General features: G+C 43.7%; 2 long non-coding RNA genes across 6 annotated transcripts; one reads left to right on the top strand and one right to left on the bottom strand.

The window, feature by feature from the left end:
• Positions 1–30,388: 30,388 nt before the first annotated feature.
• LOC110364334 (uncharacterized) lies at positions 30,389–98,885 on the bottom strand. 5 transcript variants are annotated; one of them, XR_010470136.1, is made up of 6 exons: positions 98,405–98,885; positions 96,386–96,444; positions 89,908–90,055; positions 89,227–89,302; positions 86,897–86,963; positions 76,678–85,862 (listed from the first exon to the last, which is right to left on the bottom strand). It is a non-coding gene; the product is annotated as an uncharacterized LOC110364334 (long non-coding RNA). The 5 variants fall into 5 exon arrangements; XR_010470137.1 differs by lacking the exon at positions 89,908–90,055; XR_010470135.1 differs by lacking the exon at positions 86,897–86,963.
• On the top strand, positions 35,018–39,725 carry LOC110364335 (uncharacterized). The gene is made up of 3 exons (XR_002423047.2): positions 35,018–35,392; positions 35,744–36,014; positions 39,142–39,725. It is a non-coding gene; the product is annotated as an uncharacterized LOC110364335 (long non-coding RNA).
• Positions 98,886–144,179: the final 45,294 nt, after the last annotated feature.

Genomic DNA, 144,179 nt, shown 5'->3' on the forward strand with positions numbered 1-144,179 from the left:
TTCACCTGTAATAAGGCTGGCAATAAGGATAACGCTCAATTAATAGCAGTGTTGTCACCATTCAACAGACAAGTCAGAAGAGCAAAGCAGTCTGTTTCCTTCGTGGCTGCAGTGATGGTTCTGGACTCACTGCTTGCGTGCCTGCTTATGTCAGTCATTCCTTCCTGGCCTCTGAGTAAGCATCAAACATTGGGCAATTTCCTCTAAATTCGACTGTGTTGGGATGGAGACTGCACAGCTTTTAAGTCCCTGCATATTTCATTAACATGGACATCCACATAGATGAGAAATTATCCATGGAAACAAAGGCTCACCCTTTATTAAGCATCAGAGAATCCACAGAAAAGGGAGATTTCAGATACCAGGGGTTGTTGTCCTACTGCTTACAGAGCTACTGGTTATAAGCTCTTGAACAGGGTTTCAGGCAGGACTTGCTGTCAGGGGCCGTCTTGCTTATGAGAAGACCTGCTGGAGGCAAGAGAGCTTTTGTGGAAATTACACTTGCTAGAGGAGCTTTGTGACCAAAAGGTCCTCAATATTGTTCCTGAGGGTTTCTTGAAGTTGGGGCACACAGGCTAGAAGATGCAAAGCAGTGTTAGTCCATGTGTGGATTAATGTTTCCATATGTGACACAACTGAATGATTTTTCAGGGCTGCCCCAATGAACCACTTCCTTGGTCTGTGTGAATTTACAGCAAAATAGTTTTTATACTTAGCTTATATTGTGTAATAAAACTATAAATAAATGTAAATAAAGGTTGTCTTTTACATTAAAAACATCTAAGTTGCTTTTGCAAATACGCAAATAGTTATTTATGTTTGCAATATATGTTAGAGTTTCCCATTCTGTTTGAAACCTTAAAAAGAGCCAGGTAATAATTTGTATTCATTTTGCATGCTCAACAGTCTGAAAAGAGACAAGTGAAATCAGTCAGTTGCCTTATGTGAGCTAAGAATGATGCCTCCAGGGATTCAGGTGATTAGGGCCAGGCAAATGCTGTCCTAAAAAAGCTGTCCTGCTGTCCTACCTGTGGTGCAGGAGAGACTTGGTACTGTGCCTTTTCCCCACCATCCCATCCTATTTACATTTCATCTTCAGGTGGTGGTTTGTCACACAAATCTACATTGTGGTCTTCCTGGGGGGTGTTATCTGTTGTTCCTGGCCACTGAGGAAATTAAAAGATGTAACAAAAGACAAATAATTTTTTCTAATCAGGAATCTGTTTTGATGTTTTTAACTAGCGTCCTTGCTTTGAGGTAGTTACAGACTTCCTTGAACACAGCATATTCCCTTACTTGGTTGGCTGTGTTTATTGAAACAGAAAGATGATTTAACAAATTGCTGTCTCATTAAAAAAGTCAGGCACTATGTACAGCGTTTATTTTTGATGCTGCTTTTTCAGAGACCTGTTTTCTGATACCCTCATCCTCCTCTTTGCCTAAATAAACATATTCCATAGAGTGGGATGGGAAGGAGGTTATTGTAAATAGTTCAGGGACTGCGCGGAGTCCTTATGTTCACTGTGGAATTGTCAGTGCTACTGGATGCACTGCACTGCTGAGAGGCTATGCGTGGGGTCATTTAGAGTTACGTGATGGAGTTTTTTGGTATTGCTTAACTCCAGAGAAATAGCAAAAAAATGGTCCCGTGCAAGTCACTGCGTGTTCTCTTAGTAAAACAGCCCTGCACTCTGGTACGCCTTCTTGTCCCCAGGAGTCCTGAGCAGTGAATACTGGGCAGAGATTCTAATTTCAGTTGGCTTCAACTGGATATTATTAACAGGACGAAAAGCAATGCAAGTGTTGCTAAAATGTAAAAATGAGGCAGGACCCTCCAGTGCCCATTTCTGGCAGGCACAGCCTGGAGGCTGCTGGGAAACTCTGCTCCTGGTCTGTGGAGCACTGCCCTCAGGCTTTGGAGTGCTAGCTGGTATTTTAGCTGACCCTTCATTTTGAATGACTGCATTTGAGCATATTTCTCTCAGTAAAGTGATGCAAGGATTTAGAGATGGCCTGAAAGCTGTTCGAAATCAATGGCCAGCCAACTATTTCCCTGACACGTCTCTCTTCCTCTTCTATGTGGGAGCAGATGCCACGGGCGTACCCCAGTGTGAATGAAAGCTTGTATTCATACAACAAATCCCTCCACGCCAAAACAAGTGCACTTGAACCCTTACCTTGGGTTTTGTATCTGCTGTTCTCTTTCAGAGTGACAGCCAACCTCCTCAACCAGCGTGTGCTGGCCCTGTGAACTGGAGTTTGTGCTCTGCCACCACAACCAGCATTCAACACACGTACAAACCTCTGCACTCTGGGAGGAAAAGAAAAAGGAGAAGCAAGAGACTTTGGAGAGAGAAATACTGACATGCTCTGTGAGGGGGCTGCCATTTCTTTTCCCTCCTCTGCGTGCTGCTCCGCCATGCATGAAGGCTTCAAGCTGTATAATATGAATTAGTATAATACATGGCCCATGTGCAATAAAAGCAAACTAAAACAGCAGGTCCCATTAGTCAGGTAGAGATTCAGAGACACTGTTCTGAAAGGGCATTGTATGCACTGCAATAGTATTCTCTAGAATGCACAACCCATACGTTTTTATTATCCCCTGTCATACATCCCCTCATTTATGCCCCATTTTTGGGGAGACTTGCCTTTGAAACTGCAGGCTTTTTGGTCAGGGACCATTGCTCTGGGTGTCTTTGACCTGCGGAGTGAGTCAACAGCTGGTGAAGCCTGCAAGTTGCTGCTGTGCCCTGTACACGTGAGATAACAGCAGTAACATTTGTGGGGCAACCAAACGAAGAACTTCATCATATATGGCCTTTAAATATTGATTAATGGATTTAGCACTTGAAAAATATTTGGGGCTTGTGGATTTGTCTTCTAAAACTGTAAATAGCTACTGCTAGCAGTCCCCAGCTGGTTTCGGAGAACACTGTTTGTCACAATGATCTTCCTTCCTGTTAATTTTTTGTTACTAGCTTAGAAAAGAGAATTAATCAGGAATGTCATTCAGATTACTTAAGCTATAGTTATCTTTATGTTAAAATGTACCTTTTGTGAAATTAAACCATTTTTATGAGGAAACTAAACTATGTTGAATTAAAGTGCCAGAAGTTGTTACAGTTAGGTATTTATATAGATTTATACTCTCAATTTTCCCTGCTATTTTATGAAATTCTCATGGTAGAAACTGTTTTCCAGAATCATAAAATGTTTTAGGAGAAATACAGTTTGTGTGTAGTAGATTGGATTTTTCAGGACTGAATCAGCGTTCTGCTTGCAAATACCATTGTGGGGCAAATGACACAGTGGTGTAGTGAATTTGCAAAGTTGTAGACAGACAGGGATGAAAATCCAGTAATATTTTGCTATGTTGGTAGCCGTAAACTGGAAGCATTTATTTGAAAAACATAATGGATTGCCCTTTCTTGATTGTTAATCTATGATGATATTCTCAGTGAATAAAAAGTTCACCCTGGAAGTCTGAACACACAAGCAGATTTTCCTGTGCTAGCTCAGTCCACTGGGATTACCAATAAGAGTGGAAAAGTGTTTCTGTAACAAACTAGATGAATTGGCTCTCCTAAGTGCATCTGGTCTCTAAATCTCTGATATATTCTGTCATCTTGAACCACCTTACGGCATGCACAACTGGTTGGCTGATACTGAATAAAGCCTACAACTCTGTTAGGGTTTCCTGGGTGACTTTCCTAGATCTTTTACTCAGTGTAAAGCTTATATCTTGAGATAATATAATTTAGTTCAACTCAGTCTTAACTACATCTTACTAAGAGATCCTTAGCTCTTGGAGGTTTTGTTTTGCTTTAAAGGAGATCCAAGAGTTATGGTTTTGCCAAAAAAACCCCCACAAAACAACCCCAAAACCACAAAATGCTTTGTAGTATCACGGAATACAGCATTTCTTTAAAGAAAAAAGTTTGGCCATTTTTCAGTAATGTCTTTCTGGTCCTGCCTATGTCACACAACATGATGGGCTGAGAAGGTCACTGAGGAAGGACAAATGGAGGTATTTTTTGCAGCAGCAGTGGTATGGTTGTCTCAGCGTGTTGCCCATACCCTTAATCAGAGCTTTTGAGGGTGAAGAAATTCTGTACTGGAGTGCCCTTTCAGGTGAAATCTTCCTGATTTCCATCAAAGGTTCAAACTTCTCCAATGGATGTTTTTCTGAGCAGAAAAAAAAATAAATCTGAGAGAAAAAGAAGTGCCTGCCAAAATTTTCCAGCTGGCTCTTGCTGTTAATGTGGGGAGGATGCATGGTGTTTTTCAAAGCTAATGAAGATGTTGATATCCTACTTTATAATGAAGCTTAGTTTTGACTGTGGAAATGTGACTAATTCTTCTACAGATTTAATGCTGGCAAAACAACACACTCAGTGCTATGCTCACTAGCTCAGATTTCTCACCTAGCACCACCTTTTGTTGGATTAACCCTTGCCTTTTATGTCTCACTTGGATGTCTGAAACAAGTCTGCTCAGAAGGGATGAACACCTGTTATAAAACCATTGCTCAGTCCAAGGGGCCCTGCATCAGGTTCCCAACTTAATTTTGGCATTGCATCCCAGTCTCTTGAAAATGCCTGCCAGTGAAGTTAGCCTGCAGAGGTTAGAGGCCACTGTATTGAAATGACTTCTTGGACAGGACCTTAAAATGCAAACTTTCTGGCAAGTTCTCCTAGGTGCCAGTTGCTCAAGTAACAATCTGATTAACTCGCAATGATGAATCACTTCATCTTTGCTGAAAAGAAGGGAGAAGAACCAGAAAAGTGGAAATTTTTAGGACATCCTGTGCTTAAGAAGATGGGTGGTGACAACTGCTGGTGCTGGAAAGATTTATCCAAAGCGTGTGTGTTCCCAGCAGATGGTGCTGCCCTGGTGACCATGAGCGAGGGATGAGCCCAGGACTGCTCCTTGTCCCGGTACCAGCAGTTTGTGATAATGCAACTTGAGCTGTAACATTAATTGAGGGAAGGGGATCTGAGGACACTGGAAATGGCCAGCGGTTTGGCCATCCACATGTGACATGGAAGTGCTCTGTTTACACGTATGCATAGGTGCTGTGCAATCAGAATTTCTCCTTGTGGTGTTCTGTTACATTTGCGTTAATCTTTAGTTCATTTGCACTACTGTCTTTGTATTGTATTGCCCCAAGGTTTGCATAATTTGTATAAATATACAGCATGCCTCGGGGGCTAGAAATAATGTGCACCCTCATTTCATTAGTTTTCTCAGGTGAGCCAAGGCAGTGCTCCTCTTCCATTCTTCATTGAAGAATTATTGAGCCTTTCAGGAAAAAAGAACAAAAATAATCTGTGCATCACCTTGTACTCTACTATTTTGGAGTAACCTGTAAATGTGAAAAGCATTTTAGCAGTTAGGTAGGCAAAACTGCAATTTTTATCACAATTGCTGCACTCAGGAATTGACACAAAGTTCTGGCTGTGTTTCTTGAACAGGAAGGCACTGGCAGCGGTCAGAAAGGATTTTGCTGATGTCCTCCTGCCTGTGGCCCATGGTGTGACTAATAAGGGATCAAGGTTCCTGAGAAATGGGGATGGGACCCCATCAGTGACATCATGGCTGATAAGACCAGCCCAAGTAAATTCTTCCTACAGAAATTGTCTAATTATCTGAGCAGACAAACTTTTTAGGGCAGCTTTCAAGTCATTGGTGTATTTTGTGTCTCATCTAAACACATTTCATAGTGCTTAAATACCGTATTGTAAGTATGTGGGAGGAACACAGAAGTATATGCAAAGTGCTATGGATTACCCTGTGCTTTGAAATACCACCTGATTTTTAAGACCATATTACAAATGTCATAGTAACAATATATTAGGACCCTTAACGTGGTTTAATAGGAAATTTTTAATCCTGGAGTCAAAAGACCTGTTTATCAATGTTGAGTGTAATCAAGCAGAATGAGCATATAAGAAATCTTCACAAGGAGCACAACAGAGCAGCTCAATGTTGTTTCCCTTGCAAGGCCATGGCCTTTTCATCACATTGACTGCGCAGATGTAGCAGGGCTTGCAGTATTTTCTTCCCTGCCTTTGTGATTATCACTAAGCAACTGGCCCCTCACTGTTTCTCTGCTCAGAACTGTTTCAGAGACATTTGCATCATTTCAAACTTTTTCTTTTGTAGAAACTGTATTACAAATTAATGGACTAAAAGCAAAGTGCCTTAAGTGAGTGACATTTCTTTGTCAAAGAATTATGGATTACATTATCTTTTCCAGCCCTCTATGGAGAGAACGTGAAAAGCATCTCTGCAGCCCCCACAGCATCCTACTGATGTTGAAATCTTGCAGGTTTGGGGAAAGTGAATTTTGAAGGTGCCTACAAAGAATATATCAAATGTATGTGCTTGCACATAAAGGTCCCAGTTCAGCAGTTGAGCAAATCATATGCTGCCAATGCATTTCAGATGGTTTGCTACATTGCAGCACAGCACGAGATATTTCTGTGCAGAGATCGGATTTACATAACCTGTTTACCCCCTGAAGATGAAATCTGCAGCAAAAAATTTTTTCTCTGTACTTCTTCTAGGTCATTTAATGGGAGAGAGGAGTTCTCTATAATCACAGAGGTTGAGTTGGGCTGGTACATAACAAATATATCTTTCTGGCCCACTCCCAACATGTGTTGCAGACATTGGAACGTCACAGGTTAGGTATGGGAGAAAAAATTTTTAGAGGTATATCTAGATTTTTATTCTAAACACTAAGCTCTTAAAAACTGCATCGCAGATTGTTTAGGGTATCATCTGAGTAAAGCCTTTTGTTTGCCTCAATTTAGTGTCAACAAAGAGAGACAAGAAGAAAAGGATGTCCTGGAGGTTTTGCAGTGCAGACTTTGTCTCTTTTTATTCCATCATGAAATTAAGGGACACTCCTGAAGGTATCACACACATTTCTGATACAGGAAGCATTGAGATGCTTTGTAGTAAAGGTAGTAAAGTTACAAGATGCAAAAGGCAATGTGCAACTCTGCCATTTCCTCGTGATGTACACGCAGTGTTTATACACTGGCTGTTCCTGACATGAGTTACCTGGTTAGTTCCTGGGTGAACCTGACCACCCTCCATGTCAAATGTCTTCTGGGAACAAAGGAAAATCAAGTGACTCTCAAATCTCTCTCTTTTTTTTTTTTAATGCTTTAATCCACTTCTGAATGTCATGGAAATATGGGTTGGCCTGTAGCAAAAATCTGTATTTTTAATTTGGGTTTTAACTCCATAACTGATTGGGATTTTCGGTTCACCCTTATAGCGGACTTTCTTTAACAAGTAGTTGGAAATTGTCTGAGAAACTCTGTGGCTTGATACAGATGATCGTGACCAGTTAGTGGCTGGTTCAAAATTCCCCTCTCACGTGAAGTTTCAGAGCACCTGATGACAGTTATGGGAGGACACTGCTTGTCTTTGAGATTAGTTGTCTTTCATTGAAGACTAGTTTTACAGCTTCCTGTATTGGAGGTTTCATCAGAAGAAATCTCATTTTTCTGTGTGGATAAGAACCATTCTGTTCTCTCTGTTGAGACTTTATTTGGGGGGGGAGGGGGGTGAAGTACCATCTTGCAAACATGGTATGAAAACCCCATTTCTGGACTGCAGTTGTAGTAGGAAGTGCCATTCCCACACTCTGCAGAAACACCAGAGGAAGCATGCTCCTGCCCCAAACAATCAAACCTTTAATTATAAAGCTAATAATGGTTTATTTCAGCCTACAATGTAATATTTTTCCCCTGGTGCTTACACAGAATAGCCAGGTCTCTTTCCCCTTTCCCTCTTGCCATTCCCTGTGCATGGCATACACAGTGAACGAAGGTATCTGTGCTCATGCTTGGCGTCGCAAAACTTCCCCTTACAGCAGCGCAGCAAGCCACCATTTATTTTTAATTGCTCCCCACCGTGTAGGCCAATTAAGGATGAAGCCAGCAGGGCAGGGATCACTGGCAAAGCCTTTGAAGGGAACAGACCCAGCATTTGCTTCGCCGAAGGCTGCCATTCACACATTTGTGCAAGAATGCAAACAATTGGGCTCACTCAGTGGGATCAAGTGCTATCTAGTTCAGTCGGAACCACTTTCTAGTGCAGATGGCAAGTGAGAGTGGCAGCACCACTGAATATTATCCCCGGGGTTAGAAACTTCCCAAATGAGATTTACATTCGTGACCCTCCCCATTTCAGCAGGAAACACCTGCTAAAGCAGCTTTAGGAAATGCCTCTCATTAGCAGCTTCGGTTTGAGCTCAGGTTTTTGTACCCATTGGAGTTCAGGAGGCTTAAGAACTCGATCTTCTGATAATAGGAAAGGGAAAATAATAGAGGATAGTAGGTAGAGGCTCTGTTTTTGGCTCATGTTTCCTGCTACCTTAATTATTCCTTTAAAAGCCTTGTTTGACACATTAATTTTTCTAGCTTTTGAACCTTCCAGAGAAGAGAGTTGCTGAGTATTCTAAATGGCTAGGTCATTTCCAGGAAATTCTGGATGGAAGGTTTGCTGGGAAGACTGGAATTAGCAACCAAATATTTTAGATGCTTTAGGAAAGGAATGAGTCTGCAAATTTGGTCAGGAGTGTTGTGAGCTGTCTGTGCTTTCCTGCTTCTGTGGAAGAGAGCTGGCATTTATGTCTGCTTTCACTCAGAACTGGGAAATGTCAGTGTACATAAAGCTAAAAAGTACTGAAGAAAAGTAGGAAACCAGAGTAGAGGAAACCCAGTTTTATCCTGGGAAACCTTTTGCACTGACTCGTTCCAGGATGGCTCATTGTGCCTTGCAGTGGGCTTGTGCAAGCTGCCGGCTGGATGCAGGAGAGGTTTGGTGGCTCCTCTCTGAATGCACATCATGGAGATGAATCTTAGTCAAAATAAGCCCCAGTTCTGGCTTTATTCTTCTCCCACGCATTGCACAGGGAACCTGCTGGTGTGTCCATGAGCCAGTCCCCCAGGGAAGCCTCCCAGTTACGTGCTAGTCAGGATGGTGAAGGCAGCTAGTCTTTCTGGTTGATGACACTGTTCTCCCCTGCTGTTTGTCTGCACATCCCAGTGATGCCAATTCCACAGTTTTCAACCTTTAAAAAAAATATTTAATTTGTAAACATCTCGATTTTTCCAGTGGAGAGGAAGACTATATGAGAAACCTTAATTTATTAACAACTAGCCTTTTATGACTCGCTTGAAAATTGTGGCTGCAGCTCATATCTGTGCACAGGGGTCTTTCCTAGACAAAGGTAGTCTAAAAAATACTCATTACACCTCTTAGCTGGGCATTTGTTTAGTTATCTGTTTGGGGAAGCCCTGTGTGTCTAAAAGGATATATGTCAGGTTTTAAATGCTGTTCTTCAGCAGCAATGTAAAATGATGCAGCTGAACTGAGACTGTCATTCCACTGCACGTAGGCAGGTTTAATTTCACTTGTATCCATGCAGCCTCATTCCCAGACATTAGAGAAAACTAATGCTCTCTGGCTTGTCTGTAAATCAGATTTTTCCCATAGAAACTCCTCTGAACGCCCGTGAGGCAGAAGGCCAGTGTGGCTAAGGTTATTCCCAGGTGCTCCCCACCTCCCCGGTCCCCTCGCAGCACATCTCCCTTGTCTGCATCCCAATCTGCGCCGCTGGCGCAGTAACCGCATCCCAGCCAGCGGGAGGGAGGAGGAATTTCCCGACACATGCCGAGCCCTGAGCTGCCCGGCTCTCCCCGACTGAGCTCTGCAAGGAAACACTGGTGCTGCAGATGAGAGAAGGACCGGCATGCCTCTAGGGCTACAAACAAAAAAAAGAGCTTCTGGGGTTACTTTTGTTCTGATCCTGGTTTATCTCTCACTGTGAGACTGCTCTTTTTAAAATTTCCCTGCATGGAGGCTTCTGGGGATACTGCGGCTTTCTGTGCCACATGAAGTCATTGTGAGGATCAGTTATTGATGGCTGTTAAAAGCAAGCTAGTTATTAACGTTTCTAAGGGTTTTTTTTTTGTTATTGTTACATTAAATGTATTTCAGCAGTAATGTAAAATTTTAATTAAATTTCATTGTTCATGACACCAAGAAAAGCGCTGTTATTTTACAAAATGTCCACATCTCTGACAGGTGTAACTTTGTCCTCATTGTTAAGAAGCTAATAATTCTATACAAAATATCTATAAAATGAATTGCTGCATTTTTTTTTTCCTTTACATACCTGTAACATTACTATATTATAAAGACAGAAATTCTCAAACAGTCTTTCCTGGAAAGAAATTCTTAAAACTGTATAAATAATATCTGAAAGAAAACGTATTTTTTATCTCCTGATAATGATGCCCATGTATATTTTAATCTGGCATTTGGTGATTGTACAGCACGGTGATACAACAGCCTTCAGATTTCAGAGCCTGGATTCAGCAGTAGATGCAAAATTGTTTTCAACATGGGAGAGAATTGTAAGCAAGGGAAGAGACAAAGCTGTTCAGTGTTAGACAAGGGTTTATCTCTCCGATTGCCAGTACTGTATGTTTTATAAGTTAGGATATGACTTAGTATCTATTTATGTGGCTGTTACAGAAATATATGTGTGTGTTTGGAATGTGATTTTTCAAAAGCAAGCTGGAAGTGCACTCCTGTATGCAGTTAATCATTTTACTATGATGCTTATATCACAAAAGCTCAACAATTGTGTTACAAAACCCCCAATATTATGATCATTTTTCTTGTTTTACCCATGATTGATAAAGTCTTGGTGCATCAATAGATCAAAAGCAAGTTTGTATACTAAAACAGGAGCCTGTCGTATCAGAAGAAAACAAAAACATTAGATAAAAGGAAACTGCTAGCTTACATTCATGAGCACCTATCAGCATTTAATAAGACAGCATCCAATTCAGACCCAAAGCCATATCCTGCCTTGTATTGACTGTGTTATCTCAGGCTGGGGATTTGACTTGTTATATTTGCTTCCCATGTTTTTGCAGTCAGAAAGTCTTTGAAAGAAAACTTTTGTTCTGATTTCTTACTGAGATGAGAATCATGTTTCTGTTGACAGAGAATGGCTGGGTCTGCAGTTGCTGCGGTAGTTTGGGTATTTTTAGTAAGAGAAAAAAAAGCTTTTGCCTGTGGTCTAGAAAGTGCTCTAGTGCTTCTCCGTAGCCTGAATATTTGTTAGAGCATCTGAAGTGAGAAGCCAGAAGAGTCAGCCTAGCACGACTGGCCATGCTGCTAAAAGGGTGTGTGGAAAACACAGCAGGCACCGAGCGTTAAAGCATCAGGCTTTGCAGCCACAGCGATGGAGGCATCACTCACTAGGGAGGGAGGGAGGATGGTCATGGGAGTGCAGGCAGGGCTGGCAGGGAGAGAGGACAACCCAACTGCAGCAAAGCAGGGGCAGATGAAAAGAACAACCAGGGTTTGGAAAGGGGTGATGGGAAGAAAAGATGGCTTTAGCTGAAATTGTGAGCTGAGATCCTGAGGACCTGAGTTCAATATTCACTTTGGCTTAGGCTCCCTGTGTCACAGTGAGTAAAATAACTTGAGTATTTCTGTCTTTCGGTTACTGATGGTGACAATGTGTCTGCATGCAATACCAAATGGGTGAGGAGTTATTGTGTAGCTGCAAATACAATCAAGGTGCCCCTCAAGAACATCTCTCCTTAAGATGATCACAATATAGAAAGTCTTTTGGTCTTCACACTCCAAACACCTTCCTGTAGTTCTTTTTTTTTTTTGAGATATTTCCCTGGGAATTTCCCTGGCAGGGTTCTGGCCAGTTCAAGCCTCTACCATCTTTCCCAGAATCTGTTTGTTGCTTTCAAAGGAGAGGTTTGTCCTGTTCTGGCACAAACATTTGCCTTTCAGTTTTCATATCATTTCAGTATACAAGCAACACCCACTGTTCAAGAAATGTGCGTTTTCTGTTGCTAGAGGAATTGCTTTTCTTTCCCCTATTGACATCAGTCACAGGAGCAAATATCTTCCTGACCCTGCACTTGGGTTATGAAGGGACAAAACCAGCAGTGCAAAGGAGCTAGCACCAACCTAAGCCTGTGTTGACTCAAACAACCAGGGAGGCAGGCTTCCGCCTCTGTTTTGAATCCGTATTGAGGGGAGAGAGCACTAATTGGAATTAGTGCACTTCAGCGTGTATCTGGAATAGCACAAATGAGGATGTGTGTTTCAGAGAGGATCCGGACACCTAAAGCTCCAGGTTGTTTCAGATGTGTTGGTCTTTCACGGTCATACTGAGAAGCAGTTGTACAGGGGATGGGCTCCTGTCAGAGAGTCATAGAATCATTTCAGTTGGAAGAGACCCTTAGGATCATTGAGTCCAACCATAACCTAACTCTAGCACTATACTACATCCCTAAGAACCTCATCTATAGATGTCAGCGATATGCTACAAGAACAGTCCTATAACACATTTTTGTCTGTGTATTTCAAATCCCATAAACGCTAAAATTACAAATGTCCTCTCAAAAATCATTACGCCCAAAACAATAGCAAAAATTACTTTTTACCAAAATTATGGTGCATTTTATTCTCCTAGTGCAGCCTAGTGTCTGTCTTATTAGCCCAAATTTGCATTTGATGAAACTGCATGCCACGGATTTTGTCACCAATTATCATTCTTTTCAAGGGACGATGTTTGTGATTTGGGCTGAAATATGCTAATTACTGAAAACCATCCACACGTGAAGAACTCAGTATTTCAGCCTACTCCCCATACCACCGAGAGGGGTGACTGTGAAATACCACCTGTCACGCACTTGCAGCAGATACGGTATATGTTCTGTCGCATCCTATGGAGTAAGAGAAATGTGGGAAATAAAAATGCTGGAGGGTGCAGTGCTGTTATTACTCGCCTCTGCGATTTGTACACAGAGCAGCCCGGCAGCGTGGCGTGGCAGGAATTCCTCAGCTGAGGCACAAAAGGCAGCATCGCAGCGAGCTGCTGAGCTCGGTAACACTTCCCGTACCAAAGGGGAAAAAGTTTGCACAGGGATTTTTTTCGTTTCTTGAAAAATCCGTACTTGCAAACCAGCAATTTACACACAAGAATAACATGGAGGATTATTTTGAAAGTGCTTTAAAAAGATTGCGAGAGAAGGGGACTGCTGATTGTTCGCAGCAACGCAAAGCTGTTGCTGCCTATTCGTTTCATTCATCCTAAATACTCAGTCACAGTTTAATTCCTAGATGTACTGTATGCCCTTTCGTATATAATCAGCCTAATTTGTCTTCAGCTGCAAGCAAGTGAACCAAGATTCATTTAGTTAAGCAAGCTAAGCAAAAACATTCTTTGCTCACAGATGGGTAAGCCAGCCAATATCTTAAGATAAATGAAAAGAATTTTGTTTTCTTTTCTTGGCTACTGTAAGGAGTCCTACGGACAGAAGAATGACAAAACCAATTCTGTCCCTCCACGTTTTTAATTAGCTAAACAGGGAAAGACTAATAGATCTCATCCTGGAATCTAGAATCCTAATTTACAATGTTGGATGTTGTTTTGACTTCAACTGGCACTTTTAACAAATAGACTTTTCACTAGAGGTTTTCAGAAAGACTGTGTGTAATATTAGATGAGAGGTACTTAATTAATGTAGGAAAGCGCCAACAAACTATCAGCCAGCACTGACTTGTCTTGGATTTGAAATAAAAGGTATTTGCTCTGTGCTGCCTGCCTAGCAATTAACATTAAATGTATGTGGATTTAGGCCAATTCTTAATGAAAAAGAGGCCAGCTCACAACAAATGTCACCCATGTTGTCTTGGGTTATGCTGATAGTGTGCTGAATGAATCAAACAAGCTGCAAACATAAAATCTGACTGACCCCAGGGCAACCAAGGGACGGCAGAGATTGGCTATGATCCCCCTTATCCTCGTGCCCTCACTATGGGCACAGGGCAATAGCCAAATCTGCCCATCACACCTCTCTCAGCCAGAAGATCTGCAAAATAACTGCAGTAAGACATCACATTGTCAAAAGAGAATATACTCAGAGGAAAGTGCTGAAAATTGAAACCCTTTTAATCCCAGCAATCATGCTGAATAGTAGCAGGACTTGCTACTAAGAGAACCGTACAGCCATTTTTCAGATACATCCTTTCTCCTGACTGCATGCAGGTGAAAGCAGACGTGGGAGAGAGAAGAGTGCATGTCCCAGTTTCTGTCATTTTCTTGGTAGAGGAGCAAAGTTCAGGACAAATCGCAAGTGCCTCAGCCCTGCATCTCTGTGTTGCACCCTCATAGGGTCAGAGGAAAAGTGAACATGAACAACTCTTGCTGCTCATCTCCCTCTTTCCAGGAGAAATGCAGGAGCAAGGGATGCAGGTGCAGGAGCAAGGGAGGACATGTCCTGTTCTGCCCTCTGGCACTGAGGGGACAGTGACCCCCTCTGACTCAGGCTGTGGCGCCAAGAGGCATGGCGAAGGAGACTTTGCAGAGAGAAGGTTAGATTAAGAAACAGGAGACTAGATCTCCCCAAGACTATATAGGGAACCTGAAGATTGTAAAACCCACAGAAATCCTGCCAACCCTTGCTGAAAGGATTTTGCTCATTAGAGGGCAGATTGCCTTGGCACTGGTAAGAAACCAGGAAGCTGGATCTCCATTCTCTGTGTTCCACTCCCTGTCATCGTGAACCGCCACTTTGGTGCTCCACTTCCCAATTTCTTACCTGTGTGTGTCTGTATGCCCAAGGGGCAGCAGGGAGCAAGTTGGCACCTCCCATGAGCTTCAATATACAGCAGAGCTAAAATACCTATTAATTTCCCAGTCAAGGATCTCAATTCATGGTCATTACGTTCCTTATCTTATTCTTGAATTGTTTCTGTATGGCAGCTTAAGGTGAGGATTTTCTTTGCCATTGTCTCACCATCTTTCCTCTGTCCTCTCCTGATCTCCACTTGCTCTTGGCCAATCTCTACAAGAGACACTTTGTGCAGGTGAGGCTGCATCTGGAGTTCTGTATCCAGTTCTGGGCTCCCCAGTTTAAGAAGGACAAGGAACTACTGGAGGGGGTCCTGTAGTGGGCTACAAAGATGACTAGGGGTCTGGAGCATCTTTCTCGTGAGGCAAAACTGAGACAGCTGGGTCTGTTCAGCCTGGAGAAGAGAAGGCTGAGAGGGGATCTCATCAATATTTATAAATATCTCAAGGGTGGGTGTCAAGAGGATGGAATCAGATTAATTTCAGTAGTGCCTGATGACAGGATGAGAGGCAATGGGAAAAGACTGAAGCATTGGAGGTTCCATCTGAATATGAGGAGAAACTTCTTTACTTTGAGGGTGCCAGAGCACTGAAACAGGCTGCCCAGAGAGGTTGTGGAGTCTCCTTCTCTGGAGACATTCGGAACCCACTTGGACACATTCCTGCGTGATCTGCTCTGGGTGAACCTGCTTTAGCAGGTGGGTTGTTCTAGATGATCTCCAGAGGTCCCTTCTACCTAAAACCTTCCTGGGTTTGGGTCTCTGCATGCCCTGCCAGTGGATTTGAAGCTCCTTCAGGTCTTTGAGCTCCTCTTGGAGCACCCGAAAGACAAAGTGTACCCTGTATATTGCTCCCCCCAGAACACTGGCATTACCTGAGCCAGAAGGCAATTCAGGGAGGTAGTAGTGGGCAGCAGCACATACCCAGAGAGCCAGCATGGGGAAGCTTGGCCTCAGCTCCTCGAGCAGTGACTTGTCCAACAGATTCATTGCTTTGGTCTGGCTGTTCTGTGGGACTGCTGCTGCTGCTGCTTGTCCCTCTGGTCTGAGTCTGTTTCTGTGATAATCACTGAAGTTTTCTGGCAAGTCACATCACCATTACCAAATGAGAACAAAGGAACAAGAGTTTGTGCTTTGGGATGCAAAAAGGAGATTCTGGCTCTTTGCAAGTAATTGTTGCTATGCTTCTGTAGTTACCCTCTGAAATCTAGAGGTCTTGTCTATATAAAGTTTGTGTTCCAGGTAGAATAGTGCTTCCCTTTCTCCCAGCTGTTTCTTCTGGGTATATCATGCTGCTCCGAGGCAGGTGGGCTCTTGGGGAAGATGGTCAGTGAGTCCACCTTACCTGCAGCCCATGGGAATTGTCCAGGCTTGCCCTGAAGCAGGTCAAGGTATCTGCTTGGAAAATAAATTCTATTCAGGGAACTTGTTATTTATTCAGGTTAGCTGGGCACAGCAGCCAAATGAGGATTTTCCTGACAGAACCATCAGAGCAGAAGTGTGGAATAAACTGCAGTTATCTGGGAAGGGCTGATCATAGTTTGCACTGGCCGCTTATTGTTGCAATCACACCTTCAGTCTCGCAGCCCACAGCTTTTCTGTGGAAGGGGTGCTCAGCAAGCCCTTCTCTTCCCAACCAACTTCAGACATCCCAAGGGAGCGACCTTTGGTACCCACCCACAGTACTGGCTGCCTCCCATTAATCCCCTCTGGTCCCCTGGTATTTGGATGGGCAAACCACTGTTCTTTCTGTTATTACTTTTATTTTCTTTTTTGAAAAAGCAATCAAACTCGTAATATATTGAGTGATTTTTTCAGCTACCTGGTTGTGTGTGTAATTGAAGGAAGTGGTTAATTTTTGAGCACAGTGGGTTATTCACAGTGCTAAAATTAGTTTTGCTTTTGTTAGACCAGAGATCCATTTGCAGCTAACACAGTTAAGGCACAAACCGGTATTTATAGGAGAGATGAAAAATGCATTGATTGACCAAAACCTTCTGTGCCACTGAACACTGTGCAGCAATCTAACTAGCGGTGCAACAAATAACTTATCACAGCATTGGAATTACATGCACATAGCGGGAAATTCTCTTTTTTTTTTGTTCACAAAAGGACTTGATCACATGCCATTATTCAGAGAGTAGCTGAAATCTCTGCAGGCCTTTGCTCTGTAATCTAAAAAGCCCTTTGCTTTTTACTATCGTAGGCTTTGGCAGCTACAAGAAAATGCAAAATGATGGCTGTGCTTGTATCGATTATCATCCTAATTCTGCTTCCAGTGAAGTCCATCACCAACCTGCCACAGCCTCCTGTGGGAGTAAGCGCAGGCTGTGTATAATTGCAGTTACTTTAATACAAATTTACTTACTTGACACTTGAAATTCTGCATTCTTGCTGCAGTTATGCTGTGAGCAGCATTAAATTAACTGACTCCCAGAAAAAGGCTTAGACCGTTCTTCCTCACCTATACTCCTATTTTCGGCTGGAGGAGTGACAGTCCCCTGCCTGGAGCGAGTCCTGTAGTAGCTCAGGGCTTTTTTCTGCTTCCCTTGGTCACCTGTGAGATTCCTCTGACATACTGTCTTTGTGATGGATGCGCTGCCCACTGGCAATTGCTCATTTTGATGCTCTGCATGACGTCTCTGCTTCACGTCTGGCTCCTTATCTTGTTATTTATTTTATGACCTCTCTACCCATTCTGATCTTCACTCACTCCAAATTCTCTTTGTTGCCTACTTCTCCTGCTTGGTTTGCTCAGTTAGCAGCCCTGCTTCTGGTTTTTGGGTCACAGGGAACGAACAGGCTCTGGTTGAATGCCTCTGTCTTCAGGTGGAGAAGACTGTTACATCTTCTAATAGACTTAAAGCTGTTTGGTGCCTTTTATGAGTTCTTTGTATTGTCTGAATGCACTACGTATAGACATTTAGCTTTGCCAATAGGGCACCTGCAGCAGTAGCTTCAATTCAGCCTGCACAGGAGGAAGTCACAAGGCCATGTCTTTATCCGGAGTCTATTTTAGGTTTGTGGGTTGGGCGGATAAAAAGAGATGGAGAAGTTTCTACCATGTCTTTAAGAGATGCAGTGTAAACCTGGACAGCCCTGATGCTGAGAAGCCAGCACTGGGAAAGATTCACCCCTATCTAGCTGCTCTCTCAGTCTATGCCTGCAGCAAAGCCTCTTGACAATAACTCTTGATTTGCCCACTTCTGCTGTGAGTGTGGGCAAGGTGAAGACCCCAATTTAACCCAAAAATAGATTCTAGGTGCGTCTATGCACCTACTATTTGCATACTGGAATTGGCAACCTATGCTGCTTAAAACCCAACTGTTATTTCTGCCTGCAGTTTCCCAGCTGCCTGCCAGTGCAACAGCCAGATTCTGCAGAGAGCTGTGAATGGAAGAGGCAGAGCAATTTATCACAACTGACTTGGTTTTCCTTTCAGAGAAATCTCTCCAGCCTAGAAGAACTGGAGTGCCTCAAAGCATCATTTGCAAATGTTAATGTGGAGAATGCTTGGTATCGAGTGGGTGCAGACATCCATTTAAGTCTTTAGAAAATGTCTGTCCCAAAAGTGGAGAAGTCTCATGTTTGTGTTTTAGAATTTATCTGCCCTATTTCACTTCTGACCTGTTGCAATTAAATTAATATCTCCAGCTAAATATTAGCCAGTGGTGTCCAGCCCTACAGTATCTTAGGGACTCCATGACTGGTGTGGGGAAGGACTGTGTAAGACTGTTCAAAACTGTGACCTTGTGATGGGCCTTTGGTTCCCTGGGTCAAGTCTGTACCACATGGGTTTGGTAGATGTAAACAAAGGTGAGGACTGGTCATATAGCTGATCGTTTTATGGCCTCTGTATGAACAGATCTAATTGGTTTTGCTGAAGACGTTGTAAATTGGAGCTGAGGTGATCATGTTGCCTCCTGGGAGCTTCCTGAGTGACTGGAGCAAAGAGCAGAGCTTGGGAGGAGTTTAGAAATGATGCTCACACAGAAACTTGACTTTGCCACATCTCCCCCAGCCTGGGAACAAAAACCCCTGGGTAGTTAGGCTGGAGGGAAGCTCTGTAGTAGGAATTGTGCTAAAAAACAGCTTAAGCAGGGAGAACACAGGGCATAATTTGCACCAAACCATTTTAATCTCCTACGATAGTAAACTAAATCATCCCACAAAACAGAGCTTCCAGTGCTGCAGGTTCAGAAGCAGAGCCCCATGAAGACCCAGAAAACAGCTGTTTTGCACCCTGGAGCAGTCCTGATGTGTGTTACACCAGTGCACGCTGATACACACTTCATGGTAGTCTATGGAAAGTAACTTAGAGGTGCCTTTGACTTCCTATCACCTTCTTCTCCCTGTACAGGTGTTAAAATGCAGGTATTCATCTGACAAGACACTGGTTAAATCTGACAAGAGAAAAGAGAGTTTGAGAGCAGGTACCAGCCTGACTGTGGCAAGTTACAGGCAGCTTCTGGTTGGTGGCTGAGCCCTGAAGACTGTGGGAGGGTTATGATGACAAGCCGTAGGGCTCTGTCCCTGCAGACAGCCAGGAAAAGAGAAGGGATGTGCACAGGGATGTATGAAACCCAGTGTCTCCATGATCAGGTTGGGGAATTTTACATGTGTGGTTAAGGAGTTTTACTGAATCCATCCATGCTTACATATGTTGCAAATGAGTGACAAAGCACTCAGTGAAATGTGAGCCATGACTTATTTTGCCCCACACATAATGAAATAAAATTAGGGAAGAGCCAAAAGACAACAGCTGAAATCCCATGGGAAGGACCTGGCTGCTGGCTGCCTGCACTAAGGAAGGAGGCAAGGGCCTGGGGCCGCAGGGTGAGGGCAGGCTGGTGGGGTGTTGTGGTTTAACCCGAGCTAGCAATACAACCATGATAGCTGCTACTCACTCTCCCCCACCCTCCAAATAGGAGAGAGAATGGGAAGGGAAGGGAGAAACTTGAGATAAACACAGTTTAATAACAAAATGCTAATACACTACTAGTAAATAGAATATAAAATATAAGATACTCAATGCAATTCCTCATGAACTTCATCCACACCGAGCAGGCAGTCCCAGGAAGCAACACCAGGTCCCAACAACCAATCCCAGAGAGAGAAAAGAGGAAAAAGGCAGAAAGACCCAGAGGCCTCTGCAAAACAGCAGGATGGCAAAAGGCCAAACTAATATAAGTCCTGAACAGAACTCCCCCGGCTCCAACAAAGAGAGTGAACAAGTGAAAAAGCCAGAGAGAGCGCAGAAGATCCCAACCCTCCTTAAATGTGAAGCATGACGCTAATGGGATGGAATACCCTTATTGATCAGTCTGGATGTCAGTCAAGCTCTGCCCCTTCCATGCCCCCCTTCCTCGATGCCTCACGCCTGTGGGCAGAGTGCTCAGAATGTCCTTGGCTCTCAGGCCAGAGCAATTAAAAACATTCACTCTGTCCTGGGGTGTAATCTCTTGTTCTCAAATTAAGTCCAAATAATGACCGTGCTAGCCATGAAAAAGAAAGGCTTCTAACTGCATGAAGAAAATTAACTTGTTTTCAGTCAAGCCAGCACATGGAGGGCACCTGCTCAGATGAGAAGTCAGCAGGCTTACAGTTCAGCACTGTAGAAACTACATATGCTTCTGTGGTGGTTCGAGAGGCAGCACATTATCCCCCTTTTAAAGTGGGCTACAGGATTCACTCTTCCCTGGCAGTTGTGCATATGCAGGGAATGTAACTTGAGAGAACAAACTCCTGGTTGTGAGGTTTTGCCCCCTCCCAAAGCAGTGTGCTGGAGAACCAGTGTCCCAGCCATCTCTTCCCCAAAGCTCAGGCACCAACCCATCCGCAGAGGCTGAGGCTGGAAGCGCGGTTGATCATCTGTTGCATCTAGAGAAACTTTTTTGTGGTTTAGACTTTTGGATTTTGTTCAGCTGACAAACAGGAGTTATTCAAAACTCATTTGCATTGCAAGTGTGTATTAAAATGCATGAGGCATGTAAGGCTGGGGCTGGTGGGAGAAAAATGTGTGCAATTTGTGGAAACTGTGGATTGTTATGACTCCTGAATTGGCATATTTATATGCTTCATTGTTCTTAGATTTGGGATTTTCTGTTTGTCAAATCTAGCGTGTGTGACATACATACCATGACAGACTTTTCATCGTTTTTCTTTCACTGAAGAACTTTCAAAGCAACAAATGTCATAGCGCAGCCATGACTACTGGGCAGTAGACTAGATGACCCAAGAGAGATCCCATCCGGCCTGGATCATCCTTTTCCAGGAATACACTTGCCAACCTAAGACATGTCTTGAGAATTCATCACGCTACAAATCACTGTTGGGGAATGAACACAAATCCTGTGTGATGTTTCCAACGGAGACAGTATTTTTAATCCTTCTTTCTCAGTTGTCTAAGTGCAGTAAAACTGAAGGCAAGATTAAGACCTGTTATGCAAAGGATCAAAAAATGTTTCTTGAAACATAGCACTAAGAGGTGTTATCTGATTTGAGGATCCCAAATGTTTTCCAGCAGAAGTGCAGTTACATTTGGAAATGTAATATATGCAGACATATATGGAATAACAGACAAGCTCATTTATCTTAATCCTCTTTTGCAGGATTCTTGGAGAAACTTGCAAAAGCTTGAGACTCTTGCAGGTGGAAAAATCACTGATGTTAAGAAAACAGATTTTAAACTCTTAACCACTTTTCATATGGTGCTGTATGGGTCTAAGAATTCAGAGTATGTCATAGCATGTAAAGTGTTATGTCACCAATTATTTAAATTGCATTTCTTTGGTCTAACAAATACACAACTGAAAGTTGGATATTCCCACATATTCCCACATAAAAATATAAACATATTACTTGTATGTTAGATGCATTCAGTATTCCTCTCAGGGTACAGACAAGATCTTCTTGATCCCCAGAATGACACAGAGCAGCCTCACCATTACCTCCATGACCTCTGCAGACCTCCTCCGTTCAAACGTGCTTGTTGCAAGTCACCTGGGTCATTGTCATGACTCAAACCATGGGGCCACAAGGTGGTTGCAACACACATCTGTAGTCCTGTACAGCATCAGCAGAAAAGACGAAAGAAACTTAACATCTTGTAGTTTTTATCCTACAGGCAACAGGACAAGCTGCTGAAGGAAGGGCTGACTGACCACTGCTGGTGCTGTCTAATGCTGGACTTGGACTTCAGTAGCCAGGAATATGGTGGGTGAAGGGGAGCTGCCAATGGATGGGGAAAATGAGGAGCCAGAGAAGCCCCTTTTGTTCAGAGCTGCTCTGAGTGAAAGACCAGAAACCTGGCATCCTCTGGCGTGACAGAGGTGGTGACAGAAAAGCCCCATTTCTCATGAAGGATAATATAAAGAGACATTGTACAGCTTCAGGCAAGAGCAAGCCATCCTGAAAAAAAACAGGGGAAAATACAGTATATTTTTAATGTTTGTGTGGTACTTCAAAGCTGGAAATTGCTATGAGTGCTAAATAGTGTTCCCTAATGTGTAAACCAGTAACTAATAGTATTACATTCTCTCATACAGAAGCTCTTGGGATGCAAATTCAGAAGCTAAATAAATAGCTGTAAAATAAAATAAAATAGAATAGAATAAAATAGGAGAACCAAACCTCTTTTCCTATCTCAGTGTGAATATGCTGATTGAGAGCAGATTTGCAGAGACCTTTCTCCTTCAGGCTCAGGCTGCAGCGCCCAGACCGAGGGCAGGGAGAAGAGGGATGCTTGGTGAAGGGTTAGTGAGAAAATGGGTCTGGCCAGACACCACCTCACATAGCATCCATAGCATGCCCAACAGCCGGTACCCACGTGGTCTGCACAGAACCCATGGTTACAGATCCAACTCTTTTCCCCTCATCCCTTTCGAAATGGTGAACATAAGCAGCCATGCTGCCTGAGCTGTGGGCCTCCGAGTCCTTAACGCAAAGCTCTTGGTGGCTTTTTTAGAGCCCGTCAGCAGCTTTTCATACAATAGCTCTGCTTCAAAGCTGCTGCTGGGGGAAAGTGGTGTCTCACTGCCACCCACTCTCCTGACTCCTGCTGGACACTGCCAGTGTTCAGCAGTCAAGGATACAGCCGTCCTTCCTCCTACACTTTGCCTGTATTCATTTTTCCCCCCCCTGAGTTTTTGCATCATTGGTGTGTGCCGTTGTCAAATGAAATTACTGATCTGCTCTCAGGGGGAAGCAAAATTGTGTTTGACCAGATTTCTTGCTGGGGTGAGATGAGATGACAGCCTTGGTGGCAGGGGGGATGTCAGTGGATGCCATTTGTTTCTACTTTAAGCAAGTTTTTTGCCACAATATCCTGTAGTATCCTTGTAGCCAAATTGGGGAGATGCAGTTTGGTTCTTGGGGGGTTAGTTCTGAGACTGGCATAGCTTAATGTTTTCACCAGAGCACACCTGTGACAATTTCCTGATAGCACTCTGGCAGCTGTCAATCTTTACAGGCTCTGCTGCAGGGATGGTCCTGGCTCAGCCACATCTGATGCCCCACACCATTGGTGATGCCTTGCTGAATCCCCAAACCAGGCACAGCCAGGGGCACAGCCAGGGACATCCCTGCAGATCCCTTGGTCACTGCTGCTGGCTCCGCAGAGGGGCAGGATGCTGGAGGCAACATGCGGTGGGGACACCCCCACCCTGTAAAAGAGAAAAAAGCAACCCTGGGACTGTTTCCCTAAGCCCAGATATAATAAGTGGAGCTTGATGAAATGTGCTGTGTGAGAGTGTCTTATGTGTCGCTGTTTCTAGGGGAGCAATTTTTTTTTCTTTTTGCTTTTAATTATCCAGGCTTAAATTAGCAGCATGTACTGTTGATATTCCTCCATGAACAGCTAGAACACTTTCAATCAGGAGCCTTATTAATATGCAAAAAAGTGATTTGTTTTGATTTCAATCTGGAAGGTTTCCCCCTTGTGTCCCCCCCCCGAGTTTCCATTTCAGTATCTTCTGCTCTAAATGAAGGTGAAATTATTGTGTCGTGGCCATATAAGAGAGCTCGGGTTATCTGGGGAAAGAGGAAAGACTTGATGGAGAGTTTCAGAAACTCCCATATGGGCTGGTATTTGTTCTGCTGTATTTTTCTATGCTAAAACAACACCCTGCCATTGGACAGCAGGAGGCTCACCCAGGCTGCTCTGCTCCCTTGCAGGGTAATTAAAAAGAACACCATATAATTTTTTTTGCTTCCCAAAGGCACTGGGACTCTTCTCGGCTATCTCCTCTCCTCCCAACCTACAGTTTTGGACAGGAGGATGGTACAAGTTATTTTATTCCCTAATTCCAGAATCACTTTGCCAGTATATTAGTATTATTATATTCATACTGCAGATGACTGATGCTGATCTCTGCATAGAAAAATGGCCTTGTAGAGCTGCAGAGGCCTCCTCCGTACTTTGCAGTGGGTCAATGGGATTTTGTTGGCATTGTTGTAGGCTCTGTTCCTGTCTGTAAACCACGAGGTCTTTAAATCTGCTTCTGAGAGATACCCAGATGGGGATGGTCAGGGCTTTTTATTATTACTTGTACAAGTGTTTAGTGTCATAACCCCACTGTGTTATATGCGATGCGTATGTAAAGGTGGGGGGATGCTAAAAGAAAATCTGAAAAGAGACTAATTTTGTGGTGTTTTAAGCCCCTTTGGCACAGCAGAAGTAGCAGGGAGAGCGCTGTGCCTGCCTGCCCTACACCCTTGCAGGGCCGACTGAGGGCACCCAGATTCTTTCCTCTGTGCTCTGAGGGGAGGCTGGTGTGGGCAGATGTTTCCCTTTCCCACAGTTAATGCTAATTTTATAGGAAAAAAAATAATTTTGAAGTGGTTTGGATTTTTTTTTTTTTTCCCTCTGAGAAAATTCCAGAGTTTGTCACTGTTAATCTGGGTTATGTTCAATAACAGTGTCTGACTTTTTCAATTAAACTGTTTCCAAATATGGATTTTTCCTTTTATGAACGTACGGGGAAAGTAATTTTTTTTTTCCTGACCAGATCTAACTATGAGACTCAGTGGACTCTAGTCATGTGCTCAAATTAAAAGAGACCTCATTCTTCAGATGTAGGTTAAACTGATTTGTGTCGGATTTGAACCAAGCAGATTGTGCAAAGCAGTGATTTACACTATGTGCCTTCAGCTGGTTGTATAATTACAAGTGTTGAGTAACAGGATGTTCTTTGATGTTCATACCACCTCCCCAACCAGACAGAGATGTGGGGATATAAACTCAAGAAGGAAAAGGAGGTTATCCCACACTGGAGTCAGAAGACCTCAGCAGAGGAAGGGTGATCTCCACATGATCTCCATGCAAGGGGTGATGCCTCCAAGCTGGGAACCTGCCTGTGAGACCATGAGCCAGGCAGAAAATCACCAAAGTTGAGTTTTGAGTAACCTGGGGACAGGCCTGATGGGGCAGACTGATGGACAGATGGACAGAGGCTGTGGGACTGACAGGTAGAGAGTTTGCCAGGGTGCTACAACCCTGGCTGTGGTCTGTGCTCAGAGACCACGTTGTCTTCAAAAAGCCTGTGAAGAAAGAGACATGAGTTCCCCAAATAATGCCCTCAAAAGGAAGACTCTTATGATTGAGAGGGATAACAGTAATGCCTCTGAATGACATTTGCCTCTGTGGGTTGGAAAGACAGACTTTTAACGTGTGTTTTCAGCGTGCCTTTCTTTGACAGCAATTCCTCCTGCCTCCGGGGAACTGGAGCCCTGCGTGTCCCCGGAAATTAAAACAAAAACTGGCTTCAGTGGTATTTCCTGAAATGCGTTTTCATCTCATTGAATCTGTCCTAACAGCAGCCCTGAAGCATCCAAGATTTCATTTTCATCTCGTAGTGATCAAAAGCAACATCAGCAAGGAATAAATACACAAAGCCATGCTGCGGGGATATTAATTCACATGACAAGGCAGTGCAGTTTGCTTTATTAAAAAAGAAAGCTCATGTGAGGGTTTTCTTGGTCACTGAGTGTTTCAGTCACTATGAAACATCTGTATTTTGCAATCTGTTTTTTTTTCTTTTTCTTTCTGAGTCTTGGATTTGAGGGAGTAAGTCTTCAGCTCTTGTGAATGAAGCTGCAGCCCCAGTGAAGGTGCCTGAATTTGTGACATGGGCAGCCAAGGGCAAGGGCTGAGTGGGGAGCTCAGCTGCACAGCACCAGAGGCATCTGTGTTAAGGGGTTGGAAAGCTGCTTGTTCACCTCGGCAGGGATGACGAGGCTTTTTGGTGAATGTCTCCCTTTTCTCAGGCACAAATATATCAACTTTGTTTACAGAGGCAAACCCCGGCCCCTTCCTCAACTAGGGCGGCTTTCTTTCACAGGGGTTAAAGCCAACTCCACCCGAAGCTGCCCACAACTGAGCCGCCTGTTGCAGTCCAGAGCGTGGAAAGCTCATTTTGGCTGCCCCAGCCCTGGAGTTGTTCTCGCCTTGGCGCCAGGGGATGCACCACCTCCCACCGCAGGCAGCACCTTCACCGCCGCATTGCCAGGGGGTGGATTTCTAGGTTACTTTTCCCTGAGAGCAGACACTTCTCCCCAGTGACAGGATGAGTGATGCTGCTCCCTTGGCACATGCTGTTGGGAGCAGTCACCAGCTCCGCTTCCCTTACCTCGTCATGAAACAGCAAAGACGTTGCCATTTTGAATGCAAGGCTGGAAGACAGTATGCTTTTAATTCAAGTAATAAAACCAGAAGGGCTTTTTCAGCAAGGCAGCTGCCAGAATGGGATTCAGTACTTTGGGGTTTAGACTAGCTGAAAGTGGGAAGAGATCAAAAATGATTCCTGGAGGAAAAGAGCTGCTGCTTCTCACCAGAGACTTATCACACGCTGCAGCTGACGTGGGAGACGCTGCCATTGTGTGACAGGGCTCTCTGGAGATCCCTATGGTAGAACAACAACAGCAGTTTATTTGGAACAATAAAATAATAAAGTAGGTATGTTGAAATCTAGCAAAGGAAGAGGTTATGCAGTATTTCCCCTGGAAACACCCTGTTCATGTGCAGCAGTTCCTGGGGCATGTGGCAATTTTTATTCTCCCAGTGTCTTCTGCAGCGTATCTCCAAAGCAGGAGGAAGTGCTGGTCTGTGGGGCTGTTTCTACTGAAACCAGTATTTTTACAGCATAAAAAACAGTAATGTAAAACCCCTGTAGGTTATCAATGCTAAAGCCTTTTGCCATTTGGTGTGGAATATGGTGTGCTGAGAGAGCAGTGCCTTTTCCAGAAGACTGTCCTGTTCTTCATCAGCTGAGGGTGGTGGGCACCTGTGCATATTTCAGCCATCAGGGGGGCTTTGGAGTGGGGAGCAGCTGGGTGGGTTCCTGGTCATTCCTGACCTGCCCAAGGACCTCCTATGCCAACTCACAAGGCTTGTTTTCTGACATGATTCCAGCACTCCTCGCTATCGTAATGGGTATGAGCTACAGGAATTCCTCAGCTTCTCCTGCAGAAATGTGTTTCAGCGGGGAAGGGTAAAAATGGCACAAAGTGTTGCCTCCTCACACTTCTACCTGATCTGGCATATTTGTGGCTATGAAATTCAGCTGGAGCTTTGGAAATTAAATGTAATTTGCCGTGTTATCAGCCACTTCAGTCCAAGGCTGCTATTCACGTGGAGGAGCTGTTGGCTCTTCTGGAGAGCCCAGGGACATGGTGTGCTACCGCAGCTGCACATCCCAAATGGCAAGGATGCAAGGAGACCAGAGTGGAAAAAGTGCAGGGCATAAGACCCCTGTGCCAAAGAAGAAACTAAAACACAGGTTTAGTCCTCTTAATAACCACTTGACTAAAGGCATACAGGGGACAATGTATTTGGATGTTGAGTTTTCGTATACACCCAAGAGTTCTCTAGACTTCGGCTTTTCTTCCCAAATCATTGAAATTTTTAGCTGAAGCATTGAGATGACACTTACGCAAAATCCTAATACACACTTCAGGTCTGTTCCCAGGTCTACTCTTCTGTGCTGTCCCAGCCCAGAAACAAACCAGCCCACCCCCTGTCCTGGACTCTATGGACAGAACAGTGGTGGGGACAAAGCTGTGGTGGCACAGGGGTGGGTGCCAGTTCCCAGCCTCCCTCCTGGCACAGTACCCATGCCTCCCCTGGGAGCAGAGGAGTTCTTCTGGCATGAAGCAGACATTGGTGTGCTGCTGACTGGGCTCTTTTGAACATCTTTTGCAAAACGGTCTCTGTGGTGGCGAGAGCTGCGCACACTAACCCTGTGTGTGTAGGCAGCTCCTTCCTGCTAAGGCATGGTTGGAGAACTAGGTCTAATCAAATGCAACATAAAAGCTCATTTATTGAGGCATGTGTAGTTAGTCTTGTTAAAGAGCAGAGGCAACTGTTTGTCAAAGAAGTGCCACAATTTTCGGAATTTCCCATATAAATACAAGGAGTTTGACACAGCAAGTCTCCATTGCTTTGGCTTTTAAGCAGGGAGAGTCACCCTTAAGAGGATGGGTTATAAAACTTCTCTGAGTAGTTTATTTGATATTCAGAGACTGCTTACTCTCTTCCATTGTTTACATCAACCTTTGAGTGAAGTGGTTATTTAGCCTTACTTTGTGATTTTTATGCTCTTTGTGGTGCTACTTCATTGCACAATGGGAATGTTTTGTCTCCTTTAATATGCATGCTTGAGGCCTGATTATATACTGGGAGGACTCTGGCTTTTTTATAAATACACATCTAATATATGTATATACACACTTGCAGTTGTGCACTGTAAAAATCACTGTCAATCATTTATCCCAGGGTGACCAAGCCGGGCATCACCAGGCACGTTGCACTGCAGAGCAATCACCTTACAGGTGATTACACACACACAGGCCTATGGAAATGAAGTGCTGAAGAAGCACGATGTCTCTGCTGCCCAAGACCTACATTTCAGAACTGCTTTGCCCACAGCGAGATAACATTCACCCGCTGCCATCAGCCGAGCGGCATTTGCTCTCCAGCCCACAGCTTTGGCATTGCCTTGCCTGCTGGTGGTGGTGGTGCGGGTGGATGGCTGTGGTGAGGCCTCATGGCCTCAATACCCGCTGCAGGGATGCCATCCCCTTCCCTCCCAGTTCCATTTTGTTTGTTCATTTTGCCTTTTATGTATATATATATATAATTTTTTTTTCTGTTTTCCTGCTTTGCCACCAGCCATCTTTTCACCATGTTCTGGATAAACACAAGCTCCACAGGAAGAATTTCAAAGTACCAAGCACAGAATAGACAGATGGGAGTTTCACACATTATTTAATCTGACCAGTCTTCCTATCAAAATACTACTTTGGTTTTTAAAATGGTACCTGCGAACAAACCCCTTTTCCTCCTCCTTAGTGTCACCTCTTGCTCATTATGTTAAGATGCCTGAAGACTGTTTCTGTATTTTCTCCCTCCTATTGAGATGCTTTTATGAAACTTGAAATAAAACCCGACTCAGGTTTGTGGGGACAAAAATTCAGTCCCACCTACTGTTTGCTTTGCAACGCTCCTGAAATATAATTTTAAACTCATATTAGTTGTTTGCGAAAGAGGAAGCCAAATTACAGAGGTGAAAAGGGAATCCATTAGTGGCACTTTTCATGAGGAACCCCCCACGATAACAAAGCAGCATGCGTGTGAACAAAGAAAGTGAGAGATGCTGAGCCCTACTGTGCCTGTCAGCTTGGCTTTTGCATGCAGGGGAAAGAGAACAAAATTCACAAGAATGCTACTCTCTGAAGTGCTATGTGCACTGCTGGTGAGCCTGGGAAGGAAGCAAACACAGCCATTCAAAATAACTGAAAAACAGTTGTAGTATTAAGTGGATATGCTGACAAAATAAACCCATCTGATTTAGATTTTAAAGGGTTCAAGGGTGAAATGAAATATTATTTGCCTAAATACAAAAGTACTTTCGGAATAACAACCCCTTAAAAAAAAACCGCAAAACCTCACAAGAGACTACAGCCCAGCATTTCATCTTTGATAGACTTCGCTCTTTTATTTTTCCTCACTGCTGAGCATAGTGTCTTATTAAGATAATAAAATTAGGCCTTTCAACAATCCTAACGTGGTATTTTTTGGGGGGTAAACTACCATTCAGCCTGCAATCCATCCCACGAGATGACAGAATCAGGCTCCTTAATGACAAGCAGGAGTGCTAGGTTTTCAGCAGCAGTGCTACATTATGGCATGCATTAATTTGCTAGGAAATTACTTTAGAAGAGCATAAAGTGTGATGGATTCAAGTTAGAAACATGGAGTACAATAAATGCCCCAGAGGTACCTCTGAAGTGTGACATTCATGAGAAATTCTTCAGCAAAGGGAACTGAAAATGACCCGTCTCCAAATACCACACTCAGAGAAGTATGGAGATAGTCTATCAGGTCACCCGCCAGCAGATATTAAGCATTAACCTATTTCAAACGTTATGCGTATTTACCGACAGAAACTGAATAGGTCAAACAGATTTCTTGCTCATAACGGAAGATGAAATGGTGTTCAGTTCTATATGTGAATAGCTGCTCATGTAAATCAGTGTGTGTGCAGGAGTTATTTGGGCTATTTCATTGTTGCCTCCTGTTTCTAAAGAATTGTGTATTTTATCCCATGAAACGAAATCTGGAGTGAAAGGTATCAAGCTTTAAAACAAGGTTATAGTAAAAACTGAGAGTACCACACAGAGCACATGGTTTGTTTCAGAAGAGAACAAGTTTAATAAAATGGACTTCTTGCATGTCAGGTTGACAAATTCATACTCTTCCTTGTCATAGTACCCAAATCAGAAACACGGTCTCGCTTTTCCTCTAATCAATGAAAAAAGCCAATGCTAGTTAGTACAAGTGAACCTCCCATACGTCTCTTACGTTGTTCATGGTGTTAGTTGTGGACTTTTTCCTATGAAAGGAATTCAGGGTTACTTCTGTAGGAAGCCTACGTGAACAGAAAGATTAGGATGTGTCTAATGTAGCCACCTTTGTCTACTTTCTTCAGCACTCCAGGACTGTCCCATGCTGTTTCTGATCTTGTGTATATCCTGACTCTTCCCTACACCTATCTCCCTGCCAGCAATCATACATCCAAGATAGCATTTAAGTCATTTTTACTGCTGGCTTCAATCAGATGAGTTAGCTTTGTGCTGACCTGCATGAAGACAACCCAGGTTTTGGGTGGAAAGTGCTCCGCTGTAACCTGCTCCCCTCAAACTAACATCACACTGGCGTTGTGGTACAAAAGAGGAGGCAGGGAAGAGCCTACATTTCAGACCCAAAATGCACGGCATGTGCCAGAGGGCCACCCCAGACAGGGTGGGTTTGAGTCTGCTTTGCTGTCCCTCGGTGCCTAGTAATTTATGAGGGGTTGCTGAGGCAATGCAAAAGCAAAACATTTTCTCTGTTTTAAGGACAGCAGCTATTGGTACCACTTCTGGGCAACCTCACAGTTTATTTTTGGTGCTTTTTCATTCAGTGCAACACACCTAGTGCTGTTTTAGTGCCATTTCCAAGGAGTCTGGCTTCTTGGCTGCTTTACTGGTATATACAGCATCTCTCACAGAGAATATATGATCAGATGTCCAGACAGGGAACGGATCAGGACTAGTCACAGGCAAGTACCACAGGTACAGCTGTCAGGGAGAATTACACATGGAGCTTGCAAAGGCCTTTTTCCTTTTTTCACTATTTGCCAACGGCTTAGTAAAAGTTACCTGTTCTTTAACATTCACACAGCATGCAAACAGGCAGCGACCATGTGGCTGCCAGTGATGCCCTGTGCCCGCTGAAGCACTGCTCTGCGCTGCACAGCAGGGCAGGGTCTCGGGGCCAGGCCCACAGGGATATTTAGGGGCCTAACTTCTATTTCAGACTTCAGTGGGAGGCACCTGATTGCCTTTACCTTGGGCGGAGGTGGCTGGGAGGTGTTCCACATCCCCTGCTCCAGATCCCCTGCCCGCCCACAGGAACCTCGGCTCCTCTCCGGCCGGTGGTCGAACTGTGGTGCGGTGCGACCCTGGTGTTGTGAAGTAGCCGTTCTCCGACTGGTGACGGCCTGATTCACAACACCAGCTGCTGCACAGCACCTGAGGGGGTCCCCTGGCCAGACTCCCCACCGCTGGGTTCCTCCACATTCTGCCCTCCTCTGGGGTCCATCTTCCACACCATCGCCTGCTGGAAAGCAAAGTGACAGGGTTAGGTCCATCAATTCCATGAGTTATATACCCCTACCTCTTTAAAATATGAAATTGTGAAGGGTGTGTGTCTTCAACTGCAAAAAAAAAAAAAGAAATAAAAGTGGGAAATTGGTGCTGCACTGAAGATCAAATGCTTTGTAGAGGCGGGCACCGCAGCACAATGCTGGTAACGTATACAGCTGCGCTCCTGCTATTCATTTTCTGCGCTTGTCTCAGGAGGGATGAAGGCCTGCAGGTGGGGGAAGCAACCTAGAAACTCAGCCAAGCCCTCAGAGACACAGGAGAAACAGGCAGCTTTGTCACAGATCCCAGGACGTTGTCAGAAGGAGAGCGGTGCCCCAGGGACCATGTGGCTTCGCAAGCACAACGCTGCCATTAACCCTCACACCTGCACCCTGCCTGCTCCTCCGAGGTGGGTGAGACAGCAGCACAGACGTGGTCTGTCCCCAGAAGTTGCCCAGTGTCGTGGCGTTCAGGAAGGTGCCCCAACCCACAGAAGTCCTGCTGGGACCCAGGAACGTCCCAGTCTGCAGGCCCCTCATTCCCATCCCAGACGCCCATCCCTCAGGAGCTCGCAGAAGCTGAGGGACGCAGCCCGCTGCTGACCATGAAAGCCGATCTTCTTTTAAAACCACACAGGGAGTATTCGTATTGTTCAAGGGAAAAAGAAATCTCCATCTCCTGCGTAGGGCTGAGGCTGGTGAAGCATGCCGACCATCATAGCTTGCACACAGCATGTCCCTCGGGCTGCACAAGAGATCAGTGTTGCAAGGCTGCAGCACTACGGGAACGGCCCTGGGGAGGGCACAGGCCCAGGCAGTCCTGCAGCTTTTCAAGCAGACCACAAAAATGTGGAAATGAACACAGACTCCTCCCTGATTCCCTTCAAAACGCTGCATGGGTGGTACAATGACTTGCTTGAAATAGTCAGGTCACTCTTCAGGGGTTATAAACAACTCCCTATTGGGCTAATTCATCTAGGCACATGTGAAAAATAAGCCAATAATAAGCTTAATCCTATGTATTACAGACTTCCTTCAGCAACCAAAACGCAAAAGAAAGCAGAGTTTCCGTGAATCAGCCCGTGACTCCTTAAGCGAAGTGGGCAGAAAGAAAGCGATGTGAAGCCTAGCAAACCTCCAGGGAGAAAGTGCTGGTTTTTAATAGTGCTCCAGAAATGACTTAGATGTGGAGGCAAAACTTCTGACATTGCTAACAAAGGGAACGTTTCCCCACCACCCATCCACACTGCCCAATTTAATCCAAAGGAAATTTCATGCATTGTCTTTCCCCTGCAGAGAAGGGAGACTTGGTCACATTTAGTCCATGAAGAAGAGCGATTTACATAGGCACTAACAGAAGATGTGCCAGAGAAACAGGTTACGCAATTTGGTCGCTGCAGGAAATGGAGCTAAATTTCTTGACACCTGTGCATGTGTGCACACTTGTAAAACCTCAGTCATGTTGTACTAACAAGGCTTTTATTTAAAGAGCAGTTTCTGGAATTTTAACACGTTGGAAAAAACCCAGTGTATTTATATTTTATGCATATCTATTATTCAGCCTTCAACCCTGAAAGGAAGAACCTGAAAAGCTGAACTTGTGTTGTGGCTGGTGCTGATCAATGGTGACACGATAATGCCGGATGAAGGTGAATCGTGTCCCCTGAGCAGATCTTTTACCGCGTGTGGTGGCACTGAGCACACTTGACGAACTGCACTGTGTCACACACAGAGTAACGCCAAATACTTCTTGTACGGTCTCTGTTCCCTGGGAACACTAAAGTCTGCCACTTGTACTGTGGGTGAGAAAAGAAAAACAAATGATATGAGCACTTTTCAAGGTTGTTTAAATCCTTGGGAAACCTTCCACGCAGTCTGTGCTGAAGTATATATCAGGCTTCTTAAAAAAAAACCAAACACTGTCAGCATTGCTTGCTCCCTGGAAGAAGCCAATTTAAAAGCCTTTTTAGATAAAAAACAGTATTATGTGTTGTACCAGCGAGAAACGACCACTTAATCTAAGACTTTCCCTCCCTTTAGCATACCAGAGATGGAAGTTGGTTTTCTTCTTCTTTATGCCCTTGCTCAAATAGCCCAACATAGGCTGAGCTGAAATTTTAATCTTCTCCCGTTTTTACTTAGTAGGACTTTATTCACTCATCTATTTGCAATAGGTTTAATGTTCTTTAACGCTATGCGGTTTGAAAGCTTTCTTACAATTTCCACTAAGTTACCATACCTAAGTGTACAATGTCCTCAACAGATGAGTAACCAGCAGCCAGGGAACTGCATTCCCCCATGCCAGCTGGCTGGCTGGGTCTAGAAGCCCTGAGGAAAACCACCAAAACCAAATATTTATGTTAGGATGACACTAGTGCATTAGAAGAAGAATCTCATCTCCTATAAATAGGAAAATAAACTTCTCAGTTTGAGGAAGGAAAAAACCCACCACACACACAAAAAAACAGTAACGCAGATAATCCTGCCTAAGAAATTGCATTTTAAAAAACATATGTTTAGAAACAGAAAAGCGTAACAAACTGCACCAACAAGCTGGTTTCTGTATGCTGAGTTTCTGGGCAGTGAGGAGGACTCGGGCGCAGGGTCAGCGCAGGACTTGGGACATCAACTGCAACCCCAACCCGCAAGGTTATTACCACCCTTAATATCCCATGCAAACAGATTTCCTTGCTTTGGTCACAGCAGTCTATTAATTCAGCCCTCTTGTCTGGTACATCTTTATCCTCTGCAGGTTAATCCTGCCAAATTCCTTTGCTGTAGTACATGTCACACAGCATATAATATCCAACAATGCAATTTTGCTAATCCTGTTTTATCAGCTTTGTTGCCCTGTCTGGTCAATCCAATAGCAAAATCTGCACATAAGGTTTTTGCCAAGATCTCCCTCTCTTTTGCCCCCCACCGCCGCTTTTGTATGGTTTCAATTAAATGGTTTGAGAGCAGAACACAGCATTTGGATATCCGCCAATGTCCTTCAGAAGCAGAATGTCAAGGCACTTAATTATATAGGTCTCCCAATTCTTTCAGGGGCCCCACCTACCCAGTCAGATGAATTTACTAAATGTAAGTGTGAAAAATCAGCTCAAATCTCTTTTTAAAACACTCTCCACGCGTTAAGGACTTGAAGATGGCTGAATAGTGATATATTTATCACCCATTATCTTACTAAAAGATTAAACAAATGAGTAAAGACTATCTCATTAACAGTTCTTTGTTGTCTTGTTTACTGTTTAGTGGACTCATTAACATTAATTATTAGAAGAGGAACATCAATTATTGCAGTAACCTTGTCAAGCCTAGCAAACCGACTGCTAAACAGCAAACGGATCCATGTTTATCAGGCAGGATTTGTGTGGACAGAAAGAAGAAGAAAAGACCCCTGAAATCCGTGACGTTGCTGTAAACCGGCAGAAATTCAGGCTCGCGTGTTAATTCTGGCATCAGCGGAGTATCCTGCTCGAGACCACTAGCCAGAGAATACAAGAGTAAGTACATCCTGAGCTTAACTCCGCAAGACTTGCTTACCCAGCTCTACGTGGCGAGATGTGAACAAAGGGATCCCTACTTTCTCTGGCGCTCGCCCGCCTGTATTTATTACAGTAATTATTTTAACGCAGGGAACAGCCCTTTCTCTCCCCCGTCATCAGCGCGGTACATATGCTCGTATAAATATAATGCACACTGCAGCATCGATTTCAGGATTCTCTGTCAACACGCTGCTAGAGCTGACTGCTTTACTGCCCCAGGTAAAGGGCATTTTTACACTGTTACAAGATATTATGGCTTGGGCTCCCCCCTCCTTCTCCTCCTCCCTTCGATTTCTTTTTGCTTTGCAGAAAACCAACCCCAGGTGGAGACCTCCTCCCCTGCCCAAGCAGAGATTCAATGTTTCATCAGTATTTTAAACACACGCATATTTCAGCAGCTCCGGCAGGAGTTAAATATCAGCAGTAGCACATCCATTATTTAAAATACCGCGAGGAAGAAGGCTGAGTCACTAAGCTGGATCAGTGACCTTCGACACTGTTTCTCAGCCTAAATACAAGTGCCAGCCTGCGCCCAAGAACGAAACGAACCTTTCCAGAAGGGCCCCGAGCCAAATCCAAGGTTTGTAAGATTATATTTATATACAAATAGAAACAAGGGCAGCTAAGCTCTGCACTTTTCGCAGATGCTTCCACAACTACACGCTGTGAGCCGCGGAGAGCAAATATGCAGATTACTCCTTGCACCATCCAGGTTTTAAAGAAAGAAACCCTTGTAATTTCTAATTTTTGCAAAGCTGCCCTCCGACGGCCGCCCCACGCTTGGCATCACCAGGAGCTTTCCTCCTCACACCACAGCCCCACCAGTACGGTCCACCAACACCTTCCCCTTCCTGCCCCTTAGAGCGCATCGGCTCTGCCTGGATCTCCCCGCTAATTAAAATGTGAAACAATTAAGCTGTTTGCTAAATTAGCAATTCTGGCCCTACAGCCTCCTGGCCGGAGAGAGGTCTGCAGAGACGGTGTAGCCTGTTACCTCGGCATGAATTTGTGCTGACAGGACAGTCCATCCATCTTCAGGTCTTTAGACAGCTGTGCTTACCTAGCAGAATGTAAACATCTCTGAACTTTGCTTACTGGATAAAAGGAAGCATTAGTTTCCTATCGCATTTCCTCCTACAAGATCAATCATACACTTGGGCTAGACACAGCATCCCTGTGTTTGTAATTAATCTCATAAAGGAAGAACATCTCCTCTCAATCGATTGCTATATTTGTATGCAGTCTTCCTGCAAGGGAGGGAATAGAAGAAGAAAATAAAAGCCGGGAGCAGAATAATAATCAGCTGATTCCTTAATAAAGGCTGGCATGTGTTACATATGCACAGCGAGATGGTTTTTCAGTGAGCCGATTCTCTGCTGCAAAAATCACTTTGTAAGCAATGTTGATCATTAACATTGGAGATTTCAGGATTGCTTTTAGATGGCCCAATAGAGGGATAAAGTTTAATCATAGTGAAATTCAAAAGGATTTTTTTGCTTTTTACTGATGTTTTCACCAAAGCAATACATGTGTACTTCAAAATAATCTTCTAGATGCTTTACTGTCTCTTGCTAAGTATTATAGAACTGAACACCACAGGGTTTGTACACTGCCCTGTTAATGCGCAGGAGACTCCTTCCCACCAACGCCTCCATTCGTGAGGGAAGTCTCGTTCACATTTTCCTTACTATGTATGGAAATGTATAAAATCCAGACTAAGGAAATATTTGGTAAAAAACAAACCACCCCCACCACCCCCCCACGCCACAACCTGCTAGATCACCTATTTTATAAAGAATAATTTCTTGACTTCTCAGGGAAAGGGGTGTGCGCAAAGTTACTGCCCTTCTGAGGCCAAGCCAGACTCAAACTAGGGGGCAGAGGGACTCAAACACACAGTGCTTAAAAACAAAAAGGGAAAGCCAGTGCTCTTCAGCAGTTCCTAGGACCCAGGCCTGACTCTTCCCGTTGTTTTAGGTCTATGTGTTTCATTGCACAAAATGCATTGAGCTCACTGACATTTACACTGGGCCAGCCTATTCTTTATGAGAAAATAAATAGTCTATGAGACATGTTTAGATGAAATGTACACTTCCGATAGGCACCACACTAGTCTAGGGTGTCACTGCCCATTTTCATTTAAAGGAATAACGCAGAGATTCGCTCGCTGAATGCCATATTGAGACAAGTCAGAGCCTTTCCCCCATTATCCAAGTAGCAGTAGGACAGGGCTGCTACAATTCATTAGAGAGCTCACTCTGTGGTACTTCACACAACCTGCTTCACAGGCTTGGAGATTAAGGTCTAATGCTTATATGATCAAATATTCAGGACTATTGAACCATACATGTCTGAGAGGAGGAAAAAACCCACCCCATACATTTTAGGAAACTGATTTACAACAACAGAGAACAGTGCAAGTAAAACAGCACTTTAAAGTAAAATGCAGGCGTGGTATTATCTACCTGATTGCCAACATTACAACCACATCAGCAAGGTGTGTGAAGACATGGAAGCATGCTTTTGTCCCCCAGCATCCCACTGTTGCAGCAGGTAATGACGTGGTTCTTGCTAAATGCCTTGCTGTGGTATGGGCTCTTTGGACAGAGGCTAAACATTTTTATTTTGTACTAGTTCATTTTTAATTTAAACATCTTTTAGCACTAGAAAAAAAAGTTTGCCTCAAAGGAAAAATGATCTCAGATATACAAAAAATGCTTAAGTGTACCATTTTCTTTCAGTATGCTTAAATAATGCAACCTTCACTTCGATATAGATACCATTTTCATAAAGAATTGGATACCAATGCCTCCATTTTGGAAACCTTTTATTGGAAAATACTCACATTTATGTGATAATGAGCTGGCTTTCATCTGGGAAATCTATGGCCCATTACTAGATTGCCTGTTTATCGCTTAGAGGAATTACCAGCAAAACCGAGTGACAAATCACCCATCTGAACCTTTCCACCCCTCTTCACCTGCTCCCAGTGCAACAGAGGCACAGCCCCCAGGCTGATGGTTCTGGCATCTAACCCGAAATTATGGAGGCTTCAGGAACAGCATTTGGGTGCCCAGCTCCTCGCCTCTTCCTCCCTCCACCTCACAGCACTGGGGTGCAGCAGAGGGACAGGAATTTGCCCAAACACAAGCAAAGCCATCACATGCTTATGCATCCCTCACCACCAGCGTGGAGCTTTTTTGCAGCTGTGAGGAGGGCAGAGGCTCACACGCCTGCATCACTCTTGGGACGCCTCCTCTCTGCTCCTCCTTCACCATGGAAGTCCTGGATGAAAAGCGCAGAGGTGCCGCAATTCAGTAAGAAGCATCTCGCCTCCCCTGTCTTTTGGAGGCAAGCGCTACTGAGCATCATTCTCACTGACGGGGGAGGGAGCTGCTCCCTGCTTTTCCCGCTTTGCTCTGCCCCTGCATTTTGACAATCCAGGGTGAAAGAATTCCCAGTTGCTCCCTTTCTGCCCCTCTCTCTTAAAAGATGCTATTTGCTAACACTGATCGCTAAAATTAAGGTGTTTGTTCAAATGTTCAGTGTTTGATAAGGTGCAGAGAGAAGATACCATCCAGCCACAAGCCACTGGCAATATAAAATACAAATGTGGTTAAGTATTTGACTAAAGGGCAAATAGTAAGTAAGCCCAGGGCTGGATATTGAGTCTTAACCTACACTTTCTCTCTGTGCCTGTTTAACAGGGGACTTCAAGACACTTGGCTGAGTTGGAAGTTTTGATGCCTCGCCAATTGCCTTCAGGCTGCAAATCTTAGAAGATGAGATTTTCCTATGGCATGTGACTTTTCTGGCTGAAACTCAGCTCAGAGGAGCAGACAGAACGGAGGTTAAAGTAACCCATTAAAAATCATAATAAACTCACTGTACATTCTAAGTAAAAGTTGCATGGAATGAAAATAAAGGGAATTTTCTTATTTGTATTTCCTCCATATCCATGAGAGCACCACTGTCCTTTGTTCTTATATGTACTGCTCTCAAGTCTGGAAGACCAATAAATGCAAACCCTTCTTCAGGCAGCAATTACTTTCTCAGTCTTTATAACTGAAGAGGGAGTCCTTCTCCCCATCTCTCTGCTTTGATAAAATTAAAGACTAATATATTAATGGTAGTTCCTCCTTCTGCCCTCAGCCAAATGCCACAGGTATCCTCAGCTTCTGTCCACTACACCTTTAACAGCCAAGTCATAGTCTGGGTATAGGGAGAGCTGATGTAACATGATGGCCAGGTTAACAGGTCTAATAAAGCTGTAGGAATTTGAGATTTTCTTCAGTGTTGTGGCATGGTGCCTCTCCTAAGGGAATACTGCTACATTCTTCAGTGAGTGGGAAGGATATTCAGCATTCGGGACAGGACCTCAGAGGTCAGCGAGGATATTGTACGTCAGGACAGAGACACACCAGCAGAGTTTAGTGGGCAAGGTTTGCACAATGTACCATTTCTCCCTCCAGCCAGAGATACCAGCTGTCCATTACCATATGTGCAAGAGAACAACATATATGCATCAAAGGGCTTAAATGAGAAATGTGGGTCTGTGACCTTATACAAATATACAGGCTTTGATTTTTTAGCAAAGGGGGTTAGATGTGGTGGACACAGTTGAGCCTTACATGGATAAAAGGATGGGATGGATGTTCTTTACACACTTTCAAATCAAATTACACCAAGATCAGAAATATCCAAAAAGCTGACCAGGAGGCTGATGATAGTGCTCCTTCTCAGGAAAATAAAGACCCCAAACTCCTTCAAATTCTATCTGCTGCTTGTTGTGCTGCTTTCACAAGTAGCTACCCTTCTGTTCCCAGACATAGAGAGGCTGGAGACACACATTTCTCAAAGCAGGCAGGAAGACAATAACAATTAACAGAATTATTCAGTTCTGTTGAAGCCAGATAAAAACCACAATCAGCATAAGAATTCAAAATTATATCCCTAATGAAATACAGTTTCTGGTCCCAGATATTTTTTCCTAAAAACAAAACAAACAAACAAACAAAAACCATGAAAAAAACCCCAACAAACCAAACCAGAAAACCAGCCCAAAGCAGCTCTTAAGGGTAAGTATGCAAGAGCTTCCCTTTCCTTTGCAGACACCACACTGCAACCTATGCTAGTGCAAGCCAGCTGCACAAAGCCAGCCCCTCTTTTGTTACCAAACCAGCGAAAAAACATGAATCGAAGTGCAAATACTTCAGAGATTTTCCATTAAAGCTGCAAACTTGACAGAGACTCACATATGGTCAGTCGTACCACAAACGCGAAGCCACAGTCCTAAATCCAGCTGGTCTCCTTTATCACAACAGGATGCGTCTGTCTAGCAGTAGTCACCGAAAGAATGAAGTAATCGAGGGTCTGGAAGATAACAAATTGGAAGGAGGCATGATTGAGGATTTCAGCTTAATTAACAGCAATGGATTTTATTATCCTCTGCCTCCAGTTTTGCTCTTAGTTATTTCTCAAACTTGCTCTCTGTTAATGAACAGAATAGAATCAGAAAAACTAAGCACAAGAGAATTCAATCATGTTTTGAAAAAAAAACAACACCAAAACCACCACGTATTTGGGATTCTTACTATATGATATTCCCACCTCTATGTGTGTGTGCACATGTTATTATGGCACTAATCTGTTTAACACAAACAAACGCAAGTATCTGAAGATGAGAATCTGTGCCTAAAGACATAATTGACAAAACATGCTCTCATGTCCAAACAAGATGCTCGGGAATGAAGCTAAACTCAGGTTATTTGCACAAATAAGGTGGGTTTTTTTTTCCTTCCCCAGCAGAGCTGACAATAAAAGTACTCCTGTCATCATCACAGCCTCCTGCAATGTTAACATAGAATTTTTCTCTTGTGTGTATGTGTGCAGGCAGCTTTTGTTAGCGTTTGTCTACAAAATTATAATAGGTGTCTTTCCTTGTGCACTGGCTTGTGTGATAGCAGTTTAAAAGACAAAACCAAGCCCTGTCTTTAATATAGTGTTATCAGAGGCATCTCCCTTGGGGAGGTATTATGGCCATCTAGCAGACACCTAGATGAGATATGTGCTTCTTTGGAGATATTGCCACAAAGCACCTGAGAGAAAGAATGGATGCTTAGCTAATAGATGCGCATAATCACTAATCTGCGATGCTCCTTAATGGGAGATTTTGACAGGCAGTTTTGAAAGGTATCACAAAGACATGCAATAGTGATGCTGAGCTTGTGACTCATTCCACTGGAATCCTCCAAGCTTAACTTTTACTAGCTATAATTTTTGTTTTCTTTTGTTTTTCCACCTTCAACAAGTATTTTGTGATCCCAGCCCATCACTACCCTCTCCCCCCCACTGAAGCAGCATGTCAGAACAGACACGTGCATGCAGAGCACAAGCGCTGCATCATAACCCAGCAGAGATGCTTCTAGCGGAGAGGAGTGCTGTTCCTGTTGTGAGAGAGGTTAATATAAAGACGGTACTACAGAAACGAAATGGAGTTGCCTGTATGGAAAACTAATTCCTACCTAAGGTGAAAAATTTAAGGGGAGATGGGGCGTCGCCACAGAAATACATTTTGTGAGGCAAATCACCCTAACTCAGTCTGAAAATACGGACAACCATGTTTTGGTCTCAATATTGGAGCTGCAAAACCATACATACCAGCTGGGTGTAATGGAGAAGACCTGAAACTCAGAGGCGAGAAACTGGCCGTATTTCCCCATGCCTTTCCTCTGCATGCCTGCACACCAGCACAGCCAAGGGCAAGATTTCTGATTCTTGCTATTCCTGTCCCGGAGAGGCAGGGTGGCCTGATTCACCGCTCAGCTGGTTTTGCTCCTGTGATTTCAGGGGATGGCCTAGATGTGCTGCGAGGAATTAACCCCTTGCCCTCCTTCCCACACTTGCACTTTTGTTGTCAAGTGTAATATTGAAAGAAACTACTATGATGACACATCTCGCTGTGAATGAGAACAATTGGCAAAAAGCATAAAAAATCCAATCCCCTCCTCCAGACCCGTTTTGAGTATTTTAAAGCAGCAAACATTTGGCTTTTGTCCCTCTTTCCTTTGCATTTCCACCATACCTGGCAACCCTTTCAGGAGGATATCATTCTTGCTAAAATCCCTCGTTTACCTCATTGTCCATCCCAACATCAAAGCATCCCTAATGCTTTGAACAAGCAAACCAGGAACCCCAGTCTTAACTGAGCGAAAGGTGACTTTGACAAAGCTCGGGCGACCGCGCATGTGACAGGTTAACGTGAACCATTTTGAAGGTGGAACGGAGGCGTTGAGATCCGAGGGCAGCAAGCGGCTCTCTCCCAACTGCAGCTCAGGATGGAAAAGGGCACTGAGCGTCTGCAGTGTAACAGGAGCCCTGTTGTGCACTGCAAACGTATTTTGAAAGGTTTTATAAACAAATCCGAAGGAGGTTATTAAATTTGCCATTCTGTGTACAGAAGGCATGAAAAAAATTGTTGTGAACTGGGTAAATAGGACTCTAACTGCAAATAATAAACATATATAAATAACACAAGAATGATTACTAGATTGCTGTATTTTGAGTGGATTTGAGGCAGATGTGAAACAGGTGGTAATTATTTGCTACAGAGTAACTGCAATTTACTTGAATTAACGGCATAACGCATTTTGGCCACAAATCCTTGCATTAACGCAAAGTTTTCTGAACTACTTTAGGGAAAAAGAAATTAGGAGCGTATCAAGTTGCACAGCACTTCCTTTTTTTTTTTAATCCTCAATGAAATACAAACCTTCGGGCAGACCTCTGAGGTTGGGCAAGCTGCCAGGGCGGCAAAGACCAGGATCTCCAGGCAGAAAATGAGCACTGGCTCCATTCAGGAGCTCCCTTCCCGCTGGTATCACCCCTAACATTCTGTGATTCTGTGAAACACCAATACAAAGGACTACGCCACATCTCCTGCTTCTGTGCCCAGTAATGTCACCCTGAGCATCTCCGTGGGCCGTGCGATGGGCTTGCAAGGTAACTCCCGCGGATCTGTTTCTCAGTCACAGACATACGTACTACATCTGTCCTGGTTTCAGGCACATAAACTAATTACGACCATGTTCCAGTGGAAACTTCCTCTTTGATTCGGCACGCTGTTCTTTCAGCACACAATGATGAAAAATCTTCCTTTGCTTCGGATGAGCCTGTTAGCTGTATTAATAAATTACAACGCCAAAAATAAGAATAGCGGTGCCTGAAACTCCACCAGCCAAAAAAGCAGTAAGCAAAATGTATTAAAACTACTGTGCAAGACATCTATTTGCTATATTTAGCTTTTTAGCCTACATATATATTTAGCTTTTACCTGATAATCCTAAAGTGGAATGAAAACCGTGCTGAATCACTACGTCTAAAAAATCTATTCTTCTTCAAGCAAAACGTACCAGGTACATACAACTGAATCTGCTTTTTGCCCTACATTAAAATACTTACTGAACTGAAAGATATTAAGGAATACCTGAGACCTTTCTGAATGCATGGTCCAGAGGAGCAGGAAATAAATCAGAATTCATGTACTCGGAAGCCAGTATTCCAATTGTTTTTCGAAAGGTGCGCTCTATCTGTTTTGATAACCCAACACGCCGTGACTGCTTCAGAATACATGCATTACATGAATATCGGAACCCGTACCGCCTACCTTATTCAGGAAATAAGGGCAAGAGAGATGACTTCAGTGCCGCTATTCACACACGTTAGGGTTTGGTCCTGCAAATCCTTCATCCAGTGGCAACGTTGATAAAATTGTGGGGGAAAAAAAAACGCAGATCCTCTCTGTAATTTGCAAAAGTCTTGTGTATGGAGCTTGTCAAACACACGGGCAATGTGAACAAACTGATCAAGCCTCTAAAAATGCAGAAAAACACTGAAGTTTTGAAGATGCAAGTTAAAACAGGAGGCCTATTTAGTCAGCTAAAGAATTATTTTTAGAGAAACTAAACGTATCAGGTTCCTACCTTGCTTGAATAAGCAGTGCTATGGTACCATATGGTAATTTCCACCGATGTTGGCAATAATACCTTTTTTAAAATAATACTCTTTTTCCTCTCAACAAGCTTTACAGACAAGTATAGGAAAAAAAACCCGCACTTGAATTAAGCAGATGCTTATGACATTCCTCCTGGAAATATAATGTGATTTGTTGAGTTATACCGCAGTCTTCAGCTTTTTAACCAGATTAAGGCTGAAACGACACCGGCAACTAAAACATTTTTCCATTTTTATTTATATTATATTTAGTTATGTTATATTTTTAGTTAAATAAACTTTTAGAAGAGTACAGAAGCTACAAGACCTAATGGCCCGGATACATAATTAATCAGATTTGAAAAGCAAGGACCATTTATCTACATAAAACAAATAAAATCTATTCTATTAAGCTAACCCATTCAAATCACAAACCTGACTGCTGCTAGTGAGAATATTTTGCTTGGCAAAGGTCCTAAAGGTTCTAAAATTATGTATGCTATTTTTATTTCCTCCTTGGATTGGATTAGTTACTAAGCAACTGAAGAGTTCAGTTCTGTTGGTTAACAGACATACTGTATTTCATAAAATCAGTTACTATATAGGACCTAAGTGTCCGTGAAGAAAAGATAGTACAGTGGTCTTTTGGAGGCTATTTGCTTGCGAATGGTTTTGTACAACCAGCTGTCCCAGCTTACATTTTAAATGCGCATAATTACTATCTGGGTTGCAAGTTTTTTTGTAAGTTTTATCTAGGTTATATTTTTAAGAAAAGAGGGATCTCTAAATCAACGTCCTCCTTGACAAGGGGATTTGATCACTTTTTATTTCCTAAAGATGCTGCTAATGAATCGGAGCTATGTCATGAGTGTAATGCTTGCTCTTCAGTGTATTAAACAGAAATAGGACACAGTTTAATAAAAAAAGGTAAAAAGTGGCAGGGAAGATAAATACGATGCCCTGAAATAGCTCTTGCTCCTGAAAATGGACAGAATTCTGTAACAATCTTAAAGTCACACCCAGAAGTCCTATCTTCAGCTGATCTACTGCTGTCACTTGTAATTACATAGGTTCTCTGTATGGCCATACTTTTGTCACTGCAGAGGAAAAAAACTATTTCAAGCCTCTCAGGACCATGAAGTGTGCTGCTTACTGATGCTGAAGCCCTATAAAAGCTCCACCGTGTGCCAAGCTGTTCGACTTCACAAACTATTTGCCAAGCCCCCCCTTACATAGCGTAAAATGTGGAGCTGATGGGGGGTTTGATGGCTGATTCCTTCAGCTTTGGTGTTTCTTGGTAGCCTCAGACTCTGTCAGCTCAGCCTAACCTCGTCCTTTTGCAAACTCACTCCTGTTTGAAGATGACGATGTTATTTCCAACACCCTCATTTTTGTTTGTTTTGTGTGTATGTTTTTTTCCTCTGCCACCTAGGATAAATGGAAGATTCATTTTTTACATAAGGTTACGCTAAAACAGTTCCTGGGAGAATGTGTACCACCAGACACCTCTTGGCACCTTTTTTGAAATAAAAGACCGTGCCTGGATAAGTTACGGCCTCCTCTCTCTCTCCAAGCCACCTGACTGTCACTTTTCTGCACCAGTAGGGTGGTATGGCTGTGGTTCACAAAGGTGCTCAGACACTCCTCAGCTAGGCTGAGCCCAGGGATGTTTCTGGGCTGGCCATGAAGAGCACACGCTTGTGTAACCAGCTGCCACATCGAGCATCTTTTCCCTGCTCATGTGCAGCTGGGTCAGGTGAACTGCCTTCCTTTCCAGCCTACAAGAAAAAAACCCACTCTCTTAAGGCTGACAAGGCATTTCTGAGCTCAGGATGTACCAAGTACTCAACTTTGCTTGCTTAGCTGTGATGCAGAGAGGAAAAGCCAAGCTGAAGTGAAGGGGTTGCCTGGCAGGGCTTCTCTTCCCTGTGAAAATCATTAGGAAACACCCGGTTAGCAGAGGGACAAAGAGAGATGCTGGGGTGTGTATCACTCCTGCAGCTGCCTGTGCCATCCACTTCTTCCAGGCAGTGTACTTAAGCTTATACCCATAAATAGGCGCTGCTGGATGATGATAGAAGTAATTGGAAATGCTTAAAGCAGCTACTCCATAAATCATCTGCATTCACTGGGTTCCACCTGGGCCCTCGCTGTACTCTCCTTCCCCTGCTCGCTTTGACAGGCAGCGCACAAAATGGGTCACTCTCTGCTCCCTTGAATATTTTATCACTAAGAAGGGAAAAGCAAAAGGTCGGTGTTCAAAGGGATTCCTTGTCCACATCTCTGTGCAACTTCAGCAGTCTGGGTAATCTCAGGAGCAGGCCTTTCAAGACGCACACAAGACCTCTGACAAAATCCCTGCCCCGATATCACAGCGCTTCCTCCTGCGTGGCTCCTTGCTGTCTCAAGGCTAACACGCACACATGAAAAAAAAACCTACTTGTGGATGCTAAAGCTGACCCACAGCATGTAGTACACTATTCTGGAAACTAGTTCAGGCAGTTCAGCCCCTTCTTTCAACTACAGCCTATTCTTTCAGCATCACTCTTCCACAAGTTTTAAATAAAACCACACTTAAAGAACCTTTAGTGATGCTTAAAGATTGCCTGCATAGGTACCAGACTGCAAACCAGAAAGCGTCTACCTTCCTGCAAACTAAGAAGCAGCGCGTTTGTGCTCAAATCCTACCACTGAAGAACCATAACCTCTGCAAAAGCAAAGACTGTAACCTGAAATCTGACAAATGAACAATTTCAAAATCAAAGGGAAGGGAAAAAATCCACGGCTGTGATGTCTCCCACCTCTGCCCCCTGTCCAGTTGCAAGGAGAGTGAAATTTAAATCACTTCTGCGGTCCCATTTAAGCCCAAAGCAGTCAGGGCTTTATCAGTTTAAGTCAACGCTACAAATGCCATCAGGAGCATTGATGTCTTTTTTTTTACAAGATACTGCACCACAAGATAGACCCAAACCAGACACACAGGCAAGTAAATGCACATTTTATTTAAATGCTAGGAATGTCCTGGCTTTTCCACCAGGAATTCCTGTGGGGTCACCCTGAGTCATCTGGGAGAGGGGCAACAGAGACAGAAGATCCTACAGGGCTGATGCTGGGGAAGATGGGGAAAGAGGGCGAGCAGTGTTTCAGCACCTGCTAAAACAGTGTCGTAATTTTAAACAATGTTTAAATACCCATGTTGAATAGTGACATGAATGAAATGTACTGGAAAACATGAAGCATTTAAAAATCAATGGGGAAAATATGAAATGCTGATCTGCAGTTCCAGTGAAGTCAGTATTGCTAGTAGACATGGTATGCTGTGAAACCTCAGAAGCAAGCCAGTATCCTAACACAAAGCAGAGCACAAAGCCAGTCCTTAGCCAGCTTTTCTAGGGTCAACTTCTCTTGCTTCACCAAACCCTTGCCTTAACAAGAACTAACGCAGCATTTCCACCAAGACCATAATGGCCAAGCAGAGCTAATGCAACTGCAGGTATGGGCACTGCTAGACCCAAGAAATAATATCAGAACAAATGTTTCAACAACAGAATTGCCACTTTGCAAATTAACTGCCTGTCCTGGATTTGCATCATCTCTCATTTGCGTCATCATCAACACCACAAGCAAACCGCAGGAAGGCCCTTCAGAGATCCCTCTTACTGGGTGCAATCCTGCAAAATCTCTGAGCAAGGCTGACTAGGAGGTCTTCATTTTTGGCATGTCCTCCCAACTTCAGCAGGGCTACTCACATCTAGGTGTACTTGATCCACAGCCGTGCTTTCAAAAACTTCTTATTTTGAAGAAAAGAAATGAAGCAGGGAGGTTGAACCTTCCAAAGGAAGGAATTCTAATAGAAATGCCTCACCAAGCATGAACCCTTCTAGACATTCAATTTATTTTCCAATGCAAGTCTACATTCCCACAGCCTGCTCCTGTGGGGTGCTCTGCACCAGTGGCTCCCAGGACCTCCCTGCAGCAGGGTATCACCATCTGGTTCTGTGCAGCAACTTCACCCTTGCAGCTCTAACTGCTTACACGCAGTAATGCTCACACTGCGCTATACAGGAACTCAAATGCCATTTTTTGATTTTCAAGTTAATCCATTCCCCAAACCATACCCATGCAAGCCAGGCAGGATTTAAATAGGAATACTTGCAGGTTTGCAAAATCAGGTCACAGGGAAGAAAAAAAAAATCCTGTTTTGTAATGCCTGAAGAAGGTACGTGTGGGAGAGATCAGGTTTCTTTTCTAGGAAAAGAAATATGCAGTGAAACTCAAGGAAAGGAAAATAAAGCCACACTTCCGAACTAACACAAACTGCTGTCTTACTGGCACAAGTAAATTAAAGGTGAAGGCTTTGTCAGGAGCTGTGCTCTATGGAAGACAGCTAGAGAAGAAGAATTTAAGATTTCTGGGACAGGAAGAGTCACAAGAGATGAACACTGTATGATTTAATTATCCAACTGAAGGAATAAATTAAGCTTTTGACTTGGAGCTGCATATAAAGAGAGCAATCAGACTTCTCTTTAAGAAAATTAGCATATGGTTTAAGAAGGGAGTAATAGTTTAAAATGCTAGTATGAAATTCTTACTTATATGCACTGGTAATAGGTCTGTATGCTATACAGACTGAACTAGATGTTCCACTGTTTTCTATCAGTGTTCCTTTTCTAAAGCAAAAAGACCTCATGCTGGTTTGCACCATCAGAAGATCTGCCCCAATGAGTCCATTTTCAGCAAGGGCACAGCCTCCACCTTCCACCGAAGTTTTCTCCATTTCCAAACCCATGCTGCTGCTACCTATCTTGTGTATGTATTATTCATAGATCATTAATCTCCTTAAAATAGGTATGTGCTGTGAATCCACTCTAGAAATTGGCTCTGCATTTATGTGTCCATGCTTAGCTGGAGTTCAAGTTTGCATGATAGATTTTAGTATACAGTGTGAGCAATCCACTCTTCCTCTTACAGAGGAATTTAAAAAATAAAACATATTTTTTAAAATGCCTTCACACTCCAGGCTCCACTGGCACTGCATTATACAATTCCAATGAGATGAAGTGCTAACATTTCAAAAGAAACTCAAAAGTGTCTCCCATCAAGCTTCAGATTTCCCAAGTGGGTAAATCAGTACAAGTCCTTTGACCAAAATAAAATCTGTCAATCTATTCTGTCTAGGGCACAAGCCTTAAATAATTAGAAAAATATTTAGTGATAGACTTAAGGATTAAATTAAGCAATTTTTCAAGATTAGGAGTGTACACAAATTCATTCTCTATACTTTGCACCAGCTTTCAATAAACTCTGGCTTCTGTATGGAAACTAAGAAAAATTATTGAGAGAGACCTCTCTTCAGTACAGAGGTGAGCACTTTTGACCTTGTGTAAGATTTTGTTATGGTATCCTTATTTGAACAAGTAACAATTCTGAGGAAGTCAATGTTTGCTCTGCTATCATATTTCTATCTAGCAACACTTTCCAGAGCAAAGAAATTGCTCTATCATGCGTGCAGAAGCACTTGGCTTGCACATAAAAAGTCCCTGGAGGGTTAAAAAAGAAACAAAAACCACTTTTTGAAACCCTATCAACATGCACACAAATTGCACACCAAAGAACTGGCTAGTGTAAATTTGAATGCATTTAATACCCAAGTGAGGAACAAGACAGTACCTCTGAAACAAGAATCTCTCTTCTTTTTGTGTAACTTGCTGTCCAACAAAATGTTTAAAAGAATAATAATTTCCCATTCATGATCTTTTACCATGCACTTTTATGGTCAGATAATTAACTTCTCTAAAGTAAGGCAAAAAAAAAATCACTGAAGGTTTTAGTGCGTTAATATAAGCACACAGTTCCATTGAACATATTCACATGGCTCTGTCTGAAACCTCAATGGTAAAAACCTAATGTGATTTGACCTCATACAGAAAATGGGTTGATGGAAAGAAGATACAACATCTGCAGCTTTACATATTTCTTATGTTCACTAAGTTTTTATTACTAGCAGTAGTGGAGGAGAAAACAGTAAGAGTAAATACACAAGGGAAAGGTATCACTGTGTTAGCTTGATCCTGTACATAAATTCACACTATAGCACAGCACAAAAAATGACTAGGATGCATGTATAGGGTGGAAAATAGCAGCTTTCCCTTTTGTAAATCAGATAGAGTGTCTTGTTATGAGCTGAATTTCAGTTACAAACATCCTTGAAAGTATAATAGCAGTAAGCACCATGATGACTAAGGTCTCTGTGGAAAAGCTTCCTTGGTGGATGTCAACTGCTGGGGTACCACCGACATTGATCAAATCACTGATGTGGTCCTCACCTGCTCCCAGGGGACAGTCCAGGCAGGACCAAATATGTGCTTAGGCTGCAGCTCTCAGGATACATCCCAAAAACCTGGTGCCATCAGGGAATTGAACTCTTCACCCACACATTGCACTGGTGCTCCCCCCAGAACAGACCACCCACTATTGGGCAGGAGTAGGTCTTTAGGACTAGGTATATTTGTGCTTTTCTGTTTCTATGCTGACACTTACTACATGGATGTCTTGATTTGAACACTCAGGTTTGGTTTTTTTTGTTTGTTTTTTCTTTATCTGTGCAAATCCTTGAAAATGCTGCTTTGTACCTACTGAGAGCTGCCCTTTGGGAGTGGGTTTTTGTAACAGCTGCCCAAAATGACAAATTAATATTTATCCCTCTTTGTGGTTTAGGTAACTGTCCTCATCTCCCACCCTGCAGATCAAGTTCATATAGTCCAGGCAGCTCTTCCGAGGAAGCTGTTAGAGAAAGGCAGGGAGCAGCCCGTGGCTGCCAGATGGCTTTGTATCTATCTATCTCCCCCTCCCTGGTGCTTCCCCATCATGCAGCATCAACTGTGAGGTCTGCTGGGAAATCAGTTCTCTCCCTTGCTTCTACTCAGGAAAGTTTCCACTCCACATGGTAAGTTTATAGCTATGCATCACCACATCAGCCCTGAGAGGGGGGAAAAACAGCCGTGCTGACTTTAGGTGACTTGCTCATTGCTCAACATCAAACAGCAGCAGTAGCAGAGCCAAGAATCCGCCCCCAGGTCCTGCATGGTGCCGGCTGTGAGTGGCAGCAGCACACACGAGCCTTGGAAGTTGGGGAGCAGCTTTGTACAGCCCACAGCAAGGGCCAGTAATGCCATGTGTAATAGCAAGGCACTCCTGGCAGAGGTGGAGCTGTGTCAGATTTGCTCTTTTGCAGCTACATTTGCTAGTTTATAAAGTTTTGCATATGAGTTCTGAAAGTGAGTGCACGGTGAGGAATCACTTGAGTTATTCAGTGCCTTGGTTTTACGCTGCCCAACATCACCAACTGCAGCCTTTACAGACGCCTACTCAGATTAACTATTTAGGAAAGACAAAAGATCACATTATTCCCAGGAGAAAACAAAAGGACCTCCCCACCCCTTTCTATGTTCAGGACAGTGGGCCGAGTACAAAGTACCATGGATATAATTTAGCAAATACTGTCTGTAAACGTTTATTTAACACAGTAATTTAATAATACACTGCCCCAAGCCTTTGTTTTTGTTTGTTTGTTGTATAACACTGTTGGATACCAAGGTCTTACAGGGCGACATGTCTCCCTGGCAGTCCTCTATGTTCCTGTACACACTGGTCATAAGGGAGGAACAGTATGCCTGAACTAGCATGGTTGTGAAATATTTATGGCTAGTTTTGGAGTCTTATAAAAACCTATATGTTCTTTGTAACAGTTCTGGCAGCAAGCCCTTTTATCCAAAAAAGCTTCATTATGTCAATAATGACCTCACCAATATGCAAATCATATAGCTCCTGTAAAGCAGCCTACGTGAGGGTGAATTAGCTGTCAATAACACAGGTCTGGGCTGAAATTATCCCCATGCAAAGGCAAGGAATTAACACTAAGTGATTTTTCTCTCTTACAGCATTCATGGGTCACTGCAGAAAACAGGACACCCTCTACAGACTTCAACAGGCCTCATGAAAAGCACCCTAAATGCGGCTTCTTTCCACTCTTGGGCCACGCAGCCGAAGTTATTCGTTGTATCCTATTAATGGGCAAGGAAGAGCCTCTGCTGTTGCAATAACATAAATGACTACATGGTACAAGTATGATGACCTCTGAGTGAGCTTCCAACCCAAAACGTCTTCAGGTGAGTCGTCTCTTTCTTTGTCAGACCTCCAGCCAGAAGTGAGAGAAGAATGAAAGCCACAAGAACACAGACCTTGTGAGCTCCAAAGCCCCGTGTTTCAGCGGGACATAAGGGTACAGGCTGTCCTTTTTAAAAACAGAGCCCTGTGTGCAGAAACAAACCCAAGCCAAGGCCTTGCCATCTCCCAAAACAAATCAACTGCCAAAAACATGCAGAGAAACAGCGTGGATTTTTTTTTTTTTTTTTTAATATAAAGGATACTGCTATTGTGCTTTGAAATTTCATGATCTATTGACCTTAGTGCCAAGTCCCTGCCTGGGTGACATTACTGAGAAGGGCTGAGAAGGTATTTCCAGGGGTTCAGGGGCTGCTTTACTTCAAGTATGTTTTTATTTGCTTTGCTTTTTTTTTTTTTGGCAGCAGTTCCTAAAAGCCAAAGGGCCCCACGGCATCCCCAAAGCCTACTGGGACCATTTGTGCATGTTATTTGCTCTGGAGAGGTCAGAGCCAAGACCAGCACTGCAACCACCGCTTCTGGTGACCCCCTTGACTTCTAATGCACCTCCTTCACTTTTGCTTTCCAGCACATTCCCTCTCACCCTGGTTCATGAGCTTGTCCCCTCATTGCATGAGATTCAGCCATGCAGAGACAAAGACTCTGATTTGCTTTGCAGAAGCTAGAGCAAGATGGAGAGGAAAAAAAAAGGTGGCACAAAAGTACCAGTTACGGACAAATTCAGTGTTTTTACTCCCACCCCCCCAGCTTCAGGCATCAGCTCCAGTCAATTCCACCCAGACAATAAAGTCGTTTATCACTTGAGAACCTGCACAGGTTCGATACATGATGTAAAGCAGATGATTGCTTCCATTGATTCAGATGAAATATCCAAGCAGAGCTGTGGCTAGAGCGCATGCACATTTTGTGATGGTTTAATAAATAAACCATTGATTACAAACCGGAGCCTGATAAATCCTGACGGGGCAGATCTGCAGCTGTACCTCTCCTCTGACTCCTATAATTAATGGCTTAGCACTGTGGTACTGTTAAGCGAGGACGAGCTCCTCTAGAAGCAATGGCACATATTGGTGACATTCATGCAAATGTGCATAATTACTGCACCCGGCACAAAGGACAAGGTCACTCCTTGTTTTGGCCGAGATTTTCTTGTTGGAGACAGTCAGTGTTGGCTGGGGATGTCTTGCCACAAGACAGACCATTTCGAAAGCTGAGGCTTCAGCTGCCTGAGCAGGCGATACTGTGGCAGAGAGGCAGGAGACGCATCCCTCGGCAAACAAGGAGATCAGCCCTCACATCAAGCAACCACTAGAAGATGCTGAATGAGAGAGGTGCAGACTGACTGGGCCCTGGGTCGTGTGCTGGCTGGGAAAGGGGGCTGTCCCACTCATGGCCACAGGTTTTAAGAAAAGCTTCGCATAAGACACCCCTTGACAAAAAGCACCTCGCAAGCCCTAAGGAGAGATGTAAATGCTACAACCTCATATAGGTTCTCCTTCCCCTCTGCCCTGGTGAGGCCACATGTGGAGTTCTGTGTCTAGTTCTGGGCTCCCCAGTTAAAGAAGCACAAGGAACTATTGGAGAGACTCCAGTGGCGGGCTACAAAGATGATTAGGGGCCTGGAGCATCGTTCTTATGAGTAGCAACTGAGAGCTGGGTCTGTTCAGCCTGGAGAAGGCTGAGAGGGGATCTTATGTATGCTTATAAATATCTCATGGGTGGGAATCAAGAGGAAGGGACCAGACTCTTTTCAGTGGTGCCCAATGATACAATGAAGGGCACAGCCTGAAACATGGGAGCTTCCATCTAAACATGAAACTTCTTTACTTTGAGGGTGCCAGAGCACTGGAACAGGCTGCCCAGAGAGGTTGTGGAGTCTCCTTCTCTGGAGACATTCGGAACCCACTTGGACACATTCCTGCGTGATCTGCTCTGGGTGAACTTGCTGTAGCACGTGGGTTGGACTAGATGATCTCCAGAGGTCCCTTCCAACCCCAACCATTCTGTGACTCTGAGACATAGTTCCTTTCTCCTAAGTAACAAAACTACAGCCTTGTTGTGAACAGTTGTTTAAATGACCTATTTTTTCTTGAAGAAGTGCTGGATTTGGAAGACCGCAACTAGCCCATGATCCTTGCTGATATGTGAGAGGAAACACAAGTCGAATCAAATGGTGCTCATCTGTGTATGCAAATACTACTCCTGCCACCAAGATGCACAGCCCCAGAGCTCAGCCATGACTCAAGGTCTTCTGTCAGCACCCCCAGCATTGCCAACTTTTGCCTCCTTCTGCACGAATGGCATCAGGAAAGAAATATTACATGTTTCTGTAGCTGATATATATGCTCTTCCAATAACATATTAAGGTATCAAGCCCGGCTAATACATGTCCAGTTACCAGTGGAACTGCTTTACCATTTACCAACTCTCCACTCTAAGCAGGTATCAGAGAAATCCAATACAATATCCAAGTGTTTACATGAGACTTGTATTCAACTTCACAGTATTTTAACAAGGTTGTAGCTTCCTAATGACATTCTTCTACAGTTTTAAGGCAAAAAGCCCAGATCCTTAAAACATAAATGTCTTGCAGAGGAGACTGCCAGAGAGAAAGAAGAAGGGATTTGTCTTAAAATTTTACTTGACTCCCTCCAGGCTGACTGAAGACAGAAAGAGATTTAAAAAAAAAAACTACTGAATTTTATAATGGTAAATTCTTGTAATTTAAAGAGGTGACTTTACCCATTTCAATTTGAATGAAAAATGAGCCCTCTTTGAAAACATAATGGATAAATATACAAAATATGTTAAATAATGTAGGGGGTATTGCTGAGTGATGTCCATCAGAAGGTATTCATCTGAGTTAATTCTGTTTCCCAAATGAAATAAAGTGCAACAATAAATAATGGCTAGTGTGTAACTCCATGTAAAGTCAGGACCAATCTTTTCTTTCATTAAACTTGGTACAGTGTATGTGCTATGCATTTTTAATACCCTTAAATAATTTAGGAGAAATAGTGCAGACTAAGACTGACAGGAAATAGTCTAAGTTCCTAATTTTAGGAAACAGTCTATAAATGAAATTTCAGGAGGATATAACTTCTTGATTAAAGGCAAATTATTGTTGTCACACCCAGAAAAAAATGTAGTATTATATCTTATTACTCTAATTTATTACATTTATTACTATAATTTAGGAGAGTACCACAAGGATAATAACCAAAGAATCACAGCCCAGGACTCCACTGCACTATGGTTTGCCCAGCCACTGCAGAATAAACAACAATCTAAAATTTGAGGTATTAAACAAAAAAATGGCTCCTCTTATATGCATGCATCAGCTTCTGATTTTTGACAGGCAGCAAGAGCAAATGCATTTCTGACTCTATTTTCTTGCTGGATGGTTCTCAAACGTATCTCTTCCCCTTCCCTGCCCGTCACTCCTGACCCTTATTTCCCGCATGCGGTATTTCTGTTCTTTCTGTGAATCTGATGTGCCCGATAGACCAGGCATGCAGGATGCTGATTAGCTCTGTCAGCTTTAAAGTTTCCCTAACCTATTTCTCAGGTAATCTTGTACAAATGCCTATCTACAGCCAGCACATGTGGCAGAGATGCAGTAGCCCACCACTTACTCCAGAAACACCTGCAATAAATCAGAGAAAAGCTCTTGGCCCAGATGTGGAAAGGCAGGGGCATAACAGCCTGTCTTAAGCTGGAACCTGAACTCAAATCCCATGTGCTTGTGTTTCTCCCTGTAAGCTCATTGCAGTGGAGGGTGGTAGTGGATACACAGAGGGAAAATAAAAGGCAAAGCATAATGCATGAGCTTAGACCGGCAAATAGTAATGCAAATGAATAATAACTCTACTCACACGAGCAGTCTCCAAAATCCCGAATGATATTTGTGTTCAAATACTTCCTCCCACGGCTGCAAAATGTGTGAGGAGGCTGAGAAAGAGTCATCCACAAGTACAAGGATTCACGTGACTTAGAGTCATTCTTATTAAAAACAAAAAGTACATATTTACCAAAGGAGTATACCAGCAACTCCTCTGTCTCCCTTCAATGCAAGGAGAGCCCAACCTGCTCCAGAGCAGACCAAAAAGGACACGATTTTTCAGCCAAGGGAGCTGAAACTGTTTCCACTTGGGGGATTTGCTGCAGAAAAGACCTAGTTTAAGTCACATTTTATAGCTTGTGTCACACTGAGTAAATAATTTAATAGTCCCTTCTGGCTTTGAAAAATCTCTTAAACAGGGAAACCTACCTATTGCACAACAGGTGGTAAATCTCTCTACCAAAAGAAGAGTAAACTTGACCTTGAAAAACAATGGTGTTTTTAAAACCTCTCAACCGAAGTCCCGTGTAAGCCCGTGGGTAAGAGGTTTGTGTGATTATGAAAGAGAACAGCTGAGTTACGGTAAAATCTTTAAGCCTGGAACTTTCATCAGTTTGTACTAAGCTCCAAAAGACTATGTAAAATAATGTCTCTTGCCATAAAACATCAGCGTATTTGAAGAGGAAATCATACATAAAGAGGAACAGATTACAGTATGAATCCAATTTAACTCTACTCGAAGCTTGAAGTACCTAATCTACCGCAGTGTTTCAGAAACTGAACCCTAAATATGAAAAATCCAGCCATTATGCAGCATCCTGGGCTAGAGAAACCATATCATGTTCAGCAGAGAAAAAAAGAGAGAAAGAAAGAAGCAAGCAAAAAAGCTGTGACAGTCTGTTCCTCTCAACCCAAAGGGGCCTATGATCTTTTAAAAAGGCACAACTGCACTTAAACTCTGCTTAGGGGACTTATATAGCAACTAGATATCAATGAAGTAATGGATTTTATGGGTACCAACTCTGCAATGTACTTAAGCAGGATTACCTGTGTGTGCAAAACTAGAAATTTATCTATCTGTACTTCACATGCAAAATTAGCGCCTGGTATATTATTCTCTCCAAAACTGCACAACATCCCTACTGAAAAGCAGATGTCTCTGAAGGTGAACTGCTCAGCCACAGCCTCAGGTTTCACAGCTGAAACAGCAGCTCTGAAGCCCCTTGGACTTATCTCTCGAAGATGAGCAGCACAAGGCAGGCTTCCCGCACAGAAATGGACACACGATTCAGAGGTATCACCAAGAAAAATGCCCCATGATCTTTGAGGACCTGAGTGATGCTGAGATGCTTGTCACTTGGTCCTCGTTAGGCCCCAAGTCCAGCACTTCCAAGGGTGCACCAGGCAGTCAGCCCAGGGGCTCCCTGGAAAGGCGCAAACTTGTTTGAGGTTTTGTTTTGGTTTGGTTTTTTTTTTGAACGTTAGGTAGCACCCTTGACAATCACAAGGATTTCGTCGATGAATTAATCTGCAAAGTCCATGGCAGCTTCAGCACGAGGTGATATGATCAAGTGCAGAAGGGGACTCTCTGGCACCAGGATGCCAGATGCGACGCTGCTGGTGCTTCCACCCCGACGGGCACGTTTTGGTCAGACAAGTCCTCTGCCCGAAGGATGGTGGCTCCTGCACCACTGTGCCACTGGGCAAGGCCATGCACCTCTTCAGAACACTTGTATGCTGACAGTTTTCTCTGCCTGACTGCTCCTGTCCTTAAAAAAATAAAGACCAGGGGAAACTTCTTCTGGCCTTAGAGGAAGAAGCCACAGTGTATCCTCTTCGAAAGCAAACCAAGGATAGGAGATTCCGTAAAGTGCAGAACAACTAAGCAAATGAACTATTTAAATAGCATTTTGTTCTTTCTGCTATGTAGCACAGACGCAAATGCACGCATGGTATATACCTTCTCCCCGGTTTTAAAATAAGGAACACACTTCTGCTTTTCCTCTGCACGCGCAACAACTCTCCACCAGATCTTGTTCTAATATTCTAAATTTCTCAGCAGTTTCAAACCTAACTAAAAAAAAAAAAAAATCCAGTTAGCAAAAAGATGTCTTCCTCTTTCTTACTGCCAAATCTTTTTGCCTCGTTACTGGTTTCAGATGCAAAGTATGCGATACCCAGGGAACTAGTGACAGATTTAAGGGCTAGCCCCTGATGCCCATGCAGTGCTTCAGACTAGCACTTTGAGACCGATATAACTAACTAGGAGGTTCACAGTTTTCCAAATGAACACAGAGTAACGGCTTCCCCTTTTCCATCTGGAGTCAGCAGTGTAAGGCATCCAACTTCTGGGGAAAGGTAATACAAGTGCTCCCAATCAGTAACAGCAGAGCTTTCTAAACAGCTTTTCTATAGAGCCATATACAACACAGAGCTAAACAAATCCTTTTTTCAGCCCTCACTCGAAGTGACCTGTGTAACTTAAAATGCAGCTTTTATTATCTAATAAAACCTTCCATTGCACTGAATTGCCCTGTGCGTCCATGCATACAGAGATAAAACGCGTGTGTGTGTGCACATGGGCGCAGCCCTATCATGTATCCTTGCATTTCACCATCTGGCATCATTCTAGGGATTAATGAAAACAAAGTGATTTTTAAAATACCACATACCTGCCCAGGGAAGGAGAATTCTTACAGAAAGTTTTAAACAACCTATGTGGAGGTGCTATGAGTAACACAAGGCAAGCCAGCTAAGACGGCGTGTGTTAGGAACAGAAAACGCACATTCATCCAATCGTCAGACCCCAAAAGTTACAGCTTTATGCGTTTTATGTAGCATAAGTAAGTTGCAAACCAGTATGACTGATTAAAGCTTGTTTGAGTCTAGAGGAACTGAAATATGACAAATGCTAATGCGACAGAGAAATGTCAAAACAGATGAGAAATTACACATGCCAGCAACTGAACAAAAACTAGCTGAGATTAAGTCAGAGACAAAGATGAAATGCCAGATTGCCTAAAGCTAATTATCTGGACAATTAATGGAATGCCTGCAACTCATTTTGATTATTAAGAGCACAGTCTATTGGAGAAAGGACAAAGCTATTTGCAAAAGTCCGCTCTGATTTCCTCGGAAGAGGATGCTGGCAATGAAGTGGAAGAAATTCTTACCCTGGAGATCACTAAGCCAGCTGCTAAACTATGGTACAGCCATGTCACCTGGTACCAAAATCATACTGATCCCCTCCTTCAGCTGTCACTGGTGTCAAAATTCAATGCACGTCTCATTTCCCAAGCTGATAATTTGACAGGGTTACTATATAAGGAAAAATATTTCTATGTCTTTGATAATACAAATCAAGACACATATGAGCAAGTATTTCTATACCTTGAACTGCCAGAAATGAACTTCCGCTTGTTCTTCCTTAATTTTATCATGCACCATTTTTCAGGAAATTCCTACATTCTTCTGTATTCATCACTCAAGAGTTAAATGTGGTTGCCAGATAAATTCTTTATGTGATGACACTTAAACTGGTCACAGATCAGCCAGACGCAAATACCTACTCAGTTACTATGAGGAAATATAGAGATGTTTAATAAAAATATTACACTCTTAAAAAAAAAAGAAAAAAAAAAGAAAGAAGGAAAAAATAAAAATGTCTAATCCCAAATACATAGATACTATCTACGGAGAGCTATCTGAGCCTTTTTCTACATTACTGGTACAGGACTAGGTTAGTATCTGGAATGAGAAATAAATATCCAGCAGGTTTCCCTTCTAAACGCGCTTTTGTGACAGTAACAAGCATGGGGACCACTTTCTTTTGAAGACATGGTACTATATTTTAGATTCTGTGGCCCTTCCCTCCACCCCCTCCTCTAGTGCCACCCCGGAACATCCATGTGCATTCACCACTGCCATTAAGCATCACATCCATCAGCCTCTTTACCCGAGATAGCAGAGAGTAGAAATAGATGTGACCCAACCCTGGTGTTTCTCCACACGTTTTCACCACAGACAGTCCCTTCAAGTATCAGATGTAAATCAGAGCACCTGTCTCAACTGAGCAAAGGCCCGTTGGCGCAAACGCCCAAGCCCAAGCTCTGCTGGACCTGGGAGGGCAAGCGGCACAGTCACAGCAAGCTCTGCTCGCCAGCCTGCTCGCACCCGCCAGGAAAACTCCTGCGGCTGGATTTATTCATCTGGGCTCTGGCACGGACTGATACAGTTATGCTGCTTTCAGCACTTAGCTAACACCTTTGCACTGCCCGTATATTAATTTTGGAGGTTTTTACATCATTTAACAGCTCAAGATGTAGGAATTTCCAGAGTCGCCTTGATCCTCAAATGAGGATGTGTTTCAGCACAGGGATCAAAAAGCCAAGCTGTTCATGCTTCTTGTTTAAATTCAGCATTAAAAAGCAAGAGCCTACAAGGCAGTACTTGCTACAGAATGGATCGCAATCCACTGTGCTTCTTGGGACAGTCCCTTTGCCAGGTTGACATCAGTTTAACACATTGTGCAGAGATTAAAACTTGTTTTACAAACACAGTTCCTGAACAGGCACCGTATTTTTGCTGAGGGGAAGGCTGTCAGCTTTGCAACAGGGAGACCAACTTCAAACAGCCATTCTAGGAGGGAGCCTGTGCCTTCAAAACATATTTTATCCATCCTTGGATAAGGGATGGGATGATGCACTGGGGAAGCTGCACTTCCTATTTCACTCTCTGCACAAGAAGGGCTGAAAAAGGGACTGACATCTAGGGTTTTAGAGCTAATGTACCACCTCAGCAAAAACCTGTTTGGTAAGCAAACACAGCTTTGCTGACGTGGTACCGTGCACCAATCTAGACCAGACCAAGGCAATTTTAGTAAAACCCCAATGAGGTTTACAAACATGAGGAATACGTTGCACATTATCCAAGAGCAACAGCCTTATGGCCCCGTTCCCTGTGAAAACACGACTCCCAAAGGCAGCGGTCATGGCACTCTGAAGAGGAGTGGCAAGCAGGATGGATAGTCACCTTGTTTCATCTCATACTGTTGCTAGAACTCAGGCCATACTCAATTATAATCTCCAGGTAGGGCTACAAGCACAAAACATTTGTGATCCACAAGCTTAAAAGGTATTTGTTTTTTTCCCCAACATGAAAAGTACCCTAAATGCTTTTGGTCATTTGTTAGATATTAGGACACTTCTCAAAATATTTTATCTTGCTAGCAGTTAAGGGTTTTGCAGGCAGTTAGGGAAAAAAAAATATTCATATTTGATCTTTGAGGTGGGCCAAATATATTTTTTCCATTTTAACTGATTTTTCAGCTGCTGAGATGGCGATTAACATTTTGATCAGAGACATAAGCATAAACAAAAACTTTTGGCATACGAGGTCAATACTGGTATTCGAAAAATGTGCTTATTGTACTTTCAGCTTTTATTTTGGTTTTCCAAAAAAAAGAAATTGGCTGTTTCCCAGGGAAGAGTTGATAGACACACTGATTTTTGAAACACAAATATGAAGGAGGATGCTGTAAAACTAGACATACACAAGGAAGCCACAGCGCTCTGTCCTGCAGGCTGGAGCCAAGGCAAGGAAGTGGGGAACAAAGTGCACCGCAGTGTTTTAAGGGGGAATAAAAGAAGCTGATAGGTCTCCCTCAGCTACTTGGGTAATGCTTTCTCATCTTTGCTCACAAAAGATGATTTAAGGCTCTGAAAGATTCTCCCCCTCCACAACAGCGTGTCAGAATAATGCACGCTTCTGCTGACCCCATGGGAGGGACGGGAATCGTGCCAATCCATCACACTGATGGCACCATCCACCCAGTATCTACCATGTCTGTGCTTTTAAAATGTTAAAAAGCCTCTTGCTTTTGTGAAAGGATATTTTTTCCTTTATCTCAGTCTCAAAAATAGCAGGAAGTTGATACAGTATGTGTCCATACTTGGAGAAGCAATGCAGGGGGAAACATCATTGCTGGACTCCAAATTTCTTTACAGGCTTCACCAAAACGAAACACGAGTGAGCACAAGCTGAGTGTTGCCTTGTGCTTTGATTTCTCTTGTACCAAACAGTTAAAAGAGTACAGAAGGATATATTGTAGGTTTCCAGACTACAATACATCCATCTCAAGCACAGACATGAAAGATCTTGCAAGACTGAGGCTTTGGTAAAGCAACAGTTCTGTATTTAAATGATGATTTGTTTGGACAAGGTTTTCAGGAGGAATCCTGCATGGCAGCTGTTCCCAGCGAGCTCAGCAAGAGCCGGAGCATTCGTTTTATCCTACCTTTTTTACAGCCTTAAAAAAATGTCATCTTTTCACATTTCATGAGAGGTTTTTTCCATTACAAAGAATATCTTGTATTCTCCTAAATCTCATCGATCTTAATCAGAGGAAGAGATGATACACAACGGGAGATTCCTCCTTTTCCAAAAATTCTGCCGTGGCGGACTTCAGAAAACACAAACATTTCTAGACATTTTAAACCTCCAAATGAGGAGAAAATGAGAAAGGTTAAAAAAAACATATGCATGCACACACTTGATTTAAATCCTAGTCATGAAAATAAATAAGGTACATACACAAGAGGTGGCCCAAATGATAGCCCTGTTGTCCCATTAATCATATTTATTGCAAAAGTCTAATAATGTTATCTTTGGTCCCAGCTCCAGCAGCCCATAATTTAACACAAGCACCTTTTTTTGGCATGCGAATCAGGTACTAATGCTGTCTCTTTCAAACTCTTTTGTGCTTCTAAATTAGAAAACCCAAATGTCATTTTTCTTCAGATACGAAACACAGTCAAGGTCACTGTAAAATAAAAGAGCAATTAACTTTGGAAGAAAACTGTTGTACAGGAGTGAAATACAGTACTCGGAAAAGTGGTTGAAAAGTAAAACTTGCTACAAGTGACATCCCTTGTTAAGGCTGAAGTGACAGAACGCCGCTTCAGAAATCCCTGCCAAATTAAAATAAAAAAGAAGTCATGGAAGATATTCCACCCACTAATTTGTTCACTGTGCTTTTATTGCTGCAAGGTAGGAAGGCTTGCTGTTTTGATAGCTCTGATACTGGACAGCTGGCTCTGTCTCCTCTCCATTTTCCCCCTTCCCAAAATTAACCCTAAACAGTTAATAAACATTAGTACAGAATTTCTCATTTTGTTTCCTCTGACACTTAAATGTCAGTAGTTTTATGAATTCCCTAAATAAAAATTCAGGTTGGAATCACCCTAGCTGAAAAGACAAAGCTAACATTAAGGGTTTGGAGTTGATAAGTACATTAAAATACAAAATTGTCTCGGCTCTGACCCTTCTCTAAAATCAGCCAAGATTTTGTAACTCAGTGAAATTAAACGTGTTATCAACAAACAACTGACTGTGCAACCCAGCAAAGATAAATTATCTCATTATTACCACAGAAATCAGATGAGGCATGCATAGTAAGTGACATATTAAATGCAATTATAAAACCCTACTGAAGTGATGTTAGTGACCTGACACATGACAAAAAAACCCAACGAGGCAATGCGGAATCCAGGCTGGAAGATGCGCTGACATTATTTCTATGCAGTGTACGACAGATACGAAAATACTACTAACACGTCAGTACAAATGTCACAATTCAAAGCGTTGGAAAAAAATTTAAGATATTATTAACATGCAAAGAAGGGGTTATCTTCAAGAGAAGCACAACTACCCACTTAAGGCAGCCATCTGCAATTGCTAGGATGGGGTGAGCAGGTTGGGAGAGGTACCTTCCCACATCACCCTCCTTCATCCCCGCACGCACACAGTGATGATCAGTTCCCAGACACAGGCATGTTCCTCCTTTTCACATCTGCAGCGATAATTTTCCAATATTAACTATCACAAAGATAGAGGAGGAGAGAACCACATAGCTCAAAGAGACCATGAGGAGCCCCCCACCCATCTGCTGTCAGCAGTACCACTGGCCAAGACCCTTCCAACCACCATTTGTCTGTGTCTCCCTGAACCCCTATGCCAGAGACCTCATGTCTACTGCTAACAGACTCTCTGGTGCTTCTCTCTTCTCTGATACAAAGTATTTTTCTGGAAATCTAACCTACATTTTCCTGCTGCAACTTACTGCTCTTTATCTGGCTCACAGTGGACAGATCACGGGCTACACCCCTCTCTGCAGCTGGTTTTGACACCTCCCAGGGTTGCACAGCCTGGCCTGGAGACCCGATGACAGCTTGCTTTATTCCACCTTGCTGTCCTACATCCTATTTTCTAAACTCCTCATTGTTTGTGTTGTTAACCTTTGCCCTCCCTTATATCTTTATTGAAGTGCTGTGCCCCAAAGAATGCACATAAATGCCCCAGCTGAGTCCTTACTGTTAACAGCTATCTTTAAAGGATTAACTGATGCATTGTATGTGCAACGCTGTTCGTATTTAGCAAGTCATTGCCTTACAACAGTATCATAGAATCACGGACCGGTTTGGGTTTGAAGGGACCTTCAAAGGTCATGTAGTCCAACCCCCCTGCCATGAGTAGGGACATCTTCAACTAGATCAGGTTGCTCAGAGCCCCGTCCAGCCTGGCCTTGGATGTCTCCAGGGATGGGGCATCTACCACCTCTCTGGGCAACCTGGGCCAGTGTTTCACCTGCCTCATGGTAAATAACTTTTTCCTGTGAAACTTTCTAACTTTCAGATGACAGAAGATACAACCCTTAGGAGTGGTTCCCCGCTCAGGCAGTGGATTATCCCTCCCTCAGTGCCACCCTTTTCACTTGCCCCATGGAACTGCACCCTTCATGAGAGAACAGTCTTTACTGAAAGACGAGTACTGATGGCTGCAGAAAGACCACAGTAGGGCCACCTTGCCGCAGGGACTGCTTAATGCCACCTTTCACCATCAGCCTCTGGTTCCATCGTTGGCGAGCACAGCAAGCACAGTTGGGAGGGAAATGAGCAGCCCAGCCCTCAAATCTGAGCCCCAGCCACTGACTAACCCAGTAAACCTTCACAAAAAAGTGACTGGCTCCCCACCAAACAGCTTGGTGCCTTCCCAGGAACCAGAAAATGAGGGACCTACATGATTTGGTCTCTGCTTCGGGCAAGAAGCTCTGTGGTGAGGTTTGGGATGGCTTTTTCAGAAATATGATCTTGATCTCTGGCAAACAGTTGTTTGCATTTTTTTTTTCCGTTCTTACTTGTATTTGACTTTTACAGTGAATTTGGAAAGCAAACCCCTCTTCAGGCCACAATGCTGAGGAAGTCTCCTCTGGTCTGAGCCTGTAGCAAAATAGCTCCCTGCTACATCTCATACCTGAAACTGCATTGCTGAATGGGACTAGAGTAATGTGAAGTATTAGAAAAAGTAATGAAAAGCTCTGTTTAGTTTGGTCAAATCAACACACATTTTTACCTGATCCAAATGCATAATTTTTCCACTTTTGGAGAATTTTGTTACTGACCGAGAGCCTCATTTTTACAGCAAAGAAGACAAGAGGCTCCTGCACCTTCAGTAGGAAGTGGTTGGAATGAGACCGGGCATCGCTACAGAGGAGCTCCCTGCCGCCTTCCTCCAGTTGCCAACCCCATCACGTAAAAGAGGAGGGAAAAGGTGTGAAAAAAAGCCTTGCACTCCTACTTCACATTGCCTGCAAAGGAGAAACACAAACACACTTTTAATGTGTGGTTGTTGGAGGCTCCAGGGATTTTGTTTGCTTATTGAAATGAGTCAGCTTGAAACGCTTTCCCTCCTCTTAACGCAAATTTCGGCTGCCATCAGTGCCTGTGTGAGTGGCACTGGTAGGTGTGAGATGTGGAAAACAATCACCCCAGGGAGACAGATAGAGAGCAACCATTTTCTGAGCACGTTGTTTCATTCCGCAATAAAATAAGTTGTGCTGTTCCCAGAATTACTTTTTATCCATCACTTTACTCAGCAAGACAGGCCAATACAATTTCTGCTCTTTTTCTCTCTCTACACAACTCATTTGTGTTCCTCATGGACATTAGAACACAAATTATGAACTGATTGGTTTGAATCCTTCACACACAGAGGGGTAACATTGTTTAACTGCAGGTATGTTGCTGGGATGCTGTTTTCCATTTTCATACATTCACTTTAGCTGTAAAATTAATCGCTTGGCGACACTAGTAAACAGAAATAACCAATAGAGATAACTGCATTTTCATTTAATGGTCTACTAACATGGAAAAATGACATATAGTCAAAAGATTTCAGCATGTTTAGTTCTGTTTGTGGGCAGTGTCCAAATTCTTGTTTTTTAACTTTGAAAGGTTAAAAAGTTTAATTAGATTAATTTGGTGCTCTACTTACATTATCCAGTAGAGATATTTTGAGCCATTACAGAATGTCTCTTTTGTTGCCCAAGATACAAGCCAATGAAATAGAGATGAGGATTTGTTATTGGCTGGAACCAATTATTTCTGCTGGGAGAAAAGATTGATTTGTGATAAGAATTAGAATGAAATAACAGGGATAAGAATTTGAGAAATTTTGACCTTACAGTACATAATTATTTTCCTTGGAAAAGTTTAAATACAGCCTTTGTTTTATATGCTTAATATGGGAAAGTAATCTAAAAAGAAAACAGCAGTTTTCAATGTCCAGGTTGTTCGTTCTTTCTTGCTGAACAGAAAACACCAAGAAATTAATTCTGCCTATTGTGCATGCCACACATTTAATCTTTCAAGTCTGACTGTCAGCTACGAGAGCTACTTTATGCTAGCAAGAACTACTCACAGCCTATTCATCAATGGAAAACTGCAAAAAAAATATAATAAAAAAGTATTGAAACAGCAGGAGTCGAACTAATCTGTCTATGAGTACATAAAAACACCGAAAATACCCTTTCCTCATAATTTAGGTGGAGTCTTGCATGTCATGTACTGTGCTGGAAGCGAGCTCCTGCAGAAGTGCTGACTTGCTGATACTTCTGCCCACCTACTCCAAGACTCGCCCTTACAGCCATCACCTTTAATTACCCTAGGGAACTCACTAGCCAGAAGCCGATTTTAAAACTGCATCAACTTTCCTACCCCTAAGAACATCCCCATTTCCCTGCTTTTGTTCCACGTAGTGAGAGCATAATCTTCTCCTACAGAATAGCATCTAGGTGCTGGTTAAGTGAAACTCAGAGCTGTTTTTAGCAGACTGCTAACTTCTCAGGTTCATAACCCTCCTGCACTGTGTGATTCCTGCATGCAAAAGCAGCAAACAATGTTCAGTTTCACATAACAGCATAGGTCCAGCCCTCAAACACAATTTTGGATACTTCCCACAAGACCCCCCACAAGGCTCAGCACACATAGTGTTTCCTCAGCTCAGTCACCCACAAGTTTCTAATGAGATTTTATTTTTTAATTTCCCTTCAGTCTGTGAGAAGTTTGATCTTCGCTCTCACGTTCATTTTGCAGCAAGTCTGTTCTATTTTCCAGGTTATTGAGTTTAGTTTCTTTCTTGCTCGCCCCCTTTTATGTTCTCTGTGCTCTTGGGAATGGCTCCACTGCAGTCTCCTCCACCAAGGACTGGGACAAACCCTGCACTTCCTTGCCCTGTGCCAAACTGCGGGATAGATAACAGAGCTTATGGGTGGTCACAGGGTTGTGTCAATCCCTCACCTCTGCTGGTGTAGAAATTTTAATACTAATACGTCCCTTCTGACTGCGTGCTAAGATAACACACGATAAGAACTGGGTGCGAAGGGGCACTTCATCTCCAGCTGCATTTTAGCTTTGGAGAGTGATGGCAGAGTGGAACATCATTTGCAATATCTCTGCTGGATTTAAGATAGCAACTTTATTATAATTTAAAACATCTTTTAATTAACAAATTCTTTTGCAAGCCACTGTCAGTGGTGGTTTCCATGGATGCTGCTATCAGATATTGCAGAGCACAAAGCCAGGCTGGCAGCAGCAGGGGGAGGGGGAGGCCATGTACCATGCTGATCAGGAGAGGGATCATCGCTGCCTGCCAGGACCCCTGCCAAAAGGGCAGAGTTCATAGCATAGTTTGGCTTGGAAGGGACTTTCAAATGTCATCTAGTCCAACCCCCCTGCCATGACCAGGGACATCTTCAACTAGATCAGGTTCCTCAGAGCCCCGCCCAGCCTGGCCTTGAATGTCTCCAGGGATGGGGCATCTACCACCTCTCTGGGCAACCTGGGCCAGTGTTCCACCACCCTCAGTGTGAAACATTTCTTCCTTGTGTCAAGCCTGAATCTTCCCTCCTTTAGTTTGAAACCATTACCCCTTGTTCTATCACAACTGGCCCTGCTAAAAAGTCTGTCACCACCTCTCTTACAGGCCCCTTTTAAGCACTGAAAGCCTGCAATAAGGTCTCCCTGGAGCCTTCTCTTCTCCAGGCTGAACAACCCCAACTCTCTCAGCCTGTCCTCACAGCAGAGCTGTTCCAGCACTCTGATCATCTTGGTGGCCTCCTCTGGACCCACTCCAACAGGTCCATGTCTTTCCTGTACTGAGGGCTACAGAGCTGGACACAGGACTTCAGGTGGGGTCTCACCAGCCCAGAGCAGAGGGGCGGAATCACCTCCCTTGACCTGCTGGCCACACTCCTTTTGATGCAGCCCAAGATATGATTGGTCTTCTGGGCTACAAGTGCACGTTGCCGGCTCATGTCCAATCCTTCATCCACCAGTACCCTCAAGTGGTTCTCTGCAGGGCTGCTCTCAATGCCTTCACCCCTCAGCCTGCACTGATACTGGTGGTTAAGGCTCCTTTCATGACCCTCTCCCCTTGACAGGGATCACCTCCCAGGAAGGCATCAGGAGAACAGCGCTGGATGGAAGTGTGCCTCCTGTGTCCACCCACTGCCAGTCCCACCAGGACCTCCCACAGCCTTGCTGGCGCAGGATCGGGACTGCACCTCCTGCAAGGAGGACAACCACAGACAACCCCGCTCCACACCCAAGGAATGTCCCCCTAGCTCTTTCACAACAGAACGGGTATGGGCTTTCATTTGTTCATCTGCAACATTCAATCAAACAACCTACAATAGGTTGACTTTCTGGTGGGAACTAAAGGCGATTCTTTAATTAGATTTAAGAACTGCAACACTTGAAGTGAAAACATGCTTAGAAAGACAAAAATTGAAAATTATAACTAATGGGATTTACAGATTACTTCCTTTAAAAGTAAAAAAATTATTATTCACACGTGTAACCCAAGGACCTTTCCATAGCTGTTAAAAATATTCCTCTGAACAGCAGACAATGAGAATATACGCACTTATACAGAGAGATGAACAACAAAGCTTCTAAGACATTTTTTAATAAAAGTAAAGATTTCCAATTATAGACTAGAGCCTGCAGTCCCTTCCACCTCCTCCTCCATTTCAGATTCTGTATTTCTTTTGCCACTGAAAATGATGTCACGGGTAGGTAACATGGGGGCCACAGGCCTGGGTTCTGACTCAAGCAACGTTGATGAAGCCAGCTGTAAAAAGGGACACTGAATCCTAGCTCTGTGGCTTTTAAGTAAAGTGAAAACACATGTTCAAATATCTATCCTATCGCAAAGTAGTATTTCAATGCAAATTTAATACTGTTTTAAAAACTTAGGACCGTCACGCGTATTACAAAAAAGCCTAGCGGCATATTTTTAGCTAACCTTCGCATTGGTGTGGATTTCTTCAACAATGCTAACAATTGACAGAAATTATTGCTTGTGGTCTAACATTACACCAACAGGTGCAACAATAATTTCAGGGTTCTTCCCCTGTAAATCCAAGCACTCTCTTTTACATCACATTCATTTCTTCCAACGCAGCCCCAAGGTCAACTGAAAAATCGCTACAATTTCAACAAGAGCAGACAGAGACTCCAAATATGCTTCATGAAAAAAGATGTGTTTCCTTATTTAGTGCATAAAAATTGAACCTGTGAATGTATTCTGGCTGTAACACAAACACTGCTCAATGCACAAGGTTTTTTGTGCTCGTGTGTGTTTGCTTGCTCAGGTAACTTAATCACTGTGAGATCCTGTTCCTTTCTCACCTCTGGTTTGTGGAAGTCCGCTGCCACTGCAAGGGCTAAACTATACAGTCAAAAGTATCAAGTGCCAGCATCTGTACCCGTGCCAGAACTTGCAAACACATCTCTCTGTGTATGCTTTGCTTAACTTCAGAGCCTGTCCTTTCACAAGTGACACATGGAGACTGCTGTGAATGTGATGAGATCAGATAGGAATCCTTCGCTAAAGTTGGTTCTCACATGTCAATAATTTGAATAACATTTTTGTACATCTGAACAAATTATCATGTCTCTTAGAGGGTGTTCTTAAGGCAAGTATTTCACCTTTTGCTTCAAATGTTCATTGATAACAACATTTACTATGAATCTTGTGGTCTTACTTGCTCACTGAAGGCACTAGCAACAAATCCAAAAGGAGACAGAATTGTGTTCTTAATCCACACACCAAAAAGAAAATGAGTAGCATGTTCAATGACATAAATATAGCACGGTACAATATAATAAATATACTGGGACAAGACAGAATAAAGACAAATAGCTATCGCTTTTCACACAGACTGTGTTAATAAATGCCCTACAGAACTGGTAAAGAAAAGAAGTGTGATGACAACTTTGCATCTTTTACATAGCAAGGTACAATTCTTGCACTTTGCTAGATGCCAAAAGTCACTGGTGCACACCAGTGTTTGGTGGCTCAGGATGATTCCTTCTCTTGCAGGGGACAAATGCCCCTGCCCCTAAAGCGACTGGCAACCGTGGCAGACAAGCCAAAGACTGTGTGTTTCAAGATTAAATCCTTGTCCCTTCAGTCTCTTTAGAGCATGACAGACTAAAAGAAGCTGGCATGGTGTTCCTGTCCCCTCGGCAGAGGAAGATAACAAAATCCTGCCACTGTTCTCTGGCAGGCACCTTTTTTTCCCCAGGAAGAAGCTAGAAGTTTGACATTGCAGCACCAGAACAAACCCAGCCAGGGTTTGCCAGGTGGGAAAGGTTAGGTATTTCACTGGGTTGATGTTCTGGGGTCAACTGGTAGAGGAAAACCCGCCAGCTCAGGAGCCACAAAACCTTGTCACAGCTTTCCTTTTACACACACAAATGTGCTGAAGCATTAAAAAAAGATCTTGCTTGACTAGGTAAGGCAGTATTTGAAAGCTCTGGAGAAGAGATTATTTCTAAATTAGAATACATATAATAATTAGAGGCAGCATTGTGATGCACAACGTGATTTACAAACTGATTTCAGGCCAATGTCACTTTAGCCCCAGGAAGAATGCCTTTGTGGATACCTGGCTATGAGAAAAGCTTATCCAGTTACTCTTCTGGAAACCCAATAATCTGCTGTGTAGCATGGACTCTCTTGGGGTGCATCCTCTTCATTCATAGACTCTGATAGGGATGCTCTATCAGTATTTTTATGTTGATCCCCAATTATCAATGTTTTCAAGTCATGAACAGTGTTAAAAAGCTTTCTTGCTTTTTCCGGCAGCCTGCAGTGTAGAAATGTTAACTCAGGAGTTTATTCTACAATGGATTATAAATGACATTTAGTGACATGATGGATACATCCTGGCTTTGCAGTATGAAGATGATCTCGAAGTACAAGCCTTATTCCTTGTTTCACTAATATGCTGCACATGGATCAGTGTTGTCAGCAGTTTGTCTTCAGTTTTTTGATTAATAATGTTAATGTGGTTTTCCAAATCGAGCTACTATTCACATTTCTGAGCATATTTATGCTATTTTTTTAAATTTAAGCATTCATTAAAGCATTAGATTGTGACCAACAGGCTTAGTTTCGTAGGTTATGTTGTTCCAAAATCAAGGCAAGATTATGTGGGTCAAAAATTACAACTTGCTTCCTTTTGTTTTTAAATGACAAAACATCTTCTGGAGATTATTTTAAATCTTACCCTATTCTCCAGTTTGCATGTCTGTAGTGAGATTTTTCTTAGAACACACGAATAATAAGTAATTGAACTCTTCTGTTGACATAAGGTCAGAAAATGTATGGATTTCTCAATCAAGAACTGGTCTAATTTCAGGGTTTTTTTGCAATATGCTTCAAATGAAGCGCTTTCAGACTAATGACATCTAATGAATGAGGAGCATGCCTTTTGGCTAATGTGTTTTCATTCAATACCCAAAATGTGGGATATGCAGACAGATGCAGCAGTAACTTTCATTCTTTGTGAATAAATAGGGTTAAAGGCACAAGTCAAGAGAGGCTTCCCAGAAGGTCAATATGGAGACTAACATAAGAAAAAACTGTAAAAATGTTCGAGATTGACAGTCCATGTAAGACCAGTTTAGGAAGCCCTAAAAAGACCATGCTGGCAGTACCTACACTCCCCATTAAACAGTGATGTGATTCCTTTCCAGTCCAGGGCCTGACTCATGACACCAGACTGCAGTCTTCGTATGGCCCCGGTGAGGGCAACATTACTTTTTATGCTCACTAATTGCAGAAATTGCTTTCCAGCTTCAGGCACCCGAGGGGCACGATCCACAGCGTCAGCAGGAAATTATGGGGCTGTGCTGCAGGAGGAAGGGTGATGAGAAGTCTCGGAGTAGGAGGACCAAGGGCCATGGGGGATGACGTGACCATGAGGTTCTGGCACATCAAAGAGAAGCCATGCTTTTATACATACAGACAGGAAAAGGAAGTTCCACCCCTCACCAACTGACACCCAAAATTGACAATTATCTCAGTTGTCTCGCTGAGAAAGAAAAAAGTATTCTGGAGCTGATTTTAATTAATCGTTTTGCAGATCTTTACTTTTTTGTTTCTATAGCTCTTAAGAACAGCACAACATTCCTGCAAGGCTGCAGACCCAGGGTGAACCATGTGTGAAAAACCTGACACTTTTCCTCAAACAACAAAAAAATGGAGTGCAGATTTCTAAATTTCTACTTTCTTCTCCCACCGAGCAGCAATGAACCACTCAAATCACTAAGGAAAATAATCTGCAATTTTCCTCTAAATGAAGAGCATAGTGGTTTTTGATATACACGCACCTTACTGTGGTTTTCTGTGAGTACAATTAATATTTCTAATGCACCTAACAAAAGAAAACCTTTTTAAAAAAATATAAAGCTAAAAAAAAACGGATCTAAAGCTGAGCAAGCAGGGAGAGGAACAAAACGCAAAATCAGCTCCAACGCTTAAGGCAACCTACACACACACCATCTATAGATGAGTCTCTTGCTAGGAAATGCATTTATATGGATCATTATCTTCACACGATACCTATGCATTCCAGAAGCATTCAAGTGACCACATTATGCACGGCTCAGCAAACCACTTACATACGCACACGGGTGGCTTTAAAGAATCCTGAAATTATGTCAACAAGATGGGGAAATGGGGCCTTCCTGTCTCGGGAGAGAAAGAATAGCAGACCATGCACACAGAGGGCTGGGCCCATCCCACCTATTGTGTTGGACATAAAAAGCAAGACTTGTAGATTAAATTAAAAATATCATTTTGACTCGATAGGTGACAGATGTGGAAAACATCAACCCTGCCAATATGCGGAAGATTTCATAACCACCTTCGTTGTACAGCTCAGTTCCTATAGGGATAAGCTGGGAGAAGGCGGCAAGAAGAAAACAATAAAAGACTTTTGCGTAGGTGTGGCAAGGGGGAGACAGCTGTACAAGCAAATTGCTTTGAAAAATTAGCCAGGGATGGGTTGAGGTTGAAACAGGAATTTCTGTGTGTGAGCTCTGCAGAGCAGCAAAGCTTGGGAACCACAGCAGATCCTGGAAGAAAAAAAATACAGACAGATGGACTTTACCAGAAGTCACCCTTTCGTGCCCCCAGGCAGCTCCCTGATGTTTAACATGAGGTGGCCCAAGAGACGGCTGGGCAACCTTGTCGCTGCCACCAAAGGGGCCACCCCTTGTCACTGACTCACAGCCTGGAGAACGGAGCAACCAAGAGCAGCCTTGAGGTCCTCTCTGAAGGGGCACCTGGTAATGCCAGACAGCCCTGCTGAAGTACCCAAGGACTGTGTCATGGTCAGACAGGGGACATTTTGCCACCTCAGCAGATTAGGAAATCCTGGGATCAAACCCAAAAAAGCACTCCCGGCTCCTATGTCACCAAACTCTGCTTCTCCAGTATTTTTAAAATCTATTTAATGGAAACCCTCTAGATGGGCGCCCCAAACCCATGCAAGTGCCTGCATGGCACACAGCTGGGGACACAGACCAGCTCCACACTGTCACAGAGAACTGGTTCCTGCTCCCTGCTGATAAGGAAGCACGCTATACATTCATCTCCTTTTACAATATCACATGAAACCCTAACTACAACCTCATGCCTCCACAACAAACGCATCACACATTTAATTCATGTGCAAATGTCAGCCCTCAACATTTTTTTTTTTTAATGTGGCTGAGTTTGTAATTAAGGGTGTGCATTATTCAGCAAGTGAAGTATTACAGCATGACCACAGAGCCCAGCTCTATCGCTGTTTCCTACAGGATTTTCTCAGATGTAAGCAAAACCAGGACAACTGACCAGATAGGTTAAGGAGATCATCACACAGACCTACAGCTGGAACAGAAAACCTTTTGTGAGCTCTGATCAATAGAAATAAACAGAAAACCACTTAGTTTCATCACCTAGCGTATGTTCCAGTCTAGGTGACCATTAATCCATGTGCTTCTCCCTCTCTTTCTTCATGTCATTTTAAAGACAGGCAGACCTACTTTTCTCCTTTTTACAGATATATAAAAACAAACAATTAAGCAGGGTCTTTGGTGGTAGTGCTTAAAACAGATTTTAAATTGGATAAGAGAGACATACAGGACAGGGTTTACGCCTGTCAGTCACTCAGCCAGCAGCAGCCTTTCATTAGCCAAACACAGGTCAGTCCTGAAAATAGGAACTCTATGAAATTCAACATTCACAGGAGTCTTCTGCTGAGTTGGTGGCCACTTCTAGGTGCTCTCATTTCTCAGACAATCCCACACATGAACTTTGCTGTTATCTAATGATCTTTGCTAGAAACACACAGAAACACAGCTGCAAGCAAAATCCTTTAAAATTTAAGTTCAAGTGACAAACTTGTCACTGTCTACCTCACAACACACAACTAAATGCTGCTGATCCACTACAATGATAAACCATGCTAAAAACTTCCTATTTTTAGGTCTTCTTGCATTACACTACATTCCTTTGACTTCGGGATAGCAAACAAATTTCTAGCAGATAACAACTATCCTTCCAGCTGGAACGATGTTCCAAGCTTTGCATCAATTAGCTTTTATCAAGGGGAAGGGAAAGCTGGATTCACCAAAACAGAGGTAATCCAGACTTCTGTAAGCATGTACAGCATAGCTTCACAATTTTGTGGTGGAAACTGCAGAGACTCTTACATTAGAACATGAAATAAATTCACTGATTAGGGAAGAAAAACATTTCAAATCAAGTAGGACACACAGAATAGGTTATTTGCTCCTTTTCACCTGAACATAACCATTAAACAATTCTTAAATTACAAAGTTATCATGGTAAATGGTCTTCTGGAAGATCATACGACAACAATGAATAGACTCAGCATCACATGTGAGTAGACTAACATGACTATTAGTCTTGGATAATTAGCCTCAGAGCTGCAACTTATTAGATGAACGTAGGTAGTATCGTTGGATAGGCGTTCAACAAGACATACTGCCCTGATTAATCATATGCAATTTCATCCTGTCATATCCAAAGCATTAAGGATGAGGAACCTTTTGAATGTTTACATAGAAAATATTAAATTAGGAATAAACCATTTTTCCTCTGCCATCAGCAAGGATGATGAGGTGGGCAATGTTCAGCATCAGAATTCAGGACCACAAAAGCCATAAAGCTCAAAAAAGCCCCATTCTCAAAATCAAGTAATTGGATTAGACCCAATCTGTAGTAAATATCTGTTTTATAGACTTTTGTCTCATGTAATCATGAGAATGACAGACAAGAATCTCTGATTTTTAGGAGTGACAGACTTACCATGGGTTTTATTTCAACAAGCCTACTGGCAAGCAAGTACAACAGGAATACATAGGGAAAATAATTACTGTTAAAATGTTCTTTTTGTGTAAAATATATCAAGTCATCAAATGCATTTAAGATCTGGATGTGAAGTTATTGTACAAATGGCTTGGCACACTGGAAGAAGCTGAATAAATATTGTATTGCAGTACAGGTTCTGTACAGACACCTGCATTCCTTCAAGTTACTTAGAAGATATTGGTTAAAAATCCAATCAATGACTGAAAGATGGGAAGCACAGGCCAATTTAATTAGGTTCCTACCCAGGCTGCAGTCTCACCAACTTATGATATATATCACAGCAGAATTTATTGGCCAAAGTAACCAAAGCTCCATTACCCAGGGAACAGACTGAGAAAGTACAATCCTGTATCTCCAGGGCCTTCAAAATGAAGACTTAGCAGGTGAAAACAGAATAATAAAACAGCAGATATGGCTATTCCTAGTCAATTGGAAAAGACAATGACAGTAGCCCATCTGCTTAGCTACAATCTGTGTTGCACTTCCTGCATGACAAACCAGAAATCCTGCATTGAATCTTTTGGGGAGAGGTACCCCAGTCATGGTGATCTACCAAGATTATAAGCTGGTTGTTCAACTCTCATGATTAAAATAATTCTGCATCTATCTTCTGCACAATTATAAATGTAGGTGAAAAAAGAGAGAACAAGTTTCACCAAAACTATGTAATTTTCCCCTCAATAAAAGGACTGCCTACAGCCATTGGCTGCTGATTAGAGGACAGTTTCAGAGACTGCCTTCATAGACTGTTGGGAATGAAGCCTACCAGGACATAAGCTCAAAGAACACTATGGGCTTATATTACTGAGGCTCACACAACCTTCAAAATCGAAAGCAGGGCTCAGCAAATGCTTGGCAAGAACTTTGCAGGAAAGATCACTATTTACATCTAGTATCAGCCTGACAGTCAGCAGGCTATGCAGGACCAGGTATATAGACGGTAGCAAGAACTGCTCCTCTCTGGATGCCAAGTACTAGAAATTCGTATCCTTTGAAAGTTATAGAAGAATTGAAAATATGTAGTCTGCTGCTGAGGAGAAGAAAGAAAGGATGCTGCACTGCTGATGCTTTTATATCATACGCTTGAACCACTGAAGCCACTGCTTCATAGACGTTACCATTTACATTGTCAGTCCTCCTTTGTCTTGGTAAACCTTACTGCTATCTAATCAAGAATGGCTTCTCATGATATTCTAATTCTGAATAGGTTGAAAATCCATGAGCTTCTGTTGACAGAAATGCCATTGCTGCATTTTGTCAGCACAGGAACCCTACTGAGAACAGCAAGTCTGATCATCCACACCCCTGCAAATGGAGAGAAGGGACACGTCACGCTTGCCAGAAATATGTTGGTCTATGAGCATTATGCCACAGTGACAATTGAAAAAGCCATGATCAACATCCTCCCTAAAAATAAGAAATGTCACTTCCGTTGTCACAGTTGATGTCACTGAAGTGTCACTTGGAGTCAATATTAGCCTAATCAAGCCAATTATAGCATACTTATAGTATTTAATAGGCTCTTGAATTTGACTTAGGATATGAAAATCTGCATATTCCTAGATGTTTTATGAATTTAAAATGGTTCAAAGTTCAACTCCAACAGAGCAAGGAGCCTGCAAGACTTGGAGGAAAAGCCTTTCTGCTGTTCAAGCAGAAAGTGATGTGTCAGCTTGCCAGTTGCAGTAGGCTTTTGGCACGTCTTTGGGCAGTGACTCAACATGAATACAAGACCCGAACCCTCTCTCACCAAGCACCGAGTACTTCCAGCCCCTCTTCTGGGGGCCGTGGTCTCACAAAGGATGGGGCTGTGCTGCTTTGTTTTGGAGGTAACACAGGGTTGTGGATGAAGCAATGCAGATGCATGGAGATGCTCAGGCTCAGAGACACCACCTTCACCCGAGAGGTACCCCAGCTTCTGGTTTGGCCATGCAACCAGGACCACCTAATTGCATGTTGCGGTCCTTGATCATCTAGCACTGGAGATGAGGTTTGCCCAAAAACCTACGCACAGCTGCTCCGCAATCAGAAGAGGCACTTCAGCACTCCCACTCGTCTGCTGCAGAAGCAAGACTGGGCAGAATTTTTTTCTGTGACATCTATTTTCTCCTTTCTTTAGTACGGAGGCTAATGAGGAGTTTCATGTACACATAATTGTCATGCACAGCAGTTTAATCTCCCTATGCGGTGTTCGTGGTCGAAACACACAAAGAAGATACGTTGAGTCTCAGAGAAATTAAGTGCTGGGGCATAAAAAAAATAGGCAGGAGGGAGGGACAGCAATGTTATTTCCTCAAGGAAGAAAGTCATAGCTTTGGCATAACAGGTGCCCTTGAAGGAAGGTCAGAGCAAAGGAGCTACAGTGTCAGGAAAGTGACTTTGCATTTAATAAAATGCAATTTAGTAAATGTAGGCAAATTGGTACCAAGTCATGTTTTCTTAACTCCTTCAACCCTCAAAAGCAGTACTCCCCTTCCCACCTGAGCACCAAGAGCAGAGGCTTTGCAAGGGATGGAGACAAGGGGCTCTACCCAAAGCACTGTCCCCCCAGCCCTTTCCCATGCACAGCCCAGGGCTCATTTCTCCCACAGACGTAAAGGCTGTGCCCCACAGCCAGCCTGGGGGTCCCCATCGCCCCCCTCCTTCAGTCCAGGCTGCTCATGACCTGCCAATCACTTTCCAGCATCTCATAAGCAACAAATAGGTATGATCTGCAGAGGGGGAAATTCACCATTTCAGCAATGAGAAAGAAAAAAATCCCACCATGTTGGCAGGTTTTATTTATTTTATTTTGTTTTATTTTAAAAGGGGTGGGTGTTTGGAATATTTGCAGCAGTCCTCAGGTAGACAAATTAATGAGTTGTCCCTGGATACATTGGAAAAGGGTGTATGATACAGGCATTTATCACGTGCATGTTTATAAGCTATGTGTGGTTTATAGCATAATTAATCAGTAGTCATCTCCTATTCTGTACACAAATGCAGCCTCCTGTCTTTCCAGGCACACTGGATGAATAACCAATTTATATATTTCTGCAATCCAAATAATCTTCTCCCTGATGGAAGATTCTGGGAGAAGTAATTCCAACTCCCACATGTGGAAATTCAAAAGGGCTCTCTGCAAGCGCATCCCTGCACATCCTTGGTACCTGTGTGTTGAATCCCTGAAGACTCCAAAGTGCATTCACAGCCCCTCTGCCACATATGTAAAGTCAGAGAGAAATACATGTACAGCTGTGTATATCTGACTTGAACAAAAGATGGGGAAAAGTATATCCACAGAGAATCACTGCTGCTCTTCAGCTTTCACCACCAGTGCTACATCTTTTTGTACTCAGTCCTGACTCTTAAAAGTAGGAAGCCAGAGTCACAATCCAGAGAAGAATGAGCCCCCCTTTTTAGGTCAGTCAATCAGAAATCAGGAGACACAGCAACATACATTTATAAAAAGTAAATACAATAAGTAAATTTGAGGATTCTCCCCCTGCAAATAATCTCACTTGTGTCATGTACAGAAAAAAGTATTCAGCTCGATGTAGGTCCTCTCTTTGTAATTATAACTTGCCACATTTTCACAATTTCTTACTCTATATTTACTATTCAGTTTTGCTGCTGTACCCAGTTTCCTCTATGGCAATCAGCGTGGGTGTCTGGAGTGTGAGCTGTTAGATCTCTGCTCCTCCCCTCACACCAACATGCTGGAGGTTATCACAAGTAAGGATCCTGCTTAAAGGTTTGAAAGATCTCACACAAAAACATAGAAGAGCCACTAGAAGGAAGAATTTTTTCCCTTTAACATAGATTTCAAGAAACATATATATATGATTTAAAGGAAATAAACAAAAAATAATTTGTGCAAATTATTTATGGATTTGTAAGCCCCATGTAAGCAAGATGCAATGTAGTGAGGCATCCACTGAAACACTGTTCTTTAAAATTCAATTAAAGGAGAACTTACTGGACTTGGAAAAAGCATGCAAAAGTGCTACACCTACCTAAAGGAAAAAATACTCCTCGCCTTTTGGACATATCCTTTCCCTCAACACAAAAAGGAGATAACTTGAAAAGAAAAACATGTATTTTTGTATACTGCTCTATATTAACCCATAACTGATCCTTCTTTGCAATCACTTAAAAAAGGTTAACTATTCAAAAAAATTAAGACTGCTCAGCCAAAATGACAATGATATATTTTCAGAATAGTCCAAATCACAGCTTGTCACGTAAAGCAGCCTCACATTACTTTCTACTTTGTTCCCTTCTCATCAACACCTCACAAAGCATTTCCATTTTGCACAAGGGCGCACCCAAAGTTCAGATAAAAAGGAATCCTGCAATTGTTCTTCTTTATTTAGAGGGCATTAAGCACACACATCAACACAATAAAAATTCAGCGTTCTTTAAGGAGCATTAAAGAGGAGCAATGCCTGCAGCTTATGTGTTTTTGCGTGTATTTCATCTGCAAAACACCAGCACACAGGCATTCCTCAAAGAACCTATGTGAATTTTATCAATGGATCATCTCTAACCCCTCCAACATTTCATCTCTGCCTTCAGCAACTAATGAGTTAAAGATGATAAATACCATTAACAAAGGAAAGAGGATCTTTCCTTTGTTTCCCAAAGAATGCGGAAGCTTGGCTTCTAGCAATGTATTTTTATATGCAGCTAAGTTCCCTAAGTGGACAATTTTGCTTCCAGCTTTGTTTGTTATCCTACCTTAAATAAAAAGGTTTTGATCATCCAGAGGACAATCACAGTATACAAGTCATTAAAATTACTGTTTCCTATTACAGGTTGTATTTGTGTGTGTATTTTCCCCTCAGAGGAAAATAAGTGGAAAATGTACACTAAAATACACACCAACACCACAAAAATCCACAGTCTGTCCTCATTTCGCAGAGAAACCCTTACCAGTGCAAAAAAGAAATATACATAATCTGAAACATAATCAGATATTAAATATTAAGCCACCCAAGATGTAAAATTTCCCATTGATAATCCAAAAGGGGCCCAAATAAGCAACTGAAGCCACAAAACAAAATGGTTTCAAGTTTGTTGGTTTTGTTTTAACAAATGATAGCTAAATTACAAAATGTACAGCTCCATCTTACAGTCTCTCTTTATGATCGTTAATGTTTAGGTCTTCAATTAATTCTGAAGGGATTATTTTATAGAGCCAGAAGAAAAGGAATCATTAGGCACTAACAGCAGGTGTAGCTTCATGCAATGATTTCATAAAGAAAGGGCTGAATGATACAAATACATAACAAGAGTTTACCAAACAGACCGTAAGTTAACAAAATATCAATAAAAAGCATTGACTCAAGTATCTGATTAAAACCACAGTATTTTATTGTCCTTTTGAACATGTCAGTTATGAGTCTTATTGACCTCTTCTATGATGAGGGGGCAAATGCCCTGTGTTCTTCAGCAAACAAAATAACCAGAAGTAACAGGCAGAAAGTTTTCCCAAGAAAAATTACCCTATTTAAAAAGTTATTTGCAGATGTATTAGTTTTAATGTTACACACACTAATTACTTAATTTAGATGTTTTGATAAAATCTGTGCATTTATATCTGAAGTCTAACAGATATTACTATTACACTGGAATTCCATCAGAAAGTTAAGAGGAACAATCTAGATATTAAAAGAGTATAGCCTGGTTCTAATAAAAAAGAAAAATAACAAAGTTTTACATAAAAGCATAGTTTTGCTTTTAAGCCTTTTTTTCTTGCAAGTTTTACATACATTTTTTATTATTATTTAATTTCAGTCTTTTGGATTTGGACACTATTAGAGAGAGAAAACATTTGAGGAACTAATGTTATAAATATTTACTCTTTTAAAATATGCCAGGTAGTCAATTTATTAACATGTGCATTCACACCCCAGTTTAATACAGGTCTGGTAGCAATCACACAGTCCCATTCTAAGTGAAGCACTTGGTATATCAGCGTGCATTCACAGGGACAGGCAAGCTAATATGCACTGTCTCATATATAGACAGAAGAAGGCAGTACAGTAAGGGTTTCTAAGCGCGTGGTAAGCCAGAACCAGTTTTATTTTAAGTTTTCAATGAATTTGTGGGAAGACTAAGGTCCCTCCACCCTATTCTGCCAGCTGCCTGCTGAAACCCCATATTGCGCAGCACTTCCAAAAAAACCCTGCTCATGCCTCTGTCGTTTCCTTCTACCTGATGTATCTTTATATTTCTGAGAAGACATATGCAACCTGATTCTCAGCTGAGGGTATTACTGTAGGATATACAGCAGAAATTACGCTTCCCTGTATAATACAGTATTCCTCACAGTGAGAGACTAATGGCCATTTGCATACACAGTAATGGAAGAATAAAGAGATAGAGAAATAACTGTCCTGTCTGTTCCTTTCCAAGGAGTTACATTACCTTTCTGCACGTTCTAAACTTCTAGCTGTAATACACAGCTGATGGAAGCAGCTGAAAAGGATCTGACCTGATACCAGGATTTTTCTCCCTCCTCATATCTGTGACAAGCCAGCAGAAGCGCATACCTCTACATTTAAACGCATACAGCAAGACAACATTGCAATAGAAGTGCGCACAAGGACAGACATTCACATCTCATATTTGACTGAAGGCAATATGAAACCTGCGTGATGCAAATACATCTGATATAGTACTGGTTATAAAGACTTTTTGCCATACACTATGACCACTGATATTTTACCACTACTTCTGCAGAGTAATCTGCAATTAAAGAAACAGCATAAAAAATTTTAAGTCCTTCTGATATACCTCACCCTCTCCGAGTTAAATGCAGGCAGCTATAGAAAGAACATGCAGCGCTATCTATTCAGAGGCAGCACCATGAATATACTCAATTAAAACTGAGAAGCATAATCTTGAAAAAGTGGATACGGCCACTACATTTCCCACCAGGGGCTAGACCTCACCTCAAGCGATACACTACATGCTCTTGCAAGCTGAAATAGTTCTTTCTTTCCATGCAAAAAAAAAAGAAAAATAAAAGAAAATCCGCAGCTGCAAGGAGAAGGAAATGCTTACCTTAATTTCTTTTGAGAAAAAAAAAATAAAAAGGAAAAAGAAAATAACAAAACAAAAAAAAAAAGAAAAAAAGAAAATTCAACAAAAGAGCCCAGCTCCACCACCACCTTGAACAGAAAAGGCATCTGGGAAGACGACGGCGAAAGCGAGCATGCCAGCAGGCAGCGCCGAGGCGGGGGGACGCTGCTCGCACCCCCTTTTTTTCCGGCAGCAGGCATGACAATGCGCGAACACCCCCTCCGCATCACAGCAGGCAACTGTAGCCAGGAGACAGAGGTGCTTAAATTAGAAAACCGCTGCCAGAGGAAATAAACGGGAACCACAGCGACCCCCTCGACCCCAGTAGCTATCAAATCCGGGAAGATATAGTGCACATCTGTTTTACGAGGCCCCCAGGGAGCTCCAACTCCAGCTACTTACCCTGTCTGCATTATTAATAGATGTTAATGGCTCCATTATATCGAAAAGAAGCCTCTTCCTCTTTATAATATGGAAATTCCAAGTTAGAAAAAAAAGGGGGGGTGCAAAAAAAAAAACCCAACACACCATGAGGCAGCAAACAGCTCCTTGGTCCTGCTAACTGCAGAACTGCACCCCCCCAACACCCTGCCTTCCCCAGCCATCCTCAATATACTGATTTGGTAGCCAAAAATCAATTCAAGGCGGTAAACAACTGCAATAAAGCAAACAGGCAGACAAAGACTTCCTGCCATAAGGCAATTCCTGAATACATTATTTTTTTTTTTTAATAAGGTTCTGCAAAATTTCAGATAGACCATATACATACATATTTTAATGCAAGTGATGCAGTGTAAAGAACAGAATAAACCCACACCATTTGGATATTTCTTGCCTAACAACATACATGGTTTTATTTCTTCAGCGGAAGTTATCTGTCACCCCAAAAAGTGTTATTTAGACTGACTCGATGACAAAGTATCCTCTGTCAAGCCTTTGATTTAGTTGATGAATAAAGGAATGTGATCCTAAAGTATCCCTAGGCTGTGTTCTTGTTAATGCATGGATTTCCTCCGGGTCCATTCATCCTCAAGGTAGGTGTACTGCAGTCATGCACCAAAGTGTCAAAAGACCTTCCACAAAAGATATTGACCTGTTTTAATCTGATCCATGTATAAATGCAACAGAGCTACCACTGGGAATAAAGTGAACTAAAGATGTATTTTTAACCCCTTTATAGCACTGTACGCAGGAGGAACAAATTTGCATGAATAGCAAATGTATCCTCAAAAACTGTACGAGAATGTAGTTGGCTTTAACTATATCACTTCCACTGACGTTAAGAGTCATGTGAAATGCTAGCGCTTACTCAAAGGACCAGGCATATCTTCTCTGCAGTTTAGTATTTCTGTCAGATAATTTTGACTAGCTTCTTAAACCCCCCCCCCCCCCACAAAAAAACCCAAGCAATGCCAAAATGGTAGGCTTCACCTAGTCAGCTTTCACTCCGCTATACAAGATATAGATTTTAACTCAAATATAAAACCACCACAACATCTCAAACTGCAAATTAAAAAAAAAAAAAAGCTGTCCTTAAGGATGGCAATACCCCAGCATTGATTGCACGATGAAATTTTTGCATACAGGGGGTGGGGAGAGCGGACGTGTCAAGAATCACCTTCTCGTGCTGCAGATGCATGCTGCAGCTGTTTGCTGCCTTTCGACAAATGAATGAAAAGTGCCGCTAATTCTTCCAAGACAAATGTAACCGATTGGCTTTGTTGCTTGCTCGCCTCTGCGGCTTTTGAGACCACGCAAGTAACGCTGCAGACGCGAAATCACAGGGTCTGGCTGTATTAACTGAATTACAGACAGCGCTGATGTGATCATCTTCATCTCTCTCGCGCGCTCTCTAATTATTTATCCAGATCAAGCCTGACTGCTGGAAAATTAGCTCTCTACAGGAGGTAACCGAGCTGAAAGGTTCTTTTTACCAAGAAATGATGGGCTGGCCCCTAGCAGTACATACGCCAGCGTGCAGTTGTAAGGAAATGTCACAAGATGTAAATTTGCAAGTAGATTTCTCTTCCTCCCAGAAAAAAAAGAAAAAGACATCTTTAGAAGATATGAAAATATACATGTTTATACAGACACACAAAATAACTAAGTGTCCAAATTCCTGATCCTGAACTTAAAAGAATTTACTTCAAATGGGAAGAGAGGAGATGTGTATTGGTCATATCTTCTTTTCATTGCTTTGTACGTTCAATCCCTCTTGCTTGTCTACAAACAAGTTCATAAGGATTTCGCAAGGATTTCACTTCTTGCCAGCAACTGCAATGAGACCAAATTTTAGTTCCGATGCTCAGGGGGAAAAGACAGCAACAATTTAGTCATTTAATCAAACCAACATATAGCAGAATGAACAAAGCATTAAAAAAAAAAAAAGAGAGGATAATAGGGTTTTTTAAGCTCAAGATACTGTTTTAGCCTGTAGCAATCTAAAGGCAACTGAGAATGTATTTTTATTTTCCTTTTTTTTTTTGTAAAATGTTATTAAACCTGCCAGACAAACAAGCATAGTTTAAAAGGAATAGCTTTGAAATTATTTTCCAATTAGCAAGACTGTCACTATGAGTCGATTTGTTGTGCTGCATGCGTCTATGGATGTACACATTTTCAGTACACTTTAATGCACACTTTGGTTCAATTTTAGTCACACGTAGGCCAGTATAAATTTCAGTGCTAGAGAGCTTTAACTTACCATTTGAAGCATTAAACACACAAGCCATTGATATTAAAACAATGCAGCTATATGAAACACAAATACACGGATTCTTATACCCATGAGCTTTGGAACTTAATTGTTTAAAAAGAAGACAAAAAAAAGCAGACTCTAGGCCGAATCTCTTTGCTTACTGCATTTGCAGCAGTTTTAGTATGTCAAGCCTTCCCAATCTTTTAATTGCATTGGGTATTATGCATGCCAGGGATGGGTGAGAATAGTTGTCAACCCACCTGACTGCAGAACAAAGAGCATTTTTTCTTCCAGCATGTGTTACTGATGCTTGAGCCACACCCTGTCATCCTTACAGAACACACTCATTCTCACAGTTTCCTCCTCACACAGAGAGACAATTTTTTCCCAATCATAAAATATTAGGCATTCTCTAGAATCTCTATGTTGAGTTTCACCTTTTTTTTTTAAAAAAAAAAAAAATCTCCTGCAGGTTTATTTTTAAGGGAGGCAGAGGGACTGTGGGAGCAGTTGCATTTGCCACAGCATGGGGAGTCCCTGAGCCAGGATGCCCCAGCACCCCACAGCCCGGCTCCCCTCACCCCCGTCGGGATGCTGCCAGCAGCCTCACCCTGCTCGCTGAGCCGTGGGAGAGGGCACAGCCTCCAGGGAACAGCTTTAGACCGGGCTGATCAATCCTGGGATTCAAGGGCAAACAAAGAAAAAATTAAAAATAAAACCAGAGAGAGACAAATGCAAAAATACAAGGGGAAGCCCTATGTCTGGCTCTTCTTCCCACCAGCCCCAGGCACCTGTCTGCAGGGTCAAACTGCTCTGGGCAGCATTAACCCCTAACACTGATTTGCCAAACCATGCGCTCCCCATCTCGCCCCCTCAAATCCTCCAACAGCTCAGAGTCTGCAAGGTTAAGCTCCTCTCAGTCTGGGTGAGAGGCACGGAAAGGTTGTTCCCCCGCTGCTCTGCGCCAAGGCCCTTCTGCCTTTTCCTGTCTCGCCTATGCTCTTGTTAGCGCTGCAGATCACACACAGTGCCTGGCCCCTCCAGAAACAGACACGAGAACAAAAACCTTTGTAGGTTATCTACACAACACCCAGAAGCTTACCGTGGTTTTTGCAGATCTGTATAAATGAGGCATATTCCTGACTTGATCTATTTATAACATAAGCAAGCAACGTAAAGCAAGATGCAGACAATGCGAGAACTGGTACATACAAAGCAACTCGCGTCCCCTTTTCTGCCTGCCAGAAACATCTCCTGCATCACCTTAATTTTCTATTCCCAAAATTCTGGAGGCAATCGAACACCACAGCTTCTGACATTGCCCTCGCCAACTTTTTCAGGAGGTTGCAAAAACATCTCAGCTGCATTTTTGGTAACTCTGAACAGCAGGTAAGCAACAGACATCCTTAAGGCCAACAAGGCAGCCCTTTCCCTCTGCATGTCCTGAGACATCAGAGTTACACCCTCTGACAATGAAAACAGCAGGAACGGTGTTTTTCCCCAAGTTTCAGGACAGATTAAATTAAGCAATGGCTTGATTTAGCCTAGATTATTTTTGCAAGCAAGGAGTAGAGGGTTTAGTCGCTCTTTTCTGTTTCCTTGACAGAGCACATATATCTAACGTGCTTTGCAATCACAGCCCAAAAGGGCAAAACAGTTTAAGAATCAGTTCTGCAACTGCCTCTGTGAGGTTTGGCATGTTTTTTTTTTTTTGTTTTGTTTTAAAAAGAGCTTTTGTTCAGCTGTTCCTTGGTATTTGACATGTTATCATCCACCAGCCACGCACTACCGAAGGGAAGCCATGGTGCTCTGCAGCTATGGCTCGATTCTGTGTCAAACAGCACAAAGAAACTGTTGCCACTTTAACCTTTGGGATGCAGAAAAATAAAAACCATTTAACTTTTGATCACATGATTCTTGAATAATCAGCAAAGTCTGCTTTAAAAAAAAAGTGTATCCCAGTACATATTAGACTACCAACTGCTGAATGTTCTCATTACTATTTTGAAATGGGGTGTGGGTGGAGATACCTATGGAAGCTTTCAACTGCTTGCTGCTGCCATTGCTGCTCATCGGGTACGTGTTCTCAGAAGGCCCTGCTCCTAAAGAACCTGAACTTGCATCTGTGCCTCTTCTGGGATGCATCTAAGATGCAAGTTCTCGCACCATCTGTTATTCGCAGCACCACTGTACGGGGGTGCCAGCCTGTGACAGCACCCAGATCTGGGACAGGCACAGCAGCAGCTAGGGAGGAACAACAAGGTGAGCCGCGAGGGGAAGTCATTGAGACTCGGATGGCAACTGAGAAACACGCAGGCAGTGGATTATGTGTTGGTGATGTGACTAAGTAGGAGCTGACAGTCAATAGGAAAAACCCCAAACACTTCCCATGAGGCTTTTAAGGCACCTTGGTGGTGAAAGCGGTGCAGTATAGGAGGAGGGGTTCACACAACTCTGCAGGCTCATTCTGCTGCAAGTCACCACACGTTTCAGCCAAGCCTTGCAAGGATTTAAACACACAATGGACACGTGTGGCACAAAGTCAGCAGCTGCTGGTAGTGACCAGAGGTCCTGCATATGTCACTGGGGCACTACAGGTACAGGCTTTCCTGATGCACTTGCCCATGCAACACGCTGCATGCTGCCAGATGCCCCTCTGCACTCTGGTTTCTGATGGAAGGGTTTGCTGAATTTGCGTGGAGCCTCCAACCTGTTTTCCTAACACTGTTGGATTATCTTTTAACCTGATCAACCCTGCTCAAGATTTAGGCAAACGGGCTTCATACAGTCACTTTTATTGTTGCTGAAAACATATCTAAAGGAAAATCAGGAGGTCTCCAGAGTACTGACACTGCATGAATAAATAACAAGCCCTAAAATAAAAAAGCAGTACAGGGCACCACAGCTCTCAGTATAAACAGGTACATGAATACTCAATACCTTTCTAAGGGATGCTAATGGTGAGCTTGTGTTTATCCACTGGGAGGTGACTCTTTCAGTGTAGTAGTTGTACCTGCTGAAACCAAAAGCAGAAAAGCCGTTGATTTTAATGGGAGTAGAAATGAGATCACAAGTACCAGGACTTGTTAGTTTTTAGATTTCAAATGTTCTGTTGATCCCATTACCATTCAGCCTTTGTACCCCTCAAACAGGCTGTTTGTTGCCTAGCTGGACACCAGCCTCCTGGCACACGGATGGCAAGAAGCACGTTCCCAGGCTGCCCATGCACAGTGTGCTTGCAAGCCCCAGCAAGTTCCCCTGCAGCATCCAGGTGACCCATCTGTTCCCTTTTCTGCTATACATTGCATCTTCCCTCCCAGAAAACTCTACTTGTGTTCCATCAGCTTTTCCAAAGAGAAGTCTTAATCCTGCTGACCTTTTTGAATACAAGTCCTCCTGCCCTTCTTTTATTTTCTTAAAAATAATCCCTATCTCTGTGCTCAAGCACACTTGCACCACTTTTCATTCTTCATGCAAATTTTAACTCTCTGTGCAAATGTAAAGCTATTGCTGTAGGTCTTTGGGGGTCTTCCCCTCCCTCCTCACCTCCTTTTCTTCCTTTGAAATCACTTTCCTACTTAAAAAATCCTGCCAACCCTGCAAGCTGTTTCTCAACCATACCCAATTCTCCCATCGTTTTGTCAGGAGCACTGGGCTGTCTTTTGCAGTCGGAGACAGTGATGATAAATGACAGTCTCCATAATCCAGCAAGTGATGCTGTCCAGGGGCGAAAGCCATGGGCAGATGTGGAGCCTTCCTGCTGAGCACACTGCGGAGGGAAGAGGGCACATCACTCACAGCAGTAAATCCCATCCACACTCCAGTTGCTCAGCTCTAAGCAGTGTCAAAGTCCCCTTTGCAGGCTACAGAGCACACAGCGTTTCCCAGTCTTCTCTGGCCAGCAGACATTTCTTTCACTTAAAACAAGGAAAGAAAAAAAAAGCCCTTCCTTTCCCCAAAAGATGGCTGTATATAACCCTGTACACTCCCCATTTCAGCAGCTCTGATATTGATGGTCAGCTAGATAATGCATTCCAATGCTTAGAGGATCAATCCCTTCATCCAGGAAAGCTGTCCCCATTTTTTGAAGGAGTCCACATTGAGCAGGTTTTGAGGAATGGGGATTCAAAGCACACTTCTCACCTCACCCCTACAAAGTGAGTTATGAAGCAGGAATGCCAGCCAGGAGCACCTGCACTTCTTCCCAAAGGATCACAAACATCTTTACAAACATAAGACTTCACAGCACTCTCACAAGAGGTCGATAAATGCCATTTCCACCATCTCACCCAATTCTTTGCCAGAAAAGCAATGCTGAAGGGAAGCTTATCTACGTGTCCAAGGTCAGGCTTGGCATCTGTGACAGATTGGGCTGTCTTAAGTCCCTGCACATCCAGCCTCCAGTCCTCTAACTTTTAAAGCTGAAGTTTTGAAATAAAATGTGTGTAGGGGTTGTGGGGTTTTATTGTTTGTTTGTTTTTTACATCCTAGCTAGAGAACCACTGGAAGATGTGATGTGATTCTGTGAGGCTATTCTTCTGGAATCAGCTGCAACATCATCCTCCCCTTAGGGTGCAGGCTTTCCCCTGTCAGTGCCAGCTCCAGGCTCCTCAGGCTGTGCTCTTCCTTAATTGCTCTGAAGACCAGTAACATACTGGGGCAGGGGGAAAACAAGGCATAAGTCACTCTAGAAGTGCCTGGGTTTTGTTCAGTTTTATCTCTGATCCTTCCCTGGCTCACTTGGACCTGGTGATCACTCAACAGCAGAGATTTAAGGTACAGCCACCAGCATCTTCACTGATACAATACCTACCACAGCATGCCACTGACTTCCAGTAAACCCTCAAGTCCTCGAGGGTGACTTGGAACCAGAGCTAGTTCAGAAGCTCTAGTACGTGCTCTGGCACAGTGAGGCTGCCGATTGCCTCCGAGCAGCTGTGCGACATGTGCAGAATGAGTCACTAACTGCTAGACAGAGATTTTTCTTTCTTTAGGCTAGAGTAACCCCATTCTGGTTAGGTTATCTAACTCTGAATTGGAAAGCAGGTGGTAAGAGACTGCTGTGGTGCCTTTTGCAGACCCTCCCCCTCTTGGGAGGACACCATGCAAGGGGATGCACAACTGCTATACAACCGTCAGCAAGGCAAACTCTACCTAACTGCAGTCCATGGCATTCCTCCCTCGGCCAGTGCTTTTTGTCTCAACCTTGCAAATTATTTGTTTTAAGAGGTCTCGATGACCTAAGTGGTTCAGGACCAAAGTCCATACCATGCCGGCAAGCTGCGTGAAAGCACCAAGCTTGAGCTAACAGAGCTGTTCAAGGATGCGAGAAATGCAAGGTGCATCTCAAAGCAAAGAGCTCTTGGCTTGGCTAAGGGCAACCAAGGGGAACTATCACTGATGAAGGATTTGGGGCAGAGCTCTCACTGCTCTAAGCACAGCCAAGACAGCTGGAGGCAGTCATTTTCCTTCAATACACTCCGGAATTGCCCATGGCATCATTACCTTGATAATTAACCAAAATAATAATTTAGAACTTTTTTTCAGTTGTGGTCTAAATCAGTCTTCAGAAACATTCTGTAAATCCATAAAATAATCTATTTCTTATTTGTCAGCTTCTGGGGCGTACACTAGTTTTCACCAGAACAAAGAGCAGCCAAAACCTCAGCCAGACTTTATCCACCACCAGGTGAGGTCCATGGGGACCCACCAGGACACCAAGGAACCTGGGTCCAGCTTTGCACCTTTCTGCACATAAAGCCTGTATCATCCCCCAAGACTTGCATCCCTTTGTGTGCTACCCCTTAGTACGGAAGATGGAGAAATTGAATCTATTCATCAGCAAAAGCAGTCTTTCCCAATGGAGAACAAAAAAGCCCCACACGATTTTTTATCATCTCTACCTTCTTTGTTCATGTTTTCCCCTCTTATGCTTCAAGAAAAATTTAATTCCAAACTTAAACAAAAATTAACAGTATATTGCTGAATCACTAAGAACCACATTCACTACAGAGGATGAACAGCAGAAGTCCACAAGAGCAACTGCTGCTTTACATCAGCTAAAGTGGTCTCCATTTGTTTATTTCTTATCTTGAAATTGATGGTTTTGCTCTTTAAATAATTAAAATGAGGTCAGGCCCATCAGCTGAAACAAACAACAAAATCCAAGCTTCATGGCTTGTCAGAAAGGCCCAACTTTTTCCAAAATGCACCTAATTTTAATTGATTTGTATGCAAGACAAGCAGTTAAAAAGAAAAAATAAAAAGAACAGACTCCCAACTATTTTTCCACACAGTAAGACCCACTGGGCAAACAAAACTGTATTCATTATTTACCTTGGGGCAGGACCCAGAGTCCTTAACCAGGGTAAGGGTCCTATTGTGTTAATCTTTACATGTCCAATGTAATGTGCGCCATATTTAAACAAAATAATGTCAATCTCTCTTTAGTAAGAGGGGGTGGGGGGGAAATGAGACGACACCAACCCCCTCCTCTCCACATACACATTGCGGTATAATCTGTCACCTTCTATAAATGCTGCCATTTGTCTTTTCTTTAGATGCATTGCAGGAATATTTCCATATAAGCCCTATTATAATAAAAACGACAGTGTGACAAACAGCTTTGCAAATAGGTCTGCTGCTCCAACAAAGCACAGACGTTACACACTGATTTGCAGAAATACCCCGTGTAATTCACGAGTGTGAGCAGTTGATTTGAAATCCAGTAAATTTAGGTGTTTGCTTTAGCTTCTCCATCATGATACCTACTTCCTTATACAGAACCAAAGAAGTAGAGCATGTGCTCTACTCCTGCAACCCTTTCCCCAATCCCTTCCTTCTCCTCCCCTACAATTTACACTGATTACAGGTTTCAAAGTCTTGGAGATTAATTTTTAAGTTCTATTTAAAATGCTGATTTTTACTTGTTTCCTTTTCATCTAGATCAATACTGCACAGATGATAAATATGTACCATTTACCATTTATACTTTTTTGTCTTAGCATTGAATGTCCTAGAGTAAGCTTAAGAAAAATCAGTTCCTGGATAGCATTTTATTTCCCCTCTTTAGCCTATTCCCTATATTATCTATAATAAAATACATAAGCCTGAGAGTGTTCTATTAATGCTGACATCCATTACAACATTTAGATATTAAGCGCAGTAGAAAGGAACTGCATCTCAGAAGGTTTGCTCCTTATTTTGAAGTTTGTCTAATTTTATGGTGATACTTCAATGCGTACATTATTCTCTGCAAAAGAGTTCCTCGGCATTAAGACATAAACACATCAGTCTTCTATTCAGTCTTCACCAAGAGATGAGAAGCCACCATTTTCTTTTCGATATATACAAATTATTTGTCTCTACAGAAAGCGTAAACCACAGAGAATTCTGCATTTCAGTGGTGATACTGTCACCTAACATTAAAAACAAGTATTAATTTGTAAATGAACCTCCTCAATCGTGTTCAAATGAAGTAATTAAGCATTTAATGGACTAACAAACCAGCACAAATATTGGTTTTATTATTTCCAAGGTACCTCACAAGCATATAAAATTCCCCTCACACTAAGGATCTTCTGCGTCAGAACAATCAGACTCTTGTACAACACAGTTTTCAACAGATTCAGGCTTATTAGAGTCTTGCACAATCTATACAATTGATACTGTTTCAAATTTAGCAAAACATAAATAGCTGCTTACACATATCTGGGATTATTAGACTTGATTTTACATTCTAGAGCTTTAAAAAATAACAGCGTCTTGCAAGTATCCTGCTTACAAAATGCTACAAATTCTTTAATAATCATGTAGTATTTTCAGCATTTAAAAAAGCTCAAATACATTTTTACAAGAGCATTTAAGAATGCCTTATCTCATTAAAATAAGGTTTTTAAACAATGCCTACATTTAATTTACATAATGCACTAGGTTTTCTGTAATTAACTAGTAATTCCAACTATTCAGTAATACAGGAGACTTAAAGCGCAGCTTTGGAACAGCAAGATTTTTATTTTCCAGCAACCCTGTGAAACTCTGGGTGAAGTTAATTCATTGCACTGACAAGAAAAGAAACAAGCAGTTTAGCGGCTGAATACAGGGCTTTTCTTTTGCTCGAGGCTTTAATAATTTCACAAATAATCTTTCAAACTCTTGAATAGCCGCCCTGCGATAAGAACCAAAGCAGCAAGAGTCGTGGCTCTCTAGTAATGCAGAAAAATCCTGACATACGGGTGGCGACTGAAAGATCCAAGATACGTTCATTAACTTTGTTTTCCTGTCTCGAAAAAGGTCAAGTGGGATGCTGATTGCCAGACAATCACTTTGTTTCAGACATTTTTATTAGACAAAAGGCTCACAGTTAGCACTGCATCGTGCCCCACCCAGCTGGCTGAGAATTGTCATCTTCTCACTCCATTAGGCTGTAGGGCTGTATTACCATTTTCTAATTAAGCATCCCCTCTGATACATGTGTTTGCCTTAAAAACACACTCTCTTCTTTCCCCCCCAAATAATCTTTTGGCAGGTCAGATGTGAGGAGGAAAAACTCCATGAATAAACAATGAAGGAACAGGATAGTACTGACCTTTTCCTATAATAATGTCTTGCATCTTTCTCTCCCTTGCCAGTTTCCTAAACTAGGAAACCAATTCTTTAAAAATGAAGTATTACCATAAAAAAACCTCACCTTCTCCAAAGCACCTACACCCCTTCAAAAGCAGGCAAGCCTATATTGGTTGATTATTTTTTCTAAAAATATTTTGAGAACAAGGATTTTTCCACACGCAAACCCTGCATCAATCTCACTCAATCTGCATATGACATATTAAATGTAACGTTAAAATAAGATCAAGTAAATATTATTGTTTCCTCTCCTTGCACCATGTACATGTATTGATACTACTACACAAATGCAGAGTCTGCGGAAAGAATGTTAAAAACTTTATACTTATGAAGTCCAAGTTATAAGATTTTCAATAAACACGTGAACTTAACTACCTAACTCATAAGAATAGTACAAGTTTCTCCTGAAATAACATCACATTTAACTTATCACTATTTATGTGAATTATTTGAGGGAGTCATACCTTAAGAGTAAACACCAAGTACACATTGTGAGAAAATACTAAAGACATTGCTAAAGTACGGAGAACATTTGTCTCTCTGTGTACACTCAGTCGAAGTAGACACAAATTTGTAGCCCTCAGCCCTAGCCTAAGACTAGCCAACAACATTAACAGAAGTCAAAATGGAGTATCATTTTAAAGTATCATATTAAAGGGAAAATAATCAAGTAAGGCACAGTTTTCAGCAGAAGGTTCAGTTCCCCCCTCCCGTTTCTAAAACTGATCCTATGAGTATCTGTTATTTCTGCCCTCCACGGCATCTTTTGAAAACCCATTTTACATCTCTAGACAGCCATCATGTATCTATGCAGTACTAAGAGTTTTCAGAAACGTGGACTTCTATTCAAGGTAAAATGCAAGCATATTAAGAAGAAGCATTAGTTCTTATACTAGTGTTTCCCAGCACGTATTTTACAGAATCCTATTAACCAACAATTACTTAACCTGTGGTGAAATGTGGCCAACTCTTCCCTTCTGAACGGCATTTAATACATAGACGTTTCATGCTGGTAAGACAGTTAATATTCTTACTACATCAAAACCACTATTTTCACATGAAATCAGTTGTATTTCTTATCATACCTTAGTCTTAATCTATTAATTGACTGTTGAGTATTATTAATGAAATCCTTGGGATACCTACCTTCTGACATTTCAACGGCTCAAGAAAGGCCATAACACTGCCACAAATTAATTTAAATATATCTCATTATTTCACAGGGGATAGGTGCTGGTGATGTGAGCATTGGAAATACAGGCAAACTCTTTCCTAATTACCATTTTTTTGGTATGAAAAGCAAAGTCTTTCAGATATTACCCATGATGCCTCCCAACCAGAAACATCTGCAATATGCTACATTCCCTGTTTGCCGCAATCAACCCGCCTATTTAAAGAGATGGGGTGGGGGAAGAACATTAATCCACCGAAATCCACACACACAAAAATTCTTAGGAATGCCTCTTGTACTTACATGTTGCACTGAGCCGCAGACAGGAAGGCAGCTGTGGCAGTGCCAACCATGCTGAAGACCTGCAAAACCCAGGTATTCGTGAAGATGTCATTTGTTGGCTTTGTGACTTTCAACCACAAAACATCCCCCGCTTCCCCACAACTAGCTATGATTTTGCTAATGATGTCCTAATTTTAAATACTGTTTGTGAGACATGGGATAAGGAGAAATGTTCTAGGTATTTTAACCTCTTGACGTTACAGCTGTAATGGAAGAATGTTTAAGAAACACCTGAAACGCATGTTCAAGAATAACTATTTCCTTCCTGCTAAAGCAGCAAGGGAAAAAAAATACAAACCCCAAACCCAAGCCTTCACACCATGTGTTTCACACCTTCAGGAGGCAATAACTCTGTTTGGTTAGGACAAATGGTAGGGCACACAAGGTGATGCTTGAAATCAAGGTCTCCTCCAACACTCTTTTTCCTCTTCTCCCTCCAAGTTGGTCACCCCTCTCAGCTGATTTTGTGTAATTGGTCTAGTTTGTTAGAAACCAAAAAGAAGCCAACCTGCTTCATACAGAGAGCGTTAACACCTTTGCTACAAAGAGAGCCGGCGCTCCACCGCAGAAGGAAAGGGCTTGTTAAAAGGGAGCATCACCAAGTATTGCTATTTTAAACTTCTTTGAGGTTGCAACCACCCGGATTTCTCAAAATCACTTCAGTAGAATCAGCACAGCAAAGGCATTTTCTCGTGATTCCCTGTTAATGACCGCACTGAGCTACAGCTTGGTCACCAAACCACGACTGCACGAGGGAAGCTGAGCTCTCCTCACCACATACACCCAGCACAGAAGCTTTACTTGTCATCCCCCCCCGCGGGTTACAGCAAGATGTGCTGTATCAGTGTGGAAGCCTGATTGCTCATTCCCCTTGTGCCGTCCCTAGCGAGAGGTGGGTGCTGTGGGGCGCACCCGCAGAGCGGGCAGCACTCGTCTTGCCAGGGAACGGGCGGCACCGCCGTTCTGGAACCTTCCTGCGCACGTCAGCGCAGTGCGCTGCACCTGCATCCCAAAATCTGCTGGGCAAAGGCACACTCTTGGAGAGCGGCTGCTCTTCCCTACTGACAGCTGGAAATCAGTTCTCTCATATATCAGCTTTCCCCATTAAAATTTTAAAAAATGATTTGTGGTTTTGCTTGATCCAGCTGTGGTAAATAGCATCTAAAATTTGATGCTTGCAGAAGTTGGGAAGGGGGGGGTTAACAATGAAAAAACAACCCAAACCACATACCCCAGCAACTGAAGTATGGCAAAACCATTTTTTCTGCAGCTATTTGTAGGGTGGTGAGTCTTTACCCGGCACTTTACCCTCTCGGTGCCCGTGACACCCGGCCGAACAGCTGCCGGGAACTGAGGCAGGGCCACGCGTGTTGCCTGTGGCAGCGCGCACCCACGCCCGCCTGCGGGACGAGCAGCTCGCCAACGTGAGCCTCCACGCCAGCATCCTCATCGGGCCGTAGCGTCACGGGAGCCCGGTCCCCGGGCACTTGGATTTTTTTTGTAATGCAACTTCCCATTTTAAGGAGTTCTAGAAACTTTGCGGTAAGAACCCGGGGCGGGGGCTGCCGTACTGCAGGTGTCGCCGGGCACAGGCTGTCCCCGCCGCTTCCCGGAAAGTCACCCGCGCTCCTCCGCGCCGGCACCGCGCCGCCGGTGCGGGCACGGAGAAGCCGCTCCGCTCCCCTGCGGCGGGTTTGGCCGGCCGCACCTCCGGGGGTTCGTGGGACTCGACCCACGGGCGCGCCGCGCTCCCACCTCGAACGCGCGGGCAGCTCCCGGCCGCCGTCTCCCCCCCCTCCCCGAAACTCCGCACCCCCGCCCACGCCCCCAGCCCCCCAAGCCCCGCAACAGGTACGAGCCCCCCGCGGCCGCTCCCCGGCACCTTCCCACGGCGGCGGCGGCTGCGGCGCCGCTCCCCCGCCCCTCACCGAGAGGGGAGGAGGGGGTGGGGGGGCTGGAGCCCCACGCCCGCACACTCACCCCGTGGCAGCCCCGGCGCGGCGGCGGCGGCGGCTCGCAGCATCCCCTGCTGCAGGAGGCAGGCAGGGGCGGGGGCGGCGGGGCCGTATATACCGGGCACCCCCGCCCCCGCGCGCGTTCGCGGGGCGGGGGGGTAAGGGGGGGACGGGGGGGGCGGTGCGCGCGCGCGCACGGCGATGATCAGGTGACGGGGCAGCCCCCGACACTGCGGAGCCGGGCGGGCCCCGCCGGGCGGCGGCCGCGGGGCGGGGGGGGGGGGGGTACCGCGCCACGCCACACCACGCCACGCCACGCCACGGCACGGCACGCGGTGGACGGGCGGGGTTCCAGATCGCAGCGGGATGAGGGATCGGGACCGGCTGAGTTCTAGAACGCCGGGTTCGTGATTCCCACCCCGCCTCCACGCAGCGTTCTAGAACGCGTCCAGCCGCAGGCGCGCTCGCCGCTGCCGCTCCGGAGCGGGCAGCTGCCGGCACGACTGCGGGAGACCCCGCGCAGCTGCCGCCAGAGGTGCGGGCAAGCCTGCCGGTCCGCACCTTTGGAGGTGCCGCCCTCGGCGGGGGGGACCTGCCCTGCCCTGCCCTGCCCTGCCCTGCCTCCCCTCGGGGGTCGCTACCGATCGCTTAATAGCGCTGCAGTGATTTCCCCAGTGGCCGGAGGTATCCGCGACTCCGGCCTGTGGCGGGCTGGGGAAATAAAAAAATGGTGTGACGAGGCCTTTTTGAAGTGGGCAGGTGGGTCCCGCGGCGGGAGGCGCGGCGGGGAGCGAGGGTGGTCCGGGAGGAGACACGCCGGGAGAAACCGCCTCGGCACCCGCGCGTTTTGCTCGCGGAGGGAGGATGCCTGTGGTTCATACCTGTAGAGGAATGACTTTAATTAAAAATATTGACCCCGGTGTTATCTCTTTTTGAAAAGCAGGATCTATGGGGCTGCAAAATCCCATTAAAACGGCTCGGCAGCCAGCTGTAAGGATGAGCTGAACGCTTGATTTTACAGACTGATGCTGGGCTGCACCTCTGCTTCTGAAGATCAGTATTTGGTGCAGCCTCCTAATGGGTTGGGAGGATAGAAATGCTCACTGCCCTGGGCCTTGCCCCCTGCTTGCTGCCTTTGCAGGGTGCCAGAAGGGCTGCAGACTTGGCCGATGTGTTGGCCCTGACTGCTCCCCATCTTTGAAATCCCGTGCCTGAAATCACTGAGTTACCTAATTCAGGCCCCTGTTAACCCCCTTCTGGGAAACGGGGTTGCTGTTCTTTAGTGTAGCACACCCCACCCACGCCACCACACCCCAAGAGTGCGTCCCCATGTTTGCCTTTGCTGGGTCTGTGCTTCCAGCAACACTAATCCCTTGATTTTGGTTGAACCAGAGATGGGATGAACTTTTGGGGCACCCACCTGCACCAACAGGGAACCAGGGCTCAGCAAGCAGCTGCGGGCTGAGCGACAGACTCACGACCCTCTGCTCCCAGTGGGAATTTGTGGTTTAAAACAAAAAAAGCCCATGACTCCTGAGCTGCATCTCTCCCAAACCCATTCAAACACCCCATTTGCTCCTCTTTTCCAGACCAGCCAGTAGATGACCCTGTCCTGTTGACATTTTGCCCTAGGCTTTTTCGGGATCCACTGATGCCAGGGGTCAGGGATTAGGAGTGTAGCCCCAGCTCTGCATTTGCTTGTCCCATGCCAAGTGCCCATGACCTCCTGCTGCTGCCCTGCTCCCCTGGTTCTTCTTGCCTGCCTGTGCAGCACAGCAGTGCTGCTGGGCAGCCCCCTGCCCCAGACAGGCCCAGTGCAGCCTCACTGCTGCCATTTCCGAACCTCTGCAATTACCGAGCTGCAGCGCTTTGTATGCTCCCTTGCTTTATGTGGGGATCAGGTGTTGTGTTGCTCCCGTCTGCAAATGCAGTGGTTTTAGGTAGTTCTTGTGGAGGGAAGGATGCTGGTTCAGGGCTGAGGCTACCAGGTAGGCTTATAGCCCCCTTGGGGCCCTTTTGGTGGCATAAAGAATAGCCAGGCTGATGTGCAGTCTTGCCTCAAAAGTCTTTAGGTCGAAATGTGTTTAATTCCATGGATGTTTTAAATTTTCATGGAAATATTTTATTATTCATCTCAGTACTGCAACCTTTACTCATCTGCGTAGTCTCTGATAGAGAGGTACCAGAGATGTGTGCTGGGCTGGGCCTTTTCCCCTGATACTCTTCACATTAGTGCATTAGCATTTTTTCTCCTGTAAAATTCTTAAAACTTTAACCTTGCAACTTACTGCCATGTAATCATAAAGCTGTGTTTTTCCTGCTAGAAATTTCTCTCAGGAACTTGTCTTCCTGACATGATCCACTTACTGTTTTTTCCTTGTCAAGCGCAGGCTTGTTTTTCAATAAAAATAAAAGCAAAGAGCTAATTCTGAAATCCTTAGTCAGACAAAGCTTGCACTGAAATCAAGGGCAGTCTTGTCTCGGTGTAAAGATTGCAGGTTCAGGATCAAAATCATTATAATAAAACATTGTCACAGGAGCAACATCTCCCACTTTGAAAATAAACATCTTTGCTCCAGTTAGGTATTTATGTAGCAACAGGAGACTATTGATTTAGGAAAGCTTTCTGGTGCACAGATACTCTAAACCCTTAGTGCTACTAAGAAGCAACAAAAGCTCAGGAGGAGCAGGTTACAAAAGATATATAATGCAAACCTCTGCTCTCTTTTGCTCCTGGCAGTACTTGGGTAAAGCCTCTGGCTCACCTTCACCTGCAATGTCCCTTTGCCAGATCTTCTCCCCATCCCTCAGCCAGATGTTCCCAGACAAGTTACAGAGATGCCGAAAGTGTAAACCTCTGCCCATGGTGGGGACAAGGGGCTTTGTAGCCTGGCAGAGGCACTGAAGACCAAGGGCTGCATCCCTGCTTGAGTACAACACCCCTGTACCTTCTCCCTCCTTACCTACAGGATTCTTAAAAGAGGGACAACAGAAGTTTTGGTAATTGCACCCAAATAAGCCAATTTACTAATACATCTGTAACACAGATCAATATGGGGAGGGAAGAGAAAGCATACACAAGCAGCCTGAATCAAATGGGAAGATTTGTCATGTTGTTTATATAAATTTCCAGAATTTCTGTAGTAATGTATCATACTTATGGTGGAAGAATACTTGCAGAGTTATTTTTCAGCAAAAGCATCCAAGTGGTTACATTACGTAAAACAGAAAACAGCAAACTGAAAGCTTTTAAACAGTGCTAGAAAGTGTTTCCAAAGAATGTGACTCTGATCCCAATAAATAGCAAAGCTGCAAATCACAGGAGTTGATTACTTTTGAGTCATGCAACTTATGATATGTAAAGAAGTACTAGTTTCCTGATAGAGTACGTACATTTCTAAGAATTAGGTTGATGACTTCAGTGTGAGAAGAGCTGGGCTGAAAGTGTGTTAGAATTATTTTTATGGGAGATGACAAAGTCTTTCCCGCTGCTTCTGCCATAGAAGTCGCCTTACAAGATGTGTAAGGAATTAAGTGTTTTAATAAGTAATGGTCACCAGGTACCAGCCTGTTCGTCCTCTCACCAGAGGACATTTCTACTCTAACAAGAAACAGATAAATTTCAGCCCGTGAGCAAATTTTTATCCCAGGGGTGGGCAAGTATGATATTTCCTCAAACAAACGCAAACAAATTTTAATGTAAAAGAATCACAGAATCACTCAGAGAAAATCTAAGTTGTTCAGCCTTGAGTCTATTTAACATAAATAACTACCATAACTGTGGTGAATAGGGCAGTTGATCAGAAGTCCCAGTATGGAGGCTTGGAAGTTATGGTATGAAATCTATTCATCTTACATCCCACGTCCCAAAAAATGGCAATATCTGTGTCTGATGTTCTGAGAAGTGGCAATACGGCATATCTCTGTTTAGTGGCCCATTTACGTAGAGACTAGTTCTCTGCTGAAGTGTGAAATACTGTTTTGGTGTAGTTGGAGGATACAAAAATAAGTTTCATGCACTGGTTCTGTACATCAGTTTTTGACAACCTTTGAGGGCAAGCAGATGCAGTAGTTTAGCCATCAGGCAGCCCTCTGGACATGTTCAGAACTGCCTTCTGATTACCCAGGCACTTCAAGCTCCTCTCCAAAAACAGCAGGTGAACTCTGATTTATTCACTCTACATGAGAAGAGGGTAAGTGCCATATTACCCCAGTTAGAAGCCAGTAAACTCCATTTACCCATTATAGCACTGTGGACTCTTTTATTTCATCTCTGAGCAGGGGAGCTTAACTTGAAAAAGCCTTACAAAGAGGAAGGGTGAGCTTGTGGTTGTGTTGGGGGCAAGACTTTGTATATTCAGTTTTAGTTCCTGTCCCAAGCTGTGGATACCATTGCTTTGCTGTCCTGTCAGCCATCAAATAGAGAGATAATACAGGGTGTTTCAAAAAGATGGCTCAAATTTCAAAGATATAGTGATTTCAAAGATACAGTGATTTCAAATTGGGTCCATCTTCTTGAAACACCCTGTGTTGCCTTCCTCTGCCATGTCTATTTAACTCCTGAACACTTGTAACCACAAACTAAGCATATTTAAAATGAGGCTCTGAGCTTGACTGAGAGGTCAAGGCATAACACAAACTATTTCCCCATCTAATATCCACATGAGGCTGTGCGCTTGGAGTGACAGCAGTGCTAAAAGCAGCAAACTGCAGCTCAGACCTTCAGAGGTTTGCTAGTTGCTACTGCTCTTCAACCCAGAGAGCCTGGGGAGGAGACATCTCTCTACTTCCCTCCTTCAGCCCAGAGAAGACCTTTTCTGGACCCTTTTGCAGCAAGTGTGGGGCTAGCAGCCCTCCATGGGGCAGGACCTACGAAACCTGGGGAGAGGTACCAATCCACCTGTGACTGCAGAGCTGCAGGGTGGTCCGTGAGACATCCTGTCATGTCCCTTGCCCTTCATCAGGGTATGATGGAGTTTGGGATGTTGTCCATACCAAAGGGTGTGCAAAAAATTAGCTTATTATTTCTGTGGGATGACTGAGGTGAAGTGGCTGAATACAAGGCAGTGATACTCAGCCTTTCCAATGGGACTGCACATTCATTTAGCGGTGGACAAGGAACAGAGAGGGGCCATCACTCCCATCACCTGCTTGTAACCTTTCAACCTTGAAACCTTTGGTCTAAGACATAGACTGCTTCTTCAGCTTTCCCATGGTTTACAATGCTTATTGTGAGAAAGAGCCCTCTATATGCTGCCTGCCCTTCAAAATGCAAATCTCTCACTTTAAATGTGAGCAGGGGGAACCTGTAGATTACGAGTGACACACACCAGAGTTCAAGAGCTCCCAGTATCATAAAATGGAGTACAAGCTGGCAATGTTTGCATCTAAACTGAGTTCTCTGAACAAACATTTTGGAATTGTTCATAAACAACAGGTTCCAGTAAAGATGTGACTAATGCCATTAGTCATCAGAACTGGACCTTCCGTATTGTCATAGACATCAGTGGCAAAGTTCCTGTTGACTTCAGCAGGAGCAGGTTATATTTCTCACAGATTTATTGGCCTTACCTAACATGACAAAACCGTCAAGGTCCATCAGAAGACCATGGTATGTGAATTTATATCATACTAATAGCAGAAGAAAAGACCATTTTGGAACGTGAGGAAGCTGACATGAGAGTGGTAATAAAAGAGTACATTAAATGATGATGCCTCTTTTGAAAAGAAATTCACAGGCATCTGGGGCCATTACCTTTCATATCCTGACAATCAGGGAATTAACCTTTAACCCTTCTCTGTTGACCTTCTCTCCTTTTTCTTTTTCTGTCATTCATCCTTTTTTCCTAATGACTGGAGAAAATAGATACGGTCTATGATTTATGCTTCCAAAGGCTACAGTCTGCCTCCTTCTTATACCTTCCCATACCTTCCCAAGTGCTGCAATATCTGTGTTCACTCAGCTCTTTCCAGAGTCAAATGTTCACTTGGATTTACTTCTATCCCATCCTTTCTAACACCTGAATTGTTTATCCACCATTTATTCCAAATCCTGTGTTATTTAATTACACCTGGCCTAGGTACAAATCTTACTCCAATCTTCTGCTGTCACCTAGAGGCAGGCAAAGCACTGGAGGTTTTGGATGCATTGGGTGCCCTCTGCTTCAGTGGGAGGTTGGACCCTTTGGACTCACAGAGGATGATGCTGCACAGGCGATATGTAGAAATACATAGCAGCCACATTAAAAAATTGAAATTGAGAGTAAGAGTCTCCTTTAACATCTGTACCTGAGAGAGGAGGGTGTGGGAGTGACTATTTCGCATCCTGATCCCAGGGAGAACTGGCAGATACAGCATCAGATCAGTGGGTTTCAGGAAAAGTGTGACAACATCATTTCTAAGCACAGAGAATGTGGCTATAAAGCAAACAATCTTTACTGTGCTATGATGATTGTGTACAAAATTCATTAAATGCTGTGAGTTAGAAATATTAGCTTTATCAGGACGAGAGCTGGGGGGAGCAAGACATGGCCTCTTGTCATGAAAAATGGAAATTCTGCCTGAGTAAGGTCTAAGCAGCCTTTGCCTGCGGAGGAGATGAAAGTCCTGAGTCATCACACTGAATCGCAAGCTGTCGGCTGCAAATCCAGACACTGAATTCCCACCTATGTTCACTGCACATATTGCAAATGGAGCTTTGCTGACATAGCTGCATTTCACCACATGCCAATATGTGAGTTTCTCCTGTGGCTTTCTTTTCCTTGGAGGCTTCCTCTCCCTGCCTTGGGTCATGCCTATAATGTGCGCCTATAATGTGCTAAGTCTGGCGTAACTAGTTCTCTGGCCGTCATGCTCAGGGCTACATGGTGGCTTGGTTCTTGCCTACACATCTGATTTTTTTTTCCTCCTGCAGAAACCAAAGGTGGGTAGGGGACTGTAGTTGAGATCTAGGTTTTATCCTTTTGTGAGATGTGGCTGGGGCATGTACCTGGCAGCTCAAAGTAATTGCTGGGTCCTTCCCTTTAACCCTTTTTAAGGTCACACTGGTACAGCTCAGCATCTCTGGTGTCACCCTGAGGCTTTGTGCAATTTTAACCTTGAGCAATGGCTTTTCCTCCAAAACCACTTAAGCAGAGCTCACCTAGAGAAATGAAGACTGTGTGGGCACCACCTGTAGTTCCTGAGGGCTGGTCCAGCTTTGCAGGTGACATATATGCTGGGAAGAGGCGATTTTTTCAGGTTGTCGAATAGGGGTGTGCTCAGCATGATGGAGTGTGGGACTGCACTTCCCAATCAGAGCCACCCCATCAGCACTCATCCCCTCCTTGAGTGCAGACCCTGTCAGCTCACAGACACAGTTCAAATTATTTCCTCTGGGCTCTGTCAGAGGATTTGCTGCCATTCACAGAGAGCTGATCTGAAGCATTTGGGGACCTGTAGTTTTACACAGCATATTTGCCAGCCACTCAAGGTGATTGTTTCCTCCCCTTTCTTTTGCTTTTTTGATCAGTGCTCCCATCCCTACATGGACTGTGACAGTGTCACATACGCGAGAGACGAAAGCGTGCCCTTTGCCTGGCCTCCCGCTCCATCTGTGAAGGGGAGCATTCGAGGGACAACATGTCAAGAAGCTGGTAATAGAAATAAATTAAGGCACACCCCCCCACACCCCCCCCCGCGTTGTCCATGGAGGCTATTTTTGGTGGAACTATTTTAAGAGTTGCTCTCCTGGCATTCCGCATCCTGACATTTCAGCACATTTGCCTCACCTACTGTCTGCGTTAATGGGTTTTCAGCTACAGATCATCCCTATCAAGCCACTGCAGTGATTCTTTACGCCATATCTGTGTTGTACACACAGTGTCATCAGCACCTCTTATTTATAAAACAATAACTCCAGAAATAAAAGAGGCGTTTCCGCTCTCCCCCTACCCCCAGCGTTTAGGAGCCACAGCATCGTTTTAGTATTCACTATACGATGCCTTAGTTGAGCAAAACACACTTTGTTCAGAAGCTGTTTAATAAATAAAATAAAAATGTGCTCCAAAGTGACCCACATGACAGAGGTAATTTAGCATGCTGCTCTTCATGCTTTCTCCCTTACTGCTGCTGTTTACAGATATTTTTTTTCTCATCTGTTTGCACAGGGAATAGATGCTGACATTGTCCTTTTCATGAACAAATCTCTTTTTAGCATGTTGGCCAGCACAATAAAAAAATTATCAAACAAATTAGACCCTGCATAGGCAACCTTTTCTCATGAAAGGAAAACCTGCTCCTGGGCCAGATGCCTGGCTTGCAAGGGGCCTTTTCTGTAGGAAGAGCTGCTCACGTGAGCTACATGTACGAGGTCTCAGGATTTTTGTGCTGCAGAACTTGATTGCCAGCCAAAGCTGTAGGTGGCTCAGCAAAGGGAATAAAGGTGGGTGGTGGAGTGGGTCTCAATTTCCTTTTCCTCTGCCACCTGGTGCTGGCATTTGTTGGAGGAACCAAAAGTTGCTGTAGTTTATACTGTGGCTTCAGATCTTGGTGGCATGGTTTGCCTCCAAAGCAAGAACTATGTCTGTGGTAGCTCTTCCAACAGGAGAATTAGGGGGCACCGACTGAAATCTTGAGGATGAGATTCAACGCAAAGAGGGGGAGATACTTCTCACACAGACCACATGTCTGCTGAGGAACCTGTTGTCTCAGGACAAGGTGCTTCTGAAATTATGTGGATTGCAAAGTAAATTGATGGGAAGAAGTCCTCACAAAGGCTGTTAAATATGAAGGCAGCACCTCAGCCTCAGGTACCCTCTGAGCTGTCGGTATCTGAAGGTTGAGCATGTCTAACAGAGAAGCGCTACCCTGCAGTGCTCCTCTGCCATTAGCCGCGTGGACCTTCCTCTGACCTGTTGTGTCTGTTCTCATGCTCAGAGCTAACACCAATGATGTCCAACTCCAAGTAACAGTATTTTCATTAGGCTACATCCCAGTAAGCAAATAATGAGCAATGGTCAGGATGTGGCCCATATTGCCCCGACAGCCATACACTAAACTTCCCTCTTGTCTTCTGCCTTCAGTGGGAGAGGAGTTGTACATATCCTTGTGCAGATGTTGAGGGATCAGCACAACACAGATACTTATGACGTGCATCCTCACCAGCTCAGCTGGAACTGGATACCCTGGACAGACCAACCAACTTGGCTCAGAAATGCCATCCAGCTTCAGCCATGGAATTTTATGTATAGATCAGGAAGTTGTATGCGACAGTGTCTGAGAGGCAGCAGAGATCTGCAACTGAGGTTGTCCCTAGCACAGGTCTGCTGCTGGGCAGTGCAGGGGATCTCCAAGCAGGCTCACAATAAGTGCAAAGCATCCTTCCCTATGCAGGAGAGATGCCTTCTCCAGCATTTCACCCCAGAGAGCACCCATGGGATGCCTGCTGCCTTGTGTCCCAGCTCTGGCACACCTTTTGCCAGATTCTTCCTCAGCATAGTGAGGAACAGCTCCAGCTTTCTCAGCCTTTTGGAAGGGCAAAATTGTGTTCCAAGAGGTGCTTTCCAGTTCACAGGGTTGTGGACACTGACTGTTCAAAGATCATAGAATCATTTCACTTGGAAGAGACCCTCAGAATCATCGAGTCCAACCATAACCTAACTCTAGCACTAAACCATGTCCCTAAGAACCTCGTCTAAACACCTTTTAAACACCTCCAGGGATGGTGACTCCACCACTTCCCTGGGCAGCCTGTTCCAATGCCTGACAACCCTTTCCGTGAAGAATTTTTTCCTAATATCCAATCTAAACCTTCCCTGGCACAACCTGAGGCCATTTGCTTTTGTCCTATCACTATGGGAATAACAGGATAAATAATGTATGTACAAAGAACAATTTTTGTCAGTGGCTGAAGTGTATTAGGTGCAGCAGTAAAGAATTAAAAATTAGTATGACTAACCCAGGCTCTCAGCAGCCCTGTCTCCCACTGTGCTGAAAATGGTATTAGAGTAAGTCTTTTGTACGCTGGAGCCTACAAGGTAAGCAAAACTCTTCTTGGTATCTCCCTTCACTCCAGAAACAATAGTCAATAAGACCTTTGTGTTGTGCTTGGTGGGGAAACGACAAAAACAACTGCATCTTCAGCCAAGAAAAGCCTTGCAAGGGTAAAGTTGATAGGATTTCAACTAAACAGCAAAAATGTACTTTGCTATGGATAACTTTATAAGCTAATATGCTAATGTGTGCAGCAAATGCGGTGCTGCCAGCTAGTGTTTATCAAGTGCATCCAACAGCAGCAAGCAGTGTGTGGACACCAGTTTTGATAAGTATTAGTGGTTAGTAGAGTTTTAAAGGGTAACTGAGTGAACAGCAGCAAAAGTTCTACAAAATAATACTAGTTTTATGGATTCAGAGATACATGGTGGATTATTTAATAGGAAAAATGGAAATAAAACCCATAAGGCCATAATTCAAACAGTCACAGCTGACTGGACATATGTTAGAAGGGGAGGTTAATTGAAGAGGCATTTCTGCAAATACCCAAAATGAAAACAGAAAGAAGAGTCTCCTGCATTCTGCGTTGCTTCCAAAGGTCTTCAAGCACTGAAGTAAGTCCAGGAACAGTGTCATCAGAGCCCCCCTGTATAGCACAGAAACAGGCTCCCAGGTCTGACTTGCTGTTCTGAAAAATCTGTCTTCTTCCTCTGAGGGGGAAACCATGGCCCCTAAGAGCATGAAGCAGGTTAAGTCTTGATGGTTGTGTCGAAGGACCAAAAGCTACTCTCATTACTTCTTGCTTCCTCTGCCCCTCTGTGTAACACAGTTATCTCTGTACAAAGCACAGGATGTTCATGTTTGCCTGAAGCATGTCATTCAGAAGCACTTTAATAATTCATTGGAATAATTAGAGGTGAGGAAATCCATAACTTTCTGTGGCAGTTTGCTCCCAGTGCCCATCAACCCTTGTGCTAAAAATGTGTGCCACGTTTCTGATTTGAACAGGTCTGAGCTCACCATCCAGTCTTTGATACTTGCTGTCACTTTCTTCCATGAGGTTAAAAGAGCTCTTGAATACCCAGTATTTTTCCTCCCTTGGAGTGCTGTCTGCTGTCTATCAAATAATTCCTCAGTCTTCTTTCTGATGAGCTAAACATATTGAAGTCCCAGCCTTTCACCAGAGAATAGCTCTCTGGTTGTCCAGTTGGTCTGGGGTTCTCTTCTTTATGTGCTTGCTGACATTTTCCAAATACTTCTGGTAATATGGGTGTCAGAAGTACACTCACGATTCCCAGTTTGGTTTCACCAGTGCTGCATACAGTTGTGCTTAGTTGTTTTTGTTGTTGTTGTTTTAAATAAAATAGCCCTTTCTTCCTTAGGCATTGGGGTCCTTGGATTTCCCCGAAGGACTCATTGCAGACTGCAGACCTCTCTTTTCTATGGGCAACTAGCTTTTAGATGTGTTGTATGTTGCTGAAAGGGACCCTTCAGGCCAAGCCATCTGGACTGCCCCATGCATTCCCGCATGTTATTTGACCCCTTGACCATTTTAGTGTCACCGGTGAAGTGTGGTGTACACAAGGGCAGCCTGGGGAAACGTGGCCAGTGTACGGTATTAAAGTCAGTGTGGGGCTTCCGCAAGGGAGAATCACAAGGGTTAACTGTGCTTCAGTCTGATCCCATGATCAGGGGCTCCCAAGTATCCCAAGCGGCTTGTGTTCAGTGTAGGGGTGGTCAACACCTCCACAGTCAAAATCTGTCAAATAGCCAGAGGCATTTTTTTGAAAGAAAGACATGGTCATGGATTATTTTGGCTTGCTGTCTGGTTTTGAGCTGCCTACATCAATACTCTGCTCTCAGCTAGGAGAATGACCCGAGTGGTTCTGATAAAAAAGCATTTAAAAGGAATAACACTTCTGCTTGTATTTTGGCCCTATGAAGCCAGGATATGGACATGCAAGCCTGTAGGAGCCTGTGCTCAGCCATCCCATACTTACCCAGAGGATGTGTCAGTCCTGTCACCCATCCGATCTCAGTGTACCTTACCTTGTGCTGCTTGTCCCCATGGCAACCACATATTTTTCAGGGTGCAGATCCCTCTTCCTTGGATTTTGGGATAGGCTTACCCAGTCTTTGCTGCAAAGCTAGTTCAATGAGTTGTCTTGGCACTTAATTAATCTTGGTCAGGTGGTTTTTTTTTTTTAGTGTCTGTAAAATTGTGAAAGTGAGGGATTACTGGGGGGCATAGATATAACAGCTTTGTATTTTTTCTTACTTCCCTTTCTCCTACATATTAAACTAGCCAGCATATACGAAGTGCATGAATAGCCAGAGCAGAATTGAGTACAGAGAGCATCACACCATGTTCACATCACCTAGGGAAGGATCTCTTTGAACAAATATGGTTTCCTGGAAGTCTAGAGTGACCTTGCAGGACTGGTGGATTCAGAGATGATTGAGGTCTTTGGGTCTCAGGGAAATAATTGGGAATGTGGCTTGGGATCACAGCTGGACAGCATAGCTCTTTTCAGGAAAAGAGGAATAGTTTGCTTTGTGGATAACCGCAAGAGATAATGAAGAAACAAGTTTTGAGAAATTTTGTGCTGAAAGCTTTTCAAATTCCATTAATTTATGCCAAGATGTCTCTTCCAGCATCCAGGAGATGATTTGCATGAACATGTTTGTGATTACACAATCAATGAAGGCCACAAATGAAGCAAAACCTTTGCCAGTGCCATTAGGGATAATGGCATTAGGGAGAAATCCCAAGCAGGGCTAATTACTCAGTGTTTAATAGGTCTAGTTATGCAAGCTGCTGAAAAAGTAGTGAATGAGGGAGAGACTTTTCTTGATGATGATTTTGTTATTGTATCACCCTAATGCATTTCTTTGGTGGCAAAGGAGAGGTGTGTGCTGTTTGTTTCCCTGAACTGCTGTATGAACGGAATAAATAAAGCTTAGTAAGTTGAAGTGGGGAAAGATGGGCAAGCTGATAAATCACAAAGTCATTAAGAGTGGGGAGCAGATTTTGTATTGGATTGTGAAATGCACAGGAAACTACTGAGCACTCCGGCACACAGAGATGAGCCCAGTCACGTGCATATTAGGAGATGAACCATTGCATTTTGAAGATTAATATTTAGTGAGCAGGCATCATAAAAGAAGAATTTACAGAAGTCAAAACTAAAGGCAGTGAAGAGGTAATTGTGTGCTTTGACACAGACTTCACAACAGAGCAGACTGTTTTCCATACATGGTGCCATTTGCCCACTCATTCATTTTTTGGGTTGTGGTGTGGCATGGAGCTGTCGAGGAGCAGGACAGCACTGTAGGGCAGCCTTGGCCACTTAGTTTGCTCCAGCTGAGTGAGACGAGGTGATAGAGAAGAAGGAGGTGAGAGGAGTCTCATCCCCCAACTCCAGAAAAGGAGTTGCTCACTCTCCAGAGTCCATACCAAATGGATTAAAGTAGGGTAGGTAAAAAGGAAACAGAGTCTCCTCCCTTCTTGCCCAAATCCTTCCCCAAGGACTACAGGTCCAGCATAGCAAGGAAGGAAGGAGGCCAGCGGGAAAGTGGTGGTCACCATCCGTAGCCTGTTTAGCGGACAGATGGGTTATCATGCCTTGTGGAGGTGTCCACCAGGTGCAGCAATAATGCAGCCAGTAAAGCATCCGGGTGCTTGAGAGAAACCAGTGCGCACAGTTCACACAGGGACCAGTGACATATGGATGTGCAGCTTGTTGAAAGAAAGGAGAATAAAAAGCTCGCAGGTGGCGAGGACATTATCTCAAAAGGCACCTTACTACCGGTTCATAGTAAAGTTATTAGAAAATAATTTAGAAAGAGAGTAAAACGGGCACAACGTAAGCAGCTGGATGAATAAGGCTGTCAAAGACAGCCTTAAGAAGCATAGGTTGTGTCCAAACCAGGGAAAGCAGAAGAACAAGAGCTCTGCAATCAGGTGCAAAACCATAGTAAAAGAAGCCAAAGTGGATTTTGTGAAATAATTTACTAAAAGGCATAAACCCCAATAATAAAACCTTTTTTAACTACATCAGGTGGAGGTCACTTGCCAACAAACACATAAGGCCAACAGACAGCTGTGGGGTACTTAAGAGATGACAGGACTCTGTGCTGATGTTTGCCGGGGGGGAGCCTTGAGAAGCCTCCCACACCACACCATTTTCCTACTGGGGATGAGTGAGAAACCTCCTCAGATTGAACTGTGAGAAGAGGAGGTTTTAGAGCAAGCTGATGAAACGAATAGCAACAAATCACCGGGTCCAGCTGGGGTTCACCCTGGTCTTCTGAGGAGACTCAATTACGAGACGGCTGAACTACCAACTGCAATGTGTAACTCCTGCCTTCCATCAGTCACATGCCAGGAAACAGAAGTGATAAATAGGATACGGATTTTCAAAGCAAGAGCTCTGGGAAACCACAGTCTTGTCTATCTGCCTTCCATACCAAGCAAATTGGCAGGCAGTATGATGAAAAAAAAAAGACCAGACAAATAGGTTGTGTTGATACTGGAGGGATGTGCTGCATTGCAGGTCTATTAGAGTCCATCAGAGGAGCTGATATGTCTGTGGATGAGGATGGCCGTCTTGACACAGTATATTTGGCTTGCCTAAAAGCTGATAACAGGTCTTTCACCAAACTATCTGCTTAGCATTCAGGAAAGCATGCAGATGTGGCTCTGGAGCGGTAGTTTGGACAACATGTGCTGAGTTTTTTTCTCACCCTAATGTGGGAGCTGGACCAAGTTCTGCTGGAGGAGAGGACAGTCACCTGCCCTGTGGCTCTCACATGCCCCACTTGGGGCTTCCGTTTGTAGGTCAAACCTCACCACCTCTTGGATCTCCTACTGGAGCTGTGGAGCTAGTAAATGTAATTATCATCTTCATTATCTCCATCACTGACAGAGTGCCTCAGCTTTAACAGGAACCCCATAGTGCTATGTGATATACAGAGAAAATAATGAAGAAAAAAATGTGTCGTTGCCCCTAAATTGTGCAGTCATACAGGCGTACAAACAGTGTCCAAGACCAGATTTGGTTCTGTGAGAGGTGGTTTCATGTCTCGGCTGTTCTAGAGCACACCACCATCATTAGTCCAATGATTGGGTCAAAAGCACCTTTAAGCCCATATCCTTCTCTGCAGCACTGCTGCCTGACTGCTCTTTTGCTTATGCAGTGGGTTATTCCTACTTTGTTCTTGTATTTATTGGATTGCATTTCCTGCTGGAGAAAGGATCCCAGATTTACCAAGGTGGTTTTGAACTCTAATCTCAACCTGTGACCTACTTGTAAACTCATTTTATTTGGGCTTATCTGCAAGTGAAATAAATGTCTAAGTTATTACCGAAAATATGAAGAATCCCCATTTTTGAGCTGACAGCCTGACTGCTGTGCCCTGAATGGGCTGTACTGGCAAGGAAAGTTGGAACAGTTCTTTGTTTGGATTTGTTTGCTCCTGTTTGCTAATTAGAGTGAAAGCCCATTGCTTGAGGTTATAGAATCAGCTGATAACTTGTTTGTGGTGTTTAAAAACATTAAATCAAACAAGGAAGCTGCTGGATGTGCATTTAAAACTACACTTCTGGTTTTGCATTGGAACAGTAGTGGTATATAATGTGATGATTAAAATGGAAGATGAGAAAATACGTTGCTTTAAGAGATTTAATTAGTTATTTCCATAGGAGCATGTCAAGGAATCAAGGACACTTGATTTCCCTTCATTGTTCTGCTTAACTGAATGTATTTGGGTCATTATATCTGAATAATCAGAATAGCTTTCTTAAAAACAAAAAAGAAGTAGTGATAGCAGCATACGATTAAATGCGGCTTGTTTCTAATCTTCTGGAAAATCAGATTTAACAATTTTCAGCGTTCTTTTTCCCATTGATGAACCAGGGATTTACATGACTAATGTCTATTAACACATGTAAATACCCCTTGCCTCAATGGGAACTGAGAATGAGAAAATAAATCCTGCCTGCAGTCCATCCTGTCATATGAATCGAGCCTATGAATGGTACAATTTCGTGGTGGGGTATCGGCTGGGGTAGGAAACACAGCCAATGTTCACATAATGGGTTTTCATCTCTGAAGGCAAATGCCAACATCAATTTACCTCCAGGATAAATGAGACCTCCTCAGAGATCTCAGCCCTGTGTGAAGGGGTCACAGCACACATCCATTGCCCATGTTTCAGCAGACACGAGCACAAGCTGGCAGGCACATGGGGAAAGGCCAAGGAGTGTGGGAGTGGGACATAGTCCAGATTGGGACGTTTTCTGAAAGTGGAAGAGGGAAGTTCAGTGATTAGAAATGAAGTTTGCTGGCTTGGGCACTGCGGGACAGATGTAAATAAGTTTCAGTAGCTGTTTTCTCTGTTAATAAAGCAAAACTTGTAAACATGATGATGGCCATCCATCAGAAAGACATTTTACATCACATACGTTTTATGAATATTAGGTAATGGTGGAATATAACAAATAGTCATTTTTTTCTCTCTCTTGAATACCAAATAACATTTATTAGTATCTGTCAAATAAATAATGTGAATAATTTAACAAGACATCACTATTGTACAAGAAATGATATCCCATTCCATTAAGCTTCGGAGTCAGTTATTGTGTGAAGATAATAAACATGTGGAGTAGCTACAGCAATTATGTCATAGAAATCTACTTCAAGTGATGTGCTGCTTGAAGAAAAGCAAACCATTTGGACTCTCTGCACACCAGCACAAATGAAAAGCTAGAATACATAATACACACAAAATCTACAGCTCATGTCAACTGGGATGACTCCAGCTGTTTCAGCTGTGCTCAATATACAGTGCCCTTAGATGTATGGTGATTATATATGCACACACCTTCCCAGCTCCATCTCCTTAATAAAAGTGTATGTGACTATATCATGCCAATTTGCCCTCTCTGCTAACTTTTGAACCTTTTTCCAGCAAAAACTGCCAGAAATCTTGCAGGTAGGTTCTACAAATCTCTGTGAAAATAGATGTCTGAGAACGGAAGAGGGATCCTGTCAATGAAACCAGCATCTGTCCATACCTTTTGTCCACAGGAAATCCAGCTAAACACTGTTGGTCAGAGAGCCACTTGTAAAAAGAAATATGTTAAATATTAGATTAAAAGTAATTCAATGATCATCTTGGGGTGATGCTCCTGGAAGGCATTGGCCTCCCTCTGTGGAACAGGACAGACTCACCTTGCATAGCAAATAATTGACAACTATTTGATGGGTCTTTATAGATTTCTGCTTGTCATTCAATATTTAAGCAATTAACATTACTTGGAAAATGCTAATATTTAAAATGGCTATGTAGGACTTCAGAGGTTATTCTAATAACCAGTGACAAGTGGTGTCCCTCAGGGGTCTGTACTGGGACCAGTACTGTTTAACATCTTAATCAATGACATGGGGGGACCGAGTGCAGCCTCAGCAAGTCTGCAGATGATGCCAAGCTGAGTGGTGCTGAGGGACACTCCTGAGAGATGAGATGTCATCCAGAGGCACCTGGACAAGCTTGAGAAGTGGGATCATAAACCTCATGAGATTCAACAAGATCCTGCACCTGGGTCAGGGCAACCCCTGCTATCCATACAGGCTGGGGGATGAAGGGGTTGAGAGCAGCCCTGCAGAGAAGGACTTGGAGGTACTAGTGGATAAAAGACTGGACATGATCTGGCAATGTGCTCTCACAGCCCAGAAGGCCAATTGTATCTCGACCTACATCAAAAGGAGCGTGGACAGCAAGTTGAGAGAGGTGATTCTGTCCCTCTGTCCTACTGTAGATTGTTTGATTGAATGTTGGAGATGAACAAATGAAAGCCCGTACCCGTGCTGTTGTGAAAGAGCTAGGGGGACGTTCCTTGGGTGTGGAGCGGGGTTGTCTGTGGTTGTCTTCCTTGCAGGAGGTGCAGACCCGATCCTGCGCCATCAAGGTTGTGGGAGGGCCTGGTGGGACTGGCAGTGGGTGGGCACAGGAGGCACACTTCCATCCAGCGCTGTTCTCCTGATGCCTTCCTGGGAGGTGATCCCTGCCAAGGGGAGAGGGTCGTGAAAGGAGCCTTAACCACCAGTATCAGTGCAGGCTGAGGGGTGAAGGCATTGAGAGCAGCCCTGCAGAGAACCACTTGAGGGTACTGGTGGATGAAGGATTGGACATGAGCCGGCAACGTGCACTTGTAGCCCAGAAGACCGATCATATCTTGGGCTGCACCAGAGGGAGTGTGGCCAGCAGGTCAAGGGAGGTGATTCCGCCCCTCTGCTCTGGTCTGGTGAGACCCCACCTGGAGTCCTGTGTCCAGCTCTGGAGCCCTCAGTACAGGAAAGACATAGACCTGTTGGAGAGAGGCCAGAGGAGGCCACCAAGATGATCAGAGTGCTGGAACAGCTCTGCTGTGAGGACAGGCTGAGAGAGTTGGGGTTGTTCAGCCTGGAGAAGAGAAGGCTCTGGGGAGACCTTATTGCAGGCTTTCAGTACTTAAAAGAGGCCTGTAAGAAAGATGGGGACATACTTTCTAGCATGGCCTGTTGTGACAGGACAAGGGCTGATGGTTTAAACTAAAGGAGGGGAGATTTAGGCTAGATGTGAGGAAGAAATTTTTACAGTGCGGGAGGTGAAACACTGGCCCAGGTTGCCCAGAGAGGTGGTAGATGCCCCATCCCTGGAGACATTCAAGGCCAGGCTGGGCGGGGCTCTGAGGAACCTGATCTAGTTGAAGATGTCCCTGGTCTTTGCAGGGGACTTGGACTAGATATACTTTGGAAGTCCCTTCCAGCCCAAACTATTCTACGTTTCTGTGATAATTACGGAAAGCATCAGGGTCATCATCTTTTACTGAAAAGTCCTGGTATTTTCTGTGATAAAACATTCCATTATGAACATAGGAAAGTATTGAATTTTTGTGTTACAGTTTTCTATGCTGTATGTTTAGTGCTCACTAATTTTTTTATCAGAATAAAGCTAGAGAAAGCCCTGCACTATCCATGCTTTGGGGTAGTGGTTGGCAATTCTTTTGCCACCTTATGACAAGGACATGCTTTCTAGCATCCCCATCCCAGACTTGTTTAAAGCATAAGAATAACAAAAAAAAAAAAAAAAAGAATAAGAAAAAAAAAAAAAGCAACACAAAGAGAAAAACCCAAACATTGTGGATTGCATCTGCTTATTACCCACTTTTCCTACTGAACAGCTCAAAATCTCCCCAGGCACCAACCTCACACAATGTGCTGCAATGCCACCACCCGTCTCCAGGACCTCAGTGACTGCAGTACTCTTTCACAGGGCAGCTGAGTGCGCCCAAGCCCAGAGCCACTGATGGTGGCAGACTGCACACAACATTTATCTCCAGTGCCCGCATAAATGGAGTAAAAAAGGGGCAGCATCCCTCTGTAGTGCTCTCAGCATCACTCTGCACTGCTCTTAGCAGCTTTTCTCCTGTTGCTGGTCCCCAGGGAAAAGGGATGGACATCCAGAGATTGCAATGGCCTCCCAAATGCGCCACTTCTGCTGTTCCTCAGCTATCTGCATCACCTATGAAACTCACTTATCTCACTCTTCTACTTCTGGTCCATGGTTACCACTGTTTTCAGTTACTTGGCTGGCATCAGTGTCACAGGTTTATGCTGTGAATAAAGTTCCCACCAATCCAAATGAACCACATGGATGTTATCTGATGCTAAACAATGAGATTAATTTTTTACCATCTTTCTTGAAAAAGAATGCAGAAGACCACATGAAAAAGCTATCAACTTAAGGCTGATAGAGGGAATGCCTCAAACATCAAAAACTGCCAGAACTGAGAGAGTTTGGACAATTCTCATTGACCCTGTTGTGCATCTGCAGCATTTCATGGCCAGACTGATTTCTCTAGAGGACAACTGGGTTGCTAGATTCAATGGGCCAGCATTGTGCACAACCTGGGTTTGCTTCTGGACTAATGCAGGGCTGTGGAACAAGTTGAGCTGTTCTCTGCATCTTGTTTCTTACATTAGCTGGAATGAGGGTAGCACATGGGACATGGCGCTGTGGGCAGAGAAAGGCTTCTTCTACGGTGCAGCCAGATCCCCTCCTGGGATCACAGTATCACAGTATGTTTGGGATTGGAAAGGACCTCAAAAGATCATCTAGTCCAATCCCCCTGCTGGAGCAGGAACGCCTAGGTGAGGTCGCACAGGAACATGTCCAGGCGGGTTTTGAATGTCTCCAGAGAAGGAGACTCCACAACCTCCCTGGGCAGCCTGTTCAGTGCTCTGTCACCCTCACTGAGAGGAAGTTTTTTCTCAAATTTAAGTGGAACCTCTTGTGTTCCAGCTTGATCCCATTACCTCTTGTCCTATCATTGTTTGCCACCGAGAAGAACCTGGCTCCATCCTCATGGCACTCACCCTTTATATATTTATAAACATTAATGAGGTCCGCCCTTAGTCTCCTCTTCTCCAAACTAAAGAGACCCAGCTCCCTCAGCCTTTCTTCATAAGGGAGGTGCTCCACTCCCTTAATCATCTTCGTTGCCCTATGCTGGACCCTCTCCAGCAGTTCCCTGTCCTTCTTGAACTGAGGGGTACTTTTTTTTGTCCCAAAATCCCTTTGTGATGGTGGAAAGCCACAGGAACCAAGCTTGTCATAGATGGCAATTTGCATGTTGTGGTATGCACCTTGAAATCTCGGAATGTGTCTTGCAGGAGTACTTGGCATGCACAGTTGCATCTGAAATCAATAGAAACTATTTTCTCAGCATATGAAGTGCTGTAGAAAATATGATGTACTATGAAATTATAAGCCTTAGGTATTTCAAACCTTTCACCCTGAATTAGTGGGTAGTTTGGACCATATGCTCTGTGTGTCTTGGTTCTCTATCTCCGTAACCATTGCCACTGATAATTCATCTCACCAGCAACAGCATGGGAGTAAGTCAAATGTTTGTGAAACACTGATACTGCATGCTGCAGCAAAGCCCAGGAAGGCATGAATAATTCTGCTTTCAGAGTAGGGTGTGAACAGAGTGCCGTAACGTAAATGAGACAATCATGCATTGACGATGAGGAGGAGCTGGATTTTGAGGAGCAATTAACGAGGGAGAGGTCAAGTAGAAAAAAAACCCAGTAGTATAGTGAGATAATTAAGGGTGTTTCGTAATCCACAGACCCATAGGACCGGTAACGATTGCTCAGACAACCATGCAAAATTAAGTGCTCAGGAGATCTTACGCCATACACTTCACCAAATGTTTTGGTATTTGAAGAATTAAGGTCTGAGCACATTCCCTTGGACTAAGATAAATATGATTGTATCCATCTCAATATTTTATATCAGATGAAAATCTGACATTTGTGTTTTGAAGAGCATAAAGGCACAAATATTGCCTTTGTCAGCCAATGCTAGAGAGCCGCCTGTGACTACAACTTCTTATGTAGTTTGACGATATGGAAATGGGGAAAACCCTAAAACAAACAATAAAAACCCTGCCAAAACGCGTGGAAGGGTCTTTCTGTACTACAGAAATGCTATCTGCCTATGGAAAATAAGTAAAAAGAATAAAAAGGAGCACCGTATGGATGTCTTTACTGAGACAGGGTGGGGTAGAGAAGCTTTCCTTCCCAGCACGAGTTTCTAGTGGATTTGGCCACTGTTTTGGGAACATAAGAAATCAACTAAATCAACTTATTTTCAGCTTAGTTTTCAGGAACGTGAAATGATTTCTAGATGAAAGTCTGTCTCCAGTAAGATATTTATTCTGTCTAGTAAAGGAGGATACAAGCCTGGTAGGGCTGATGGGGCTGTTGATTTCCATTTTTGTATCAGCTCTTGCCCCGAATAGTGGCATGTTGCAGAAAAGATATTTGACAAAAAGACAATAATGTTTTCTGGTATTTGTTCCAAATACACGAAATGCAAATTATTTTGAATTAGATGAATAGTGTGTGGAGAAACACCATTCAATTAAATAATTGGTCGTGAGCATCTTTCCTTATTAAAACGAAGCAATTGTAAGTAACAGAATGATATTTAAATGAAATGGTATATAAGGTAAGGAAGATTTGCAAGAAACATTTGTAATTGCATTATCTCTAAATAGAGAATTTATAAATTATAATTAATAATACAAATATATCCTGATATAAAATGGAAAAGTTTGATCAAGAGGCTGAATATGTAAGGATTAAATTCTTTTTATTGAAGAAGTTTCTCTGGGATGTATGCAATATTCATAAAATGTATTACAAGTTTATAAACAGAAAACATACTTTTTAAAACACAAATTTAGTGTAGAAGACGTATTTTAAATATTTAAAGAAATAATTATACTGTATTAATGGCATGTTCTTTATTTCTCAGATTAAAAATTCACAGGGATTTTTATCCCTTCTATTTTTATTTGATATAGCTTTTATCAGAGTTATTCTCTATACATTTTCAGAAAGAGCTGGAGAATACTAATTATTTACACATGCATTTAAGAATACCTGTAGTTTGTGCTTCAAATGTATTATATACATATACATAACATCTCAGCATTTATTGCCTGAATAGTCTTCACACTCTGTGACTATGTGAGAGGGTGTATGACACATAAACTGGCTGCTCCTTCCATGTACCTGTGCTGAAAGTGGCTGGCCACATGAGGTGGGAAATAGCCAGCAGGTGAGGAGCAGCAGTGGCTTCCAAGGCTGGAGGACACCACCTCTCTTCATTGCATTACCTCCCCATGCTTGCCAGCATCCGAGCCCAGTTGTCAGATGAAATTAGGCAGTACTTAATTAAGGCAACATGGAAAAACCTTTCCCTCCTATCCCACCAAGGATGTTTCCCCATAGACCAGCCTTTGGCTGCTGAGAGGTAGGTCCTGGAGCAGGAAGGCTGACTTTCCCAGAGCAGGTTGATCAGTGATTAAAGCAAAACCACTGTAATTCTGAGTATTCCCATAATTTAATATGCAGGTCTAACTTTTTCACGACCTGTATGAACCTCACAGACACTTGAGACTGCCCTCTGGCACAAAGCCCCACAAATAAGTTGCCTGTAGTGAGGCAATCCACTGAGACCTCCTGAAAATACTTCAATTAAACCTTTTTTATTTCCTCTCCTCTCCTCTCCTCTCCTCTCCTCTCCTCTCCTCTCCTCTCCTCTCCTCTCCTCTCCTCTCCTCTCCTCTCCTCTCCTCTCCTCTCCTCTCCTCTCCTCTCCTCTCCTCTCCTCTCCTCTCCTCTCCTCTCCTCTCCTCTCCTCTCCTCTCCTCTCCTCTCCTCTCCTCTCCTCTCCTCTCCTCTCCTCTCCTCTGTCTGAGGGAATGTTTTGACTATTTATATTTTCACCTGTGTAAGTATTCCCTGCAGAAAATGTGGGCTTTCTTACAAAACAGATGAAGAGGCCAGTAAAGCTCCATCCCTGCACAGCCTGGGAGGAGGGTTAGTGGGTGGCTGCACCTATGTGCAGGGACAGGTACCACCATGGTGGTGGCTGAGGGAAGCCAAAGACCTCTGGACCCACCAGACAACATGGGGAAGCAATGGAGGAAAGCTGCAAGTTGCCTGCAGGTGAGAACAGAGTGGCAGTGTTGGTTGTCCATCCAGGTCACCTGAGTTAGGGCTGCTCTGAGCTGTGGGTGTGAGCGAAGTGGATCTGCAAAGCCACCTCAGCTGAGCTTTTCAAAAAGACATAATGAATTATCAAATTAAGATAACAGGAGTTGTGGTTTTTAGATTTAAGAAAGAAGACTCAAAGTCTTTCCTGCTGCAGACCTTCTGTGTGCCTTTGGGGCAGTAAACTGAGCTTTGCTTTTGCTTTTTGCTCTCCAGAAGAGAGCTGCAAAGATGATCAAGGATCTGGATCATCTTTCTTATGAAGAAAGACTGTTCAGCCTGGAGAAGGTTGAGAGGCAACCTTGTTTATGCTTATAAATCTCTCCAGGGTGGGTGTCAAGAGAATGGGACCAGACTCTTTTCAGTGGTGCCCAATGATAGGATGAGGGGCAAGAGGCACAGACTGAAACTTGGGAGGTTCCATCTGAATAAGAGGAGAAAGTTGTTTACTTTGAGGGTGCCAGAGCACTGGAACAGGCTGCCCAGAGAGGCTGTGGAGTTTCCTTGTCTGAAGACATTGAAAAGCTGCCTGGACACATTCCTGTGTGATCCGCTGTAGATGAACCTGCTTTAGCAGATGGGTTGGACTAGGTGATCTCCAGAGGTCCCTTCCAACCTCAACCATTCTGTGATTCTGTGATTGGGTGAGTTGAAGACTCAATGCAAAACATCTTCCCTGGCTGAACTTTCAGATGTTGCGCCCAAGCTGAATCAATGTCCGGATGTTTCTGAAGTTAGGTTTCTCACCATAGAAACCACCCAGAAACCAACAGGGAGCCAGTGTGCAGCTTTCTGTAGTACGGACACTGCTTACAGCAAAGGACACTTACTACCAAGTGCTGCACCAGCTTAACCAGCTAACCAAGTTTAAGATGAACCACCACATATCATGAAGTGTCCACACTGGCACCGAGGTACAATCATGGAACAGGAAAGGAATGGTCACAGCCTCCTGGGTATTTACAGCCTGGAGAACAAAAAGCTGTTCTGACTGCTAATGGCAGCTCATTATCCATTTTCACTTGTGGAAATTGCTCTGCCCCTTAGGTTGCAAAACCAATGAAGGGAAAGGATCAATACCAACAGTCTAGTACCTTTGTGAATTTTCCACCAATATCTAAGTCATACCATCAGAGAATTTAGAAACTCAGAATTGCAGGGACATCTTGCAAAGAAGCTTTTAGAGGAGGATTTAATACCACATCAGCCAGGACAAGCACTACTGAGGACCTTCATGTAGGACTCACCCAAAAGTTGTGAAAACTTCCTATGAAATGGAATCAGGAACTCAGCGTCCAAAGGTCAAATTTACTGATAACTTCAGAAAGATGTTTCTACATTTGTCTTTGCCTAGGATGCCAACATAATACTTGTGAGGAAACTGTTTTGGAAATGGCTCTCTGGAGCACTACTACACTGCCCGGTGCTCCGGAGTGTGACAAGGCAGAGCTCACATCTCATTTCAGGTGGCATTTTTCTCATAAGAGCACTGATCCCAGCTCAGCTCTGAAGACGGCACAGTGCTGCCCATAGCCATTTATTATTTTTAGCAATGGTAAAAAAATTGATCAGCTAAGTGGTTTAATTGGTGTAAGACCCATTGCTCAAGCAGCAGGCTTTATCGCATGATCAATTTAAAGACAAAGAAAGAAAATCCTACCAAAGCAGAGCCTAACAGGGGTACTGATAGAGCACTGTCAGCATCTGCAGTAAATGACTCACCCTGACAACTGAATTTATTAGAAAGAAGGACCTGAGCTCCGACGGATTCAATCTTGCTGAAAAACTAATGGATTTATAAGTCTCCTTTGAGATTTTTGAAACATTAATACCTATTTTTATTTGTATTACCTTGATTTTAATGATTATACTCTTACATATGAATGCTACATAAATATTGACCTTTCCAGAAGTCCTCTCCCTTCGCTGGTAGAAGGACCCTGGCAGCTCCCTGTGCTCTACATTTTCTACTGGATACGAAGAGAGTTTCTAGCTGATGTAACCATATTTTTGCTCCATTCATACAATTAGTTTAAGAATATTTTTATAGAATAATTATCTGAACGTAGCATAACTTGATGGAGGAGTGCTTTCTAAAATCAGATGAGTTGAGCATGAAATGTCATTTATGTTAATCTGTCTGAAACTAGAAAAGTGTGAAATGTATGGTAGGAAGGAATTATCTCTTCTGCAATATTACAGGCCAGGAAAAAAAATCTGGTTGTTACACAAAATAAAATGTATTTATAATAAAACCTGAACCTATTCCTGACTAAGTTAATGTGTTATTAATTGTGCATATTTGGATATAATTTGGGACAGGGGAGGACAAACTATCTCTAGCACTGCAGCCACTTAACTGTAACAATCGCATTTTCTTTTTCATAGAGTAAGTTAATTTTTAAAGTGATCTACAGAGGAACAGATGGGGAAATGAATTCTCTATAGGTATCTCCTGGTACACTGATGCTCAGAGAGTGGAGCGGTGCCTAGTGCCAAGCGAATCTACCTTGTAGTCCTTCCTCCCCTTGTTCTTCTGTTATCTCATGTCTGGTGACTAGAAATGGAAAACCAGCCTCTGAAGTTAAAAATCCCTCTGGCGTTTGACGTAGCCTTGCGTTGCAATCTGCTTCTTAAACAAACTCCTTGCTGGGCTACAACTTCCCAACTTAGGCATTTGTCTGTATGTCTGTAAGCACAATATGCCTCCAGCAGCAAGGGAGGAACGTGAGTGCAAAGAGAAAACTGGGAGAGAAGTTCCTGGCCCACTGACCACAGTGAAAAACGCCAGAATAATTACTGCCTCATCCTGGATTTTGGTTCCCTGCTGGCATGTGAGCTCTTGCTAGGGAAGAAGGAAAAAACCCACAGTCTTTGGTTAAGCTGGGATTTCACTCTGGATTGCATCATCCACATATTTACTCATTAATCATTGCTCCATTGATTTATCTGCAAAAGAAAAGAGCAGCAACCCATCAATCATAAAGCAGACTTGAACTGTGGCTTTTCTGTGTCCTGTGATTTTGGAAGGGGGCCGAAGACAAGAGGGACTTGGAGCCTGGAGGCTGCTCTAGCGGGTGCTCCTGAAGCGTGCCCTGTCCTCCTCCCTGTGTGCACACCCTGCTGCTAGCAAAGGGGCTGGGTACTAACACCCAATATTTTAAATCCAGATTTTTAACCTGGAAAGTGTGCTTTCAAGTTACCAGCAAGAGTATAGTGTCAGTTCAGGCAGCTGATTTGGAGTCACCAGGGAGAATAATCCCACCATTACTCCCATTAAGGAGCTGTCTTGGGTGGCTGGTGCTCCTTTAGGGTGCCACATCTGTGCTAGAAACAGAAGAAGAGTCCTATAACATGGAGTTTAAAAATCTTTACTAATGGTAATTACAGCAGAGCGAATAGGACAGAAACTGGGGGAAAACAAACACCAAACAACACCAACAACCCCCCTCCCAAAACCAACAAAAAAACTCACACCCTTTTCTTTGACATATATTTTTCTTTAAAATATTGCCTACATCTGCCACCAACCTCTGAACCTCAGCACCGCTCTTCTAGAGTATACAGAAGCCTCCAGTTCATGATGGTGGGAAGCATTTTTAACCCTTCTGTTAAAATGATTTGCATGATATAGCTGAATTTAGACACACAAGAGATTGACAGGAAAAAAAAACCCAAACAAATAAGTAAAAGCTGATGCATTTTCATTTTCAAAGAATGAAATTATGATCTCTTGCATTTATGAGTAATGACAGTAATGTTGTGTTTATCTGACCAGTTTGGTTCCAGACCTTCAAAACAAGCAATGAGGTGCCCCAGAGCTGTGTGGAGCTCACAGTGCATCCTCCTGAGCTCAGAGAAGGAAAGGTAGTGCCAGGAGCTGGCGAGGAACATGCCCAGGAAGGAATCCCACCACCCAGAGAAAAACCTCCTGTGATACCCCATAGTGTGTGCACACACATCATCCCTCTGCCACTGGACAGGGGTTTGCAAGATTCAGTTCACAGAGACAAGACATGACAGGGTGCTGTGAGGCATCAGTGTGTTTCTGGGAAGTTGTCTCAGGTGATAAGTATTAGTCTGACAGCCACTGACATGCTCAGCCCCTGCTTCCAGCGATGCCCCAGTAGCACGGGTACCACACAGGGCACGTCCCAGCCAGGACACCAGCCATGGCCCTGGCTCCCTGGACCACCTGAGCCCCCCACAGCAGCTTGGCCACAAGCAGCAGCATTTCTCCATGCGATCAGGCCCATGCTCAGCTGCTGAGAGCCACTGCTGATGCCCTGTGATGAGGTGCAAAAGCCAGAGAGGTGTACTTACATTTCTGCTCTTTTGGGACTGAAAATCAGGGAACCTGAGTTGAAGCATCATTTTTAAACTAGCTCCTCCAAAGTTTGTAGGTGCAGCTGGCTTGACTGAAACGTGGTTTTTCCCCCCTAATCAGGGAAGTTTCACGAGGTCTGTTTTGGCTCTGAAACAACACTCCAAGCAAAACTGAAACACCCTCTCTGGAAAAAATGCAGCTATCTGAGCATTTTAGAGTTATGCTAAGAATTTTATACTCATTCTAGAAGTCCATTTCAGTTCTCTCTGTATTTTAAGAAGCATTTTGGCTAAGCCTACACCTACCTGACTATCCCCCCTCAACAGCCACCCGTGCACTCACGCAGTGGTATCCGAGGAGATGCAGCATGTGCCTTGGTTTGTTTTCACAGCATGTTATCTGCCTGAACGGCCCTGAAGTGGCTGGGCCAGACTTCCAAGTACCTGACATGAACTCACCTCAAAACCAGTGCTCTGTTTGAGGAGGTGGAGATTTTAAAGCTCAGCTTTACTGCTAGCTGTCTCCAGGCTCCCTGGGGCTCCAGCAGAGCTTGTTTGCCTTTTTGCCAAGCTGAGGAGCACTTGTTAAGGTAAACCAGGCTAAATGGCCTGTGTCTACATGGATTAGAAATTATTCACTCTGTCAGGGAAGACACCCTTTAAAGCAATTAAAAATTGCTTCAGTGGGCCATGCCTGTCATGGTATTGCATTAGATTGCACTTTATGTGTGACCTATCAATATATTTGTGCATGTAAGTATGTAAGGCTGCATCGGTTCTTAGCAAATGCAATACTCATGGATGTGTGGTGTCATGGGCATCTCTCCCCACCTTCCCATCACCAGAGTGAAACCTGAGGTGAATGCAGGACAGACAACCTCATACCTTGCACCTTGTCCGCCCTGTAGTGATGATCCAGAAACAGAAAAGGAGAAGATTGATAAATTAAATTTCTGGTGGTTTGGCAGAAAAGAAAGAAAAAAAAACAACAAAACCCAAACAACAAAAAGGTATCTATTCTAATTAGAGCAGTGTTCTTACTCTTGTATAAGAGCTTTTTACCAGCTTTGCCAGTGGAGGAAGTTACCAATGGCAAGAGGATGCTTCTTGGGGAATGATTCAGTCCTAAGTGCGAGTCCTAGATAACTGGGGACAAGGTGTGGTTGGTCACTGCCCTTATTTCCATGTCCACCTGCAACTATTGTTTCTTCCAGCACATGAGTTAGGAAGTGGTGATTTACACATCAAGATGGATGTGTGCAGAGGTAAACAGGAAATAATATGCACCTCATAAGGATTTTTACATCTCTAAATTTGATTTCTGATTCTGTTATGTCATGAGTCACCAGAAGGAAGGTCTAGGGTTTTTTTCTCCTCCTTGCACCACTCCTCCAGTATATCACTACACTATTTTTTGAATGCAATTTAGCTGGTCCAGCCCCTACCAATTGCATCTCACGCATCCTTCAGGAACCAGCTATGGAGCTTAAAGAGTGAAGCCATATTATGGGTGCCAAATCTCTTAGTTTATCATTAAGTTGATAATACACTTCACTCTCATTACTATTCTATCATTAGGAGCTGAGTGCTTTGAGTGTTTGACTAAGTGGCTGTTTTTTCTCCTCAGAGGTATATGAGATGCTGCCTCTCAGCAAGGTGTCCTGAAAACCTTTTCTTAATGAACAAGTGATTAAAAGGCTTAAGTGCAAGCAAGCATCCAAAACACAAGCTGCATTATCACAGAATGAACCAGAAATAGGCTGTCCCTCAGTGCCACCAAGAGTGCAGAGGTCCTTCATTCAGATGCTCTTGACACTCTTTTATTGTCTCAGGGGCAGCTGCAGGGCAGGGTTCCACGGGCAAGCTGTGCTGCAGACCAGGGTCCCATGGGCAAGCCGTGCTGTGGACCAGTCTCCATCATGGATGGGTGGCTTGTCCTCTGCCATGCACAGCAAAACTGTACCAGAGCAGAGCTGTCTTTTCCCTTGTTCCCTTCCTTCCCCATTTCTAGTCTCAGACAGCTCAGGAGCACACTGAGTGTCCTGCTCCTACCAAAGCCACTTCTCCTTTGAGTTGTCTGCCAGGAAAAGCACAGACAGCGAGTGAGAGTGAGACAGTCAGAATCCTCAGTGGTTTGTACTTCTGTGCTGCGTTTCACCAGGTCAGATTTTAATATTTCATGTGGAGGTACAACAAGATAACACCTGGGTTGCAGCACTCAGCATCCCTTCCCAAGAAATGGAGGTGGCTGTGGCAAAGCACATCCCCTCTGGAAGGAGCTTCAGCCAAGGAAACACAACATCCCTGGAGTTAAACCCTGGTCTTTCAGAAACCAGGGGAAGTTTAGCCAGTGTTTGCAACAGTGATCGAATTTCATCTCATTTTCCTCAGCAGATGCAGGTGTTGTGCAGGCACACCAAGGTTACTGCTCGGTCTGCTTCTCCAAGGGATCCCTTGGTGCTGCCCCACTGCTGAGGCAGCCCGTGCAGGTATCTGCTTGCTCCCCAGTTACATGTGGGATGAAGAGGAAAGCTCCTGGCAAACAATGGTAGGTGTTTAACACACCATGCCAGGACCTCCAGGACCTCAGCGTGGAACCAGTGTTAATGTCATGTGCCTGGTCAGGGTCCTTCTGGTAGCAAAGGCTGCTTATTCTCTGAACAAAGAAAAGTGGAGACATAAAAAGAAAACTTTCTTCATGACATCTGGTAGAAATTTCTCTTCCATTTTTTTCTATTTCTGTCCTCTTCTAATTTGTTCCAGTAACTGAAACAGCAGCACAAGCTGACACTATCTGTCATTACCCACATCATTTTCACTGACACTGTTCAATTAACTGCCCTCATAGATGTGTCTCCATGGTCCTGAGAAAGAAATTTCATTTCCCCAGCGCTGGAGAAGCTATCTGTGAGGATGGGGTCAGCTTCGCTGCCTCTGATGTCCCATGGAGTTGTCTGGCTGATGTGTTGTGTGGTGGCTCCATCATTTCCTATTTCTTGATGACCTCAAAAGCTGTGGGTACCAGCTGCCTGTACCACCCCCCACGTCACGTCTGAGCTTCATCGCCACTGAGTAAAACAAACCTCTGGTCCGGTCTTCCCAGCAGCAGATACTCTGTGATTGTCTTCTTATTGTTAAGTGGTTGTGATAGTGTTTCTTGTTCAGAAGTGTCTTGGATGGGGCTGCCTGGGCAGGGATCCTCACTGATGGCTGGGTCTGCCCAGGGTTGCCAGTGGGGAGGCATGAGAGCCATGGTGGCTGGGACCTGAGAAAGAGACATCCTTCCTCATGGCCATGACCTGAAGAAGAGCTGCCCAGTTTGCCTTTATTTGTCTGCTGGCCAGTCTTATTCTGGAGCATGTTGTTTATTGCAATTCTCTTTAGTGACTAGAATTTAGCATCCTTAGTGTTGATTTAGATTGTGGTTTCTATATAGATAGCATCTAGGCACTTATGACTTCCTTGCAGGTTTTCATTAAGGGGTGTGTGTTAGTTTCCAGTGCTGCCTATTTTCTCCCAAAGGCACCTTTTCTCCTTCTGGTCATTTGAGACACCTGGGAAAAAGGAACATTTTGCATTTGCAGACACTGGTTTATGACCTTGCATCAGTTGAAGAAGATTTTTGACAGAGGAGAGGTTAGTATAATCTGTTTGGGTACCAAGTTGTAATAGACTTCTGCAGTCCTGGACCTTGGTTAACATCTTATTGCTCTTCTCCTGAAAAGGCAGCACAACTGATGTAATATACCTTGCCCAGGGCTACAGGCACAGCACTGATTCACTGGAGAGCAGGGAATCCGGGAGAAATACTTTATTAACTTCTCACCCTGCTGGTAGTCTAGATTGGGGAGGACGAGGGTGGGAAATGGAGGCTTGGAATTAAAAAGTCTGATAACTTGCCAGGAAGATGATGACAAAAATCAAAAGGGAAAGCACATTTTATTTGCAAAGTTCAAGAAGGGCATTACAATCAAGAAGAGGAAAGCAAATTGAAGCATTAAAAATAAAGCACTTGATAGGAGCTCTTTGAAACGGTGGTTAAAAAGTGTTTCACTAAAACTCTCTCATGACACCACCACATTCTCCCCTTCCCCCTAGTCCTCCCCCCAACCCTCATCATATTAATTAATTGGATCACAGCTGTTTGCAATGCCAGCCTGGCTGCAGCCGTGGTGCTGCCTAGCGAAGGCAGTTCAGCACCCGCTTGGGTTATTCTGACCTCTGATCCCCCAAACCAGCTTGCTGGTCCCTGACCCCACACTGAGCTGCGTGTCACAATAAGGTTTATGTCACAAATGAGGAAGGTTAAGCTATCAGGGAAGGCTCCTTGAATGTTTATTTTTATGGCACCAACCTGTCAACAGCTGAGAACTTTGTCTGCTTCCTTTCAAGATGGGCTGACCCAAAACAGCGGTGATGGGCTGGGGGCAGTCGGACCCTCTGCTTAGTCCACTGTGGAGGCTGGGATCTGGCAGAGACAACAAAACTTGAGCTCAAGCCTGGTTTTTGTGCTCGTCATTGTTTAGCTGTGTGTGCAGAGAGCTTGGGGAGCCTCCGCCAGAGCCCAGGAGCAGAGCTACCACCACCACGGCCACCACCACTGCCCAATTTCCCTTCCCATTGCCACAGACACTTCGGGGGAACCATCAGCACAGTTGGTTGTTTCACATTGCTAGGGACAGGCTTTGCTAGGAGGACAAAGGCAGGCATTTTTTTAAAGACCAGGTTTATTCAATAAAGACTGAACCACATGTTTGGAGGAAAGAAATTCCAGGGTGGAAATTCCAGCTGGAAAGTATCCCCGGATCAGGAGTAGACCCCTCTGAGAGGAGAGAAAATCTAACATCTTTCAAGTCTGATGATGTCTGTACAAAAATATATGTCTCTTGGCACACCAGAAGCCTTCTCTTCCTTCCCAGCCCAACATCCAACCTGAAAGATTGGTGACAACTTAGGTATGTCGGGGGTTCTATTTAAAACCTAAGAACTATTTTATTATTCAGCTTCAGAGGAAAGGGATAATGTCCTGTGGTAAAAAGTGGGTTTTCTCCACCAGGAATGCTTTTATGATCGTTTGCTACCCTTTGATGAAGAGAGTGATACTGTATTTACATATATATACATTTACGCATGTATATTTTTCCTTCCAGTCCAGCAGGCTGCTGTTTGGGTACCACTGCTGGCTACAGCTTGTGTGGCAGTACCAACACAAGGCAGAAGTGAGCTGCTTGGTACAGTTTTCCTCAAGTAACACTCCAGCCCAGCCTGTGATTTTGTTACTGAGCCTGAAAGCTGTGAGAACAGGGACGCCAGGCCAGGTCATGCTCTGTTTAGCTGGGTCTCGGAGCAGAGAAAGGAAAGGCTTTGGGGAAGAGGTGGGAGAAGAACGTGCACCACTGATGTTCTCCCGTGGCCATGAACCTAACTCAGTCACTTCTCCGTCAGAGACTTTCCAGGGACGTTGCAAACTTTCTGAAACTCATTTATTCTCACGGCAGGATGCCAAGGAAGAGCCAGGACTTTAAATATTCAGCATAAATCTCAGCCGAATCAGTTCTTAAATGTAAGGTACATTTCTTCAAAAGCAAAGCATAAATATTCCAATAATTCTTCTGACATTGGAATTACCCAGATGTGCTGAGATTAAAAAAAAAAAAAATAATCCTCAAATAAATACAATGCATCAAATTGCACTGTGTCAAATCACCCCCACTCACCAGGTACCCACTAGAACTGCATGAATAACAGGTCAAATTGCAGAAGCACATCACCTGGGCTCAACAAGAGCATAGCAGGGCTCAAAAAGGTTCAGAGGAAGGCAAGTGAGAAAGGCTAGTGAAGGAAACAACCTCTCTGCAAGGCAGAGACACAGCAGAGCAGCACTTTGTCACCAGTAAGGGACACAAAAGGACCATGGGGAGGGCAGGAAAGAAGGTGCTGGAGATCCAAGAGTGATGGGGAAAGAGTGTGCAGGGGGCCATTGCTCATCCTTCCAGGTCTTGTGTAAGAAACCTGTGGCATCAAGAGTCAGAAGAAAATTAAATATTTAGACATGGGATTAATGAAAATTAAATATATACCTCACCCCCCCAAGCAACACAGCTTTTTTAGCCCAGTGCACTATGAATTTAAAGAATTTGTTAACACCAGTTGTGGACCTCAAAACCATAAGTAAATTAAAAAACATATTTAAACAAGTATACATGCCCCTTGCCATTGGAAGTAGGATGCTGGGTGAGGGGATCTCTTAACAGAGTATATTTTAAGTTCTTCTGTTATATTAAACATTTCCCTAGATTTTAAGGGCCTTTAAATTTATTTTAGTGATGCAAAGAGACCTGCTGACTTAATTTTGACCAATGTGGGGAATGCAAGACATATGTTATATATCTGAGCTGGGAGCAGGGCAGCCAGAGGTGGCACTGGTTGGGGTGGGAAGCCAGAGTCGGGCTGGTGCTTCCCTCAGGGCATCTTCAGCCTCTTGGGGTGGGCAGGCTGAGGCATATCTGATAGAGGTACTAGGGAAAGGAGCACCACGCTTCTCTGAGCCTGCCACCAAAACAAGCACCTAAAAGCCATGTTTTCTAAAATCCCGGGCTGATGTGAATATGTTGGGTCTCAGGGTTCCTGGTAGGATGAATGTCCCCTGGGAGGCACACAGTGGGAGGCTACACCTACTGTCCAGGGTACGCCTTCTGAAGTCAGGCAGGTTTGGGTCTCCCTACAAGAGACATTCACACTGTAGTTAGTGGCCAGAAAAAATAGGGACGGAAGTGTGTGGGTTTATAAAGGGCTCTGTAGCGCAAGACGATGGCATTAGTCCTAAAGTAAAAGCTTTATGAATACTTCACTGGCTTTAATTATTTAGTTTGGTTGATATTGTTTTCCTGTACATTTTTTTTGGTTAGTATTTAGTTTTAATAGAACTAAACAGGACAAAGTGTTGGCTTGTTTAGTAGTATGGCAAATTGACAATTTTAGTCTTGTTCTGCGAGTCTAGACACTAATCTTAGAAAACTGGTGATGGCCTGAGACTGTACCTGAGACATCCTACCAAACTGGAGCCTTAAAAACCTTGTCCAATATTTTTGTGGTGTTTGTTTTTTGTTTTTTTTTTTTTTTTTTTTTTACTATTTTTTTTTTATTTTATGTTAATATTGTCAGGGTAACATGAATTGCTAGAGTTCATATAGCAATTTTTGAGGAGACAGCTGAACATCCTCCTACTGTGTTTCAGTCTGAGGATGTCTTTGTAAGCTTTTATGACTTTCTTCCATTGTGTGAGAAGTTCAGGAATGCTGCTATATGCTTCCAAGTGGAAAAGAAACACTGCTGAAATGCATGCAAAAAGGGGTATTTCCTTTCTACTGTTTATATCTCTTCCCTTTGGCATTCATGCTGAAGTTCAGTGTTCACTGCCTACGCTGAAAAGTCAACATTTAGAAATAGACACTAATGCAAAAGTTGAAGTCAATGCTGATGTGGAAGTTACTATAAATCAGGATAAATTGGCTGGATTGTAGTGCACCAGTTATCACTGATCTGGATGTGTGAGGAGCTGCCAGAGACAGATCTCAGCTCAGCTCCTCCTTGTCCACCCTGGGAACAAGGCACCCTGAGCCAACTGATGTACTGCTCGGAGAAGGGCTGATCGCTAATGCGAATGCTGCTCTGTTGTATACTGCACAGGCAACTCACCTCCCACCTCCCCTTCATGGCCCAATGCCATATGGAGAGCCAGCGTTTAGATACCCTGGGCAGCATGCCCTGCACCACAGAGGGGACCCCTTGGGTTTCAATGGGGGTGCAAGTGGCTGCATCCTCCCACTGATGCTGAGGAAGGACTTGGCTGAGTGTGTGCATGAGGGCGAGACACACACACATGCACAAACACACTCACAAGCACACACATGCACACACACACACACGCATCCCTTCAACGCCAAGAGCTTAGCAATGAGCATGCGGGGGAGGCGAACAGCAAGGAGCATGCTTAGGTTTTGAAATTAGCCCAAGCAAATGCAGAGCTGTGGCTATGCTACATGCCCCAGGGAATTTCTGATTTCCTTCTGGAGGAAGGGTTAACAAATTGGTTTTAAACTAAAGGAGGGATGATTCAGGCTAGGCATGAGGAAGATATTTGTAAAATGAGGGTGGTGAAACGCTGGCCCAGGTTGCCCAGATATGTGGTAGATTCCCTATCCCTGGAGACATTCAAGGCCCGGCTGGATGGGGCTCTGAGCAATCTGATCTAGTTGATGATGTCTCTGCTTATGGCAGGGGGGTGGACTAGATGATCTTTGCAGGTCCCTTCCAACCCAAACCATTCTATGATTCTCTGATTGGGCTGCTTCACCGACAGCTGGACAAATCTCCGCTGCTGGAAAATGTGTCTGGTTCCACAGTGAGGAAGAAAAGCAGAGGAAAGACCCCGTACTCACCACTTGCTTCTGTGCAAACACGGGCACATAACTTCGCTGTGGCTACTGGGCAGGGTCCTGGGCTCGCCAGGTTGCTTGTGTGTCAGGGCTTTGCCAAAGTGAAGGCAAATATGAAGCAGGGGATTTGGGAGAGACCTGGTGCAGGAAACAAACAGCAAAGCAAGGGAAGGCAACGGATACAGTGTAAGACAAAAAGGATAATGTAAGGGCTGTGGTGTAGCATCAGCTTTATCAAGTTTTTTTAGCCTCAGTCTAATTAAAAGAGGTACATAATTAAAATGCAGCCATTAACCAGTTTGTAATTAAATATAAAAATAATTAACTTGAAATTGAACACGATAACATCCAATTGTCAGGACAGGATTTATTTGTACTTTAATCTGATGAATTATTTTCATTGTTCTACTGATTGCATTCTTGAGGAAAGAAATAGGTCCTTTCTGCAACAATGGACACAGTCTGTTATTTCATGTCTTTTGTGCTTGTTGAAACCCAAAATACAGGGGATAATGATTTCACATTTCCACAGAAAGGGCTGCATTTTTGCCTGTGTGTCAAGGACTTAATGTTACAAACTACATTTTCCATCATACTTGTTTGCAAATCTTTGGTCTATTTAAAATGTAAAGCACTTTGCTTAGACACTGGTTTTGTTGCTGCATAAATGGTGATGCTCTGTATAGAATCCCAGTCCAGAAGAAATAAGTACATTCACATTAAATCCATCACAGTGCAGCAAGTGAAGGAACAAATTTACAGCCATAATTTGACAGGTAGACCCTGATCTATCGATGTTTATGAACCTGATTCTGTTTCAGTGTGTTTCTATGTAAGATGGTTATATGCTTTGTTAGATAAGGGCATTAAAAAGTGAGGTTACAATTGCTCAGGTTAAGAGTAGGTCACTTATGCTGATGCCTTTGGAGAGGTTTGAGTACATGGGTTTAGACAACCCACCTTGAAGAGGGGATCAAAAAAGTCTTTTCCTCTTTCTCTGCGCCAGCAGTGACAACTCAGTATCGCTCGTCTCGGAAGAAGGGCACGTCTTGGTGCCTTGCTTGTCTTCAGTGGAGCTGAGGTGATTTATGAAATAACTGAAGTCATCTGGGCAAAACACAATGAAGAACAGTTAGAAATACTGTAAGGATGGGGATCCATCTTTCATTTGGACATTTTCAGCTAGCAAATTTCTTGCCAGCGTGGGGATTTAGGACATGAGTAGTGCCCTTCATTGCTCTTTACTTGAAGCATATTGCTATTTGTGTAGCTTTTGGTCTTCTGTACTACAAGTCTTGTGCGTGCAACAGTGATGGAGTGAGCCTTGTCCTGCGTGAATATATATTAGAAGTTCGGTGGACTCTTCCAGACAAAGCATCTATTTTAAGCAGCTGCCTGTAACTGAGGGGAATGGTGACCTGTGGACCTTTTTTTCAGTCTCAGTCCTGCACTTGTAAAAAAAAAAATACAAGTGTGGATTTATCTGGGAAAAGAATCATCTTGGTTAAGATCACAGGAACTGCCAGATTTTTCAGCCTCATTTGAGAGGGGATACTGGGCAAGCCCAGTGCAAGGTGCCTCAGAGAGGCACAAGAAAATCAAGACAGACAGATTTTGAATAATCTCCTGCTGCTGCTCGTATAGTTCTTTAATACTCAGACTGGTACAGGGCACAATTAAACAGTTTACTACCTATTCCAGAACCTGTTGTCCAATCTAAGGAGCAATGTCGATGGTGGGGGGTAATTAATAGGAAATCTGTACTGCAGAGAGAAACCCAGCTGTGATAATGGAAATAAAAAGAAGTATGGTTGTGGAGAGTTGTATAGCTCACAAAATACCTATCATATCGTAAATGTCATCTCATTGTTCAAGAAAATGATGGTCCTCCCCCACAAGGCTGAAAATATAATGCTAAATTCACTTATAGATGCCTCAGTAATACTGGAAAGGTGGCAGAGAGGGAAAAACTCATAAATGAGAAGAAGGTTGAACAAGCTGATTTATGGGAAAAGATTAAAGTAACTAAACACACATCACTCAGCTAAATGACATCTTGGGGGAGCATAATTGCTTACTCCAAGGACTTGAAGGTCTGGGCAACCAAGGAATGAGAAGAATCCTCAGGGCCATGTAAGGCTGGGAGCTATATGAGTGGAAGAAATGGGTGAAACTGGACAAAGGAAAATTCAGGTGGAGGCATGAAAAATGGTTCCTTACGGAGAGATTTCTTGAACTGTGAAATCCTCTCCTAAGGAGACCAGTGAAATCTTGGCTTATTTAGCACTAGACTAGAAAATATACTAAAACGCACGAAGAGGCATCTGCAGTGGGTGCCCTGGGTAAGTTAGAAGTCTTTTCTATGTCTAAATACTGTGGGTTTGTTTATTTTTCTTTAATGAAGCTGGGCTATTTGTTCCTTGTCTACAGTATCTGCCTGCAACGGTTTGCTTCTCTGCATTCAGCATCATTCACGGCCCCAGCCCTGTCAAGCCCCCGGCTCTGATACAGCAGATTCTCCAAGCTGAGTCACACCTTAAAGGGAAGTCGATGCCACACGGTGATGAGACGTCTTCTCAGCTTTGTGTCCTGCAAGAAGAAGCGTCACTTCCTAATTGCATAGCATCTCTCGTCTTTCACGTAGTTCTGCTGGCAGCAGCAGCAGATGTAGAGGTCTGTTGGCACAGGCCATCAGAGCCAGCCCTGGGTGACAGCCAGCTGCACACATGCAGCAACAGCGACAAAATTCTTCTTGACCTTGACTTCCAAAGACATGGGCCTCTGCAGAAGGACCTGCCCAGTTAGCTAGTCCACAGTATTTCTGAGGAGTTAATGCATGCAATTTAGTAAAGAGTAACAGGGTGAATAAATAAGTTTTATTACCATTGACACCAGATAGCAGAGTCATTTCAGGTACATCATAATACTAAGAACACATATTGATCTGGGGCATAAAGTTTCTCTTTTTTGATGAGAAATAAGCAAGAGCTGGACTGGTCATCCTTCTCCCCAGCAAGCTAAGAAACCCCACAGAGACAGCTTCACAACTGTCATCTGAGGACAGATAGTCCCCAAACCCACCACATCCCACCAGCTGAGGGCAGGTGCTGGGGAAAGGGTTAGAGGGGTGAGCTAGACTGTGCCCACGTTGAAATTCATCCCAGCACTCCTGCTGGGGCTGTGCCAGCTGGTGCAGGTCAGGCCGGCCCCCTATCTTGTGCTGGTGACAAGGACAGGAACAAGATGTGCCATCAGACTGAGGCAGGCAGAGGTTGTTCACTGCTCTACCCATTAGATGGGTAGAAATTGTTCATTGCCTTAATCTGCACTAGAACAGCCAGGCAATGATTTTTACCTCTTTGCCCTTTCTGTCTGGGATTTCCTGCTTCGAAATTCATATGTGAAAAAGGATGAAGGTAGGGCAAAATGAAAATGCTGTCAGCATCAAAAGGATGATAGTGTCTGCATGGATCTCTATTTTTTTCACTCTTGCAAGGTGACACTCGCGTGGGTTGGCATTTGCAATGCCCAAGAGCACCTGTTGCCAGCAGCCAGGATCCTCTTGACTGGCTGAGTAGAACTCAGCGGTACAAACGTGTCAACAGAGCACCAGTGATTTGTCATGTGGTTACAATGCACTAATGAAGGGGGTGGAGGGGAGAAAGCCCTGCCAAGACTCAGCCAGCTCAAAGGGAGCCGCTGCTAGTGCATAATGACAGGGGCTCTTTTATCTGCGGGCAAGCCCAATAACTCCCAGGGAGTCGCTCAGTAACGAGGCAGTGCCAGCTCCCTGGGTGAGCAGACATCCCCAGGCACCATGCAGCTACCTTGTGCCACTGAGGGATGCAGCAGGGGAGCGTGTGTGTCCCATCAGCAGGGGAGGGTGCTGGCGAGCTTCGGCACAGCCTGCCGAGCCACTCACAGGGACACTGCCTGTGGTTGTCCTCTGTGTGTCTGGACTTATGTCAGAGACCCAAGAACCTTGCCTTCTAGAAGGTCGAAAGAGTTGGTTTCATTTAGAGCTGGATTATTTGCCACTAAGTACCACTCAGCACCCAATTTCCAGAACTTTCCTGACATAAGAAAAAGCATTCCAGTCCTTCTGTGATACTCTCCTGTTTTTTTGTTAATGCAGCACATTTGGGCTGAGAAAGGCACTTGAAAAGCATTGATAGGCACAAATAAAAATATACCCATGCAGACAGGCAGCATGGGAGGGAGTACTGCAGTCACGTGCAAAGTTGAGGGATCCTTCTGCAAACCAGCCCCCACAGTCCTTAAAGATGGTCAGCCCTCCATGGGACTGGAAAAGAAACCTTCAGAAAAAGAGATCTCCTCTGCATCCAGTGTTGTCTACATTCCTCTCCTCTGCGGTCAGACCAGATAGGCGCAGTATTGATTCATTACTTCAGGATTTGGGGGGGGTGGGGAAGTGGGATGGCTGTACTGCGTATTCCCCATGCTATCTTATCATTAATGCATTAAGGAGCTGAACAAGCAATAAGGGCAAATGGACTTCAAAACACAGGGAACTGTCTCCACAGGGCTCAGACTGATTTACGGCAATTACGTCTTGGCAGCATCGCCAAATCCCATTAAGCCCCGCACCTGGCTGTAACTTGAACATCCCTCAGTTTCTAGAGGGGACTTGCTATTAGTCACCCCGGCACTGCCATGGCCCTCCTACTCTGTGATGGAAGGCAAGATGTAAAACAGCTTGGGGAGGATTAACAAAAAGTTAATAGGCTGCAGAGCACAGATTGATCCAAACTTCAGGGTCGGATACTGTTTCAGATACCAGGACGCTCTGCTGGCCATCTTCCAAGGTCTGAGGGGAAGGGATTGGAGACAGAGCCTGGAGCCACTGCATTTGACTCAGGTTCTCCTTGTCTATCCACTTTCTGTTTCATCATCAGAGGTGGGCTCATTGCTCAGTTGTTACTCTTCTTTCCCTGTTTTTGAATTTTTATTGCTTTTGAAAAGGTGTCTCTTTGTGACACCATTACATCGGCAGGGCAGCTGGGTACAAATCACCAAGAGAAAGTGTTGCACTGCTGGAGCTGAGGGGACAACTTGTGCAAAGCCCTCCAAGGGTGGATGCTGCTTGCTCTGTGGGCTGGGGCATGGAAAGCTGAGTTTGATGTCTACTTGTTGGTTGCACCTTGAGGGGGTTACTGATAGTGGGGAACATCACACCAAAACCAAAAAAATGGGTGATACTTCTGGAGCATCAGCACACAGAGGATGCGTAAGGATTCCCACGACACATACTGATGCTGGGACAGACGCAGATGGATGAGGTTTTGAGGAGGAAGGCAGTGAAATATTTCATTGCAGATACCACCAGCACGAAAGACCTTCAAAGGAGTTAAAATTTACTCAGTCCTCCAGAAGTGCTTATGGCCCATGTAAAATTTACCAGAAAAATGTCAGATGTCAGTGGATTGTATTAAATGTAAATATTATACAACTCGCAGCCTCCGTTTCTTATTGCAGCTTGGCACGTAGCTCTCATGGATCTCCTGTTTGAAGGGGAGTCTCTTGGAGGTACTGCTGCTTGGCGGTGAGTTTGGAAATGTTTCAGGGTGAGCTGTGCCAGCCCATGCCTCCCTCTTGTCCCCTATGCCACACTGCTGGACAGACTGACTGACTGATGACTCCAAGGGTGCCTGGTTTGTCAGAGAAACCCACACAGAAATATCTGTGGCAGACACTGCTGCAAGATTGACATCTATCATCTCCAAATTGGCTGTGTCAGGGAGAGGAGTGGGCAGCAAAGGATGCTTTCCTGGGTCCCACCATCGCTGCCTCCATCCCCAAGGACTGAGCCGGCTGGTTTGGAAGAGGCTCAAGTGCATGGTGGTGATGGGATCACCCAACCGTTAAGCAGTTTTTATTTAATGAAGGGGAAGACACTTTGCGCAGCTGTTCTGGAGGCTTGGGCAAGTCCCACCAAGGCTGAGCACAAGCTCGATGCAGCTTTCCTCATCAACATGCCCACAACGAGCCTGAGAGGATCTGGCATGCTTACATTACTGCTGGATCGCTAATCCGTTTTGTTGGATGTTTCACCAATTTAACAAATTACTTCTTCTTTGGCCTGGCCTGTGGAACTCAAATGCTGTGTTGCACGCAGGATATGACTAAGGGCTTAGTACATCTTTTCGGTATTAAGACGTCTTGAGGAGTTATGATGCTAAGTCGTATCAACGTGTTTCTGCAACTGGGCTGAGCAAGGGAAAGTGAGTCACAGTATCACAGTATGTTTGGGATTGGAAGGGACCTCAAAAGATCATCTAGTCCAATCCCCCTGCTGAAGCAGAAATGCCTAAGTGGGGTCGCACAGGAACATGTCCAGGAGGGTTTTGAATGTCTCCAGAGAAGGAGACTCTACAACCTCCCTGGGCAGCCTGTTCCAGTGCTCTGTCACCCTTACTGAGAAGAAGTTTTTTCTCAAATTTAAGTGGAACCTCTTGTGTTCCAGCTTGATCCCATTACCCCTTGTCCTATCATTGTTTGCCACCGAGAAGAGCCTGGCTCCATCCTAATGGCACTCACCCTTTATATATTTATAAACATTAATGAGGTCCTCCCTTAGTCTCCTCTTCTCCAAACTAAAGAGACCCAGCTCCCTCAGCCTTTCTTCATAAGGGAGGTGCTCCACTCCCTTAATCATCTTCATTGCCCTACGCTGGACCCTCTTCAGCAGTTCCCTATCCTTCTTGAACTGAGGGGCCCAGAACTGGACACAATATTCCAGATGTGGCCTCACCAGGGCGGAGTAGAGGGGAAGGAGAACCTCTCTCGATCTACTAACCACCCCCCTTGTAAGGGTCAGGGTAGTGCGTTGCAGCTGCTAGCAAAGGGACGCTGGAAAGGACTCCATGCCATGGAAATGGTGTTGAGTGTTGCCTTGTTGTTCACTGTGCATGTTACTCTCGTGGTACCAGCTCTTACAGAAAAAAAAAAAACAACCAAAAACCAGAGGATTTTTGATTTCTTACTCCTCACAATGTGTAAAGGGAAAAAAACCCAACCCCAAATCCTTCTTGCTACAACATATTTTGTTTAGAGCTACAGTGGATTTCAGCATACTTCTCCCCAAAAGGATTAGCTTTCATAATATTATTCCTGAAAATCCCTCTCCTGCCGTCTCTGGGAAGCTCACTGGTACAGCACGAGCGTGTACACAAAACACGGGAACCTGTCCCATTCATGCTGGAAGTTGAAGGTGGTTCAGAGTCATACTTCCATAAAAACGCTAAATACAATTGCTTTTACAGATAGATTTTCACTCTGCACTTTAAACAGTGATTTTGCTGTTTTTTCAGTCAGGAGTATGTATGCTGCTTTTATCTGGAAATAGCTTCTGGAAAACAGTTTCTGTTCCTGCAGGCATATAAACAGGGACAAACCTCAAGTAAAAGTTCTATCATGTTTTTTTCTAATACAAGAGACAAGACCTATTAGCAGTTCATTCATATGTTTTCCAGGAAGCTGAGGAATCCTGTTGGTATTTGGAGCAGGGAGAAATTGCCTGAATGAACAAAATCCTACTCTCTAATCATTATTGCAGAGCTACATTGCAGATTTGGCTTTGAGGACAGATACCTCTTGTGCAGACCAGAGAAACAAACTTGCTAAAACCGTATAATGAGATAAGCACGTGCAATTCCTGCTGATATTCCCAAGAAGCTGAGGCGCCGTGTGCTTATCAGAGACCTTGGCCTTCGTGAGAACAGCAAAATGTTCAGTCATCCTCTCACTATTAAGCAGCTGAAAGATGCCCCAGCAGCTCACTTCATCTCCTGGCAGCCTTAGGCTCAAGCACATGCTGCAGTTCTGTATTTGGCTTCCTGAACACAATTTGGAAAAAAGAAATGCAGAAGTTTCCTGCTCAGTAAAGCCCCACCAAATTTACCAATAGTCATTAAAATAATTGTAGGTGTTGTTCAAGCATTTTGATCTGGCTATACATAAATGCGTTTGCTTTTCCTCCAATAACAACAGCTGGGTGTACACAGGAGGATTTCAGGCAGGGTTTAGGGCTTGTGTTTCCCTGCAATGCCACAAAGCCTTTTGGACTTGGGGTATAGAAGGAACATGCTGTGAGCTCCCCATGGACACCTCCACTCTCCTGACAGAGAAAGAACATGGTTTTTCATGTTTCATTTGACATACGCAATAAGAACACTTTGCTTTCAATCTGTTAAAGCAAGCAACTGTTGCAGTGGTGAGAAGATCTCCTTGGATGGAAACTGTTGAAAGGTTAGCAGTGTTTATTGATTTAATAATTCTCACATTCTTTCTCAACAAATTATCTTCCCAGAGACATTAGCAGAGGTAGAGCCCTGAAGTGCAGAAGAGCATCTCTGATACATTAGGAAGGCAAAGGACAGGGGGTAAAGGTGATTAATTGTTCCAGTCCTGACCTATTAAGCCCCTGGCACAGATTGGAAGATAGAATTGAAAATCCATGTACCTGTTTTCTATAGGGAACGTTTATAAGGATGCTGTTTATGTTGACCTTTAACACTGAGGTCGTGCACCACTTCATATTATATATCGGTTAGTCAATCACTGGTGCAGACAGCAGGTGGGAAGAAATCATGGCTCAGCATCTTCTTCCTGTGGGAGCTGGTGAGCTCATGGACAGAGAGGAGTTGTGAACCCTTTTCTGAATCAGGGTAAGATGCTTTTCTAGAGGCAGAAAAGTGGGACTGCAGCCCCAGAGTATGTTAGTCCTGGGTGGCAGCAACTGTCAGACACGTGCAAGCTCACTGTGGGCTTCCTTAAACCAGACTCATCCAGCCCACTGAAGGAATGAACAGCCCGGCCGTACTACCCTGCTTTCCACTGTCATCTTGTTACCATTTTTTATCATCTTTAGAGCATTAAAGGGAATCAATGACAGCCCTTCCTGTTCTCTTTTGGCTCATTCCAGCAAAAATGGGTTTGTAACATGTGGGGAGGAAGCCACATACATCTGGGAGCTGAACAACCTTGCTTGGAGCAGGCTGAGTGCCCACAGGAGAAGTTTATCACACCTTCCGTCCAGACCATGGCAGTGCCTGGGACCTCATCTTCTGGCCACTGACAGCAGTCCAAACCAATGTCCTGATTTCCACAGTTGTGGTGTATCAGCTGAAAACTCCTATTCTGAGCACCCATCTCCTCTCACTGTAGGTTTATTGTCCCTTACAACAGATCATAACCAATGGGTCTTCTGCCTGAGTTTCAGAGTTGGAGTGGCCCAGCTCCTGAGCTGCACTTGGTACTCCAGCAGCCATGGGCATGCTGAGACCTTTAATGGGTTGCTAATTGCGCTGATTACAAGTCAAGATGAAAGAGGAATTGTTGGATGATGAGCTCCCTGGCAGACAAGAAGATACCAGTAGAACATTTTGGATGAATAATTCAATAGGCAGGGATGGGAAATGAACAAGTC

The sequence above is a fragment of the Columba livia genome, chromosome 2, assembly GCF_036013475.1.
Source record: "Columba livia isolate bColLiv1 breed racing homer chromosome 2, bColLiv1.pat.W.v2, whole genome shotgun sequence".
NCBI lineage: Eukaryota > Metazoa > Chordata > Aves > Columbiformes > Columbidae > Columba > Columba livia.